We start from the raw sequence: 144,179 nt of genomic DNA on the forward strand, positions 1-144,179 counted from the left end.
TTCGAGCGTGGACTAGTCATCGAATGTCGCCTGAGTGGCAAATCCATCAGGGATATTTCAATCCTTCTAACGCAGTCCAAGTTGACTGTTGGTCACGTGATGGCGAAGAGGAAACATGAAGAAGTAAACACAGCTAAACCGGCTCACTGACGCAAAGGGATCGTCGCACTTTACGGGGCATGGTTGGGAAGAAAATGGATGAAATCAGCGGAAGGAATCACTCGTGAGTTTCAAAGTGGAACCATAAATCCAGTTACCACAATGTGTACGGTTTTAAATGGAATGGAGATCAATGGTCGTGCTTCTACTTATAAGCCATACATTACTGAAGTCGATGCTAAGCGACGCTTGAGGTGGCGCACAGAGCGACGAAACTGGGCGGTGTATGACTTGAAACGAGTTGTTTAAAACGGTAAATCACACTATGACCTGTCGTAATCCGATGGAGGGATCTGGATCTGCTGAATACCTGCAGAACATTAAACGCCATCGTGTGTAGTGCCAACTGTGAAATACAGAGGATATGGTGTTACAGCATTCGGGTGTTCATCGTGGTTGCGGCGTGGTCCCCTTATTGCGCTTGCGAAAACGCTTCATGAGGAATGGTATGGACACATTCTATAGCAACGTTTCTGCATAGAATATCAGTTAGGAGACGATGATTATTTGTATCATCATCACAATGCAGCAAGTAATGAACCAGCATCTGTGAGGCAATGGTCTGATAACACTTCTGAAACGGACTAGCCTGCCCAGTATTTCGACCTGAATCCAATGGAACACCTTTGGATGAGTCAAAATGTCGACTTCACTCCAGACCATAGCGTCGAAATCCTTATCATCCATGGTTTCGGCTCTTCAATGAGAATGGGCTGCCATTCGTCAACAGAGATTCCGAGTTCAGACACCTTATCGAAAGTGTCTCCAGTAAACTTCAAGTCATTTTGACTATTTTTCGACCGTGACTGTCTCAAATAATATGTAAGGGTTCTTAACTACCGTTACCAGTCACAAAATTGTTAACTAATGTATTATTCATTTATTGTGCGACATGTTTCGACGATATACATCATCATCAGGCTGTATGGTATTCCAAAAGCAATTTCACAATAGGATCATGTAAAAATTAAACAGTCTTTTCATAAATGCTGTGGCTAACCTGAGGAAGAAGAGAAAACCTAGAAAGAGGCGATATCACTTTGTAAGCTGGACTGATGTTTGCATGAAAAGGTTTTATAACAGTCACTCACTTTCTGCTTATGGCGTGGCAGTTTCGTTGTGATGAGCTGATGTGTTTCCATTTCTGTGGCTCTCTTGGCTTTCTTGATCACTGTTCACAGATTTTCACACACGTACCAGTAACGTGGAAACACGAACACAAAAAACAGTGCCGGTCGAAGTGGTCGTGCGGTTCTAGGCACTGCAGTCTGGAACCGCGGGACCGCTACGGCCGCAGGTTCGAATCCTGCCTCGGGCATGGATGTGTGTGACGTCCTTAGGTTAGTTAGGTTTAAGTAGTTCTAAGTTCTAGGGGACTAATGACCTCGGAAGTTGAGTCCCATAGTGCTCAGAGCCATTTGAACCAAAAACAAGTCTGTTGTGCAGTGGACAAGATGGCGATCAAAATACAGCTGGTTTCGATTTGAGTATCGATCTGTTGGTCTATGAAGTGTCATATGTTTACAATGTCTTCTGCACTTCTTGTTATTGTTTACAGAAGTAGATGAACCTTCCACAGGTTAACCACAGCATTTATGAAAAGGCTGTTTAATTCTGCATGATCCTATTGTGAAATTGGTTTTTTTTTAATGCCATATAGTCTGATCATGAGATATACCCTAGTAAAATGTCACACAATAAATAAGTAATACATTAGTTAACAAATTTTGTGACTGGTAGCGGTAGTTAAAAATTCTTACATAATGTTCAAGTCATATAGGAGAAGGGTGTACATACCCCTCATTAATGTACACCACATTAATATAATACAGATCATTGCCAATGTGTTAATCTCTTTTAGAAACAAATCTTTGGGCCCTAAAAGCATATCTTCATACATAGAGATACAACGGGAAGGTGAAATTGTAGGCAAAACAGTAACCATACCCTGGCAACCCATCATCCCAGAGTGCTCCTTTCAGAAACCGCTAGAGAAACCGGATTATGTTGTTCATAGAAAGTTGTAACGCACTGGCCAATCGGTCGTTTATCTCAGGGTCAAAAGTCTTAGACGGAATCCAAGAATAACAGTCGCCTTCGGTTTCCAACTGGTCTTCGACATAGCAATAAGACACTTAGCGATCGGTACAAGCAGCCACTATATATCACGGAAGTGCAGTTTCTGATAGCTCTCAAACGAGGTTTGAATTTGTTTAGGAGTGTTTAAGATTGCCTCCAATCCCGCGCGCAGCGATTCCCGTTACAAACTTCTAGCACTTGCAGTGAAGAGTGAGTACATTATGTTTTAAAAAGCAGCCCTTTTCCGGAAAAGTACCGTTTCCGTTCTATGATGGTTTCAGTTCAGATGTTGAACTCTTCAACTTCTGCTTCAGAATTTGAAATAGGTGTGAAGTACTAAAATTTTTATGTGACAATTCGAAGGAAAACGTAATGAAACATGTGTTTATCACTTAAGCACATTTTTTGTAATAACACTTAAACATTGGGTGTACAAATTATTCCAAAACAAAAAGAACACAGCATAAGTACGTACAGAACAGTACCAATGCATTATAACAGTAGCTCGAAGTGGTGACCACCAATATCGTTACAGACATTGTACATACGTGTCATGTTCTGGTAGACTCTCCCCACGCCGCCTGCTGTCTCGCGCCAGCAGATCTTCCTCTGTCTCTACAGGAGTCACGTAAAGTAAACTTTGCATACGACCCCACAAGAAGTAGTTCATAAGAGTAGTGTTATTCGTGTGAAAGTGTGTGAGAGTTTTCTAAATGTTTGTGGATTGTGTCACTGAGGTGGGACTTGGGTACCATCTGAGTATTCACCTAGTCTGATGTGGGAGACTGCCTAAAAGCCACATCCACGCTGGATGGCACACTAGCCCTCATCATCAATCCATTGGATGGATTCATTCCAAGGCCATCAAAAAACACTCAAACCATGTTAAAGCACCAATAGACCATGTGGAAGCTATGTAAAAATTGTCATGTTGAAACAATATCTAAGAACTGAAATCATTTTCTTGAATGAGAATTACCACAAGTTTCATTAATGGATCTGCTTGATTTGACATGGAGCATCCTAGATAAAGAAGTTTAGCAAAGTTTAAAAATGAAATTAAGAACATAACAATATTGTTACACTTTGATCTGAATCAAATGATGGCCTTGGTCCCTAATGGCTCACCTTATGGTATAACCCGGCAATCACAGCGGCCACGCCGTTGGACCACATCGGTCAGTCCTTCTTTCACCATGTCTTCTGCTGGGATTTCCCCAAACCGTACGTGAGAAGTGAGGTGGTGCACCATCATGCCGACACCACATTTCCTGACGGACCCTCACTGGCACAGCTTTCAAGAGCGCATCCACTTCGTTTTTTAGGAAGATCAAGTATGCAGGACCAGTTAGCTTGAGCGGAGGGAGGTATGGCACATTTGAACTGAAACTGTCATAGAACGCATATGGTGCGTTTTCGCACATGAGTTCCTATTGAAAATATTATGTACTCATCCTCTGTACAAATCCGAGAAGTTTGGTAGGGGGATTTCCGAACACCCCGTGTAGAAGGTGCGGCCGAGAAACTCAGTGAATGGTCTTGGAAAATAAATAAATCAAGAGTTACAAACCAAATGTCTTTACTGGCCTTTAAAGTAGCCACTGTTAGCTGAAACACACGTCTAACATCGGTCGTAAAGCTATTGGAAACTCCAAGAAAAAGCTTCTTGTGGAATCGCTCGAAGCATCGTGGTTACGAGTTGTTGGATATCCGCCTCATTACAGGAGAAGAGACATGGTGCTACCAACACGATCCGGAGACCAAGCGACAGTCAGCGATAGAGTGTTCATCGTCTTTCCAGCCTCCCTTTGGTGGATTCATTACGGATCAAGCGCTTGCTGTCGTGAAAGGCTGACAACGTTGTCTCAGTCTCGGTTTTTGCTAACCGACTTGTTTTAGAAGGCAGGGAAGACGATGAACGCCGTCCCATTCACTGTCGCTTGGTCCCTATATTATATAGGTAGCAATAGTTCCCATCTCCTGTGATGACGTGGATACTCTACTACGAGCGACTCCTTAGGAAGCGTTGGATTTCTGTTCCCAACAGCTTTACAACCGATGTCAGAAGTGTGTTGTAGATAAAAAATGGTGACTACTTTATGTTCTAATGTCATTCACCGAACTTTTCAGAAGCTCCTTGTACGGGGGTCGTTCAATATGCAATGCCACAGATTATTTTTTCTCAATAACATATTTATTGTTAACAGTCAAAATTTATTGACAATATACATCAACATGTCTTGTCCATGTCCTACTTTTCTACGTAGTCTCGATTACATTCTGCGGCTGTACGCCAACGTTGTGGAGGAACATGTATTCCCTGCTGGTGCTGGTAAAAGCTCTTGTCCGGTAGCCTTAAGCATGCTTTCACTGCATGAGTGACACTCTCGTCATCTTTAAAGACCAAGCGAGGTAGAGCAGTGGTTAGAAAACTGGACTCATATTCGGGAGGACGAAGGTTCAATCCCGCGTCCGACCATCCTGACTTAGGTTTCTCGTGATTTCCCTAAATCACTCCAGGCAAATGCCCGGATGGCTCCTTTGAAAGGGCACGGCCGACTTCCTTCCCCGTCCTTCCCTAATCTGATGAGACCGAAGATCTCGCTGGTTGGTCTCCTCCCCCAAACAACCCAACCCAACCCATCTTCGAAGTATGTTCCCCCTAGAGAACCTTTAAGCAGCCCAAAGAGATGGAACTCGGTAGGTCCCAGGTCTGGACTGTAGGGTGGTCCGCTGCAAGAATTCGTGGAACCCATCGTGAGCACCTCTTTGAATGTCCGAGAGCCTCGATCATTGCAGATGCACTACCAATGTTCACCGACAACTGTACAGCCAAATGCCGAGTTGTGATGCGCCGGTCGGCACGAATATGGCATCCGCAATACTTAGCAGGTCTGCAGAAGTGGCTGTGAGAGGACTTCCAGAGCGTGGCTGATCATGGACTCTGTTTCTGCATTTCCTGGTGCTGTAACTTTCTTTACCCATCGCCCAACTCTGCTCCTATCAACTGCAGCATCGCCATACATTGCACACAAACGTTTACGGGTGTTCTCCACGGTTTCTTCTTGTGCACCCAAGAATTCAATGACAGCACGCTGCTTGTAACGTGAATCGTATGTAGACGCCATTTTGAGGCTGTACTACGGCTCTGCCATCCGCCAGAACGGTTCGAAACTTCACCAGCGCACAGAATAAACATCAAATGTGAAGTACCAATAAGGACGTTTGTCTACGTATATTACTGGATTTTTTAAAAAAAATATGGGGCATTACTTATTGAACAACCCTCGTAGTTATATTCCTTCCCTCGGGTGAACCACTGACTGTAGAAAAGGTTTCAAATAAGTATCCAGTGGAGAATTTAAGTTACCAGTACAAGCTTCATAACTGGGACCCTAGGTTTAGAATCTTACAACATTAAGAGACGTTCTGCCACTGCAGGAGCCAATAGCGGAACAATTAATCACAAAATGTTCATTGTAATTACCAAATGATTCTCGCAACTTTTCGCAGCGATTTAAAAACTGCCTTTTACTCAAAAATACTGAAAATAAAATAGGAAATGATGCACTGTTCCAATATTATAGGCACTGTGCACTGAAAGTTAATTTTCTTATCAATCTTTAAGAGTTATTGATGATACATGCAATAGTCCTGGCACAACTATAAATCAGGCTATCCAGAATAAATGCAATACAACGGCTGACCATAACAGTGTCATACACTACTGGCCATTAAAATTGCTACACCAAGAAAAAATGCAGATGATAAACGGGTATTCATTGGACGAATATATTATACTAGAAATGACACGTGATTACAGTTTCACGCAATTTGAGTGCATAGATCCTGACAAAACAGTACCCAAAACAACCACCCCTGGACGTGATAATGGCTATGATACACCTGGGCATTGAGTCAAACAGAGCTTGGAAAGAGTGTAGAGGTACAGCTGCCCATGCAGCTTCAACACAATACCACAGTTCATCAAGAGTAGTGACTGGCGTATTGTGACGAGCCAGTTGCTCGGCCACCATTGACCAGAAGTTTTCAATTGGTGAGAGATCTGGGGAATGTGCTGGCCAGGGCAGCAGTCGAACATTTCCTGTATCCAGAAATATCCGTGCAGGACCTGCAACATGCGGTCGTACATTATGCTGCTGAAATGTAGGGTTTCGCAGGGATCGAATGACGGGTAGAGGCACGGGTCGTAACACATCTGAAATGTAACGTCCACTGTTCAAAGTGCCGTCAATGCGAACAAGAGGTGACCGAGACGTGCAACCATTGGCACCCCATACCATCACGTCGGGTGACACGCCAGTATGGCGAAGACGAATACACGCTTCCAATGTGCGTTCACCGCGATGTCGGCAAACACGGATTCGACCATAATGATGCTGTAAACAGAACCTGGATTCATCCGAAAACATTACGTTTTGCCATTCGTGCTCCCAGGTTCGCCGTTGAGTACACCATCGCAGGCGCTCCTGTCTGTGATGCAGTGTCAAGGGTAACCGCAGCCATGGTCTCCGAGCTGATAGTCCATGCTGCTGCAAACGTCGTCGAACTGTTCGTATAGATGTTTGTTGTCTTGCAAACGTCCCCATCTGTTGACTCAGGGATCGAGACGTGGCTGCACAATCCGTTACAACCATGCGGATAAGATGCCTGTCATCTCGACTGCTAGTGATACGAGGCCGTTGGGATCCAGCACGGCGTTCCGTATTACCCTCCTGAACCCACCGATTCCATATTCTGCTAACAGTCATTGGACCTCGACCTACACGAGCAGCAATGTCGCGATATGATAAACCGCAATCGCGATAGGCTACAATCCGACCTTTATCAAGGTTGGAAACGTGATGGTACGCATTTCTCCTCCTTACACGAGGCATCGCAACCACGTTTCACCAGGCAACGCCGGTCAACTGCTGTTTGTGTATGAGAAATCGGTTGGAGACTTTCCTCATGTCAGCACGTTGTAGGTGTCGCCACCGGCGCCAACCTTGTGTGAATACTCTGAAAAGCTAATCAATTGCATATAACAGCATCTTCTTCCTGTCGATTAAATTTCACGTATGTAGCACGTCATCTTCGTGGTGTAGCAATTTTAATGGCCAGTAGTGTATTTGTCTTCCTCTTACAGCACATAACTGCTAGGTGTCAGCCACCGTAGCTGAGAGGACAGCGCGCTGGCTTGTCATGCCGGGGGACCCGAGTTCGATTCCCGGCTGGGCTGGATATTGTCTCCGCTCAGGGACTGGGTGTTTGTGTCGTCTTCATCATCATCATTTCTTCCTCATCGACGCGCAAGTCGCCAAACTGGCGTCAGCTCAAAAGACTTCCACAGAGCGATCAGGTCTACCCAGTGGGAGGCCCTCGGCACACGACGTTTCATTTCACTTCACTGCTAGGTGTCGATGGCTTTCCTCTTAGGCCGTTGTTCCGATCGTCTATGGCATTTCCATCAGTTTCAGGGGTACTGCACTTTCTGGAATGCGTAGCTAAAAATGGCAGTAGGGACGTTTCTTGCAGTCGACACGTAACAACTTTTTTTCGACACTATTAAAAGAAAGATCTTTTTTTCTGAACTTGTCACTCGTATCCCACCATTCAGCAACACTTTGTGACTAATTAACCTAGCTTCCACATTTAAAATTAATATTTTACAGGGGAATAAAAAGAAAATGTAAGTGGACCGTTGCGAGTTTAGGCGCTAAGTACGTAGAGTTTGGTTTAGAAGGCTCATAAGTTCAAAGAGACAAACAGCAGCCCACTCCGGATATGCGCAGAAGAGTCAGATTTTTGCATTGTTCACGCAGACAGTGTGGGTTAATTTGTAACGGGCAGCGAACTAAGCTGTAGCTGAATAGTGCGCCCATCACTGCAGGGTGACGGCGTACCACAGACTTCAGTTGCCTATGTCAAGCTCCCGACATTCTCATAGGGAATTCTTGCAGTTTTCCGAAATCAAACAAAGAACTAATTTTATCAGTGGATTTCTGGGTATGAAGGTTGCAAATATGTTGTCTTTGATAGAGAGTAAGTGGCATATGTAGCGAAACAGGTATGCCCCGACGAAGTGTGTTGAGTCTTTTGCTGTTAGTGTATTTCAGTGAACTTACAGAAATCATTGATAGTAATCTCAGGTTTTTCTCTGATGATACAGGCATCTACTGTATGAATAAAACTACAGTATTATTCGATTAGATCTCGATAAGACTGCACATTAGGCAATAGTTGAATGTTTCTTTTAAATATTACAACATGTAAGACGTTGTTATTCATAAAATAAAAATGACGTATTCTCCTATAACCACACTATCACTGAGTTACAGTTGTAATCAGCAAACTCAATCAAATATTTGGGTGTAACAATTCCGTGGGTATCACATGGAACGGGGACATAAGCGTAGTTGGCTGCTGGTAAAGCAGGTAAAGCATGTGGCAGGCTTCAGTTCACTAATAGAATACTAGAGAAACGTAACTAGTCTAAAAAGGACATTGATTGTAAAATACTACTGTCACCTATCTTAGAATACAGCTCAAGTGTGTGGGATCCGTACCATAAAGGACTAACAGCGGATACTGAAAGTATACAGAGAATGACATTACGAATGGTCACAGATCTGTTTGACCCGTGTCACTTGATGTTGAAAAATGTGAACTGGCAAACGCTTTAAGATAAAAGCAAATTATATTGTGAAAGCTGACTTAGAGAATTTCGGGAACTAACTTTAAGTGACGAAGCTGGGAGCATATGCAATACAATCCGCCATTTATCCACTTCCGTAGAGATCGCAAAGACAAGGCTACGCTGATAATAGCACACACAGAGGCTTTGAAGCGGTCACTATTCCTAACGCTCCACACGTGAATAGAAAGGGAAGATTCCCTAATAACTTGTACAATGGGGAGTACCTCTGCCATGTACTTCACAGTTTTCTGCAGCCAACAGATGTAGAATTACCTGTTACATGTCGACAATAATTGTCAAGGGCAATTATTGTTAGAATTTATATCGACTTATGCGTATTTGCAGGGCGTAGAATATTGCAAGGTTGCCGTGGATGACAGTCAAAGAGGTCCTGATTTGAAAAGAAATGGACCTCCAGACCATCACTCCTGGCTGTCGGACTATATGGCAAGCGAGAGTCGGCGTGGTATTCCTCTACTGTCTGGGGCGTCTCGAGACACATCTTCGTTGGTCATCGGAGCTAATTTCAAAGTGGGACTCAACACTGAAGACAATTCTACTCCAGTCAATGAGATTCCAAGCCGAAGAAATGTCTGGGGACTCCCCGAACAGCGGTGGAATACCGACCTGACTATCGCGTGCCATACCGCCCGACACCCATGAGTGATGGTCTGGCGTACCATTTCTTTCCATAGCAGACCCCTTTAGTTGTCATCCGCGGCAACCTTGCAGCACAGTGGTATGTCGACGACATTCTCCGCACCGATTTGTTTCCCTTCATTTAAAGCCATCCTCAGTTTACATTTCAGCAACATAATCTCCCCCCAAATACAGTGCGAGTTTTTACTGCCTGTCTTCGTGTATGCCAAACCCTACCCTTGCCAGCAATGTCACCGAATCTGTCACCAATTGAGAAAGTTTTGAGCATTGTGGCCAGGTTCCTCCAAACAGCTAGGGATTTTGACAAGGTAACGGACGAATTGGACGGAATTTGGCACGATATCCTTCAGGAGGACACTCAGAAACTCTGTCTAACACTGCGAAGCCGAATAACTGCTTGCATAAGGATCAGAAGTGGACCAACGCGTTATTGACTTGTTCAATTTACACAGTTCTTCCGCTTGAATAAATCATCCAATTTTTCTGAAATTATAATCATTTTTTTCTCTTTATATGTTCATTATATTACCGATTTCTGTCGCATTCTGATAATTCCTTGGTGGTGCTTCGTTCTTTTGTCTTAGAATGTTTATATGCGAACATTGTTGTTAACGTCTGAGAGAGAATTGCAATGTACCAACCAAAGGCGTTAAAAATGGCTCTGAGCACTATGGGACTTAACATCTGAGGTCATCAATCCCCTAGAACTTAGAACTACTTAAACCTAACTGACCTAAGGAGATATACACATCCATGCCCGAGGCAGGATTCGAACCTGTGAACGTAGCAGTCGCGTGGTTCCGAAGACGTTACTTATGGTTAAAAGATTCGAATAGTCGTAGTCTTGGCATTCAATGAGAGGGCAGTGTGTTTTGTGCACAGCTGTATACACATGTACTCTCTGAAGAAAAACATGTGGCAGCGACGCATTGCGCTGATGCAGACAGTCTGTGGAGATCTCAATGTAGATTTCTCAAAAACATATGGACAGGAAAAATGAACAAGATTTTTTATTAGGGTGCCTCAATCTAATTTCAGTAGTCAATTTTCCAACTCGTATGCTGCAAAATAATGGTACATTATAGTAGGACACTGACTGATAACATTTTTGAAGAGAGTACTCAGGCGGAAACAGTTAATGTGTACACAGCTGCTAATGGACTACCTGATACGATGCACAATTTATAGAAATAAACCGTATGGCACCTTATAACCTGGAGGCACGTTCATACAAAGCAGTGAGGCTTATTAATGAGAACATGACACAAAGTTTTAAGCTTAAGCTAAGAGGGGTGGTTTGGGATCAGATCAAGTGTATGAAGAAAGAGATGCTAATGTCAAATTCAATTTATCCATAATAAATTTCTTTCAATATTTGAAAGTTGTTTTCTTTAAAATTATTCAAAAGATCCATTAAAACACAAGTAAGCCGTGGATAGCTAAAGGAACTAAATCTCATGCAACAGAAAGAAATTTATGTAAGGGCCAGAGTAAGTCAAGATCCGACATTACTAGCATACTAAGGAAGTACTGTAGTATTTTAAGGAAAGCCATTAAAATGCCCAGAAGTATGTATGTAAGGACAGAAATAAATAATGCCGAAAGTAAGATAGAAACTATAAGGGACATTGTCAAAGGGTAGACAGGACAGCCAATCAGTGTAGAATATCCCATAACAATTATACTACATGATAATGTTACGGCTGATAATTGACAAGTTCCAAGTACTTTCGACAATCACTTCCTAAACGTAGCAGCAATTATAGGATTAAATGGTTCAGTTGAAGAAGCAATAGAATATGTTAAAAATGCCAGTGCACAGAACTTTAAGCTAACATAAGTAGCACCAGCATCCCCCCTGAAATTAACACTATTATAAAAATTCTAAAAACAAAAGCCCCTGTGGAACTGTTGGGATTTCAAACTGAATTCCAATAAGTTGTTCCAATCCTGTACGTAATATCTTTCGTGATTATGCAATGAATCACTGGCACAAGGAATTTTTTCAGACAGATTAAAATATGCAGTTATTAAACTACTTCATAAGAAAAGTGACAAGACAGACATAAACAATTAGCGTCCAATTTCCGTACTGACACTTTTCCCAAAATATTCGAAAAAGTTACGTAAACAAGAGTAACCGCACAATTAAGTGGAAAAAATTTACTTAGGACATCACTGTAGGGATTTCAGAATAGGTGCTCGACTGAGATTGCTATTTATACGTTCACACATCAAATAGTAGAAGTCTTCAATAATAATATATCGTCTGTTGGTATGTTTTTGTGATTTCTCCAGGACCTTCGATTGTGTAGATCACGATACTCTAGTACAGAAACTCAAGTTTTACGAAATTGATGACTTTACACACAGTCAGTTTGAATCATACTAGACAAAAGAAAAATAGGTGTTTCTGCAGACGGTATTAGTGTTATAACAAATCCCGTTAGAGAGAAAGCAACGGAAAGAGTTACTCAATGATACTTTCCAAAGAATTATTAAGTGGTTCTTTGAAAATAGACTATCCTTAAACTTTGAGAAAAACCCTAGAGCCACAACACTTGGTCATACCAACAACTTATGTAGCACTTGAGCAGGAATCAATAAATAGCGCAGAATGCTCAAAATTTTTGGGTGTACATACTGATGAAAAGTTGAACTGAAAGAAGCGTATTAGTCATCTTCTCAAACAATTTAGTTCAGCTACTTTTTTTCTTCATAATATCTGGAGTAAACTACCTATCTCCTGACATATTTTGCATATTTCCACTCAATAATATTGTACAGAATAATTTTCTGGGGTAACTCATCAATTAGAAAGTATTGATACCACAAAAGCGAGGAATAAGAGTAAAATGTGGTGTTCCCCAACAGATGTCATGTAGGTACCACTTCAAGCAGCTAGGCATTTTAACGGACTCAGACGCGCTGTCTACACAATTGTCTACATTAATTTTTGCTCTGTCGAAGGTGCAACAGAAATATTATTTCCCAGTGGTAACCTGAGGTACACATTCGTGAATGTTCACCCTTTTTGTCATGTGCAAGAGCTGCCATCCGTTGGGCATCCATATGACAATATCAGCTAGTCAATAAAGCAGTGCGCAGCAGCTTGTGACAACCGGAATTCAAGGATGTGGTTGGTTTCCGTGTATTCCACTATATAATTGAATATTGTTATTGTTATTTTGCATAAAAATTATTGAATTATCATTTTACTATTGACGGCAACAGCGAATATTTTGTAATTGTCAATGTCAATGACATTCACAAACAGCCGTGTAACTTAAGATGTCGTTTTGTTTTATTTTGAAGGCTATCAGTTTCAACATACTGAAACTGGTAGCACTCAAAATAAAATAAAATAACATCTTAAGTTACACGGCAGCTGGTGAATTTCATTGGCATTGACAATTACTTAACCAGCCGATGTCCCCTGTCCGTTGATAGACCAACAGAGATATTTCGTAATTAGTTATTTTAGTTCATAAATGAGGAAGTATTGAATAGGATTGGGGTGAAGAGAAGTTTGTGGCACAACTTGACTAGAAGAAGGGATCGGTTGGTAGGACCTGTTCTGAGGCATCAAGGGATCACCAGTTTAGTACTGGAGGGCAGCGTGGAGGGTAAAAATCGTAGAGGGAGACGAAGAGATGAATACACTAAGCAGATTCAGAAGGATGTAGGTTGCAGTAGGTACTGGGAGATGAAGAAGCTTGCACAGGATAGAGTAGCATGGAGAGCTGCATCAAACCAGTCTCAGGACTGAAGACCACAACAACAACAACAGTCCATAAAATGAAACCAAGTTTACGAAGAATGTTTTGAAAACAGATACATATTTTTCTATAAATCTTGCATCTAAAATCATTAAAACATTACCAAGACCATTAATATATAAAGAAAAATTTTCCTTCCTCCAGAAAAAAATCAGGTCTGCAAGCGTTAAGAGTGATACACATACCCAGAACACTATAAGGAGAAATGACCTTTATTAGTAACTGTTGAAGCAGCCGAGTTCAATACGCAGCAATAAAGATTTTTCATCATTTGTCTAGTAACATAAAATGTCTGTTTCAAATGTAATTTAACATCATTTCTCTTTGACAACTCCTTGTATTCCACTGACGAAATTTTAGTTATAAACTTGTAGAACAAAAAAACCTGTCTTTAAGTTCAGCTGCACGAGCTGGGATAAAATGATAATTTGTTCATTAATGTTAATAGTTATCATGTATCCATATCCTGTAAACTAGCTCATTCTACATCATTTCGAAAAGAGTATCGATCAAATAATCTCTGGCGCTTGTAACTAACTAACTAATACGGCGATAGCTGTCACTATGCATTATTAGCAATAAAATAGGCACAGAAACGCAGAGAGGGAAAGAGAGAGAAATGTCACTCTGGCACTGACGTTACATCACCCACGTCAATAGTGCTCCTATCCAGCTAAGTCGAACCAGATTCCAGTAAAGTACAGCTTGTCAATGATTTCTTTTAAACTTCTTTACTGTAATTAACAAAAAGTAATTTCGACGAATATACCTTCTTCAATTGCCGGCCGGAGTGGCCGTGCGGTGCTAGGCGCCACAGTCTGGAACCGGGCGACCGCTACGGTCGCAGGTTCGAATCCTGCCTCGGGCATGGATGTGTGTGATGTCCTTAGGTTAGTTAGGTTTAATTAATTCTAAGTTATAGGCGACTGATGAGCTCAGAAGTTAAGACGCATAGTGCTCACAGCCATTTGAACCTTCTTCAATAAATAAATAAATCAGTGTGCAGTAAAACAATGTTAGTCATTAATTTGAAATGCAAAGATACATTTATTTTAACAGTTTTATTTGCACTAAAGTTTATTTTACTTCGTTTCACAAATTCCATCTGACACTATTTCTAATGGTCATTACAGTCACATATCAGACTGTTTTATTAACTGTACATTAATTACAGTGTTATTCCGTCTGTGAGCAATAACATAATTCTTATTAATGTGCGTAAGAATGCTTTATAATTATTATGCCACTTTGTTATTATATAAATTCTATGGCGTAGGAAACAGAACTATTGACCAAATATGTCAACCTCCCAGTAGTCATATGAACTTTTTTTATAATTTTAGTTTCAAATTGTACATACGAAATTAAGTACACCTACTAGTTGTGTTATAAAATTTTTTTATGGTGTTGAAGGGTCCGATACAGTCCGTTAAGTGAGAACGTCGTCGGCATTACAGACAGGTGGCAAAAGATACCGCCTCAGCTCTTACACAGCGCACTAGAGTTAACCTTTGGCCTTCATGCAGTGTCCATAAAGTATTAGTTTACTTTGAACTCTTGAGTGAGATTTGCATGTGTTTACCGACAATTTAAATTCACATAAGATGTTGCAAATTTAACAAACATGTTTAATACCGACTATCAAATGTTGGTTCATAGACGAAAACGAAGATTGGATACAGCAGGAGGACAATATTCCGAAGCACTTCAGCAGCCTTTGCTGCGACTGAAGAAAATGAAAGGTTTGCAGGTACTAGATCAACACTCACAGTCATCTAATGCTAATCTTATTGAAAATGTATGGGTTTACATCAAAAATAAGATGCGGGGGAAAAAGACCTTCACATTGAAACAGCTGTCAAAGCAAATTCGACGCATTTGGAGGCCTACTCCACATGAATGTACGGAAAACTTGGTTTCAAGCATGTCTCGGAGATGCCAAGCAATTATCGAAGCTGCGGGTGACCGGACGTATTATTAATTGGAGCTGCATTTTTCTTTTGTTCATAAATGATATATGTAAGTTGTTTAGTTTGTTGTCAAACAAATTTTGGTACTGATTAACCCAATCACGATCTTACTTAACTGACTGTATGTTCACGCTCAATACTTGTAATTAGGAAGAGTAATTAAGTAGTGAATCCTGACACCAAATACAAGAGTCATAAATGCACAGAAAGTATTTATTCTGTCAGTCCATATCTACATATCGAAACAGTCAAGGAAGACCCAGTCTAATGCGGGAAAAGCCACGGTCTCTTCAGCAGAGAATAAAGCATTGATATCACTGTATCGAATTGTTGCCAACTGCAAAATCACAGAAATTAATCCCCTCCCTCACTAAAGGAATCTCAGAGGTGAAGAAAAGATAACCAGCTAGACATTTCACCTGTGTGGTTCCCTCCAAGCAAAACTTAGGGTCCACACAAAGTCGACGCCGGCTACCTTAAAATTACCGTATGCGTTGTCAACAAAATTGAAACTTAGACCTGTGTCTTCAGAAAGTCCATATCTGCAAAATGTGTGCACCAAAACTGGGCCTCAAATGAATCTCATTGCATCTGCTTAATATTAAATGCAATTATTGCTAGTTACTGTTCGTCCTAATACCTTTTTCTTATTTACTATGTCCAAAGCACTTATTCAACGTTCATACGTAGAACAGCTCAAACAGAAAAATAATAAAGGATCTATTGGACGAAACGTTACTCCATTGACAGTTTTTCCAGTACATTCTTTAGTTGCAGTAATGTATTCGAGTACTGTCCGTCCCTGGTAGCTGAGTGGACGCCGGCACGGTAGCTCAGCGTGTTCGGTCAGAGAGCTGGTTGGCCTCTGTAATAAAAAAACTGAGTGGAAGTATTAACAAACGAACTTAACGAATGTCATGTGACGTCCGCAACGACCAAAGACAACGATCAACAACGAACAAAATGAAAAAAAAAGTGGTCAGCGCGACAGAATGTCAATCATACGGGCCCGGGTTCGATTCCCGGCTGGGTCGGAGATTTTCTCCGCTCAGGGACTGGGTGTTGTGTTGTCCTAATCATCATCATTCCATCCGCATTGACGCGCAAGTCGCCGAAGTGGCGTCAAATCGTAAGACTTGCACCCGGCGACCGGTCTACCCGACGGGAGGCCCTAGCCACACGACATTTATTTAGTTTTATTGGCGAACTGTGTAGTTACAATACGTATGTTTTGTTTGATTTAATCGCTAAATCGTCAAAGTTTTCATAACAGAAATCTACGTTGAGTCCTCTTACCGCGTCATAGCATGTTGTTAACGTTCGCGACAGTTGCACATCACCTTCCACCAAAGTATTTCGTAACAGTCCAAAGAGAAAAAAATCATAGGTCAAGGTGGAGCTGCAAGGAGGATTAGCTTAATGACCTTAACAACTACCGCATGCAGCAGTTCTCCTGTCAAATATGATATATGAATATTTTTGAATGTGCTGAGGTCTGCGTCGTCAAACTGTAATTTAAATGTTTTCACTGAAAACCAGTAAATTGTTTTCATATACTGTGATCTTAAACGGTTCGAATAGGGTAAAGTCAGTGGCACAACGTCTTGATATATTACGCCTACAGTTTCTTTTATGGGGTAGGTGTAGGACAGAAATGTTTCTGAGATTTCATACTTAGTATCTTATATTGTACATGAGAAATACGCCGTTCTCCTTATAAATACACGTTATCTTGCGGCAGCTGTTTATATTATTACACTTGAACGTAGCGCTGAACTCAGCTGTTCGTCAAGAAAATGTTGATCATATCGCCATATTCTGCACTGTATTACAGCCTGAGTGATGTATCTACCGAGAATTAAAAAAATCTCGCTGCTTAAGCAGCATTATTTCCTTATTCCACTCGTTCTACTAACTCAGTGTTTCGTTACCTTTCCGAGATTCTCTGCACCGGTTTCCTGGCATCTATACGCGATAGAGTGTCCAACCACCGGAGTGGCTAATCACCGAGAATATCTTTTCATTCATGAATACCTGCAGAATGTGTCTAATGACTAAACAGAATCATTCTTTTGACGAGCAGTTTATGCTAATGGTGAGTGGAAAGCTTCGAGAGATTGCTGATTCGTTTAGAAATATGGTAGGTGATTCTTCGCTCACTCTTACATCGGAATAACTATCCCAAATGACTGAACGATACGTACGAAATGCACGGCTACCAGGTAATGTACATCTTCTCTCTCCTTTCACTGCCGCCAAATACTTGTGATGAGAATTTATTCCACCGTCGGGATTCGTACAAGGCTACACCTGAGTCGGTCACCACAACGGTGTGCTAACGACCTCGCCAACAGATGCCACTATTGCACACGGGTCAACAAATGCGTCATTTTGTGATGCATTCAGAGATCCTGTTTCTCATAAGCTGTATCATGTTGCAATTGACCGTAACCAACCACCAGGACGGGAGTATTTTGCGACAGCACACGGCAGAAGCTGGAAGGCTAATTCTGCCCCACACGTGTGCTGGCACTACGACGGGAATACGCAGTACGTTATTTAATAGGTCCGCCAGCCCATGGACAGTTCCGACTTCTTCTTTAACTCCCGACGTCTGTCACTCCGCGCTTCATATTTGTTTGTTCAGATGGCGAAGACTCTAAGAATAAGTCCCTCTTTTTCTTTCTGGTTCGGCAGAGAGGAGAGGTCGTAAGTGACCCTAATGCTCATACCGTACGACCCTTTTTCCTCAACCAACAACAGACATCCCATGCTTCTTCCTGTCGAGTGTGCAGGTGGAAGCCTATGCAAATGAAAAGAAAAATACGAGCTTACCGTGTACCGGACCAGGTTTGCGACTCGATTCGAGACTTCCTTGCGGGTAGAACTCAACACGTCGCCCTTAAGGGGAGATTGTATGTGAAATTCGTTGAAGTTCGACATTTTCTGTTTTCTACTCCATAATGTACTTTCGACTTTCCTGAACATTTTGGTATAGAATACATTAAAATCAGACAATCCTGAGACCTTCAAATAATATTTTAAATGTTGACATGTGACTGTCAAATTTCTCGGCTACGCATATGCTGCCACAGTTGAGCAGTCACATCTTGGGAACTACAGTGTCTAGAAGGCTATGAATTGCTTTGTTTTGTACCTACTGCTACGTCTCAGAAGTTGGCATTACGAATAAACAAATCAGTCCTTTATTTCTGATACTAATTTTCGTTGAAAGTAGTGTGATTATCGGCTATTTTTGTAGTAAGGTAACATACTGCTTTTTATACTACAATAAAATGACTAAGCGTAAAAGTAACTTCAAGAAACGCAAATTTGCGGGTAACAGACATCTGAGACCTGCATTTTCTTCTCAAGTACTTGACAACACTGATGAAAAACCACGTCATGCTTAGTGTCCACCTCCACCATACACTTGGTGTAAATACAGGCAAACTGAATTTTCTGGCACCCTCCATCAATTTACACACCAACATTCTCTTCCTTTGGCAGTAATGGAGGCAATCAAAACCATTTACAGAGATTTGGCAAAGCCTGAGCTACTAAAGTAGTGTTTACATGGGAAGACTCAGAAAGTGAATGAATCCTTGAATAACGCTGTGTGGTGCCGTGTGCCTAAAGATGTATTTGTTGGCCTTATGACTACGAAGTTAGTAGTGTCTGATGCTGTAATAACTATTAACGGTGGGAACTATGAAAGACTTAAGGTTCTGGAGAAGATAGGGGTAAGATATGGACAGAACACAGCTAAAGGACTGCGGGAACTGGATGAGCTTCGTGTACGTGAAGCATAGTTAGCTGCTCAGCAAATGACAAAAGAAGCAATAAAGAAAAGGAGGAGGTAAGCACTGGGCTGTTGTGACACTGAAGAAGACACAGACTATGGGCCAGGGAAATTTTAGCGCATAAAGGACGCAAAAATGTAAGTCTGTATAAGAATATGTAGCAAAAAAATTTTAAACCTCAATATCTCTGAACTACATTTTTTGCAATTAATGACCCGTTTTCTAAAAAAGTCCTGATGGTAGAGACATGAAATTTTCACAGCATTCCAAGTGTGAGATTCAGTACATATGGAAATGGAATAATTAAAATATCCTGAGTTTTTTCGTTTTTATGTTCATTTATTTACAAAATTCTGTAAAAAAATTGAGTGTCTCACAAAAAAAAGATAACATGCCCCACAATACAATTTTAGTAATAATTCTAGTTCAGTGTATCTAGAAAGATGCATTCAATAATTTTGTAAAACTGTAATTCGGTGTCTTAATAAGTTTCCAAGATAATGGGTCACAAAATTCGATAATTTAACATTGGCGGCATAGGACATACAATGTCCCCTTAACTGAACAAAATCGACAGATGTGAAGGTTATTTTCTGAGTACCGCCAGCAAGTTACAATGTATACAGGATGTTAAAAAAAAGAGTCTAAAACTTCGAGAGGTCGTATTACTCATCGAAACAAGAGAAATAAGTCCAATTAACGTGGGTTCGGAAACGCATATTTTCTGAGATAAACATGTGTTTATAGGAAGGGCTACGCGACGCTTGGTTGCGGATATTAGCACAGTCGTTGCATCGGCGCTCCGTCAAATGTGTCAGCAGTGTATGAGTATTGTAGCGTTCTTTTATAAAATGAAATAATAATGAGAAGACTTTACGATTACGGTGAATGAACGTCAGATCTGTGGAATGAATAAGGAACTCGAATTGTCGTGTTGCGTGTTGTAAGTACAAGTGGTGTGCTTACTCTTTGTTATTGTTAGCAAAACTTTACACGAATTAATTGGGCAATGCAACTCCCAATACCAATAAAGAAATACAGTCACTGCAGAATACACTCAGCCCCTTCGGCAGTCAATCATCTGGCCCTGTTCAAAATTGATAACTTTGACCGTGTGCACATAACAAATAAATTAAATTGTTTTACCTCTGAAGCAGCAACGGAGTAACGCGATACATCCTGCTCTCGTGAAAAAAATATAAATATGCTAACTGCGGGCTCAGCAGTGTGTAATGCTGGCCACAATACCTGAAATTCACATGAAATTGATTTGGCTGATAAACGAGAACATTTAAGAAAATCCTACTTCTTTAAAAAAATATATGACCTGGACAGGGACGTAGTACTAATTATGATGAATTACTAACACTCAGTTTTTTAGCGGAATTATATTGCAAGTTAAGTTTGGCTTTTGAAAAACATCTGACAATTGAAGTTACATTACTCTCAATTGATTCACAAACAATGAGAAATAAACGGCACGTATTATCTAACTTCATTAATCCAACAAAAATGCAGATCATCACATTACACATAGCTCTGCTAACAAATCTTAAAAGAATTACAAAAATGAAAAATCTAATTAGCTTTTTCATCAAAACCGTTTACGTACATTCTGGGGTTACGCATCGATTACAAATGATCAGCCAACTCATCTATACTAACGCGCTGGCAAAAACAGAAATCATAATTATTGAACATCTTTACCTTGGTTGCATGAAGACTTTTGCTTCCATATTGAACAATATTGACATACCTACATTAATCTAACTCTTGGCGGCTCCACACAGCACACCCCAAAGACTGCCTACTCCATCGTCTTTCCCTCAGATAGCTACCTACTACTGAGCGCCCAGCGTTCTCTTATTCCAACACAGCAGTATCTTTGGCACTACGGTCGCGCACAGTCAGCGTTCAGCATTATCCAGCCTATCAGAGACATTCATCGTTTTAATATTCTAGTTTTATTTTAATTTATTAATGTTCTTATCTTATTCTGGTGCCACAAACAAGTGCGCCCCAGTATACTCCTTTCAGGACGTCTTACTCACAGTACACTACCTACCATTAGGTGGTCTCCAGTCAGTTGTGTGGTTCGGGTCGTGTTGTAGGGTACGTTAGTTTACGACGTGTTTGCATGCCTTATTGGACAGTGCACGGTACTGTGAACCCTGGATGCGTATCATGGTGTTTTACCTTCTTCCAAACTCGAATTCACTTACGCGGTTCTAGGCGCTTCAGTCCGGAATCGCGCGACTGCTACGGTCGCAGGTTCGAATCCTGCCTCGGGCATGGATGTGTGTGATGTCCTTAGGTTAGTTAGGTTTAAGTAGTTCTAAGTTCCAGGGGACTGATGACCTCAGATGTTAAGTCTCATAGTGCTCAGAGCCATTTTTTTTAACTTATGCGTTTACTGTTATTGCGCTGTTTGTACGTACAAATGGTGCCGTATATTTACATTTTCTCTCTTCCACCCCTTTTTAGCACTGGAGTCTACAACTCGACAAGTAAAATGGCGGATATGATATTGTGCTATGGTTTGGTAGATGGACGTAGCCTGCGAGCCCGTGCCCTCTACGCTGATAAATGTCCATAGCATAGAGCGCCCACTGACAAGCTGTTCGGCAGACTCTTCCAGCATCTGAGGGACGCAGGTACTCCTGCACATCTGAAGTCTGACTGTACAAGGACCGCCACAGTCCACACGCTTGACATGGAGGAGCGTGTGCTACGCTCCGTGGAAGGAACTCCTGGGCCCATAGTGCAAAGATTAGCAGCAGCAGATAGCGTGTCCCACTCACTTAGCTGGGGGACACTTCATGAACAACTGCTGTACCCCTATCATCTACAGCGGGTTCGGGACCTAGGCCCACAGAATCACCATGGCAGACGGGCGTTCTGTCAATGACTAATCCAGAAGTGTGACGCAGATCCACTGTTTACATCCAATTTTTTGTTTGCCGGTGAGGCAGGATTCACATGAACTGGTGTTGTGAATTTCCTTAACCAGCATGTTTGGGTAGATCTAAATCTCCAAGCAAATCAGGAAAAGGCGTATCAAGACCGATTCTCAGTCAACGTAAGGACAGGCGTAGTTGGCAACAGATCGATAAGGTCATATGTTCCACCACGAAGGTTAACTGTGGCGCGTTATCTGAACTTTCTCATTAATGTATTGCCTATCTTGCTGGATGCTGTTCATGCATGATGGCGCACCAGCGCTCTTTCGTCACAATGGGCACGAGCATCTGACGCAGACATTTTAGGACTGCTGGATTGATCGGGTGGGGTGGGGGTTGGGGGGGGGGGGGGGGACGAACACCTTGGCCTGTTCCTTCCCTAGACCTCAAACCCCTAGAATTTTCGTTATGGAGACAGTTGAAGGAATCTGTCTACGCTACGCTAATTAATGATGTGCAGACATCACAGGGTCGCGTCTTCAGTGCGTGACAACAGGTACAACAACCGGGTATACTTGAAAGGGTGCATCATTCCTTACGCCGAAGGGCAGAGGGGTGCCACGTTGAACACCTCTTGTAAACACAACGCATTTCCAGACCTATGTTTACAGGACTTACCTCAGAAAGTATGCATTTCCGGACCCATGTTCATTGGATTTATTTTTCTTGTTTCGATGAGTTCTACCATATCTCAAAGTATTCGTCACTTATTTACCACCCTGCATAAATGACCTAGTAAAAAGCATCGACCGCTGCTCAAGACTATTCACAAATCATACAGTCGTCTGTACGGGAGTAGCAACGCCAGAAGAAAGCATCGGTTTGCAGAACGGAAATCCAGTGCTGTACAATTACATTGTTGATGACAAGCTGTCTAAAACAGCATACATCCTCTATCCACAGTCACCTTAAGTGAAATGAGCACATACAACAAGTAGTAGGAAAATCAGACGCCAGACATTCAGAAATGTAACTCACCCACGAAGAAAGTTTCTTATAAGCCACTTGTAAGAGCGATTCTTGAGTCCTGTCCATTTACATGAGATCCTTACAAGGTGGGGTTGATAACAGAAATACATAAAATCTAACGAAGAGCGGCGTGTGTCGTCACTGGATCGTTTCATCGGCGCGAGAGCGTTACAGAGAAGCTCAACCAACTCCAGCGGGAGATGTTACGAGAGAGAGTTGTACACCACGTAGAGGTTTGATACTGAAATTTCGAAAGAAATTTCGAAAGAAATTTCAGTCCAACAACGTATTACTTCCTCGCACATACATCTCGCGAAATGATCAGAGCGAGAAAATTCGAGAAGTTAATATTAATACAGAGGCTTACCGACAATCATTTTTCCCACGCGCCATTCGGGAGCGGAAAAGGGAAGGGCGGATCAGTTTGTGGTACCAGAAGCACGCCACGCCACGCATCGTTAGGGGCCTTGCGAAGCATGGCGTAGATGTAGGTAAACTTCTCTTCCGACGCAATAAAACGCCGCAGCAGTCACATCAGATCTGAAACTGTTTTAGGGACATAAAGAGTATTAAAAAAGTATTCCATATTCTGAGAGGTAACAGTATGGACCAAAGTAACAGAAAAACGTCTAGTGAACATGGGATCGACGATGCATCTCTTAAGAACTACGAGCACTAGTTCACGTTCGCTACTGTGAAACACATCTCTCCTACTGCAAACTCCTTGCTATTATGATCGGCCTACATAAAGCAGTAAAGAATTGAGAACACAGTATTCTGTTACTGCTAAACAACAGAGATTCAGATGTAATTTTCATGCTATTACATACAATTTGTGGAGTTACAGTTAGAGGAATTTCTCAGTATGGTATCTGTTCATATAAAGGTCTTAGGGAGTCACACACACTCTGAAAAACTCCATGATGGCATGTATCAGTATACTGGACATGGACTCGACGGTGCTCCCATTTTCCAGACCATAATAGTGGAACATACACGTCATTTCCAGAGTGGAATTACAGGCTTCCATTACAATGGTTCGCAGTAGAGACTCCAGATACTCAGGGACAGTCTGAGTGTTAATGAAAACATGTAACAGTGGCATAAAAAAGTATCACACACAGTTTTACGGTAACAATTGGCGATGCATTGTAACTCATCTCTCATGAACATACAGGATGGTGTTCAAAGGTATATTCAAGTGAGCGGAGCCAATGAAATGGTGGCACAGCTTGTGGGAGGTCGGGTTAAAGCTTCTCATCCCTAACATTCAGTCCGGCTCCCTCAACAGGTTTCTTGTTGTCTGCCCAGTCGTTCTGTGTTGATAGGTACTGACTCAGTCGACAAAAGCAGCGTTGAAGAAACATCGACGAAACACCTATCAAGCAAAGGCTACATACCTCAAGTTTGGAGGCAGCATCTGAAAGTTCGTAAAATTGTCGGGCTTTCGTGATTCTATATAACTTGCTTGAAAAATTTTAAAGTTCAGCCGATTAGGCTTTATTGTTTCCAAAACATACCGAAAATGGCTATCAAGTCCGTATTTATAGTCAAAACTATCGTTTGGCGCATGTTAGTTGCTGTCTTTAACACATATTTCGACATCTAAGCAGCGAGAAGTTCACTTTCCGAACCGATTGATTTTAATGTTTCACGCAGTCACTGACCTACGTTACTAAACAAGTCGTTCAATAGTCTTCTTATAAACAAGTGCTCGCCGTAATGTCTCGAAATGTTTACGAAGCACGCCATGCGGAGTTTAAGTACGACAAGATAGTTCACATGCGAATAACTTCCGAACAAAATGACTTAAAATGTCCAAACTTTCACTTAGTCGCTTTTGCAACTGCGATATGGGAATCTTCAAAACACAAGATTCCTTTCATCTTGATACAAATCAGAGAAACGCGCTTTAGCCCTGACGTGTACCGTATCGTGGCTGCAGAGCGATTCTCAGAGATACAGAGTTTAGTACAAAACACTGCACAAAGTGCTGGAAATACTTAATCCCTACCGACTGATGATTTAGAACAGTTCCAACCCTGAAATACTCGTGGTATTTCTTAGGTCATCCAACAGAATCACAGAAAGCAGTTTACAAAAGAAAGTCTGTATTTACGAAACCGAATTTGAATTTTAATAAACCAAAGTGTGACTTATACCCATAAATCAAATAGTAGCTTATTTAATAGCTAACTTCTTTTCTGGCTGCTTTTATGCAAAAGCCCGCACACTAGGACACGCCACGTGATTCATGATTGCACAATGATTTACCCACACACATATTTTACATAGTTTTCAATAAAATAAAACATCCACACTTTAAGCATGTCCCCTATACAATCTTTCAGTCTCTCCACAATACACACACCAAAATATAGTTGAACAATAATTTGTCATAGTGGTTAGTATTATATCAGAAATCTGTTTCAAAGAAACTGTTTAGTTATTGTACCAGCTGATATTTCAGATACATACTTTGCAATACCTAGCTCAGTTTTGTAACAGCAGAAAAGTTATTGCCCGTCTTAAGGAAAATCTTATTTCTTGAAAATATTGAAGATACTGAATTGAGATTTTTACAGCATTTGTATTATTAATACAAATATGTATGCGGAATATGAAAAATGCTATTTCTTTAGATACATAGGGAGTATGCACAACGGATCGTTAGTGGCGGGAGACAAAACATATTGCCCCAGCGGCCAGCGACCGCAGCGCAGATGTGGGAGCAAATGAAATTAACTCTCTATCTCTCTCTCTGTCTGTCTCCCCGGCTACATAACAGGATTCCAGGACTCACTTCAAGATCGCTTACATAACTGCAAGATGGAAAGACTCGGGACAACTTGCTACGTTACAAGCTGAAGGTCGGTACAGACAACTGTGTCGGGAAATAAGGAATCGTTATCAGTCAGGAATACAACGTTACTACATACAGTGTCAGACAAAGAGTCTCGATCAACGTCTTAATGTCACAGTGGAAATGAATTTCGTTTAGTATCCACGGAGCAGTGCGATTTATCCCGAAGGTTGAACAGCCTTCAGCACAGGATGTGAGACAGAATAAAATGGCGTTTCAGTAAGAGCATATTTTGTACAGTAGCGGGCAACCGCCTACGACAAAAGTGATCCACTCAATTTTAAAGGAAAGCTACAGGCTATGGAACTGTGAAACCGATACCGCACCGTCTTTGGGAAGCACTATACACTGTAGCAACGTAAGCAGAGCGCAACGGGAAATATGTTCCTTGCATAAGGATATAAACTCCCCTGTTGTTTCATAAACGGCTGTCATTTTCAGACACTAAAGTACTGAATAACAGCGCTATGTGTAAGACGTGCAAAGTACTTCCAGTTGCGACCGCAATGGCACCGACAGAAGTCGCCAGACACCGTCGGCCAATAACTTCTGCCGACCGCTTGGTCACAGTGCGTCCGATCTCCTTCGCCAGTTTTTGACGGGTTCAAAAGGGTTACCTTGTTTTCGATTAGAATCTGTTCTATCAAGGAGGTTGGAATTTATTTTAAACTCCATGGACTGCACTGCGGTTTTTCCTATTAAAAATACTCCGAATGCATGTGAATCAACTATATCTGTCTCGAAAAGAACATGGCGAATATTGTTCACTCTTTCCTCACTCACTGGAATAAGTAGGCAAGTTGTAGGAATATATGATATGAACAGAGAAACGTTATCTTACATACTCGAGATTATTCGTGTTGGCATAACGACTCTCACTCTATACAACTCCAAATACACTCCTGGAAATGCAAAAAAGAACACATTGACACCGGTGTGTCAGACCCACCATAGTTGCTCCGGACACTGCGAGAGGGCTGTACAAGCAATGATCACACGTACGGCACAGCGGACACACCAGGAACCGCGGTGTTGGCCGTCGAATGGCGCTAGCTGCGCAGCATTTGTGCACCGCCGCCGTCAGTGTCAGCCAGTTTGCCGTGGCATACGGAGCTCCATCGCAGTCTTTAACACTGGTAGCATGCCGCGACAGCGTGGACGTGAACCGTATGTGCAGTTGACGGACTTTGAGCGAGGGCGTATAGTGGGCATGCGGGAGGCCGGGTGGACGTACCGCCGAATTGCTCAACACGTGGGGCGTGAGGTCTCCACAGTACTTCGATGTTGTCGCCAGTGGTCGGCGGAAGGTGCACGTGCCCGTCGACCTGGGACCGGACCGCAGCGACGCACGGATGCACGCCAAGACCGTAGGATCCTACGCAGTGCCGTAGGGGACCGCACCGCCACTTCCCAGCAAATTAGGGACACTGTTGCTCCTGGGGTATCGGCGAGGACCATTCGCAACCGTCTCCATGAAGCTGGGCTACGGTCCCGCACACCGTTAGGCCGTCTTCCGCTCACGCCCCAACATCGTGCAGCCCGCCTCCAGTGGTGTCGCGACAGGCGTGAATGGAGGGACGAATGGAGACGTGTCGTCTTCAGCGATGAGAGTCGCTTCTGCCTTGGTGCCAATGATGGTCGTATGCGTGTTTGGCGCCGTGCAGGTGAGCGCCACAATCAGGACTGCATACGACCGAGGCACACAGGGCCAACACCCGGCATCATGGTGTGGGGAGCGATCTCCTACACTGGCCGTACACCACTGGTGATCGTCGAGGGGACACTGAATAGTGCACGGTACATCCAAACCGTCATCGAACCCATCGTTCTACCATTCCTAGACCGGCAAGGGAACTTGCTGATCCAACAGGACAATGCACGTCCGCATGTATCCCGTGCCACCCAACGTGCTCTAGAAGGTGTAAGTCAACTACCCTGGCCAGCAAGATCTCCGGATCTGTCCCCCATTGAGCATGTTTGGGACTGGATGAAGCGGCGTCTCACGCGGTCTGCACGTCCAGCACGAACGCTGGTCCAACTGAGGCGCCAGGTGGAAATGGCATGGCAAGCCGTTCCACAGGACTACATCCAGCATCTCTACGATCGTCTCCATGGGAGAATAGCAGCCTGCATTGCTGCGAAAGGTGGATATACACTGTACTAGTGCCGACATTGTGCATGCTCTGTTGCCTGTGTCTATGTGCCTGTGGTTCTGTCAGTGTGATCATGTGATGTATCTGACCCCAGGAATGTGTCAATAAAGTTTCCCCTTCCTGGGACAATGAATTCACGGTGTTCTTATTTCAATTTCCAGGAGTGTATATTCAGCAAGACACACATACAACATTTAACCTTCAATGACTATCATTCAGCAGATATGTGAAAGCCAGGCATAAATTTTAGAAATCGGTACTCTGGACACCTAGAACGCTGAAATGCGGAAACACACACACCACATTTGCGAATCACCTCGTATAGCAGGATTGCCACCCTACTGGCATAAAAACGGTAGTAAGCAATAATAATAATTTTAGACAGCAAATGTCCATCTAGCACAACCCAAAAAAGATTCAGTATAAAGTTAAAGCATCCAAATTGACGTACGTCGCGTTTCTCACTTTAATATGTAATTTTTTGATGTTATAGTCTGCGCCTAAGATTTACGATACAGATTTTGCCTTTGTTACAGGAATATAGGCACGAGGCTGAAATAGCTAGAAAGTCGCACAACATGCGTAATGTAATGTAATATAAGTTAACATTCAATCGATTACAATTACATGTTGTTTGAAACTTGTGATTTCTAACGAAGTACTTTTTTCTTACCTTAGCTTCCGAGATACACCCTTGTCGTTACCCTCCTAGGATACTGAAAACCCCTTATACCTTGCACTAAATTTAGAAATTTCTAAGATGTCTTGCATGAGGGAACTTCGCAAGTTCGACCAAAGAAAACATATTTGAAGTTCACCGATCGTCTACCGAAGTCTGTACGTTCATTTATTGAGATTGATTGCACTGAGACCGCGCACGTGCTGGTACACCGATTTGAAAAGATCGACTGTCTCCGGCCGACGTCGGTCGTCGTTGGGATCTCCTAATGTTGGTACAATTGTGAGCGCAGCTTTATTTATAACTGGCATCCTCAGATAAAAGTCGCTACCGAGCGAGGTGGCCCAGTGGTTATCACACTGGACTCTCATTCGTGAGGACGACGGTTCAAGCCCGCGTGCGGCTATCCTGATTTGGGTTTTCCGTGATTTCCCTAAATCGCTTCAGGCAAATGCCGCAATGGTTCCTTTCAAAGGGCACGGCCGACTGCCTTTCCCATCCTTCCCTCATCCAACGAGACCGATGACTTCGCTGTTTGGTCCCGCCCTCGAATCAACCAACAAAATAGCCAAGATCTTTCCCAAAATTCGTTACTAGTCAGCTTAATACATTTCACACAGTCACCGTACTACCAAGAAATACGTCTTTTATGACAGAGGTTTCTCTCCAGTCTACTACTTGCCGCTCCCCGCCGCTCTGCCTTCCATGGCAGCTAAGAAGTAGCAAAAAACGTGCTCGCCTTTGGAGGAGCTCCGCCACTAGAGTACAGTGCCTGCGACGCTCGCCGCGCTCTCTGTTTTGAATCCCGGAGCAGCGGAAGGAGGGTCTGTCTCCGCCGTATACACTGGGTGTCCAGTTGCAGCGCGGCTGGTGGTCCGTGTTTATGGCGACCGCCGCCTGAGTGACAGCTGACGTTCATTCAGAGCCGCAGTACGACACTCAGGGGCGGCGAGCCGCGTTCCAGCAGGTGCTCTGTTGTGCGCTGCAAGTGGATCTGCTACCAGTGTTCATGAAATACGTGGTTACCGTCTAGAATAAATTACACGAGGATAAGTCAACAAACTAAAAGCTAAACTCCGTCCGAATAACTCTCTAAAGGCCAAAGGGTACCGAGCGACTCATACCCAGCCGATAGGCGTCAGTGGATGTGGATATGGAGAGGCATGTGGTCAGCACACCGCTCTCCCCGCCCCTGTCAGCTTTTTTGACTGGAACCGCTACTTCTCAATAAACTACATGCTCATAAATTAAAGATAACTGCAGAAGGTGGTGCTACACAACGTGACACTACACAAAACTAGCGCTAAAAGCACAGGCACATAGGGAACACACTCGACACAGATCTGTAAGTCCACAGCATTGGTAATAGGTTGAGAAAACCGTCCCGAAACACATGTGCTACAAAACGCCAGTTTCCTGCGCATTTACCCCGACATCAATATGGGATATGATCACCATGCACACGTACACAGGCCGCACAACGAGTTGGGATACTCTGGATCAGGTGGTCGAGTAGCTGCTGTGGTATAGCCTCCCATTCTTGCACCAGTGCCTGTCGGAGCTCCTGAAGTGTGCTAGGGGTTTGAAGACGTGCAGCGATACTTGGACCGAAAGCATCCCAGACGCGCTCGATGAGGTTTAGGTCTGGAGAAAAGGCAGACCGCTCCATTCGCCTGATATCTTCTGTTTCAAGGTACTCCTCCACAATGTCAGCTCTGTGGAGGCGTGCGTTATCATCCATCAGGAGGAAGGTGGGACCCACTGCAACCCTAAAAGGCGGACATACTGGTGCAACATGACGTCCCGATGCACCTGAACTGTTACAGTTCCTCTGTGAAAGATGCAGGGGTGTACCTGCACCAATCATAATCCTACCCCACACTAATAAACCACGACCTCCATCAAGGTCCCTGTCAAGGACATTAAGGGGTTGGTACCTGGTTCGTGGTTCATGCCAGATGAAAACCCGGCGAAAATCACTGTTCAGACTATACCTGAACTCGTCCGTGAACATAAACTGGGACCACTGTTCCAATAACCATGTACTTGTTCTTGACGTCAGGTTTTAAGGGCTCTCCTGTGACCCGGGGTCAGTGGAATGCACCTTGCAGGTCTCCCGCCGAATAAACCACGTCTGTTCAGTCGTCTGTAGCCTGTGTGTCTGTAGACAACTGTTCCAGTGGCTGCGGTAAGGTCCCGAGCAAGGCTACCTGCAGTACTCCGTGGCCGACTTCGGCCACTGATGGTGAGATATCGTTCTTGTGGTGTCGTATACTGTGGACGTCCCGTACTGTAGCGCCTGGACACGTTTCCTGTCTGCCGGAATAGTTTCCATAATCTTGAGATCACACTTTGTGGCACATAGAGGGCCCTTACTACGACCTGCTGTGTTTGACCAGCCTCCAGTCGCCCTAGTATTCTACCCCTCATAACGTCATCAATATGTGTTCTTTGAGCCATTTCCAACATACAGTTACCATTAGCACGTCTGAAAACGTCTGCACACTTACTCGCTGCACCTTAGTCTGACATGTACCAATACACCTCTGCGTATGTGGACTTCTGCCAGCGCCACCGTGCAACGACCGCAGGTCACATGCACCACATGCTCATACCCTCAGGTGATTTAAACCCGCAAACCACCCACCAGATTGTTGTTTCACCATGTATCAGCATTATCCTTAATTTATGAGCGTGAGTGTAGTTCCTCAATTGGCCTCACAAGGGCTGAGCACACCGCGATTGCCAACAACGCTCTGCAGCCACGGACGGTCACTCATTAAAGAGCCTGACAAGTCCGACAGCGAGTACCTTCAGTGGTTGGACGGGAACCTGTGCCCTCTGTGGTTATGCCGTTGGCAAGTCAAAAAGCATCTGCACCAAATTTTAATAATTTCTGACAAGCATAGTACAGATTTAACACTGACTTCATTTTCTGACGTAGACGCGGTCCTATCAGTGGAAGTAAGGTCTCAGGATAATAAAGACTAGTGTGACACCGCAGGCCGGGGGTCTGCGAGGGTAAGTTCAGCAACAGAGGTGACTACCTCAGCTAAATATCCCCATCTGATGGACAGATTGTCATCAATAGCATCACGCACCATCATTCCGTGAGACACTGCGGAAGGTTTGCAAATTATGTGACGATATTAGCACAACGTCTGTCGAAATTTATGCCGTCATCTCTCCTCTCCTCAGTAGCCAAATACTGGAGGGAAAAACTTTTTCCCCAACATTGTGCTAATTGTTATGTACCTGTTAAGTAATGTGAAGCAGTAGCAGTATAAAACTACATTTTTTATGCGTCTTAGTACCGGTATCTATTGTAATGTTCATCAGAGACAAGTGTATCGACAGGAGTACCCCAGGAATACGTGATAGGACCGTTATTATTTTCTGCGTACATAAGTGACCTGGTGGGCAGACTGGTCAGCAATCTGCGCTTTCTTGATGGAGATGCTGTGGTTTACTGTAAGGTTTCGAAGTTCAGTGTCTGCAGGAGGATACAAAATGACTTATACCAAATTTACAGTTGCTGTGATGAATGGCAGCTAGATCTGGATGTAGAAAAATGTAACTTAATGTGCATGATTGTGAAAACAAACCTGTAATGTTCGGATACAGCATTAGTGGAGTCCTGCTTTACACAGTCACGCCCTTTAAATATCTGAGCGCAAGGTTGGAAAGCGATAAGAGATGGAACAAGCCTGTGAGGACTTTGGCAGGGAAGGATAATGGTCGACATCGGTTTATTGGGAGATTTTTAGGAAAAACGGTTCATCTGTATACGAGACCCATATAAACCGCTAGTGTTACCTTTTCTTGAGTACTGCTCGAGTGTTTGGGATCCGCACCATGTATTATTAAAGGAAGACAATGATGCAATTCAGAGGCGTGCTGCTACATTTGTTACCAGTAGGATCGAATATGTAAGAATTACGAAGGTGCTTCGGGAACTCAAATGAGAATCCCTGGAGAGAAAGCGATGTTGTTTTTGAGGAACAATATTGAGAAAATTTAGAGAACCAGCATTTTAAGCTGACCGCATTAAGATTCTATTACCACGAAAACACATTTTCCATAACGGCCATGAAGATAAGAAATGAGAAATTAAAGTCCGCAGCTCGTGGTCGTGCGGTAGCGTTCTCGTTTCCCGCGCCCGGGTTCCCGGGTTCCATTCCCGGCGGGGTCAGGGATTTTCTCTGCCTCGTGATGACTGGGTGTCGTGTGATCTCCTTAGGTTAGTTAGGTTTAAGTTGTTCTAAGTTCTAGGGGACTGATGACCATAGATGTTAAGTCCCATAGTGCTCAGAGCCATTTGAACCATTTGAGAAATTAGAACAAATAGGAAGGCATATTGGCAGTTGTTTTTCCCTCGCACTATCTCCGAGTGGAATAGGAACGCCGCGGTGGATAGCCGCGGTGGTCTTGGCCGTCTTGCCACGGTTCGAACGCTTGCCTCCGTCGGAGGTTCGAGTCCTCCCTCGGGCATGGGAGTGCCTGTTGTCCTCAGTGTAAGCTAGTTTAAGTTACATTAAGTAGTGTGTAACTCTAGGGACCGATGACCTCAGCAGTTTGGTCCCATAGGAACTTACCACAAATTTCCAAATTTGGAACAGGAATGGAAAAGACTAGTAGTGGTACAGGGAACCTTGCACCACGTACCAAGCAATGGATTGCGAAGTATGTATGTAGATCTAGATGTAATGTGAGCCACACGTGTACTTGGCTTCTGCAAGCGAGAGAAGCTTCCCGTGTGTCAGAAACATTCATTTCCCACGTTTACTCTGGCTTTTGTGTTAAAGACATCGCCTTAGCTATGGTTAGTAAGGGACATGGCTGTTGAACTGAGTACAATCTGCTATCACTATTCTTAAGCATAGGTAAAGAACTTGAGAGGAAATGGATGGACAAAGGGCTGCTGACAAAAGTTTGTGTAGACCGAAGAGGTTGGGACCTATGGAGACGCCCTAGCACCGTGAACATGATGCCAACGACTTACGTAACCCGCCATATGTTTGAGACAAAAGCGCGTGTGTATTGTAGTTTTTTATTCATCGAAATACAAAAATGGTTACTCGTGTTACCAATAGATGAACAAACAAAAGTGGAAATCTGCTGTTACTTTCTACCGGTAAAAGCTTTAGCTGAAGTAATGCTTTTGGTTGTGGTATATTCTTTTCGATGTATTCACTCAATGACTTTTATGATTAAAATATGTTGATTCAGAAAGAACAACATAAGGAAAAGCTCCTGCATCAAGGCTTTGCGATGAAATATAGAACACCAGTCAAATACAGCACAATATGTTCATAACATTTCTGTAGGACTCAGTTTGATCAAATTTTACCGTTACGCTTTTGCATCACAGCCTTGCATTTTTTGTCATCAGTTCTCTTATACATGAGGATGTAAGTTGCACTACATTTATCATAAATGGCTGTAATTTTTCACTGTACGATACTTATATATTCTGCAGGATTTTACATTAAACTTATTTTCCTACGCTGTTGGCAGCTGGTGTCACAACACTTGTTTCAGCATTTTTTTATGTTTAGATGTGAGATAATGATGAGAATGAATGCAGTGATCCGGAAACAAATTACTTACTAAAAACGTTCAAGATATTAATTCTATTTTTGTTCTTATATGAATATTCTGCACTGTGCTAATTGTTAAATTGGAAGAGTTTCCTTATATTGGGAACTGCTGTTCCAGAAAGTAATAATAATTTATGTGCATTCTAATTAATGACATGTAATGCTAAGTTTATATATATGTTTGTTTTCCAGTGTTGCCAAAAGATATTCGCCTTAATTCAGACGCATAATCAAGAAAAATTTGTTATCTGTGTGTCAATTAAACGTGCACAACAGGAAGAAAATATAGCTTCTTCAGCAGCCAAACTGTAGCCTCAATCAGCAAAATAGTAGCTTCAGTCACGTGAGAAAAGCTTTGCAGAAGAAGAACTACATAGATGAAGGAAATTGCTCTGCTTAACACTATATCTAGCGTAAATGAAGAGTTGTCACATCATTTTGCCAAGACAACACGTTCTGTCATTCTTACAAAATGTGGCTCAGCTTTGAGGTCTTTTATATCAACGCTTAATTTTTATTGTCCAAGAGAACATGATAGCGCCACGTCCTCCAACAATACGTGAATGTTACACCTGGTTTAGCAAATGATGCAATACGTGTGTCCATGAATTTCCATTCACTTAATGGTTACTGAAACTATGATTAGGTGTTTCAGCCAGACTTTATTTCTGAACTTGAGTACTAACACGAGACATCACGTGGTCGTACAGTCTAGTGTGGCTCACACAGTAAGAGTGTTAAAAGTCTTTTTCCTCACCGAAACTAAAGTTAATGCAATTAAAATAATACAGTACAATTTTCTTTGAAGAACAGTGTCCAACATTTATGACAAAGTATACTGCTTAATAAGTTTTGCAAGTGTTTTTTGTTTGTGGAACTTAAATAATGGTTTCGTTTTACAAAAAACTTGTTTCTACAGACATCACAACTGAATATAAGCGTACCAGTGATCGTAATGGTAATTTCAAATCGTGACTGAAATATATATTCGCGATTGTGCAATAATTTCGGAAGAATCTGATTGTGTGTTAAATGACCTAACAGTCTTACAAGCGGTAAAAATGTACGAGAGAGAGAAAGATACGCTTTACTTGACATCATGTGAAAGGTTTTGATCTGAATGTTAATGCTTAATTGTACCTAAGCTTAATATATGGTTATCTTATAATAATGTTGTCTCCCTCGGGGTAAAAAGCGTCATTTCGGAGCTTATAATCAAGAATCATAAAAGACGGCTGTATACATGGAAGAAGCATGGAGATACTGACAGGTTTCAGATAGATTATCTGATGGTAAGACAGAGATTTAGGAACCAGGTTTTAAATTGTAAGACATTTCCAGGGGCAGATGTGGACTCTGACCACAATTTGTTGGTTATGAACTGTAGATTAAAACTGAAGAAACTGCAAAAAGGTGGGAATTTAAGGAGATGGGACCTGGATAATCTGGAAGAACCAGAGGTTGTACAGAGTTTCAGGGGGAGCATAAGGGAACAATTGACAGGAATGGGGCAGAGAAATACAGTAAAAGATGAATGGGTAGCTTTGAGGGATGAAGTAGTGGAGGCAGCAGAGGATCAAGTAGGTAAAAAGACGAGGGCTAGTAGAAATCCTTGGGTAACAAAAGAAATATTGAATTTAATTGATGAAAGGAGAAAATATAAAAATGCAGTAAATGAAGCAGGCAAAAAGGAATACAAACGTCTCAAAAATGAGATCGACGGGAAGTGCAAAATGGCTAAGCAGGGATGGCTAGAGGACAAATGTAAGGATGTAGAGGCTTATCTCACTAGGGGTGAGATAGATACTGCCTACACGGAAAATTAAAGAGACCTTTGGAGAAAAGAGAACCACTTGCATAAACATCAAGAGCTCACATTGAAACCCAGTTCTAAGCAAAGAAGGGAAAACAGAAAGGTGGAAGGAGTATATAGAAGGTCTATACAAGGGCAATGTACTTGAGGGCAATATTATGGAAATGGAAGAGGATGTAGAAGAAAATGAAATCGGAGATACGATACTGCGTGAAGAGTTTGACAGAGCACTGAAAGACCTAAGTCGAAACAAGGCCCCCGGAGTAGACAATATTCCATTGGAACTACTGACGGCCTTGGGAGAGCCAGTCCTGACAAAACTCTACCATCTGGTGAGCAAGATGTATGAAACAGGCAAAATACCCTCAGACTTCAAGAAGAATATAATAATTCCAATCCCAAATAAAGAAGGTGTTGACAGATGTGAAAATTACAGAACTATCAGTTTAATAAGTCACAGCTGCAAAATACTAACGCGAATTCTTTACAGAAGAATGGAAAAACTAGTAGAAGCCGACCTCGGGGAAGATCAGTTTGTATTCCGTAGAAATGTTGGAACACGTGAGGCAATACTGACCCTACGAATCATCTTAGAAGCTAGATTAAGGAAGGGCAAACCTACGTTTCTAGTATTTGTAGACTTAGAGAAAGCGTTTGACAATGTTGACTGGAATACTCTCTTTCAAATTCTGAAGGTGGCAGGGGTAAAATACAGGAAGCGAAAGGCTATTTACAATTTGTACAGCAACCAGATGGCAGTTATAAGAATCGAGGGGCATGAACGAGGACGAGTGGTTGGGAAGGGAGTGAGACAGGGCTGTAGCCTATCCCCGATGTTATTCAATCAGTATATTGAGCAAGCAGTGAAGGAAACAAAAGAAAAATTCGGAGTAGGTATTAAAATCCATGGAGAAGAAATAAAAACTTTGAGGTTCGCCGATGACATTGTAATTCTGTCAGAGACAACAAAGGACTTGGAAGACCAGCTGAACGGGATGGACAGTGTCTTGAAAGGAGAGTATAAGATAAACATCAACAAAAGCAAAACGAGGACAATGGAATGTAGTCGAATTAAGTCGGGTGATGCTAAGGGAATTAGATTAGGAAATGAGACACTTAAAGTAGTAAAGGAGTTTTGCTATTTGGGGAGCAAAATAACTGATGATGGTCGAAGTAGAGAGGATATAAAATGTAGACTGGCAATGGCAAGGAAAGCGTTTCTGAAGAAGAGAAATTTGTTAACATCGAGTATAGATTTAATTTTCAGGAAGTCATTTCTGAAAGTATTTGTATGGAGTAGAGCCATGTATGGAAGTGAAACATGGACGATAAATAGTTTGGACAAGAAGAGAATAGAAGCTTTTGAAATGTGGTACTATATTAGAATGCTGAATATTAGATAGGTAGATCACATAGCTAATGAGGAAGTATTGAATAGGATTGGGGAGAAGAGAACTTTGTGGCACAACTTGACTAGAAGAAGGGATCGGTTGGTAGGACATGTTCTGAGGCATCAAGGGATCACCAACTTAGTATTGGAGGGCAGCGTGGAGGGTAAAAATCGTAGAGGGAGACCAAGAGATGAATACACTAATCAGATTCAGAAGGATGTAGGTTGCGGTAGGTACTGGGAGATGAAGAGGCTTGCACAGGATAGAGTAACATGGAGAGCTGCATCAAACCAGTCTCAGGACTGAAGACCATAACAACAACAATCTGAAAAGCGTACCTTTTGGTAGTGAAATGATTGGAAAGATCTCGTGACATTTCCACTGTCAACTATTACAGCAAATAATTCGACTTAAATTAAATGACCAGGTGTTAGGCATTAACGTTGCCAATGATTAACGAATGAAATTTTGCGTCAACAATTTAAGTTCTCAACTGCCTGATTATGAATATTCCTCCACTAAAGTACGTCGTATCTAAATACTTACTCGGCTATGACTGTAAAATTAGTGGATTCAAGTAGAAAGGGCATGTTTCACATAGGGCTTCAAGGAGAAATCCTTGTTTTGGTCTCAAAATGATGACGGATTGACTGCCCTCTGGCTTCAGCTAATTCCTGGTCTTAGCACATATAGCGCTGCCTCCCTTTATTCTACCCTCCTTGTTGAATGCCCTAGTGAGGACACTTTTGTCAAGGTCGCTGTCTGTGGTAACATGAGCTTTTCGCCTGTGCAGCTCCAGACGATAGAGTGAAGGTAGTGGGACAGGATATTTACATGCTGTATGTCATAGTGACTCCAAAATGATGTATATGTATCGAACAGCATATTTCGAGTTAGCTGAGCATGGAATTGACGCCACCTCTTCTTATGTGTGAGTGGATCCTTTTGAAATCACATAAACAACAAATAGGTATTTCATTAGCAGTAAATTAAGCTGTCCTCTTGGGTTCCTGCGTAACTACAACCTTAAGAATCGCGACATATTTGGAAAAAAGGCCAAATATTTTTTAGAAAAAAGTCATTGCTGATCGTCCCACTCACAGCACTCTCATCCTTCGTTTTCCATTCAGACAGAAGTCACAAAATGGAACAAACTCATTCCTGAGAGATCGCACTCTCGTATGCAAATAACTTCGAAAATAGTGGGACATGCTTGTATTACATTCCTAAGAAATCCCTAGAATGTGCTAAAAACTCTGCGACGAAACATAGATTTATTACATAGCAGGACGCAAACCTGCTTTCTTCAGCTAAGTAATTCACGTCCTTAACCATTTTGCTACGCCTACGATACACGGCATTCACCCTCAGTGAAATTTATTTTACCATCTCTCGAAGGCTTCTACCACTGACGCGTCATTAACTGACATTTAGTTATAAGAAATCGTACCAGGAATGACGTGTTTGTGATAAACCTTCAATGTGCCGTTGATTTGAGACGACATGCTCCATGTTACAGTACAAAAATAACGAAGTACAACGAAACCGTTATGGCCTCTATCTGTAAAGCTGCACTTCAGTCTGGAACCGCGCGACCACTGCGGCCGCAGGTTCGAATCCTGCCTCAGGCATCGATGTGTGTGACGTCGTTAGGTTAGTTAGGTTTAAGTAGTTCTAAGTTCTAGGGGACTGATGACCTCAGATGGTAAGTCCCATAGTGCTCAGAGTCATTTTTTTTTTTTTTTTTGCTAGTAGGGGAACAGTGCGGGTAGCTGGATAAGATGAGCTGTATAGGTGTTAACGTTTGCTCCTATGATGGACATCGTCGTCGGGCAGGAGTAATTTTGCAGTACTGTGTTTCAGCGAGAGAACGAGAATTAGTTTTGATTTCTTTTGCTGTTACAAATCTCCTTTCACCTTGCTCGTTTATTTCCTAAGTGATTCACCTTGCAGTGTTTTAATGTCTGTCTGTTTACGTAATGTTTCGTAAATTAACATTCCAGGACATTTTGGGGTTTCTTGCGATGTCTCCTTGTGTGAGTTCTGCGGTCGCTTCTCGGCCGTGTATTTCGTAACTATTTGGGAATTTGTTGCGTCGAAATGTGTGGTGCGCCAGTAACTTCCTGAAGAGGAAATCCTTGGTACATTCGAAATATTTTGTAACCCACAGCGCCTAGTGTACGCCAAGACCTTTGTGTAATCTGGTAATGATAAATGAGGCCAGAATCCGTGCGGCTTTTACGAAGTAAGAGTGCTCTCGTACGGTGTCAGAAGTTACGGATATTCAAGTCATATTCTAGGTGTTTTAATTTTTATTTTAAATGCGGAGAATTGAGACCGTCATGGCGAGTCTACGTAGAATGCGAAAAAGTCTAAAGGTTCGCCTTATAATATTATATGAATATTATGAATCGTGTTATTTCTATTGTTAGTTCAATTTCTCTTAATATGCAATCTAAGTGAATGTAGAGTTTCTGTTAGAAATTTTCCTTGGCACTAGATGCATTTTCATATTTACGTGAACCAGACGATAAGGACAGATCCACAACAGCAAAATAAAGTAGTTGCCTAATAAGTGGACTGAGTTACATATGTTACACACATAGCTGCAAGAAATGGAACCCTCTTACGATATTTAAATTTTATGCATACTGAAGCCAATAAAGATGGCTTGTAGATTCTAACACAAATGGATAGTAAACTTAAAAATAAAATTGTCGCAGAAAATAGGTAATGTGTCACCAGTTCTCGCTATTAAACTACTAGCATCCAAAGCAAATTCCCGGCTCACCTTCATACAAGACATCATACACCTTTAGAATCAAAACTAATCGTATTGCAGAGAATCGAGAGCAGCTGCACACCCAAGGGAGTGTCGTGGGATTCATAAACCTATCCAAAGAACAATTAATCAACTACCAAACTTTTAACCAACTTATGAAAAATAATGGAAAGTAAGGGACTTGAAAATGGCTAATCAGATTATTGAAGCAATGTCAATCACAACACGCGCCAAAGACTCTGATTCTAGCCTTAACTGATATTAATTTTCTAAAAATTTTTGCGCGTAAGATATATTTACAAAAACAGATATATTCTTGCTGTTTTTACGGTATGTCTTTCGTGTAAAAAAATATTGCTGATCAGTTGCTGATTCGATAGATACCATATACTTCTGCCAAAATTAAATTTTAATTTTTCTGTAATGGTGAAACCAGTTAAATTCATCAACCAATGTTTTGCTACCATTAACAAATCATCAACAGGGTAACAGGTTTCATGTGTCATCTATTCATTTGACTAATTCCATAACTGTATACGTGTTATCAAATGAAGTTGTGGTGCAATATTAACATTAAATTAAACGACAGTTTACGAAGTAACTTCCAATCAGATTACTGATCACATGTACAGACATCAGAATTGTAGTTAGTTCCTAGAAATCAAGTATTTCCCAGTCTTTCCCTAAAATCCTTGTTTCGCCCACTTTTGCATAAACATCCAGGTACGTGTTTGGATTCTATATCTCAGAAATTTTACGAAGTTTCTTTTCTACTCGTCGAAATACTCTGTCTGCAGGTAAAAAGGAATGTCCTCGAACTGGAAAGCAGATAAGTACATCAGTCACATGCACTGGAGATTTTTTCAACAACCAGAAAACAATTGCACGAATAACGTGCTATTTTTGTTTTGGCCAGCACATCCATCAGCGAACAATCAGACAAATGTGACACATGTGTCAATGGTCAATTTCATTAAGAAATCTGCAATGGCCGAGGGAATTTCTTGTGACCCTCTACCAATCAACTAATACTAGAAGAAAGAAGATCATGTTTTACACACATGACTATAAACCTAACAAACGAGTTGAATTATTATTAACAGAACAGTCATCATAATATTAAAGCCTCCATTGTTTCAGAAATACTGCCAACTCTCAAAATTTAAGACAAGTCTATGGATCATCAAATTATGATATTTCATGCACCATTTCACGATCATCTTAAACTTCATGAGAAAATAAATTTATGTTATTTTGCTGAGCTGGCAGAGTGAACCGTGGAAAGAATAATGGTATCAGATATGGCTGCAACCACATTACTGTACATCCAGACTAATTCAGTATACGAATGATACACTCTTTTGAGCTAAAATTAACAAAAATTGAAGTACCACTAGCCATAAGGTAGATTAATTCTGCTGTGAAGTATATATTTATACTTCGCTTTTGTGAACTCATATCCCTTAAAACGGTGGGGAGAAGCATGTTTATAAATAGAGTTTTGAGGGACGCCAAAAGGCAGTTGAGAGTGAAACGCGCTTCAGGCAGGTGATGCAGACCTGGAATGTTTTACTTGTTTGAGCGACTTGCAAAAGTACATTAGCAGTCATATGAAAATATGGCTACCGTTTGTTGTCTGTTTCTTTTCTTTCACAAAATAAGTAATGTGGTATGAATACATGGTTTGATTATTAATATTTCCTTAATATTTCCATAGCACAAGTGAACTCAGTAATCAGACTCCTTGAATTATATAAGTTGGAGTTGTGGCCTCTTTGAATGGGGTGTTAGAATTTAACTTGTGTCAACCTCAACACAGAAAATTTTTCACCTGGGAGCTAGCCCAGGGGATGGAATTTCAGCTGTAGCAGCACAGAGAACATTCCATCCATGTTCAGGTGTCCATTCACAGACTGATCACACCCGCTGCCAAGAATGTATCCGACTTATTTCTGAATCCAAAGTAAATGAATGAGGCAATACAAAAAAGGAAAAGACCTTAGTACTAATGAAAAAGAAATATCAATAAGGTCGACTATTCTCAAAAGTAGGTAGAAACGACCATAATACGCAGTAATCTCCCATTTTCATGTTTACAATCTCTCAAACGTGATGTTCATCATGAAAACATGCACTAGATTTGTACAACACTAGCAGATGATTTCATTACAAAGATTACATATAACCGTTGTGGATGTCGCACCAGCGAAAATTTAGTTCACAACCTCAGTGCTGGGTGAAATATTGATAATCGTGACTGCACTTTTCGACTTCATATCAAGTAAATTACGACATTGTCAAAGCTATGAAAGTTAGTAGCTAGTAGGGGAACTAACTTTATTGTGTGACACACGTTTATCTTAAATTTCCTAATTTGTTATCTCCTTGTTGTACGACAGAATTTAATGAACGCTGATACAAACAACTCACCAATATATACTCTATTAAAGAATTTAATGTTTATTAACATTATCAATCACAAAATACTAAACATCTGTGTCATATTAAGGGCAAGGGGAAGGGGGAGACACAGTCGATTTGGATGTCAGTTATCTACAGTGGAAAGTAGCAAACATTCTTATCAACAATAAAAACACTCTGGAGGCGGTTAGGCACCAGTCCTCCAAACGAGACGTAAATGAAGAAACAATTTTTGAAAAATCGTCCTTAATCACGAACTCATTGTGACTTCCAACAATCGATAATTCTCTCACGATCGTGAAGTGAGTATTTTGACATAATGAAAATAGAGAAGTGTGTATTTAGTTTTTCATTCTCATAAACAACTTTGACTGTATAAAAACACTGTTAGCAAACGGTGCTACAGTACATAAAGTTTTCCCACACTGTTTCATATTGTGGACCGAGCTCCATCGGACCAGGGATATATATATATATTGAAGAGCAACTTTCCAAAACGCATTATGTCCATTGGTGGACAAAATTGATTTTGATATGAAATCGGTTATTTTATTACCCACTCTACACACTCCTGCAATGAGATTGTGGCCAAGCGCATTTTAACACCTTCAAAAAGAGAGCTGATAAGTAGCAGATGCAACAAATAGCAATTTGTCCTCTAGTATCATTGAATCAAACTGCAGTAAGTCCAACAGTTGCCTTTATTTTGTGTATAAAGCTATGTTGTCTCCAGTGTAAGACTGACAGACTAAAGGGAAACCCTTCAACTGACCAACAATAACCAGTTAATATTCGTTTTCGGTATTACAGCATTGTTGTGTACAAACGTTTATCATTATGTCTGTTAGACTTATAGAAGTCAGACCCAAAAACGTTGTTGTGCTAAGATGGAGAGTGTTAAAGCAAGTGAATGTGTGACTGTTGGAGAGGATATGAATGGTGGAACAAGAAAGAGTATAGAATAATAAAATTACTATTATTGCAAAGCTATACAAACCAATCTATTTGTACTTACCTGTATAATTATTTCTCTTGTAATTTTTTTATGTCAGACATCGGGATAAGGATCCTCATCTCATGAGCTCCAAAATCTTCAGGAAGCTTTTCGGCATTAGTCAAAGAAGAGTGCATACCGTCGCTTATGGCCTTAAAACAGGCAAAGGAGTGCTTGACCAGAGAGGATGAGACCATAAAGCTGGAAAGTATAGTGCAAGAAGGCAACAGGTATCTGAATTCATTTCACATCTACAAGCAAGGGAGAGTCACTACTCCAGAAGTAAAAACCAGTGCCTTTATCTGCCAAGTGACAGTATAAACAAACTTTTGCTCATGTATAACGATTCAGTCACATCTGATCTGAAAGTGAAGAAAACATTTTGTATGAAAATATTTAATACAAAATTTAACCTAGGTTCTGGAACTCCAGCAAGTGATACCTGTAGCTTCTGCCACAGAATGTATCACCAAGTGAAAACTGCTACAGACATCAAAACATAAGAATAAGCTAACGATTGAACTTGAGTCACAAAAATTTAGAGCTAGAGCTTTTCACAAATTAATTAAGAAAATTATGACGGTAGCCTGACATTTGCCTTTGATTTACAGCAGGTATAACCTCTCCCAAAATTATCTATTGGTGAGGCATACTTCGCCAGACAGATATTTCTGTGCTCCTTTTGTGTAACAAATGTGGCAGGCATAGAACTGACATGTTACATTTTGAATGAAACGCAGGCTGGTAGAGGGTCACAAGAAATTCCCTCAGCCATTGCAGATCTCTTAATGAAATTGACCATCGACACATCTGTCACATTTGTCTGATTGTTCGCTGATGGATGTGCTGGCCAAAACAAAAATAGCACGTTATTCGTGCAATTGTTTTCTGGTTGTTGAAAAAATCTCCAGTGCATGTGACTGATGTACTTATCTGCTTTCCAGTTCGAGGACATTCCTTTTTACCTGCAGACAGAGTATTTCGACGAGTAGAAAAGAAACTTCGTAAAATTTCTGAGATATAGAATCCAAACACGTACGTGGATGTTTATGCAGAAGTCGGCGAAACGAGGATTTTAGGGAAAGACTGGGAAATACTTGATTTCAAGGAACTAACTACAATTCTGATGTCTGTACATGTGATCAGTAATCTGGAAAACATCCATTTGAAGAGATATATGTTAGGTGGAAGGGTAACTGTTGTGTAAATCAAAACGCACATCACCTACTATTCTGATGATCCATCAAAGCGCTTTTTGCTATTAAGTAAACGTGGATACCGCTTGAACAAAGTATCAGATATCTCCAAACTGTCATCACTGATGAGGGCGTAACAAGAAAAGAGAGATGATGTGGAAAATGTACTAAGCCTCGTATATGGAAACAATTGGAGAGAAAATGAAATACTTGAATTTTTCACTCAATCAGCCTTCCCTGTAACGAATTTATTGCTGAAGATACAATTTGTGAATTTTTTAGATGAAGAGCCTGTTTATGGAAAAATATTGTGAACTTTGTAAATGAAACACATTTTAGTTTTTGTTCATGCTTCCGGTTTAAAATGTTTTACTGAAAGCTACAAAATGTATTTTCAAACAATAAAAAGTATTTTTACCAGTTCTATTTCACTGGAAACTAATCAAAATGCATTATGTCTAAAATGGTCCTTACTACCAAACACAACAAACACAAAATTCAGGAACATCAGCCAAAAGTAAACTGTGATACCTTTATACATGGGATATGGACAAGCCAAAATGTTTTAAAATTATTACTCTTTGTATTCTTTGGTATCATGAACGTTAAGGCAGCACTGTAAAAACAATGTTAAGACTTTACATATTTGTATTCAAAATTATAATTTTTCATGAACTAACAACTTAAGGACTCATTCAGAGATAAGTAAAGGCTTGCAGTATCATCAAAAGTTCCTTTTACAAAGTACACATCTATAGGTTCATACAGTGTTTTCTATCTTTGTTTTGTGTGTCACATACTATACTAGTAAATAGAAGATCTCATCGTCATCTATACAATAACCGAAATTCATAGAGGTTATAAATTTCAAAAACTGTTTTGTTGTATTGGTAGCCAATAGGCCGGCTTTTAATGTATTAATAATGGTGACAATTTCGTTCCGTTATGATCATTATTAAGAAATTATGAGGTAACAGGTGTGTGCTGTTGGATAGCCCAGTATCACGTTCCTTTGAAATGGCTTTCTTGTTACATAAAGGTGACGATATCTTACTTGTCTTAACTTTAATCAGTGATAATAATAACTGTACAGAAGGGATATTACAGTGGGTGCAAATGGCTTCAGGTTTTTGGCAAGCTAGTCATCGGCCTTCGTACTAATGTGACTCAGTGCCCATAGCAGTTAGATTAGTTTTTGGAGGTATTTATATCTGACAAGATTTCTTCGGATGTCATTCGCTAGACAGTTTTCATTGTCAACGTAGTTCCTCTTGCGAGTGTCAACAGAGCACTAATCAGAACATATTAGCACTTCCTATCTCGCAAAATTTGCGGTTGAAGTTTTACGTGATTCACTTTGCAAAAGCTTGCAAAAGACGAATGAGGAGTGATTTTGGAGAAGACAGGGGCCCTTAATGGGAAAAAGCAATAAGATAAATGCCTTTAGCAATTGGCAGATTGTCATATACTGGATTCCAGTAACAAACAACACAAAAAGTCGAATCTGGTGGCTGTTTGTGTGCTACTGTTGTGAGCACCTATAGAAAATATTTGAAGGCTGGGGAAACCATGATCAGAAGACAAGATGTTGCCCATCCATGCCTGAGTCCAGAATGTAGAGGTCTGAGGCTTGCCTGATCCATAAAGCAGGATAAGCAACGAGCTGTGGCAGAGATGACGAGAGAGCACAATACTAGTGCAAGCACAAGTGTTTACAAGCACACCATTCAGCACACATTTTTTAATATGAGGCTCCACAGTAGACGACCCTTACATGCTCCCACATTCGCCCAAGGACAACGCCACTCTTAGAGGGTGGAGGATGATTGAGAGTGCACTATAGTTCAAAGAAAACATTTCATCTCATTGCATGAATCAGATTTCTATCTACACCAGGGTGATGATCACCCAGAAGACAGTCAAAATAAGCATATACCATGCCATGGCTGGTGGTAACGGAGTTTTAAGAACTTTATTCAACAGTTCAGTGCTCAGGTCAAATATTTGTAGCTATCTGGAGGTCCACAAGTACATACCCACATGAAAATTCAACTCAGTTCCAATAAGCGAATATAAACAATATATTAATATTATAAACCCTATTTTCACAGCGCGAATTACGTCATCATCGTCCTCGAAATGTCTTCCGCTGTTGCTACTATTTAATGCCGAAACGAATGGAAGTTGGAGGGAGGGAGGTAAGGCTGTAGTATGAACAGGGTAATATTGTCCTATCCCGTTCCGTGATGTGTTCGGAAGTCTTCAGACTTCTGTGAGACTGAGCTTTACGATGTCTAATCAAAACATCGCCGTTGTTATTATGACACTAGAGTCTCTGGAACGCTCCTTGAGTTTGGTTAATGAGCTCACGTATGCCTCAAAATTAATAGCACAGCCTCTTGGCATCACATCAGTGAGAATCACACTCTCATAGTCCCAAAACACAGTCCTCTTTATCTTACTGGCGGAAGCTGCAGCTTTGTATATGTTCTTCTGTGGACAGTGAGAACTACATCTTTCCATCTACTGTCTTTTTGTTTCGGGTTCAAAATTGTAACCCAGATTTCATCATGTCACAATCCAGGACAAGATGACCTTACCCGCAGCTTCAAAACGTTGCAACAACTTACAAGGGAATTGTCGAATCCGACATGTTGAAATCTACCCTGACATTTCTCACACATGAAGAATACACTGAAAGAAATGCTTCGTCACAATTATATCTGATAAGGGGCACTGCAAGTATTTCAAATAAATGTTAAAGTTACTCATATTTGCGGCACGAAGAACCGCTTCTAACAGCGGTTTATACAGCCCTTCCTGCCTAAAGGCACGTTTCAGTGAGTAAACAGACGCAGCGTCACAATAGAACGTAGCGCCGGGTAGTGCGAAGTCCAAAGTGCATATGCGTCAGTTTTAAACACTTAAACTATACCGAAAACGTCTCATATCATTAATTGTTTAAGAGCTTGCAGTTCATATAAATTATTGCAGGTGTAATTGTTACACAAGAGATTAGCCTAGGAAAGAAAGTCAAAGCAGTGTATAATTACAGAAGACATCCAACAATCGGGATTTTAATTTGTTGGCACAAAATGTTTTATTACAATTGGTGTAGCACAATTCTTATGATAATTTTTGAATAAATTATATTCAACTAATAATGATACAGTTTCTTGCTTCTTCGTTGTAGTTGTCACAAAAATGCGAAGTGTCGATGGGATGACGAAAACAAACGTTTTCCTCTCACGAGGCACACCTGATAGAGGAGAAATTAATGCATTGAGGCACTTTACCGTCGTTGTATTTTGTCAGAACTGGAATAGAATAAGAGTAAGGTTGTGGACGTTGTTGTACGATTGTACTAGAAGCCGGGCATACTTCATCAAATTCGTGAGATGTGGCGATGCAAACTGACAATGCAGAAATGAAGTTTAACAATATTTTTCCGCTCGCAAACCTGAAATGACAAAGAGCTATCGGAAACTATACTGTCCAACAATTTTCTGAAAAATGCTTTACCCCGTTGAGAAATTACTTATCGAGAGGGTGGATCAGGCTATTAGTTTCGAGTTATATTAACAGTCTTTTCGTCGTCTTCCTAAGTACAGAGGTATAGTTATGAGCATGCGACGGGTCTAAAGAAAGCAATGAACTATTTTCTGCAAATCGTAGCAAAACGTTTTGAACGCAACACTGAAAATTTTCTAGGTTGCATCTCTCGAGATTTTGCTACGTCGATTACAGGACTTTTGCAAGTAAATAGACCTTTTTCCAAATTTTTTATCCTAATTGGCCTTGATGTTCCTAAAGACAGATATAAAGCTGTGGAAACAGTAATCCATTGATCTTTATCATTGGTATTCTTGTATACGCATGTGTCATAGTATTCATCGACTACACAAGCAGCTCTGTCTTTTTTTTTTTTTTTTTTCGCCTCGAAGTGACAAAGTGCATTCGCACGCAATGCTTCCTCGAAACCTGACTGGTTGGCTTCACACACATTTCGCGCAATAACAAAAAGCTTCGTCTTCACGTCAGTACGAATTTCTCTGTAGTATTACGTATTAGTGAAAACTCCTCTAAACGTTTAGTTGATATAAATTTCGTATTTTTGCGACTTCCTTTCCCATATAACTTCCTGAATGTGCTTCACCACGTCGAAGAAGACTGGAAATCAGGATCTTTATCTCACTAGCAATCAACAGATCCCAGTGTAATAGATTTCCCTCGACACAGCTGCATCAACTGGCACGAGCAGTTTTAAATCCTTCGAACAGTTTTTCTTTCACACTTTTCCCAGTTACGTTTTGGTGCATGTTTCTTACTTCGTGTAAATTTTTATTCCATTCATTCACTCCCTTTCAGATATTACGAAACCAAACCAGCTTTGCACGCTGCTTAAGTTTAAACGTTTTCTCCCTCCCTTATTTAACCAAAAATCTTACAGTCTTTTCTTTGTTATCGAAAGCTATTATGGTACATGTTTTCTATGGTTTTGGAAGGTAAAACACTTTTGTTCTGGTCTTTAATGAGCTCAACAATCATCATTCGTACTACAATTTACTGAATCGTCAGACGTATTTCCTGTTTCTTCCAATATTTCAACAATTTCTAACGAAATATCGACATTATTCAAATAAACGTCCAAGAATTTACATAATACTATGTCTACAACTTTCCTTCCGTCATTTTTTCTCGAAGTTCGGGGCTTTATTGTGAAAAAATTACAAAAAAATTATGATTCATAGTACTGCCCATCGCTGGCCACTACATTCTCCCATCTTTCGGTATCATACGAACCCGTGGCGGAAGAACTGGGCGTCTTTTGTGGGGATCCATGAATCGATACAATTGCGCACTTGTTCCTATGATCGGAAGTGCTGGTCGGCCAGACTGTATGCCAATGATCTAAAAAAAAGTGGTAGTCAGTGAGAGCAATGTATGGAGATTAGCCGCACCGGGTAGCCACGCGGTCTCGGGCGTCTTGTCACGGTCCACACGGCTCCCCCCGTCGGAGGTTAGAGTCCTCCCTCGGGCATAGGTGTGTGTGTTGTCCATAGCGTAGTTTAGTTTAAGTTAGGTTGAGTAGTGTGAAAGCTTAGGGACTGATGACCTAAGCAGTTTAGTCCCTTAAGATCTTGCCACAAATTAAAATTTGTTTTATGGAGAATACGACGGGAGGGATAGGACTTCTCATTTCAACGTTTCCATGTATATTTTGACGGGTTTTGCGACATCGGGTCGAGCAATGACCTGCTGCAAAATTACTTTTACGTGTCTATCGCTGTATTGTGGCCGTTTGTCTTTCAGCGCTTGGCTCGAACGCATCAATTGCTTTCGATAGTGAGTCCTGTGACTGTCCTCGTCTGTTTCATTAGCTACGAAAACCTTCTGCCTTCCACCGCCATGTTGATCTTCGACATCAAGCCGGCCGAAGTGGCCGTGCGGTTAAAGGCGCTGCAGTCTGGAACCGCAAGACCGCTACGGTCGCAGGTTCGAATCCTGCCTCGGGCATGGATGTTTGTGATGTCCTTAGGTTAGTTAGGTTTAACTAGTTCTAAGTTCTAGGGGACTAATGACCTCAGCAGTTGAGTCCCATAGTGCTCAGAGCCATTTGAACCATTTTTTCGACATCAAAATCACCGTTCTTAAGGCGTTGAAAACATTTTCTGCACGTTCTTCCACTAATAGTTCCCTCACCATTGGTCTTATCCAGCATTTTAAGAGCCACAGCCGCAGATTTCTTCATGTTAAAGCAGAAAATTAAAACTTCCGCAAATGCCGAGAAATGGGTACGTAAGTTGACGTACTTAATCGAGAATAATCTTATGATGCAATCACAAATCGACTAATACTTTTATGGCATTATGTTTAAAGATGCCTAAGCTTACTGTATTGCACCTATGACCAACCACCCGAACCAATCTTCCCGCTCCCGCCGTCTATTGCAAAACAGCGGCAGCAAAGTTGTGGACCTAATAAATAGCACATAAGTAGATCTTCAAGAGAAGTAGGTGATTTCGGTTGTATGCCACATTCTTCATAATTTATTTTTGCAAAGTTGAAAACATGAACTCGATTCCACATTAGTGTGAAACTCTGGAACCCGCAATAAGACAGACGCTATTAGCAAGCATATTCGAAGAAATCACAAAGAAAATTAATTTAGCTTTATATCTGTTGTTAATACTTAGTGATACAGCAATGGCAAGTTCTAATTATTATGGATATTAAAGGAGTTTCAGATTCGAGCCAGTAGTAAGAGTGAACAACTGTGTCAGGGAAACCATCAACAGAGAATGAAATTCGCTTTACAAATTACGACTGCGGTGTGGCTTGTCATCCGTTTAACGATATACTGTCAATGAAGGATACGTGCCTGGCATGTTGCACATGCACTGTCTGTTACTGCTACAGTATGGGTGTACATCTCTCCAGCCGCTCCGCGAGCTATGAATTTGGTAATTTTCAGAAATTTTGTTTTGAATGTTTTCAGTATGTCTTAGCAAAGAAAATGATTACATTGTGTTTCCATCAGTGTATTCTTCCTATATAAAAAATTTTCAGGGGAGGTTTCGAAATGTTGGATTGGACTGTTCCCTTATCAGAACTTCGCTGGCGTAACCTGTCTCCAGCACACCGGTCGGTAAAGATGTAGAGCGAAGATCGATAGTAGGTGCTGGATCAAGGGGGCCTATCAGGAGAGAGGCCAGAGACATACCAACAAGCAACATGTCACCAACGCTCACCCGACAGCAAGTATTTAGACCGCTGCTGCTGACCAGACTAGACTCACTAACACACGCAGGCTACGACGGTACAGCGCGACCAGATTAGTGCCTATAACGGGACAAGCAGTGAGACTAAGCTTGTAATAGCAAGATTACCGATATTGTCTGCAAGAGGACTGTTACTGATGAGTTTGTACCACAACACATGGACTCTACTCGACTTAAGTAGCAGTTTCGCATGAATAAAGAACCGAATTAATTTATGTGTGCATTTATGCTGATGGTAGGGCAATAGCGGTGCAGGCATCAAACTACAAGGATATTGAGGAAATAATAGCTGAGAACCTGGAAAATCTCACCAACTATTACAACAAAAATCAGCTGAAACCCAATCCAAGTAAGACCCAGACTTGCCTATTCCATCTTAACAACAGAGAGGCGAAGCGAAAATTGAATGTCTGGTGGAATGACACAAGATTAATACACTGCCCTTTCCCAGTGTACTTGGGAGTTACTCTTGACAGGACACTGTCATTCAAGCGGCACAATGAGAAGTGTCGGGCAAAAGTCCAATCACGGAATAACTCACTTGGCAAGCTAACGACATCAAAATGGGGAGCTAATGCAAAAGTTTTATTCAACACCGCAATGGCACTCTGTTATTCTGCGGCTGAGTTTACACGTCCTGTCTGGGAGCGATCATGTCACACAAACAAACTGGACACTATCCTGAACCAGAAGTGTAGACGTATTACTGGATGTCTTAAACCTTATCAGGAATTGCGCCGCCAAATGTCCGACGTTCAATACAGAGCAGAATTGAATGAACAAAACAGGTTCAAGATCAACGTCATCCGCTACGTGAGTACCAAATGGTACCAAACGCTATAAGTCAAGAAGTAGTTTTCTCCACTCAACCGAAACACTCACAGATCCACCAAAACTTGTAGAAAAAGACTGTGGCAGGAACAACAAGAATTTGTCCACGATTCTGAGGAAGTGCTGCCACCAGGTGCCGAACTTGAGTGGGAGAGATGGAAAACCCTGAACACGCTGCGTCCAGGAATGGGCAAATGTAACAAAAATCTGCACAAGTGGGTAATTAGTGAAAGTGCTTTGTGTCCGTGTGGGAACACCCGGACCATGAAGCACCTGCTTTAATGTCCGTCCAAGAGCGTGCACGGCCCAAGACCTTATGGCGTGCAGCTAAACAGCGAGGGCGTATGTGGACTTCTGGAAGAATGAGATACGTAGTAAAGACTGTATAATATTTTATTATAATGTGTATAATGTTCCATGTATTTTATTTATAAATTATCACTGTAATATTGTAAATTTTATAGAAGATAAATTATTCTATAATGCGTGAATTTATTGTAAATTGTTTGCAATATGCATATGAAATATATATACGTGTGTATTTGTGTTGTCAAAAGAGAATACTCGCCACTTATAACAACATTCTCTCCCTTGCTAACTGCGCTACATGACACTACAAGAACAAATTTTTTTCTTCGAGATTTTTGTTCCATCGTAAGACAGCACAGAATTTATATTGCCCATACTTTTGAGTATCCAAAAGGGCGGATAAATACATCCACACTTTGTCGATTGATAACAGCAGTATCAGCTCACGAACCGTAACGCATCGATCCTCGCCAATAAGAGCATCAACAATCTGCAGCGTGACAGGTCTGACAACCGTGGATGGTCTCCGGGCTCGTTGCAAACCATGGAGCTCCACCGAACCGCTTTCTGATTGCCTCGCCCTCTGCGTCCGGCTTCAAAGTGTACTCCCGTCGGCTGCAAATGCTCCATTGACTTCAAACAAACGTTTGTCTATATTCCACACAGTTTCTTTCTCCACAGTGAGAAATTCAGTGACGTCACTCATCTTGTAATGTACCTCACTTGAAGACCCCGCTTTGAAACATTACTATAACTACAATGTTTCTCTATTTTTTTAAAATTCTTTATTCTTCAATACATGATACATAAGCAATCCACCATCTTATACATTAGTTGGTCCTAACTGATACAATATAATTATTATTACTGAAGCTTTTTATTCTAAGAATGTTAGTTCTATTGCTCTTCCACTATGGGCACTACTGCTATGTCTTAATGTTACCAATATTTGACTATGTCTACTACTTATGCTAGTCTACTATACCTGGAGCGTAACAGGTATGTCAGCGTTTATATAAACATACATTAGTTGGCCGTGCTCACCGAACCAATCCCGGTGAGGATGACCCTGGCATCGGGCTGGCCCAGAGTGATTGATCGCTGCAGTACTATACTAGTGTTGCTATCCTAGCTTATCCTACATCTAACCTTATATTTAGTCCTATGTCAAATCCGGTGAGTGTCAGAATCGGGTAAAAGGTGCACCCTACGCTGTTTGTCGGAGGAAACGGGAATTTTGCGCAGCACTCAGGAAACTTTAATGATTTCATTACCAAACGTTTCGCATATGCGACAGTGTTGACGGCCGAGAAAAAAATATGTGGGGCCTTACCTTGTGTGCGACCCTCGCTTATTCGTTTGGCTTGAGCAACAATGAAGACGCTAGGGAGGCAGTAGGGCCTCGATGGCAGCTGCATCCGACTGCCGGGCACCTCGCGGTTTGCTTAGCGGGTGCAGACAGCGCCTCGTCCGTCGACGGCCACGCTTGGACGGCCAGCCAGTTGTTATTCTGATGGCCGGCGTTTACTTTGCACAGCTGGGCACGAGAGGCGGGGAGGGGACGCAGTGCCATTACAGGAGACACCTGAAATGTTATCGCACCGAAGACAAACCTTGCTGACAAGGACTGCCACTGTTTGTTATCACGTTCACCATGCACCCGCCCATGTTGTTTCTAGGGAGGGTGTCACTTATCACGAAGGCTATTCGGAAAGTAACCTCCATTAGGCATATTTCTTAATACCAAAATAGTTCAAATTCTCACGCGAAACACTCTGCAGAAAGTTTTCCGACAGTTGAAGTATTGTGAGGTGCCAGTTTTCATGAATTTTTAAAGGAATTTACAGTCCAAACTTTGCGATGAATGTCAACTGATTTGAGATTTTTTGCCACAAATGACTGTATTACTGGAAGGATTTTCTGTCTGACAAGTTTCTTATCTGCAATGCTCATTTATAAAGGCTATTGTAGGTGAACGATTGGTGAAGTGGCCTTATAGAAATCGCAGCTCGAATTACACTCACCCATAATGTGAGTCAGTGCAGCAATTATTCCCCCTCACCCACTACTTCCAAAGCATTGTAGAACAGAGGTTACTATACGAAGAGGCATCGTATTTTTTAATCTTTCAGTCATCGCTGTTAGTAATCATAATATACAAGTTGTGCCAAAATACACTGCCGGAGAAAGGAGTAGTAAACCTGGAAAGAAGACGTCGATTTTGATCCGATGACGACATATGCACTTGGGGGAGAACAGATGTGCTGATAATGTTTTCAATGCCGTCCGCCAACACATAGCGTAGTGGCATGGCTACCAGAGCGCGATCTGTGTCTACTCTTTAATAGGGAATTCTCGCGACCGGAAGGCTCAGTGTGACGCAGACGTGTGAAGCATCCTGTCAACCATGGCAGGGAGACGCACTCGTCTTTCCTACAGCCCACTGAGAGATTTTGAAAGCGATCAGATAGTGACCTTCGGAGTGGCAGGATGGACCTTTCGGAGAATTACCATTCACGTTGGGCGTACTGCGTCTGTTGTGCAACGATGCTGGCATCGGTGGTAATGTGAACATTCTCACACCCGTAGATGAGGCTCTGGATATCTACGCAGCACAGACGCCCGCCAGGATCGTCATATTCTAAGGGCAGCAGCGACAGATCCTACGGCTACCACAGCATAGATAAGGGGGCTCGTGAGCACAGATGTATCAACACGAAATGTTGCGAAACGGTTATTATAAGTGGGACTGTGGGCACGCACATCTCTATCGAGCCAGTCTTCCACTCACACCACACCATCGACATGTGCGTCAAGACTTGTGCCGTCAGAGGATCACTTGGAAGATGGTTGGCGCGCCGTGGTTTTCGGTGATGAAAGCAGACTCTGCCTGCACACGAGTAGTGGTCGTTCGTGCTTACGACATAGGCATGGTGAGCGCTGTCTCGTAGAATCCATTCGTCCACGACACACTGGCCGCACACGGGGTCTTATTTTCTGGGATGCAATAAGCTACAGTTCTCGTTCACCTTTAGTGTTTCTGGATGAGACGCTAACCAGTGCTCCGTACGTGCAGAATGTTTTTAGGCCCGTTCTTTTGCCAATATTGCAACAGTGAGGTGATGTGTTGTTCCAACAGGATAATGCTAGCCCATACAATGTCCACGAAACGTGCTCAGCAAGACGTACAGCAACTTACCTGGCCAGCACGATCTCCGGACTTGTCTCCAATGAGCACATCTGTGTTCTGATTGGACGAGAAGTGACTCGTGCGACTCGTCAACCAGCAGATCTTACAGAACTACGTGAACAAGTCTATCAGGCATGGCATAACGAATCCCAGGACAGCATTCGTCAACTGTTAGATGCCCGAGTCAGCGACTGAACTGTCGCCTGTGGAGGCTACACCACGTAGTAACGTGGGTGTTTCAGCATAGGTCGATAGCTGGTGTCTCAGAACAGCTTGTGGTTTTGACTAGTACATGGCCGGCCAGAGTGGCCGTGCGGTTCTAGGCGCTACAGTATGGAGCCGGGCGACCGCTACGGTCGCAGGTTCGAGTCCTGCCTCGTGCATGGATGTGTGTGGTGTCCTTGGGTTAGTTAGGTTTAATTAGTTCTAAGTTATAGGCGACTGATGACCTAAGAAGTTAAGTCGCATAGTGCTCAGAGGCATTTGAACTAGTACATGTAATCATTTCATTTACTCCATATGTGCTGTTGCAACAATAAATCTTGAGTGAACTGCGAATATCTAAAAGCGCGTGCTAATTTTTTACGGTTGTGTATCTCGGAAAGTTAGTTTAGATGATCTAACAATTAATCTGTAATGGTCACCTTACACTTTTGGAAATGTTTATGAATTTACTGGAAGTGTGAGGAAGGTATGGTGTGATGAACACCTATATTACACATCATGGGCACTGTGCTTCGGTTGTCATTATTTTCTGTCCTACTCAGGGGCAAATACGTAGCACCAGGAGATGACGGTTTGCTGAGAAAAGAGATTGTGATCACGCAATCCTCCAACATTTTTCATATGCTGCTCTGTAAAATTAGATGCCATCTTCCTCCACTGATTCCATACTGCCGACTGACACATACATGCCACTTCACCACCGTGACTTACGACATCGATGAGATATTCTATAATCGCCTGGTACCAGTTCTCACCATCTACAGCTCTCTAAAGCTAAGAGAGTGCTCTTTTAAGCAGGTAACTAGTATCAGAGTTACACGATTTCTGACAAGAATAATATACAGAGATACGGAAAAGAAAACTGACGATATGTTAGATGAATATCAGTCTGGCTGCAGGAAAGGTAAAGGCACCAGAGAGGTAGTTCTGACGATGTGGTTGATAATGGACACAAGACTGAAGAAAAATCAAGACACGTTTATAGGAACTGGCGATCTGGGAAAAGTGTTCGACAATGTCAGACGGTACAATGTGCTCGAAATTCTGAGAAAATTAGAGATACGCCACAGGGAAAGACGGCTAATATACAACTTGTACAAGAACCAAGAGTGGAAGCCCAGTAACGAAACGTTCGGGTTAAAAAGGGTGTAAGACAGGGATGTAGTTCTTCACCTCTGCTGTTCAATCTACACGTCGAACAAGCAATGATGGCAATAAAAGAAAGGTTCAACAATGGGATTAAAATTCAGGGTGAAAGGATATCAATGATAAGAGTCGCCGATGACATTGCTATCTCAGTAAAAGTGAGGATAGAATTAAAGGATTTGTTGAATGGAGCGAACAGTCCAATGACTACAGAATATAGATTGAGAAGTCAAGAGAAAGACGAAGAAGTAGAAATTACAACAGCGAGAGACTTAATACAGGAATTTGTGATCACGAGCTACATGAACATAAGGAATTCTGACATCCTGGGTTGTCGGGTGTTCTGCCGGATATCAGCGTCGTACTTGCACGATATTTCGGTCTTCACTATCAACACAGGCCTTAATTCGAGGAAGAAATTCCTGAGACTGTACTTTTGGAGTACACTTTTGTTATGCAGTGAGACAGGGACTTTGGGAAAACCGGAACAGAAGAGAGACGAAGCATTTGGTAGGTGGTGCTACAGAACAATGTCGAAACTTAGGTGGACTGATAAGGAAAGAAATTAGGAGTTTTCCGCAAAATCAGCGGCGAAAAGAATGTATGGAAAACAGTGACACAGAGAAGAGGAAGCATGACACGACATCTGTTAAGACATCGGGGAATAACTTACATGGTACTCCAGGGACCTGTAGAAGGTATAAACTGCACAGGAAGACAGAGACTGGAATATGCCCAGAAAATTATTGAGGATGTAGGTTGCACGTGCTATTCTGAGATGAAAAGGTTGGCACAAGAGACATATTCAAGGCGGTCCTTTATCAGACCATCAGACCAGTCCGAAGACTATTGACTAAAAAAAAAAATTGTCCGGTTAGCACTGTACAGCTCCCTCTACTACCATGGAAGATATTCCCTGATGTCTTAACAGGGGATCTATCAACCTGTCCTTCTCCATGTTAGTGTTTCCTGTACATTTCATTCCTCTCCGATTCTGTGCAGAACATCGTCGTTCCTTAATTACCTTATTAGTCCATGTGATTTTCAATATTATTCTGTAGCACCGCATCTCAAATGCATCGATTCTGTTCTGTTCCGGTTTTCTCGCAGTCCATGCCTCACTACAATGCTGCGCTCCAAACGTACAAAAATACTGCAACTACTGATTATTGATCAGAATTCAAGTGGTGGCGCACTTCGAACGCGGGAGAGGTGATGTTTTGATTACTGGTCAAAGACGGTATACCTAGACCATAGGTGCATTGTTTATCCTTGCCTTGTTTATCCATTCTTCAAGAAACATTGTTTATCTAAGGCGTAACGCTTTCTAACTTGAAAAGAAAGTGAAAACAGAGGTTTGTCGTAGCGTCAACAACATTAGAGAACGAAAAGGGAAATCAGCTGTGTTTTATAAGATAAATTTTCACGTCAGATACTTACATTCTTGGTGATTTTAATAGTGTGGGCGCTAGATCAAATGTTACTACAACTTAAGTGTCCGTGGCCGCGCGGAGTGACCGCGGGGTTAGAGGTGCCATGTCACTGATCGTGCGGCCCCTCCAGCCGGAGGCTCGAGTCCTCCGTCGGGCGTGGGTGTGAGTGTTATCCTTAGCGTTAAGTTAGTTTAAATAGTGTAGAAGTCTAGGGATCGATGACCTCAGCAGTTTGGTCTCTTAGGAAGTCACAAACATTTGAACATCAAATGGCTTTTTCAAAGGAAACATCCCAACGTTTTCCGCAGCCGATAGAGGAAAACTATGGAAAATGCAACTGTGGAAGGCCAGACTAGTATCTGAACCTCGCTCATCTTGTATTTCAGTCTTTAAATAATTTACACATAATTAACAGGTCTCAGTTAGGACACGGTGGATATTGTGTCAACGAATCTGAAAAACATTTGGTACCTTCCTTAAATTGATCATTAATCTTTAGTCGATGCCTGCAAAAGGAGTAACACTATTCTCACAACAGAATATCACCGACGCTGGACAATGATCGATTGATACGTAAGATAAAAACCACGTAAGAAAGATTTATTATAATAAGAATTAATTTCTTAATCTAATTCCGTTACTTACAAGAAACAAATGCTACAGAAGATACCATCAGAGAACGCAAAATCTTTGGAATCCCAGTTGCAAATTTCACATGCACAGGGAAAGCTAAGGAAACCATCGGAAACAGTGGACTGTGGGACGTATGAAGCAACGCAGAGAATTCATGAAAAGCTTTTGGGGCGATAATAACAGAAAGAAGCTGCCATACGAAGCTTACATGTTCAGATCTACTCTTTAACTGGGCATTACGAAGAACGAAGAAAGAAATCCATTTCAGTTCATTGCATAACGTCTAGTAAGATTCTAGATGATTTATTGGATCAGAACAGAAACTTGTTACCTGTTCTGCTTGACACTTGTTGAGATAAAGAGTCGTGGCTGCAAAACAGGATTTATTATTTTATATTTTGCCGATAACGCGTTTGGCCTTGTTCGAGCCACCTTCAGATTGGCTAGCAAACAGGTGTTAAACACATTGACTGCCGTCCACGCGAATGTCTTAGCAGGCAAATACCATTTTCAATATTTTAAGAACATTTCGTGGTGGCCTGATATAAAACATAAAAGACCTCAGCATGCAGTTATCCTTGTCGAGTTTTGAGAGACTTCACGCAGTGTCCTTGTATAGTATACAGCGCAGTCCGAAAGACACCAAAAGCGGGATCAGGTCAACCGAAAAACATCACAAAATGAAAACACGTACAACGGCTTGTCTTTTATTTATGCGTTTTGTGATGCATTTCTGTATTCCTGATCAGTAAAAACCTGTCTTGATCGCACAGTCATGTATTAAAAATATTATCGGTGTCGGCCGCTAGTATAAGTCTATCTTCAGATAGTGCACCATCCGGTTGACGATGACGGCGCTTGGAACAGCTGTGCTGACCCCAGTCGCAACACTGTCACATATGGCTAGCTAGGCATACGAGAGGTAATCTTAAAGTTATAATTGCTACATGGAAAAAATAAGGATACTAAATCAGTTTTTGGTTCATTTTTAGCGTTCCGTGCCTCAATTGCTAAAAACGGAGCCATTATAGGATCACTTTTATTGTCCGTTCGTCTGTATGTCTGTCCGATTGTTGAAAACCCATTTTCTTGCAGAAATGGGTAAACGTATCAAGTTGAAATTTATATCACGTACAAAGGTCTATGGTCCTTCGCGGTGTAATGAACGTTAGCCTCTAATTCCCTAAAGTCAAAGGATAGAGCCATTTATGTAATAAGTTAACAAAATTTCATACTCGCAAACTCACTCATCAGAACCTACAGGATACTTCCCTTTGACCTAGAATCACGACATCTGCCTACAAGGAAGGTTTCACAGTACAACCGAAGGAAAAAATTAGAAAATTGTTATGAGATTCTGCGTCTGCCCGTCCGTTTGTTAAGACTTCTTTTTCTCATGAACGTTTAGATGTGTGAAGTAGTAGTAGTAGTAGTAGCGTTATTCATCCGTAGATCTCTTCTTACAAGGATGTAGGACATGTCAGGCTATTTACAAATTTAGATCAATTTAAAATAAGCTAATTCGTATACACATATATTTACAGACTTCTAGTTAAAGACAGTCATTAGATTTACTTCTGATATACAACACTTTTTTACAAATAATTTATTAAAAATGTAATGCCACATTGTTCACTCATATCTCACTATCAGTCACTTCACACGCTATACACACATTGTTTCTTAACACTTCACTCACTACACACACAAGCACACACGCACACACGCACAAATGCACGAACGCACACACGCACACACACACACACACACTGGTGATCTCTGGGCCATTTCATGTACCGCAACTTCCCATTTGCTATAAGTGTATTTTAGCAATTTCTTTAATCTCTTTTGGTAATTTATTGTACAGTTTTATTTCTTGGTAGAAAATGCTGTTTTGAGTTTTATACTTATTTTTTCTTGGTAAACGTAAGTTGAGTCTAGGTCTTGTTCCATAGTCATGGACAGAGCTGTTTGTGCAGTAATTACCAATGTTATTTTTGATGTGTACAACTGACTGGTAAATGTTTTCACATGGAGCAGCTAAAATCCCCCGTGTTCTCAACAGATCTTTACAATGAGCTCGACTAGTATTTTTGGTTATTGTTCTTATGGCTCTTTTCTGGAGTTTGAAAATTGTGTTCATATTTAGTGCATTTGTTCCCCAAAAAAGAATTCCATAGCTAAGAATTGAGTCTACATATGAATAATATGTAACTAAAAGACACTGCATTTTACACACTGATGATATGATTCTAAGGGCATAGCATGCTTATGACATTCTGTTTGCTAGTACCTTTGTGTGCTCACACCACTTCAACTGAGAATCAATAATCATTCCTAGAAACTCTGCATTTGTTACACAGTCTATAGAGGTGCCATCTACGTTTAATTTAATGTCATTTTTCCTCTTCAAACTGAAATTCATGGAATTAGTTTTCTTTATGTTCAATGACACTTAATTACTTATTGAACAATCATAAACTTCCTTGAGAGTTTCATTTGATTTCTCGGCAAGCAGTTCTCTTGTTTTCTCAGTGACTATAATATTGCTGTCATCAGGGAAGAGGATTTTTTCAGCATGAGTAACACTACTGGGAAAGTCATTGGTGTGCATCAGGAACAGTATTGGTGCTAATATGCTACCTTGCAGAACCCCTATATTAGTGTATTTTGGTTCTGACAAGTGTTTTACTAAATGTTTAGATCTATTTGAAGTATGTGTTATCTCCACTCTTTGTACTCTATCTGTCAGGTATGATCGAAACCAGTCATTAGCTACCCCTCTTATTCCTAATGCCTCCAATTTATTTTGTAGAATCTTGTGGACGACTGTATCGGACACCTTAGAAAGACACAAAAATATGCCTGTGACACACTCATCTTTATCAAGAGCATCAAGTACAACTTTTGTGGATTCTACTATGGCTTCGGAAACCAAACTGTGATTCGCTTAAAAGATAGTATTTATTCAGGTAATTCATTAATTTACCTTTCATAATTGCTTCTTTTATTTTTGAGAATGCTGATAGCAGGGAAATGGGCTGAAAATTTTCTATGTTTCTGCATTACCTTTCTTAAGCAAAGGTACAACTTTTGCCTGTTTTAACTGCTCTGGAAATGTACCTAATGTGAAGGATTCATTTATTATATTTGTTAAGGGGCCTTGTATAATCCCTATGGATTGTTTGAGTTCACGCATTGGTACTTCATCTAAGCCTTATTTTTTAGTTTTTGAATTGTTTTACTAACTTCAGTCTCTGTGGTTGGAAGTAACATTGTATTTAGTGCAACATTATTTACATGTGTTATATTTGTTTGGGGGAATCTGTGCTGTAACTTCTCTGCAATACTTGAAAAATGCTTGTTTACATAGTTTGTTAAGTGCTGTGGATCATTTATTACTTTATCCCCCTCCCTTAGCAGTATGTTATTATGCATTTGTTTACCTCTCCCCGTTTCCTTTTTTATAACATGCCAGACTACTTTGCTTTTATTCTCTGCATTATTATTTTGTCATTAAATGACATTTTTGGAGCAATCAGAACCTTTCTATAGATCTTTTTGTATCTATGATAGAAATTTAAGAATTCTGGATCATTACGAATATTTTTCATGGAACTGAGGTGTTTAAGTGTTTGGGAGGACTTCTTAATATATGCTGTTATCCATCTGTTCTTGTGAGATATTGATACAGACATGCATGCTTTTGGAAATGCCTTTTCAAAGTTCAGTTTAAACAGTGTGGAGAATTTAGAGAATTTCATATTCACTTTGGTTTCCTTATACACTTCATCCTAGCTTTGTTTTTCTAGTTCTTTTGAAAAATCTTTTATTTTCATTTCTGATACTAGTCGTTTGTAGGCTTGTAGTTTAGGGAATGATTCGATGCCTGACTTTACTGTTGTTATTTGACAGAGATGGTCTGATAGTCAGAGATCTTTCACAGCTACACCACGTTTTTCCCTGTCCATATTTGTGGCCACATGGTCAATTACTTATAAAGTCGTTGTGGTAACCCTTGTTGCACTATTGACGAATAGGGACATGCAAAAACGTTGAAGGATGTTTATGAAGGTGCTGCTGCATTCATTAATGATGTTATTGTCCCCACACAGAGTTATGTTGACCTTTGTACCTGAGACCTTATGTAGCACTTCGGTTAACTTATTGAAAAAAGTGTCCACACTACCACTTGGAGATCTATACACACACAAAATCATTAATTTCTTGGTGATATCAAGACCTGTTAATTCAATAGCTGATATTTCGAAGTATTTGTCTTCACTTACTGTACTGAGGCCATGTCTTGATTTGAACTGGGTTCCTTTTCTGATATAAATACATGATCCTCCGCGCCTTAAAGAATTTCTGCTGTAAGATTTTGCCTTTGCATACAATGATAATACTAAATGTTGGATTTCTGAGTCTCTACACCAGCGCTGAGTAACACAAACTACTGTGCAGCTCAAAGATTGGAGCTCAACTTCTAATAGTTGCATTTTATTTTTTACTGATTGCATGTTTTGATGGAGGATTGTTAAGTCTGTGAAATGCCCCATGTTACTCTTTCCAATGGTTTGTTTTTCTTTGTGGCATCTGGTATATGTGATATTTGAGGTGTTAAAATCTATCTTGTGAGAGACTGTTTCAGTATTTTTTAAAGTGCTGGAGATGCTCGTTAGACAGGGGATATTGTTGTCTGGATTTATCCTAAAAGAGACCTAATTTTCCTACCTATGACAACAGGTATTTGACCATGTGTAGCACGAGATCCACCCCCTATACTTTCATGAATCAGCTATACCACTCGTCCCTTCCGAGTCCTATTTAGGTGTAGGCCATGCCTAGTGAAGCCCCATGAAGTAGAGACCTACGTCATATACTAACAAGGGGAGGCCATGACAAAGAGACATTGTGGCCAGGCCTCGGGTTGCGACCCCTACCTATCCTGCCTCCGCCAATCCGTTACCTGATCCCTTAATAATAATAATAATAATAATAATAATAAGTGGTAAGTGTTCTAGCTATGTAAGTAGGATGTGTATGAAGTGACGATTCGAGTCCCGCTCAAACTTAACTTTTTAACTATGTTTTTTCATCATTGGTCAAATTGTTTAATTTATACGACATTTGAGAGGTAATAGAATCGAAAAAAACCAGGCGTATTTGCATGAAGTTTTAGCGAATTTCAAGTTAGTTGACCACTTACTATTTTTAACTAAATTTAATTGTTAGAACAAACATATTAATAACTATCGGCAAGTAAACGAAGAATCGCTTAGAGTTTTCCTGAAAATGTATGCCGGTAGTGATTTGTGAAATCCATTATATGAGCAATCTGGTAACGTATCCGGAACTTCTTTGGACCTCGGCGCTTCGTGCTGCAGACACAGAGGCAGGCCCGGTTTGGCAGTCAACCTGCGTAGCGGTGAGACGTTGCTAATGTACCAAGGACGAATAGTACAGATTCTAATGTTTTGAATATCATAGAATTTATACCTGAAGTACAAAGATTAAGATTTGAGTGGGAGTCGAAATATCGCCTCATAGACATTCATCTTATGAAGTTCTTCTTATCTCGTTTTGTTCGTTGCGTTTGTTCGGGACGGAAGTCCCATGGCACTCTTTGAAGTTCATTGTTGACCCATTCACTCAGTTTTCTCTAACCCTCTGACCGAAGACGCTGAGCTACCGTGACGGGACCGTGCCCTAATACTTGACTACAATCAACTTTAACGACCGGTTTTAAGCACCGATACATCAGTTACATAATAGTCGCTAGAGCGTCTCTTGCAGTTTTCTCGGAAATGCCAGAGCAGTGCAGATTAGTACTTGCACACCATGTTGTTTTAATGGACTACTGAAGGAGTACGAAATGTTTGTAGTAAATCCGTGATCCCAACGTCGTGGCCTCCCTTTGTAAGATCCATGGTCTCTAAACGTTAGCTTTCAAATCATTATAGTCAAAAGATACGGTCGTTTATGTCACAAATTTTGACAGTTGCAAATTCACTCCTCAAAACCTATAGGGTGCTTTCCGTTGGTCTAGAGTCATTAAATTCGACAGAAAGAAAGGTTTCACAGTACAAGCAAAAAGAAAAGTCCTAAATTGTTAATTTATAAATATTTCTTTTGTCATTCGTTATACTACTTCTAAATTGAAATTAAAATCCATGCGGCCGATATCTTGCCAGAATCGCTGTCGATAATGGACAGAAATCTTCTAACTGCCCCTCCCGCCGGAGGTTCGAGTCCTCCTCCGGCCATGGGTGTGTGTGTTGTTCTTAGCAGAAGTTAGTTTAAGTAGTGTGTAAGTCTAGGGACCGATGACCTCAGCAGTTTGGTGCCTTAAGAATTCACACACATTTGAACATTTTCTTCTCATTTCCCGGAATGAATGAATTACTTATATACACAATTAATTTTGTACGGAACCCTCAGTGCACGAGTCCCCGTCGCTCCTGGTCAATTTTTTTTAGGTACACGTGTGCACTCTTTTCAGATACTGAAATCCCCGTGCTACAGTACCGTAGCAAGCCGCTATTGGAGTCAAAACAAAATGGCACGGCGTTTTGATAAAGTGGAGATGGGCTCCTCCATTTCCTGTTCGAGAATCGCAGACATGTACCTGCACACAAACAAAAAGTTAATTCAGGAACTTCGATTTTTTTGAAGTGATAATTGAAAGTTTTAGACTATCCTTAGCAAACTGTTACGAAGTTCCACTTGTCGGCCGCAGCTACAGTACGTAGATAAGGTGACGAGCGATAGCTGTAGATCCTGGCCTCGAGCGGTAAGGGAGGTGCGGCGCAACACGGTGCAAGAGGCCATCCCAGCGCTGTATATTTACGCTGTGTAGCGGCGGGCGTTAAATATTTTGGAGACGGCTCGGCGCGCCGCGCTCTGCGACCGCCCGGGGTGCGGCAGAAATAAAGCGCAGCGCCCAGCGACCGCCCCGTCCGTCCGCCAGAGTGGGCCGCGGGCTGCGCGCGCATAGGCCGTCGCCACTCGAGGCGCCCACGGCAGATAGCAGCCCGCTGCCCGGCAACCAACCAGTGGGGACCAGCCGTACTGTCGGTGCTCCTCTACGTCACCGGTGTTAACAGTGCACTGGTTCATTGCACTACGCACCATCAGTCATTGTCGAAAGGAGGCCGTGCCAGAAGGCCTGTGGAATATCAGCACAAGAAGTCGAGAGCAGCTATTTCAATACCTTATCCCTTCCGTATTCTTCAGTTTTCTTCTTTGAGGAAAGAGCGTTTTAAGGAGTAATTTGAGGCCAGGAACCCTGGCCTGAAACGTCATCCAACGACGCTGGGGAGTGTTGGCGTTGCAGGGTGTAATGTAGCAGTGTTCGAAAGAGATACAGTGCCAACAAAACCTACCTAGCTATTTACCTTTTCTTCGGTTATCATTATTTCTCTCACCTCCCCCCTTTATTCGGTGTGTGTGTGTGGGGGGGGGGGAGCTATCAGTGGTACAACATTCCGCTCTTCAGCAAGTGCTTTAAAAATATACACGAAGACGAAAACAAATACGAGGGGCTTCAACAAGTAATGCAGCACATTTTTTCTCGGCCAATTTTGGTTGAGAAAAATGTGAAATATTCCCGCTTCAGCCATTATAGTTCTATGAAGTTCCGATGGTGGCGGCGCTATACGCAGCCTTCAAAATGGCGTCTGTAACGAAAGTGAGCTCTAAGCAGAGAGTTGTCAGTGAGTTTCTCTTGGCGGAAAACAAGAGCATCGCAGGTATTCGTAGGCGCTTGCAGAATATCTAGAGAGATCTAGGAGTGAACAAAAGCACGGTGAGTCGTTGAGCGAGGCGTCTGTAATCATCGCAACCAAGTCGCACAAACTTGTCCGACCTCTCATGTGCCGTACAGTCGCACAAAGTTGTGACTTCTGCACTGTTAGAACGTGCGGACACTCACATTCGAGGTGATCGACACATAAGAATCAAACGAACTTCTCCTTCTCGGTGACAACGCAAAGCTTCACGCAAGTCTGCACACTCGAGAGGAGCTCACAAAACTTAATTGGCTTCTTCTTCGGCGTACATCCTAAAGCCCGGATCTCGCACCTCTAGACTTCCAGCTGCTTGGCCCAATGAAGGATGCACTCCGTGGGCAACAGTACGTGGATGATGGGGGGTTATCAAATGGTTCAAATGGCTCTGAGCACTATGGGACTTAACTTCTGAAGTCATCAGTCCGCTAGAACTGAGAACTACTTAAACCTAACTAGCCTAAGGACATCACACACATCCATGCCCGTGGCAGGATTCGAACCTGCGACCATAGCGGTCGCGCTGTTCCAGACTGTAGCGCCTAGAACCGCTCGGCCACTCCGGCCATCGGGAGGTTATCGATTCAGCGAGACTTGGCCCCAACGTCGACCAGTAGGACGATACCACACGGGCATATAAGCTCTCCCAGTAATGTGGCGTAAAGCCGTCGCATTAATCGGAGATTATGATGAAAAACAAGGTTTCGTAGCCAAAATAGTGGGGAGTAATATGGTGTATTCGAATCCTGAATAAAACGAAGCTGCTTTCAGAAAAAAGTGTTGCATTAACAATTGAACGCCCATTGCATTATTAAAAAAAGAAAAATTTACACGTAATTTTTAAAAGTATAAAAAGGATAAATATTGTTTGCGTTTGCATAAAACGTTGAGATAGTTGATATCTTTCTTTTTTAAATTAAAACTGAAAGATTAAAAGAATAGATATATACATTTTGAAAATGGTGACGCATCTTAAAAAACGTCACTACACTCTCACCTACAGATTGAAAGATCTGCACTCGGAGAGAAGAATTGCGGGAGGAGAGAAGGTGTTCTATATGGTTGAAGGATGTGGATAGAAAAATACTCTTGCATTTAATTTGCTATCTGACACTATTTTTATTTCGTCTTTCAATATTGCATTTGTAGAAGGAGATGCACTGCGATGAATGACATCAGGCAGATTATAAATACAATGTTTACCGCCTACTGATGGCGATACACTTCGAAGAGCTTAAAAGCACATTACCAAGAATAAGAATAAAATATTTCAAAATAAATAATAACACAGATGTCACAGTTGTTAACTTTTGATTCAGAAACGACAGTCGCCTTTGCCTGTAATAAAGCAGAAATCTGTAAGTACGATGAAGGATATTTTTATCTATCCACTCCCATTTCTTGTCTTGTCATTGTTACTGAAAGGTTATGTGTTTCTCGCAAAATCAATTGTTTTACTTGTAGCTGAGCTCACAGTCTTTAGTTATATTCACCCTCCTCTATAGGACATTAGTCATATTTCATATAGAAAATGCAACTGAACATAATTACGCTGATTAGTGTGTTGATGCATGTCACGTAACTGCGTAGGTAATAGTGTTTTTTTTTCAGCTGGAAAATATAAATGTAACTATTATGATTTTAATAATTTGATCAGTAGTGTTATCTAAACACGACAACTGATCGCTTATCTTTGTACAAGAGATAAAATGTCTAACAATGTTTGGCGAATAATTACTGAGCAATAAGTTGCCGTCAAAAATCTTTATGGAAGCTTTCTTTGATAAACTCAAGTTTTCAGAGCATTAGTTCTAATCTAGAAATTCAAAAAGTTATCATTTTTCTTATTTTTGACTAAAATGCCAATGACAATTAACTAGACGTTGTTATCCTTTCCCGTTTCAAAAATGGTTCAGATGGCTCTGAGCACTATGGGACTTAACATCTGAGGTCATCAGTCCTCTAGAACTTAGAACTACTTAAACCTAACTAACCTAGGACGTCACACACATCCATGCCCGAGGCAGGATACGAACCTGCGACCGTCGCGGTCGCGCGTTTCCAGACTGTAGCGCCTAGAACCTCTCGGCCACACCGGCCGGCTTTCCCATTTCATTATTTCTTTAAGAATACGTGTAGCATATAGAATAAGTTACCAAACTTCTATAAAAACTATTTTGCCTCAAACAAGTCTTCACAGTGTTTGTCATGAGAAACAATTTCTTTGTCATTAAATGTCAAAAATCTTCCGAACCTCGATGCAGTACTTCATACGGCAGCTGTTGCAGTGCCTAGTGGTGAGTATATGTAGCGGTAGTCTCATTGCACCACGAGGTTCCGAATATAGATGATACACTTACTTGAACAGAAAAAATGAACTTCTGAGCCTGTTACTGTCCCTTTAAGGTAACAGTGCGTAATTTTACTCCCTGACAATATTTTAAGTTACCGACAGTGACTACAAGTAGCACAAGATTAGGAAACGGCCTGCATTTATGCAGTCCCATTTGGGCCGTGAGTGGCTCATGATCCCGCCATCACGTATTTTACACCCTGTTTTTAACGTATTTCCACCTCACTACGTTAATTTAAATTCCTGGTGTCACTGAGTTGAGCTTTGCCTGACTGTGAGCAGTGCTAGCAGCGCATATCAGTATATCCCCTGTCGTAGTATCTTTGCTCGACTGCTATTACCTCCCGGTCGTTGCGTGTCGTAAGCCAGTTCGGGTCGCAGGTTCGGGCTGCCAGTCAGTTGGAACGCGTCTGGAGCGCAGTCCGGGCCTGCCAGTCGAGGAGTTGCAGTGTGGCACTAGTGCAGTCGGGTTGGAGCACTGAGGTCTGCGTCGATATGGCTCGCCCGACCATTGCCGCCACCCATCACTTGAGCCGGTCCTCGGTCTTGGTGGGTCGTCGGTCGGTCGTCCTACCGGACAACGCGTTTTGACTCGCCGATCGTTCATGACTCGGCGCTGTGTGTGTGTGCATCGACTCCTGATCTGTCTTCATGTGTGCTTAGTTACTGTTGGGTATCGTTCAGGTTTTCGTGCAAGTGTTTGTCAGGTTGTGGGTGTAGTTGTCGCTATTACCACTGACGACTATTTTAGATGTTGTCGGCATTCTGAGGGTAATCGGTCGGTTGGTGCGGACCAGGGACTATCTCCGTGCGGTGGAGTCGGCTGGGTCCGCTGGTGGACCCTTCGCAGTGTCGGAGCGTGTGTGGGGCTGTCCAATCTCTACGAGCTCCGTGGCTCACCGACCCAGGGCGTCAACGTTGAGTGCTGTCTTAAGCACCCAAGCCACGTAATGTTCATGTTGTGTCGTTCGTTTCGGTGGTTCGCTGTTGGGGAGCTTTTCCTGTGAGCAACACCGAGTGCTTGTAGTAGTGAAATCAAGCCGCCGTGCGGTGGAATTAATCTATTGGTTCACTGCAATTCAAGTGCACCAGCGGAATTTTCTGGCTTGTGGCCGTTAGTGTTCCGGTTACCTGCTTTGGCCACTAACGTAATTTCAGGCAACATCCTTCCCTCACCTGTTGTCATTGTCCAACATGATGTGTAGTTTTTACAGCTTAATACATATTTCATTGTGGATAATCACGTCCGTGACAGTTTGATCTTTGAGTTTTTATGTACTGACTGGTGGCTAGCAAATCGTTCAGTCCGTCAGTCCGTGACTGTCTGTTGGTTGGGTTACAGATGGATCAAGTGTAGTTGGGCCCACCACTTGTCTCACCTAAGTGAACGTAAAAATTTGTAGGGAAGATCACTTCCCCCCCCCTCCCCCCCCCTCCCCCCCGGAGGCTTAGTGCCATAGTCTAAACTGTCCTTATCATGGGTGTTTAATGATCTGTTGGTAATCTGTTGTAGCCAATGCATTGAAAGAAAAAAATTATTGTGTTTTATGTAAATCAATTGTGGGCCTTCAGCCGCTTAAAACCTTAACCTTAAATTTAATTACTGTCGTAGCGTTGCTTTTCATTTAGTGTTAAGTTATTTTTGAATTTTTGGAAAATCAGCTGTGAGCCTTCAGCCGCTTAAAGCCTTGTTCTCAAAATTTCCCCTTAAGCGAGAACACTGCGGCCTTCTGCCTAAAAGATTATGGTAATATACACTCCTGGAAATGGAAAAAAGAACACATTGACACCGGTGTGTCAGACCCACCATACTTGCTCCGGACACTGCGAGAGGGCTGTACAAGCAATGATCACATGCACGGCACAGCGGACACACCAGGAACCGCGGTGTTGGCCGTCGAATGGCGCTAGCTGCGCAGCATTTGTGCACCGCCGCCCTCAGTGTCAGCCAGTTTGCCGTGGCATACGGAGCTCCATCGCAGTCTTTAACACTGGTAGCATGCCGCGACAGCGTGGACGTGAACCGTATGTGCAGTTGACGGACTTTGAGCGAGGGCGTATAGTGGGCATGCGGGAGGCCGGGTGGACGTACCGCCGAATTGCTCAACACGTGGGGCGTGAGGTCTCCACAGTACATCGATGTTGTCGCCAGTGGTCGGCGGAAGGTGCACGTGCCCGTAGACCTGGGACCGAACCGCAGCGACGCACGGATGCACGCCAAGACCGTAGGATCCTACGCAGTGCCGTAGGGGACCGCACCGCCACTTCCCAGCAAATTAGAGACACTGTTGCTCCTGGGGTATCGGCGAGGACCATTCGCAACCGTCTCCATGAAGCTGGGCTACGGTCCCGCACACCGTTAGGCCGTCTTCCGCTCACGCCCCAACATCGTGCAGCCCGCCTCCAGTGGTGTCGCGACAGGCGTGAATGGAGGGACGAATGGAGACGTGTCGTCTTCAGCGATGAGAGTCGCTTCTGCCTTGGTGCCAATGATGGTCGTATGCGTGTTTGGCGCCGTGCAGGTGAGCGCCACAATCAGGACTGCATACGACCGAGGCACACAGGGCCAACACCCGGCATCATGGTGTGGGGAGCGATCTCCTACACTGGCCGTACACCACTGGAGATCGTCGAGGGGACACTGAATAGTGCACGGTACATCCAAACCGTCATCGAACCCATCGTTCTACCATTCCTAGACCGGCAAGGGAACTTGCTGTTCCAACAGGACAATGCACGTCCGCATGTATCCCGTGCCACCCAACGTGCTCTAGAAGGTGTAAGTCAACTACCCTGGCCAGCAAGATCTCCGGATCTGTCCCCCATTGAGCATGTTTGGGACTGGATGAAGCGTCGTCTCACGCGGTCTGCACGTCCAGCACGAACGCTGGTCCAACTGAGGCGCCAGGTGGAAATGGCATGGCAAGCCGTTCCACAGGACTACATCCAGCATCTCTACGATCGTCTCCATGGGAGAATAGCAGCCTGAATTGCTGCAAAAGGTGGATATACACTGTACTAGTGCCGACATTGTGCATGCTCTGTTGCCTGTGTCTATGTGCCTGTGGTTCTGTCAGTGTGATCATGTGATGCATCTGACCCCAGGAATGTGTCAATAAAGTTTCCCCTTCCTGGGACAACGAATTCACGGTGTTCTTATTTCAATTTCCAGGAGTGTATTTTAAAATTTTGAAATTTAATTAATTGTGGCCTTCATCCGTTTGTATGGCACCTTGTATATGTTTGTTCTGTCCACTTTTGCCTTATTTGCAATTTCAACTGCATGTTTTCAGTCACTTGAAATTTATCTTGTTGCTTTTTAAGATTTCTTGTTTGGAGTCCTCAGCCGTGAATGAATTGGATTTTGAGACTCGTAAAGTTTCGGCTACATGCCGTTTTGGTTTAAAAGTATTATTAAATTACAATTTTGAAGTGAAACTGACCGACACCTTATTTGGCGCTTTCCACAATCCTAATCACCTGTTCTGCCCAGCGGACTTAGAGGGCGTCTCACCATTGGTAAGCCAAGAGAGAACTAATTTTGTTCTAAAATAGTACTCAAGGGGAAGCAGCATTAGTTCTGCACTATTACTGTAAAACAGTAAAAAAATCTCGAAAACGTAGGTCGTGACAAAGCGTCAAAGACTGCTATTAGGCCACGACCTAGTTGGCAAACGTGAGGTCACTAGCCTCTGCAGTGCCCTTTTTTCATTTTATTTTTTTATTTTTTGTTTTTTAAAGAAATCCTTCTGTAACGTTGTTGGATAATGTTTTCTGGCATGAGTTACTATCCTGGAATTGTTCCTACTGACGGCCCCTGCAACCCCTCGAAGTTTGTCACTACCGTCTTACTATGTAGTATGTTCTTCAAGTGCCGGTGTACAGTGTGTTGTTGAGGGTGCTTAACACCACTGTTAGTGATTTTTCTGCCGTATCCGTTACATGTCTGGAGCGAGAGAAAAGTTACTGTCTTTATGCCTCAGTATGCATCCTAATGTCCCTTATGTTATTCTCCTGTCTCCTATGCGAGATATGCAATGGGCGTAAAAGAACTATTATACATCCTTCCTCGAAACTGGTCGTCTAAATGTATGTAACATTCTTTCCCAAGTTTCAGTCTAAGCTCCTTGAAATTCCGTTATACTTAAGCACGAGGTTATACGAAGTGTAAGAACATAACAGGGCTTTTTTGGATGAGTTCTGTATTCTGTGAGGCTTATTTGATAATGACATCAAACCTTGAGGCATCGCTTCAGGATCGGAGACACGAGCATCTACTATCTGATATTGTTTACAAACGCTTTCCACGCCCACAGAACCCTTCTGATGCGTGTCCGTCAGTTTTGTTTAGCGGTCGGTATGGACCTGCAAAGATGTTCACCTGCGGAGCCGTCCCAAAGGACACGCACCGCCGTGGTTTGCCCGATTTTTCACTTGAGACGGTGCGCAGTTACGGAGGTGGCTTTGTGCCCAATGGAGCGCACGCTGCGAAGGGCAAGCACTGGATTCAACGTGTTGTGTTGCACACACGCCCGTAGCGGCAGGACAGCGCGAGCAGAGGTTGCCGTCTCTTAGATTAGATTAATTATTCATTCCATAGTCCCACAAAAGAGGGAATCCTCCTGGGTGTGGAACATGTCAGATAAACACATTACAAATATGTAATTAGAAAAACTTGAGTCTCATTAATTTTAATGATCCTCAGTCAATAAACAGTAAAATTATGTACATCAATTAAAATTAAACTTCTAATATTTGCAGGTTTAAAACTTACATTTTCTTTAATTAAATCCATCTTTAACCCAGTAGCTAGTTACTTGGCTATTACGACCATGTATCGTAAAAAATTAAAATAAATTATTCATTTCAATGATCCTCAGTTAAGAGCATTCGTCCGCAGCTCGCGGTCGTGCGGTAGCGTTCTCGCTTCACACGCCCGGGTTCCCGGCTTCGATTCCCGGCGGGTAATACCTGGGATGATTTTATTTTTTTAAACTTATTTATTTTAATGTTTAAAGATGAGGGAACTTGGGCAATATAGAGCTTCAGTGATTATTCTAAATACATTGGATGATTTAATTTTTTTTAAGTTATTGGTTATAATGTTTAAGGAAAAGGAAATTTTGTTTAATTTAGAATCTCAGTAACTACCTTTAAATATTTTGAATAATCTTAAGTTTTTTAAAAGGTTATTGCTTCTGATGTTTTAGAAAAGAAAAGGAAGTTAACATTCTAAAAATTTGCATGATAGTACAGTTTGAAGCATTATGTCTTTTAATGTTCAAGAAAAGGAAATTACAAGTTTTCTGTATACCTGTATATCCCTGTGTAAACTAAGAAAACCAATAAATGTTCTGTTACTGTGCTCAGCGGCTTATCACACCAACACAGCTTGTTCGAAACCTTAAGTCCCAATAGTAACCGTTCTTCCCCGGCATATCGCGGTCTTTTCTTCGGAAAGTAAACTGCACTTTATATTTCTTGATCTGCCGAACTGATAACTTGTCCCGGCCGTTGCTGTTCAAAGTATATTCCAGTCGTAAGTCCCTGACACGAAAGGATACAGATAATCCGACAGGATGATTACGTACGTGTTACCTGTCAGAGTCGTATTTAGACGTATCAGCGTTCTCATATCACTCCAACTGTACACGCCCCACACCATTACACAACCTCCACCAGCTTGAACAGTCCCCTGCTGACATGCAGGGCCCACGGAAGTTGTCGCCATACCTTACACGTCCATCCGCTCGATACAGTGTTTGGAACGAGACCTGTCCGGCTAGGCAACATGTTTCCAGTCATCAACGGTCCAGTGTCGGTCTTGATGGGCCTAGCCGAGGCGTAAAGTTTTGAGTCGTGCAATAAAGGTAGGCCTTCAGCTCCGAAAGCCCATATCGATAATGTTTCGTTGAACTATTCGCACGCTGACACTTGTTGATGTTTCAACACTGAAACCTGCAGCAGTTTGCGGAAGGGTTGCACTTCTGTCACATTGAACGATTCTCTTCAGTCGTCATTGGTCCCGTTCTGTCAGGATCATAAACTCTTCCTGTTAGCCACACCGTTGTGTACAGTAATTTTAGCTTGGGTCTCAAAGCCGTGTCTGTCCCTTGATTAAGTTTCTGGGTCAAGATCAACTTTTTAAACACGCTAGGGGGTTTGCAAGCCTTGCCAACCAATCAGATCTCTAGTTCGAGTTCTCTTGGGCGTCACATATGTGAAAGAAATGAATTTACTCCTTCTTCCTCATACACTTTATTCAGAGCTGCAGATGCTTTTACGAATTAGTAAAAGTTAAAACATGTTTTCATATTAATAAGTGGAGATAACCATTACCCCACGGCAGCTTCCAGGAATTAGAGTGGGAACTTAACATGCTTGGGCTGCATTGGTGTGATTATATTTCATACGTTTTTCAGGTGCAGTTTTGTATCAGCTTGCGACATCAATGAGTCAATACTGCCGTCAGTCAGCTTATACAAATGACTGAGTGTAGCTCATGTGGGGACCTGAAACGGAATGATCACGTAGTGTTAACTGTAGCAGGTGACAGATTTCCTTTGACTGGCAGGATACTGGAAAACTGCGCTGTCTAAAAATGATATCTCCTACAAATACTCGTAATAACTGTCATAGGACATGCCTCACATATGTGGCACCAATTAATTCCTGGCACTACTAACAGACACAATTAATGGACGCATAGAAGGCCAACACAGTTGGTCACAGGTTTTTTTTCCACTTGCGGAATTATCTGAATCGAGGGATATCATTTACCCAGTGAAAACTACTTACGTAGCTCCAAGAATCAGTATTGAGGAAGCTAGTAATAAATTACAGACCCATACGTGAATGGAATGGGAGGATACTCCAATAACAATAACAGGCTATGATTCTGTAGCTGTTTTCAGAAGATGGATGTAGATGTAACTATAATATGTGCTGTGACTTCTACAGGTCACACTCACACTTGCTCTGAAGTAACGTTGACCTTTCTGTTACACAAGAGTCAACTCTGTCGAAACTAAATGTGTACCAGATATATGCAGTCCCAACTGGTTATTGCCAGTGCTTTCTTCTTTACTTTCTCCAAGTTCCGATAGATTCAGGTCATTAGCTCTGAATGTTGAAGTTTTCACAAAATTTTGTGCAAATGGGAAGACAGGAGGAAACAGCTGCGAAAATTAGAGTTGTTGTTTTTGTATTCTGCAGCGCAGATCCTTCTTACGGCTGTTCATATGACGGGCGTTCGGTAAGTAACGCAACACTTTTTTCTGAAGCAAACTGGTTTCATTCATAATTCCAAAACACCACTCTTTTGGCTGCAAAACCCTATTTCAATGTAATATCCGTTCAGTGCGACGACCTTACGGCACCTTACGGTGATGGCCTATATGCCCGCATGGTACTGCTCTAGGACGGAGAAACGTCTTGCTGCATCAATAACCTCCCACTTATCCACATATTGCTTCCCGCGGAGTGCGTCCTGCGTTGTGCCAAATAGACGGAAGTCAAAAGATTTGAGATCCCGGCTGCGGGATGAATGAGGACCTACAGTCCAATGAAGTTTTGTGAGCTCCTCTCGGGCGCGCTGATTTGTGGGAGGCCTTGCGTTGTCATGGAGAAGGAGAAGTTCTTCTGCATTTTTGTGGCGATGAACACGCTCAAGCTGTTTCCCCAAATTACTGAGGATGTGTGCAGCGGGTCGGAACGTGGGAGATCCTACAGATTTACGCGAGCTTGTTGCGATGCTGACAGACACCTCGCCCAACGACTCAACGTGCTTTTGTCCACTTCCAGTTCTTCATAGACATTCTGCAAGCGCCTATGAATATCAAGGATGTTGTGGTATTCCGCCAAAAGCAACGGAATGACAGCTCTCTGCCTTGAAAGCATCTCCGTTACAGACACCAAGGCTATGTACAGTGTCGCAATCCTATCAATACCTCCGCCACACACCGTCAGGTGGCTTGCTGAGTATGGATGTAGATGTAGATGTATCAAAACTTCATGAAACTATAGGAGATCATCCGGAAATATTCCACGATATCCCACAACAAATTTCGCATTTTTTTCAACCGAAATTGGCCAATGAGGAAAAATGTTTTGCATTACATTTTGAATGCCCCTCGTAATTTGTTCCGATAAGACCGTGGCCGCAGACTGTGGAGGAGAGCAGTTTCGCTGATGGACCCCCTCACGGCGTATCGGTTTGGGGCAGGTTAGCGTCCTGTGCTGTGCCGGAGGAGTAGCAGCTCAGCTCACGCGTTCCGCTGATAAAGCAGCGTGGTCCGACGACCTATCTGGACAGCGGCCCTTCTCCACCCTCCAGCAGACACGCGCCACGAGCGGTAATGGTTGTTCTGCACTTGGGCTGCACGCGCCAGAACTCGCCTGCACCAGACTCTCTGTGTACTAGGTTACACCAAATCCAAAACCTAATTTCATACGTTTCCCTACCTGTACATAACCTAAGGAAACACTGGAAGCTTTATGGGTTTGTACTCTGCTTGTATGATTGTATGAAATGTCAACATGTATTAAGACTGCGTGTTTAGAGAGTGAATCAGATTCTATCTTATGTCAGGCATGAATAAATTAGTTGGACCATGATTACTGATTCTGCGGTGCTTCGAATCGGAAACAGGAGGCCATTTAAAACTAGTGAATGCTGTACACACCAGGATTAGGTTCTTCACGCAGTATACTGCCGAAAAGTTGAAAACCGTCTTTCACATGGCGTATGTATCTGAGAGTTCCGAGTTATTTCCGTGAGTCGCTGAAATCGGTATGCTACCGCGTTCACATCACTGAAATCGGTCAATTTCGTTGTGGTGACGTACTGATTCGTGGCGTAGCTCGAGGTCTAAGTGAAATTTGGTTCTCAATTGGCGAAGCCAATGAATGTCAATGCCAAATTAAGGTTGTGGGAACAGACTGTCCTGTACCGTAGCCTAATGTTTACGCTCGCGCCATATTTAAACTGTCGATTTCAACCAAACGTCTATTGTACCATACCCACTTTAATTACTCGTGTCACTTATACGACGGAAAGTGTGCGATGTCCATGCTTTCGTCTGCTGCCTTAGTCTCATCTTGGTTACACAGCACACCTGTAAGCAATACTATGCAGAGCCTTGTCAAACAGTCAGGTATCTTGGCAGCTGGATTCGAGTTCTGGTGGCCCTCCCGTATGTGACAATAATGTGGACAGTGATTTTGGATGGGAGTCAGTTCAGATGACAGAATGAAAGATTTCACGACCGGATAATATTGCTGCTGGTAATCGCAGAAGAAACGCCTCTGAATATGTCCAGCGTAGTTGTGGAATAAACGTTAGTAACAGAAGCATTTCGTAGACCACGACCTTGCACCCCGAAAGGTTTACCAGCAGCAGTAAGTTCAGAGTTATCGAGTTAGGAATTTTCTGCAATTTTAAACTCATCTGCTGGAAGCATTATTGGGTTCTCGTGAGTGATAATTTTGCTAACACTTAACTAGGATGAGATGTGGCCCAACTTGTTCCTCATCTGCTCAAGATTCACTTCAAGCATCGTGGTCCCGACTGTGTTTCCTGCTTCTTTATGCTGTGAGGCAGAATTCAGTTTTGACGACACAGCTTTGGCTACAAAATAGTGAACATTATCTTCGGTTATTCTGTGAATGTTGGAGTCTTTACGGTGCTCACCTGAGATTCCATTTTGTGTCTCTGAGCGAAACTGCTCCTCACTAAATAATGATGATTTACTCTTCTGGAACCATAGGGTTATTCATAGATGTGCTTTAAACATCAATTTAGTCCGTTAAACGTTTTCCCAACGTTCACACCAACACACTTTCCCTCCTCCAGTGATCTCGAATCTCATGCACCATGTAAGTGAAAGTTACTTGGAAGCATTAGGTAAAACTCAGCCGTCCGCTGTGACCGAGTGGTTCTAGGCTCCTTATTCCGGAACCACCCGGCTGCCACGGTCTCCAGTTCGAATCCTGCCTCGGGCAGGGATGTGTGTGATGTCCTTGAGTTAGTTAGGTTTCAGTAGTTCTAAGTCTAGGGGACTGATGATCTCAGATGTTAAGTCCCATAGTGTTCAGAGCCATTTGAACCATTTTTCAGTAAAGCTCAGTCCCTTGTCAGTCGATCTTGAGTCCGGTTTTCGGCTTCTATTGCACCTTTCCTATGAGACAGAAGCTAGGGCTACTTTCAGTTAATATTTCTGTACTTTCAGACAACTGGGCATTCAGGGTCAGATGGAATATTTTAAGCACTGCTTTGTTCAATACGAAGCTCACAGCTAGGAGAGGGCCATGTTATGTGACGAAATAGCGTCCATCCGAAGAAACAACTACCAGTTTTTAAACATTCGGGTTATTTAATGAAATAACAAGATTGCTGCTACCAGTCACTGTTTATTTATCTCCACGATGCGTTTCGTAGGTTTCAGCCTCCATCATCAGGTGGATTTACATTTGTTAGAATGACATGTATGTGTGTTGCGTTAGGATTTTAGTGTCTAGTGAAGAAACAAGACACTATTTCGAAGAAAGTTTTTGGATTTTTTGACTAAAAACTAAACTTATATCTAACAGTGAAGTTAAAACAAGTAAAACAGAATACCTCCAGTGGTCACAAGTTCCTTTCACTTCCCTAACTCATCTCATGATCACATGTAAACTGTTATATTCTATTTACAAAATGTGACAGTTCACATGTGATGTGTTACGACAGTGAAAGGGACTTGTGACCACTGGAGGTGTAGTGTTTTACTTGGCCGGCCGCGGTGGTCTAGCGGTTCTAGGCGCTCAGTCCGGAACCGCGCGACTGCTACGGTCGGAGGTTCGAATCCTGCCTCGGGCATGGATGTGTGTTATGTCCTTAGGTTAGTTAGGTTTAAGTAGTTCTACGTGCTAGGGGACTGATGACCACAGATGTTTAGTCCCATAGTGCTCAGAGCCATTTTTTTGTTTTACTTGCTTTATTTTCGCTCTTAGACATACGTTTAGGCTTAAGTCAAAAACCCCGAAAAATTGTAGAATTAGTGTTCTGTTTCTCCACTAGACAGTGCCACAAGCTCCCCTAAAATCGTAACAAAAAATTGCTCAAATGGCTCTGAGCACCATGGGACTTAACATCTGAGGTCATCAGTCCCCTAGAACTTAGAACTACGTTAACCTAACTAACCTAAGGACATCACACACATCTATGCGTGAGGCAGGATTCGAACCTGCGACCGTAGCGGTGGCGCGGTTCCAGACTGAAGCGCCTAGAACCGCTCGGCCACACGTCCGGCAAAATGGTAACACAACATACATATATGTCATACCAATAAACGTAAATCGACCTGATGATGGAGGTTTAAACCTTTGAAACACGTCGTGGAGGTAAATAAACAGTGACTGGTAACTGTAACCTTGTTGTTTCATTCGGTGCCAGTAACAGTCATGGTAAAGCTTAATCTAAAATATTCGCGTTTAAACGTTTGTGTTAGCCAATAAACAGTGGGCGTATTTCAATATCAAACACACCCGATTAAACTATGTTGTATCGGTGGCTGTGTTCCACAACTCGGATAACTGGTAGCTCTTCGTGAAGTAAGAGAAAGCCATGTGTGAACGAGTAACGTCCCACTATGGGCTTTGCAATTGCTATTTCTTGAGCTCGTCGTGGTCGGAAGTAGATAAGTTACGGTCACGCTAAAGGTTCCTTGAAAAACACATAGTCCTTCGGGTAGCATACATGGTAACAAGCTGCAAGGTGACAGAACGACAGTTGGAGGTGGATGAAAGGAAGCAAGCCTCCTTGGCATATCAAAGAGTTCAGTTCCCTGGATCCTATGTTCCCTGAAATCCTGTAGAACCTTTTCGTTTTCTTTTCCTGCCTTTGCAATAGAACGACAGCGTCCTGGACGTTTTAGACCATCCTAGCCGCAGGGTACATCCGACCAAAGGCAAAAATAGGACTTCAGAAATCTGAACAGATCAGAAATTTCTTGCCACGATTGCATCTAATCTCGCTCCAGTGCCCTCAGAACAGCAAACAGCTCCGTGTCGTAAAAGGACAACTGCTCTGGGAGCCCTATACCAAGGACGAATGCGTGGTACAAGATGGAGCAGGCAAGAAAGATATCCTGCCTAAATTTTTCAGTCTAAACACTAGTAAAATACGGTTAATGATTTAAAATTTGGTAAAATTTAGTTTTGAAAATATAATCAGGTGTACAAGTCTTCCTGTACCCATTCAGTTCAAGAAGTAATCTGGGCTTCTTTAGTAGCCAGTGGGATACCCTACTCCACCCCTCACTTTGGACGTTAACGCCCACCACCTGCAATAAGTCAAGACTCTCCCTCACACGGATCCCAAAGGCCTCTTTGCCCATGGACAGTTGTGGAACAGACGTTTCAGTGGTGGCTGGCTGTTTCTGAACGGACTGAGGCCTGAATACTTCGGGTACCACAAGGAGACACTGTCGAACAGACCGTTACTGGATACAAGGTAGCAGCTAGACTCGTGCGATGAACCCCTGTTGACAGCCTAAACTTACGGTTAAGCACAATGCTCAGGTATGAAGACCTTGCAGTTTCATAGATCTGGTGTGCAATTTCAAGCGTGGATTGCACGAAGACCAATCTTTCAGGTCTCAGTCCGTTCCAAAACCGCCAACAGCCGTCTTCGTTGCCCAGCCGCCACTGAAGTTGGGAACAGTGTTTCCCTAAGGTAAATTAAAAAGCGAGCGTGAGCTATTAAAATCAACACACAACTCCTGATCGTCTAATGCCATTGTTGTGTAGCCGTCGCAAGTTTGGAGGACGCACAGAAGGTGGGGAAGTCGCCCACGAATACAGAACACTGTACGTGACTCCTTACCGTGGATGTAGCACTGTTTATCACAATGGCGAACGCCATTACGCTTCAAATATTCCCTACAGGGACGTCGTTCCTCTGCCTAAAACGATCAAACAAGACAATCCAGACCCTGTATCTAAAATGTCTTTCCGAGATGTGTCATTTACTCGTGTCAGAAGTACCAAGACACATCTTAATCTGATTTAAAAATATATACATTTGTATACATGAGTAAATCAAATACGTATGAAAGTAATAAAATGGACACATAGGGAAAGAAGAGTAAGAAATCAGTATTACATAATGCACAGAATAGTAAGAAATCAATATTTACATAATATGCACAGGGGTAAGAAATCAGTTTTTACATAATAATCACTTTTACATTAGTTGTGTCCAGTATTTGGATAAATTGACTGCGTTGCTATAAGCCAAGGCCAGTTCCAGTCATGTACAAGAGTACGGGCGGAGACGACACTTCAGGAGATGGCTTTTAGTTTTTTCGTCTCCACACTCACACTATGTGTCTCCGCCTTGTGCAATGCCACATTTCTTCAAGCTGCCATTCGTTCTTGCAACGCCGGAGCACAGTCTGTTCAAGAACTTCCATCTGCACAATCCTTCTTGGTGACCAGGTGCCAGTGTTTCTTCAATTACCTCTTGCTCTGGATGGACACGATGTCTTTTTTTCCACAGTTCAACCCTGGCTATACTCTGGTCTCTGTCAATTGGGACAGAATATCCGAGAGGTGAAGGGATGCTAATGGAAACCCCACTGGTGGAGCCAAAACAAAATATTATGTCTCCATATATTACCATCGCCCACTAAAAATTGAAGAATACACCGACAGGGTAAGTGATACCTCCTGAATCCGCAACAGGAGCGAGTTAGTAATGACATGGTTTCGAGAACGCACATTAGGCGCCAGTTGACCATACATTCTAATGTATGACATACACACCTAGTGCCAATGACGCTATGACAACTACTGGAGTTAGTAAGATCTTCCCCTGGTTTTAAAATAGCTTTTTTCCACAAGGTGGAAAGTACTCCAGCCATCCAAATTTCATTAAAAGCTGAAAAACTTCAACTGCTGGTTGAAATGTTTTAACACGATATAAGTAATGATACCGCGACCGGTCACAGTATCACGAGTTACCGATAATGCAGAGTCCAATTTCCAAAGAAAGCCCACTCAACCCTCACCTGTGTCGCCCGATAGCGACAGAAAGTCGGATGCGGGCAACAATGGGCCGTTATGTTCTTACAAGATTAAGTCAGCGTACGAGCTATGTCCCCTGGCTATTCTAGGAGGCATACCTGCTCTCTGACAGCCGCTGTCGGCAGTCGCCAATTCCGCAAGGAAATCTTCCTAATGGATTCCCATACTTTACTGCTGGTTGTGAGTCTATTGATGAAGTTCAGGAACTTTTGCCAACACCTCCTCTTACTCTCTAGAGTTATGATCCCTGTCTTTGACCTTGTTAACCGAAAGGTTGCAAATTTTTGAGCGTTAGAGAACCGTCTGAACCTCCGTAGAGCCACGCGTATATCCTTAATTGCAGAACGATACTCATCATTCCGCCAAGGGACAGACCACCACCTAGGTGTTTCTGAAGGCTAATGAATCACGGCAGTAATGTGATCCACCTCGTCCTGGACCTATTCGAAAATAGCAACTGTCTCTAAAGTATCCTGTCAGCCCCTCTGAACAGTTATCTCTGCGGATTTTTTAGGTTCTCCACCCATTTGGCAGATCAGTCCAGAAGAGGTAGCGTTCGTTCCATGAAGGTCGTCATCCGCTTCCCACTGAACAGTGTCTACAAGGGCAGATGAGCAGAAAGAGAGGTATACGGCTGTAAAGGAACTGGAGCAGTACTAAAATGAGTAGCTTCACCCATGTTCATCAGCATGATATCTGCATTTTGTTTGAGATCCCCCCGTACTTGACTCCTGGGGCAAGTGGTACGCATCCCTATAGAGCACTGTGTGCTCCAAAATATTCTATGAGGAGAAAGGGACGTAGCAGTTCAGGAACAACCAGTTTGAGAATCTCCCTGTCAACAGGCTCATGGACACTTGGCGACATTAATATGGACTTTTATAGCGTTTGGGTAAGGGCATAGGTGAGGAGTGAAACATATCTTTGATGAAAGCCCGTTTCCCACCTTTGGCCCTCTCACCACTAAGTATGTCCATCCTGTGGAGGTGACAGCCCCAAGTACAAGGGTGTCCGTATTTTTAAAACAAGTCTCATGGAGACAGAGACAAAATATCTTTTCTATGAGACTCTGTATGCATCATATATCCATTCATACGGTATTCCTCTGAACTATTGCAAGCTTGCTACTTTCTTTTATAAACTGGACTTTAATAAAAATGGCAAAGGTAATGTTAATCAGAACACAAGGAGGAGTTGTGATCTACATAACAATAGATATATTCATTCTTAACATCACAAGACAAAAAAATGGTTTAAGAAACGTCACACAAACATTTTTATTTAACAATCTCTTTAACTAATATGTGGTCTATGGTGGACAAAGTGATGCGCTGGGGATCGACACACAACATTAACCAGAACAATAATCGCTTTATCTGACTTCATACACGTGAATCCTGGGTATAGCCCAAAAACTACGCTACTATCAACGATCGATACACCACTATTCCAACAAGAAAAATATGGTTTGAGAGAAAGGGTGCTGAGAAACATATTGGAGCTCTAACGCCGTAGCAGCAAATAGCTTACCCTGCTCCTGGTCAGAGCGGCACACCACGATGCGTTTGCAGACTGAAGTCATGGACGGCAGCAATCTGTTATTAATGGGTACGCCTGAAAAATGCAAGTACGCGGTCTCGCATTCGGCTAATTCGGAATGCAGGTACTTCCCTATGAGCCTCTGAAACCCTGGTGGATTCCAGTGTGCAGGTGGACCCGTTTGCTGGTCTGCCAAAGCAATTTGACGTCGTCCCACGACTATGCGTGACGGAATATGTCAAATGTTTAGACGGCCGACTCAAGACAAATAACGACACCCACGCATCACTCATTGTGTGCGTGATACTAGAAGCAGTACCTGTGATGGTTCAGAAGGTAACTGGCACACACTCTAAGTGGCACACTAGCAAATGACGCAAGTGTCACTGTTTAGGTAGGGACCTGCAGCGAAGTGCCAGTACAAAAGTGACATCTTCTCTTTCTCTTCGCTTTCCTTGTCAGCTCAGTATCAAAGCACAACCGAGGAACAACAGACTTAACAATACAGAACAACCTCAGGCAAAGACATACGGGCTTTTCACACAGCTCCCACTTCAGCACAAGCCAATCACGAGCTGGAGCGCCGCATTCGAAGATGGAGACTGTTCCTTGCTGTGTATTCACCGATTTGACCGATCAGAGACTTTTAAAGTTAATTGGGTGAAAAGAAAAAAAAATGATTCAGCTTCATGGCCTCTATACCATGCGTTTACGCCGTGTCTTTTGCTATCAACATGACCAGGATTGAACCACAGCCCTCCATAAACAGATCGTTATTTCACCCGTTGTGTCCATTTCAAAGTTTCCAAAGAACGGCCATAAACTGGCTAAAAGCCTCGTGCCTTCACAAATATGTTTTTGTAGCAGAGTCTCGACGTCTGGGAGTCAGTGACCTGTCCCACAGAAATTCGCAGAACGCTCACAGTCGTCTCATCGACTTCCTGCGTAACAAGGGCCCATCCTCTGCTTTATTGCAGGTCTTCAATGTGGTGTCACCGCCAGACACCACACTTGCTAGGTGGTAGCCTTTAAATCGGCCGCGGTCAGTTAGTATACGTCGGACCGGCGTGTCGCCACTGTCAGTGATTGCAGACCGAGCGCCGCCACACGGCAGGTCTAGAGAGACTTCCTAGCACTCGCCCCAGTTGTACAACCGACTTTGCTAGCGATGGTTCACTGACAAATTACGCTCTCATTTGCCGAGACGATAGTTAGCATAGCCTTCAGCTACGTTATTTGCTACGACCTAGGAAGGCGCCATTATCAATTGCTATTTATCTTGTGATGCATGTACCGTCAGACCAATTATGGATTAAAGTTAAGCATTCCCGCAGCTACGTACGTTCTTTGCTACTATAACTTCCTTTACCTGTTCCAGACCTCACGCCAGCCTGCGTGAGCTTAAACGCGTGCCCTTCGGCCTCCCGTCCTCGTGGATTGGCTGTCCTGCCAGTCCACAAAATTCAATGCTTTGGCCATTGCTGTGGCGCCTGCTCAGCGCTAGTCAGCCTACCTGGACGTGACCGGCGACCGACCGGCGCCATCCAAACGCGTCTGCACAATGAGACCGTGGGAGTTGGCAGTCCGGAAATGCTTTCACCCAGGTTCCGTAGAAGAAATGCGCTTCCTCGGTCCTGAGTCGCCATATGCCTTTACTGCATTCGTTTAAATCGGCACCCTATTCCTTTGCACGCAGGTACGGCTTACCACTATTCCTTCACTAGAGCACACAAGCAAGAGTGTTGACTACTGCCCACCATTTCACCATGATGTGTGAAGTCAGATCGCAGTAAAGATCATCTTCCCCATGAACATTAAGCGGCATGACACTGAATCAGAGGTGAGAGTGCCCTCCAATCTCTCAAGTATGCGAGCCATTTTGGCGCCATGGTTACACCTATCCTTGTGCCAGTACTTAGATGCACTAGTAGAGCGAGAAAGAGTGGGGGTGAGGGGGGGGCATTTTGGGACTTGTGACGAGAAATCTAAATATTTGGTATCCTTCTAATCAGTCAGATATGCCAGTACGCTGTCTGATGGCACCCAAAACAGCTCCTGACCTGCACATTTCCATCCTTTCTCTGGCCCGTTCGCCTCCAAGGTTGACAGGGAAAAGGGCAGTTTCTAGGATGCCCTCTCTGTGCTTGCTGTTAAGCTTTTCCTTTCTCTTGAGTTGTTACTGCCTGGGTTGCCACATCTTTACTCTGTTTGCATTTGCAGTAACAGATGTAGGTACAGTAGCTGGTGGTGGGTACTGTTTCGCTCAACATCGTTTTTGTCACACAACCTACCTTGAGAACAGGTTCCTTCACCAAAGAAGCATAAGAAGTGGCAAAGACTAGTGGTGTTGTAGCCTTATATTCATTCTTGGCTTCTACGTAAAGGGCCCATTTCTCAATTTTATTTCCTAGGTGTTAGTTCCCTAAGAGAGCCGGCCGAGGTAGCCGAGCGGTTCTAGGCGCTACTGTTACTGTCGCAGGGTCGAATTCTGCCTTGGGCATTGATGTGTGTGATGTCCTTAGGTTAGTTAGGTTTAAGCACTTCTAAGTTCTAGGGGACTGATGGCCTCAGAAGTTAAGTCCCATAGTGCTCAGAGCCATTTGAACCATTTTTTCCCTAAGAGACTGTTGGGCAATCTTGAGTTCAGATTGGGTGGCATCCAGAGCAATTGATAGACATTGTTGGAAACAGGCAGTCAGTGGCTTTCATAATTTCTCAAAAAAGTGCCTCACCTCTACAAGTCAGTGTTGTGTGGCCAAAGCGCTGGCATTTGTAACACCTTAAGAGTTTAGGTGCTTAATGTGTACCCCTAAACCGGAGGAACCCTGCCATGATGGATTCGGGTAGTGATGGAGAGATGAAGGTCACAATGAATTGGCGATCTTCTTAATCCCTCCTTAATTCATTTGCGTCCTCTGTAAAACTTCGACTATCCCTTGTGACACTCGTTCTTGTCGATATAACTATGTTCCCAATATCATGGCACATGACCAAAAGCTTGCTTGATTTCAGGGAGTTGTGCATCTCAACAACTGCATCGTATACACCCAATTTTTTTTATCTTCCTTTGAAGTTCCACCTGCTTTGACCTGTTAGTTTAAGCCAGCAGGGAGCCATTTATCAACGTTTAATAGATCTTAAGATACCAGCAACCCCTTCTAAGCTTTTACGAACAGTTTGCTTTATGCATCTTCATGTTTTCGCGGGTCGATGACTGCTGCAGGGAATGGCGGGCGTGTAGCCGCATAAATTCCACTTCTTCCTCTGACATTTTGGTTGTGTATCGTCCAGCCACCTTCAGTGTGAACGGAGTGGCTGACGCTCCAGAACTCGCTTCGTCCTTGTTTCTGGAGATCAAGGAAAAGGCACAGCAGCCTGCTAGCTTGAAGCCTACAGTATTTCGGAGGTATGTTTATGACCCATTTGTAATGTTGCCTCATGGTGCAGATAAATTACAAGAATTTCACCCACAGACAAATCGAGCTTACAAAGGAAATCGAAAAAGAGGGATGCCTTCTATTTTTGGATGTTTTGATGTGACTCAAAGATGCTGGCACTTAGACATACAGTATATCTGAAACCGATGCATATGGGATTATATTTACGTTCAAATAGCTGTCACCATCCTCCCCAGGCGACGAGGTTTCTCAGAACTCTGGTACACAAAACGCACATCATAACTGACGAGAGCAACAGGGAGGATGTGTTTCTACCCATGAAGAAAGTTTTTGAAGCCAACGTGTATTCTCCACACCTGATACGCAATGCACTACGAATGAACCCATCGGTGGAGATAGGGAGTACAGAAGAAGAAAGGGAAACGGCTTTCCTGCGATATGTGGGAGGCCTAACTTAAAAATAGGACGCACCCTCAGCAAACACAAAGTGATATTTCATCCTCTACCAAAGACAGCAGCAGTCCTGGATTCCATCAAAGATGATTTGGTGCTTCGGAAGCCTGAGGTTTACAAGGTTCCCTGTGAGCGTGGCCTTTCATACTTCAGACGGACGACACGCACAGTGCATGAAAGATGCACGGACACCACAGGTATACCCGGCTCTTACAGCCTAGTTAGGAAACTACTGCGAAAGCAAAGAGAGCTTCACTCCAAGTGTAAAACGCAACCAAAACCTCTCAGACAAACAGAAGCTAAACGATGTCAAAGTTAGCGTAAGGAGGGCTATGCGTGAAGCGTTCAGTGAATTCGAAAGTAAAATTCTATGCACCCACTTGACAGAAAATCCTAGGAAGTTCTGGTCTTACGTTAAATCAGTAAGTGGCTCGAAACAGCATATCCAGACACTCGGGGATGATGATGGCATTGAAACAGAGGATGACACGCGTAAAGCTGAAATACTAAACACCTTTTCCAAAGCTGTTTCACAGAGGAAGACCGCACTGCAGTTCCTTCTATAAATCCTCGCACAAACGAAAAAATGGCTGACATCGAAATAAGTGTGCAAGGAATAGAAAAGCAACTGGAATCACTCAACAGAGGAAAGTCCACTGGACCTGACGGGATACCAATTCGATTCTACACAGAGTACGTGAAAGAACTTGCCCCCCTTCTAACAGCCGTGTACCGCAAGTCTCTAGAGGAACGGAAGGTTCCATATGATTTGAAAAGAGCACAGGTAGTCCCAGTCTTCAAGAAGGGTCGTCGAGCAGATGCGCAAAACTATAGACCTATATCTCTGACGTCGATCTGTTGTAGAATTTTAGAACATGTTTCTTGCTCGCGTATCATGTCGTTTTTGGAAACCCAGAATCTACTCTGTAGGAATCAACATGGATTCTGGAAACAGCGATCGTGTGAGACCCAACTCGCTTTATTTGTTTATGAGACCCAGAAAATATTAGATACAGGCTCCCAGGTAGATGATATTTCCCTTGACTTCCGGAATGCGTTCGATACAGTTCCGCACTGTCGATTGATAAACAAAGTAAGAGCCTACGGAATATCAGACCAGCTGTTTGGCTGGATTGAAAAGTTTTTAGCAAACAGAACACAGCATGTTGTTATCAATGGAGAGACGCCTACAGACGTTAAAGTAACGTCTGGCGCGCCACAGGGGAGTGTTAGGGGCCATTGCATTTCACAATATATATAAATGACCTAGTAGATAGTGTGGGAAGTTCCATGCGGCTTTTCGCGGATGATGCTGTAGTATACAGAGAAGTTGCAGCATTAGAAAATTGTAGCGAAATGCAGGAAGATCAGCAGCGGATAGGCACTTGGTGCAGGGAGTGGCAACTGGCCCTTAACATAGACAAATGTAATGTATTGCGAATACACAGAAAGAAGGATCCTTTATTGTATGGTTATATGATAGCGGAACAAACACTGGTGGCAGTTACTTCTGTAAAATATCTGGGAGTATGCGTGCGGAACGATTTGAAGTGGAATGATCATATAAAATTAATTGTTGGTAAGGCGGGTACCAGGTTGAGATTCATTGGGAGAGTCCTTAGAAAATGTAGTCCATCAACAAAGGAAGTGGCTTACAAAACACTCGTTCGACCTATACTTGAGTATTGCTCATCAGTGTGGGATCCGTACCAGATCGAGTTGACGGAGGAGATAGACAAGATCCAAAGAAGAGCGGCGCGTTTCGTCACAGGGTCATTTGGTAACCGTGACAGCGTTACGAAGATGTTTAGCAAATTCAAGTGGCAGACTGTGCAAGAGAGGCGCTCTGCATCGCGGTGTAGCTTGCTCTCCAGGTTTCGAGAGGGTGCGTTTCTGGATGAGGTATCGAATATATTGCTTCCCCCTACTTATACCTCCCGAGGAGATCACGAATGTAAAATTAGAGAGATTCGAGCGCGCATGGATGCTTTCAGACAGTCGTTCTTCCCGCGAACCATACGCGACTGGAACAGAAAAGGGAGGTAATGACAGTGCCACGTTAAGTGCCCTCCGCCGGACTAGCCTCCTTCAGTCTCTTGGAAGAGCGGGTGTGAATACTCCCAGATGGTACATTCCCTGCGTTGGCAGAGTTTTTACACTGTGTTTAGTCATGGTGTTCCTACGAGCAGCTAGTGATATGAAGGTCCGGGATATGGAAGTCCACCCAGACAGAGCTCTGTTTCCCTAGTTATGCCATATGCAGCTGTGGTGATACCAGTTCCCCAGAGGTCGAACGCTAACAGCTGTTCTACCTCAACAGCCATCCACCACATCGGCGCGCAGAACGCATTGAGATTGACATTTTTTTAGTGAGGGTTGTTCATCCCTGTAATCCGAGCAGTTTAGCCAGGATCTGCGTTCACTGCTTCGCACAACGTTCCACTACCGCACCACAAGGTGGTCGCTGAAGCATTTCCAGAGGTGGTGCTTCACATGTACCTTAAAGGACACAGCCGTTTAAGGCACAGCTTTATACTGTCATCGGGGGACGACAGCCCGCCACCCCCCCCCCCCCCTCCCCAACACCTTCAATTGTCTACAATGGTTGCGACGTACAAATTACTCTATGAAATATTTTAACGAAGGGCATTTAGTGTGTTACTCAGTAACACTAGCTGATCCTGGGTTGGTCCACTAATCAACTAGCCGAAGTTGTGCTGTTATCGATTTTGTGTGTGTGTGTGTGTGTGTGTGTGTGTGTGTGTGTGTGACTACTCCCAGATGCTTTACAAAGAAATGAGAACTACAATATTTTAATTACTGTGGCCTTTTTTATTGTTCCACGCCTTCTAACCGCTTTTGTCTCATAAGATATTTTAGCCCGGAACTACAGATCTCTCTGCCGTACCGTCGCCTACCTTTGTTGAAAGGGGCACGTCCTGTTAGACCTTGAGGGTTTGTCATTCGAATTAGTCCAACAAGACGTAACCTTCCACGGCAATGGGTATAGTAAAAAACAGGTCAGATGGGCGTTGGGTTATCGATCAGTCTTGAACAGGGTGAATAATGAGTTTTCTTGTCTGAAGCAGATAATGTTTGTAACAGGACTTATCGTATTCTGAGGGAAATTAGATCCTTTTAAACATTAGGACCCTTTTAGGATCTGCAGAATATGAGCTTGGATGCTTTCATCCGTAAGACCACTTTCTGCTCTTTTCTTGCATTTGTGGCACGTCATCTACAGGTCGAACCATCAAGATTGTGCAGGATAGGAATATAGACCATACATGTAACACATGCTTACAAGAGACAGACAAATTTGCCATTGCTGAATATTGTCTTGGGATATTGGTGAACACCTCCAGTTAGTGGGATAGTGTTATTAAGGAAGCAGTTAAAATTATACAAGCAGTGACTTTAAAGAGACAGAGTTTGTTGCCTAAATTCTAAAAAAAAAAAAAAAATTAAATCTGTGTAAAATCTTATGGGACTTAACTGCTAAGGTCATCAGTCCCTAAGCTTACACACTACTTATCCTAAATTATCCTAAGGACAACACACACATCCGTGCCCTAGGGACAACTCGAACCTCCGAGAGGAGCCTCGCGGACCGTGACAATGCGCCTCAGACCGACTGGCTACCCAGCGTGGGACCGAGTGATCACCCATAGAAATGTTGGATGATGTCGAGTGCGTTACCTACCTACATTTCTGTATGTTATTTGAACATCACATCAAAATACGGATCCCGAAATTGAATGGTACAGGGCTATCAAAATGAAAGCTTATAAATAGACAGCTTCTGTAACTTGGCCAATAAAGCTAAGATTGGAGGAACCCGCGTAGAAAGATTGGCACTGTGAGCCACATATGGCAGTTGTCTGGACGCGAGGCGTCCCCTGAGGAAGATGCGAAGTGTGGCGCGTGGCGCCAAGGAGTCGCGCGTCCTCGCGAAGCAGAGAGATAGTCGTAAATGGAAGAGACACTGTGTGGCGCGGTAAGAGGCCGAGCGGCCGCTTCGGAGACACTCGACCGGCGATAAGCATCAGCCGCAGGCGGCGAGGCGGCGCGTGCGTTCCCAGCGAGGCCGCTCGCTACCTGCCACCCTGGCACTGGCGCCACCGTCCGAGACGCCACCGCGATAAAAGCGCCGCAGCAGTCGCAATGGCGGCAAACCGCCATAGTCTTAACAAGTGTCGGCGGCGGGAAGCTGTGCCCCCGTAACACTGACCAGGGCCCGAACGCTGTGCTGGCGCCAAATGCACTTCGATACCTCAACAGAGACAGAATTATGTGTCTGAAACCACAAAAGTCATTTTCTTAAGGCCATGTCTTGTTGTGGTCTTCAGTCTAAAGACTGGTCTGATGCAGCCGTTCACACCACTCTATCCAACGCAAGCCTCCTTATCTCCGAATAGCTGCTCCATCCTACATACATTTGAACCTCTTACCATGTTCATCTCTCGTTCTCGTCTACAGCAAGTTTTCTGCCCCCCTGCCCCTCCCCTCCCCAGACAGACAACATACTCCCCTCCAACACTAAGCTCGTGATCCCTTGATGCCTCAGTACATGTCCTTTCTATCGATCACTTCTTTTATTTAAGTTATGCGACAAATTTCTTTTCTCCTGAAACGTAACTGCCCGTTTTTCATACGTTTTCGAAGCTAAATTAGATTGCTTGATTAACTGTTGTGTCACTACGTAGGACCCATATATATAATTTCGCCTTTTGAGCTCTGCAATGTGATTTTCAACAATTTCATATCGATGTATTCGCTAATAGTACTTCCATCCATTGTTAAGGACATGTATCGTCTATTCGTTTAATTGCAAATACCACTATTCTTTCACAAACAATTGGATAACAAGAAAGCACCGATTATATTGTATTTTATGATGTTGCAAACCTGTAACAACTCTGTATGTCATGTTGTCAACTTGTTGTACTATTGTTTAGCATAATGAAATTTAATTACTTCGTAACTCCTTTATGTCACAATACGAAACTCAATTGAGAATATAAACGCTACGGTCGCAGGTTCGAATCCTGCCTCGGGCATGGATGTTTGTAATGTCCTTAGGTTAGTTAGGTTTAACTAGTTCTAAGTTCTAGGGGACTAATGACCTCAGCAGTTGAGTCCCATAGTGCTCAGAGCCATTTGAACCATTTGATTTGAGAATATAAACAAAATGTCGATAGAGGCTACTGGACTATAAACTGAAATTCCGTCTACATTAAAAAGTAATGAGCTCGTATTTGAAGCAGGAAGCAGGGTATGATTACTTGGGATAATGTAGCCTCAACGTCATCAGCATTGTTTACTTGAATCATTTCACTTATCTTTCCATGGAAACGACAAATACGTATTGGACCTTGTATCCTATTCCATGTACGTCTATTGTAACCACCTAATGATAACATTTTCTATAATTGTGGGCAATTTTTCTGATTGTAATTAACGAAATTACTATATCTACAATTTTCCAACTGTCGGTTAGTGTATACAAGACGCGAGAAATCGCGCGAGAAGGCTATACAAGTTGAGATGCTGAGCTGCAATGTGTGGCGTAACATCAAGTTATGAAATAAACAACATTCAGACTACACCCGTATCGCTCTTTCACCTTTCACGTTATTGGGAGCCAGGGCCCGTCGTCACTTAATAAATTTACAGGAAGAATCAACTGCAGCGCAGCAAGGAAAGGAATTTAAGTTCACGCCAACGTTAGTTTGGAACAATCTCAGTTACACCCATCAAACGTCAAGAACTTTTGTTTCAGGTACCTTCTTCACGATTAATATTCATAAAGACTTTTGGTTTGGATGATTTATTTTTTGATAATTATTATCCCCAATTCTGTTCAATACTTCCTCATTAGTTACGCATCTATGCAACTATCTTCAGCATTCTTCTGTATCACAACGTTGTAAGGGCTTCTTTCTCTTCTTGTTTGAACAGTTTGTCTTCCACGTTTCACTTCCGTACAAGAATACACTCCAGACAAATACCTGAAAATACTTCCTGTCTTTTAAGTTTATATTTGATGTTAACAAATTTATTTTCGTCAGAAACATTTTTCTTGTCATTCCAGTCTACATTTTATATCCCTTCTATTTCGGACATCATAAATTATTTTTCTGCCCAACAGCAAAACTCATCTACTACTTTTAGTGACCAATTTTCAAATTTAATTCCTTCAGTATCGCCTGATTTACTCGAGTACATTCAGTTACCCTTGTTTTTCTTTTTAGTCATTTTGTATTATCCTCTTAAGACACTGGCTCTTCCAATTGCTTTGCCATCTCCAATTACAATATCGTCAGCAAACCTCAGTTTTTATATCTTCTCCCTGAACTTTAATTCTCTTTCCATATTTCTCCTTGATTTCCTTCACAGGTTGCTCGACGCTTAGACTGAATAACATTGGGGATGTACAGCCACGCCTCAATCCCTTCTCAAGCACTGCTTCACTTTCATACCCTATGACTCTTATAACTGCCGTCTGGTTCAAAATGGTTCAAATGGCTCTGAGCACTATGGGACTCAATATCTGAGGTCATCAGTCTCCTAGACTTAGAACTACTTCAACCTAACTAACCTAAGGGACATCACACACATCCATGCCGGAGGCGGGATTCGAACCTGCGACTGTAACAGCAGTGCGGTTAGAGACTGAAGCGCCTAGAACCGCACGGCCACAATGGCCGGCTGCCGTCTGGTGTCGGTACAAATTGTATATAACCCTTCACTCCATGTATTTTACCCCTGCTACCTTCAGAATTTTAGTGAGTGTATTCCAGTGAACGTTATCAAATACTGTACTCTTTCGGTCCAGCTGTGAATCAGTGGAGTATTTCCGCCACATTATTAACACAACGCGTGGTTTGGTTTTTCCTATCTATTTGTTTTCCTCCCCCCATCTCATGTCCGAACCGATCCAATTGTTTTTCGTTCTTCCTCTGACGAGTCATTCCCTTCCCCAGGTTTGATTCCTTATGCGATCCGCCATACATTGCTACGAGGGGACTTCGAAAAGTAACTTACACATTAATATGACAAGGCAAGTGAGTTTAACTGAATCCTGCACGGCTCTTCATAACTCGACAGTCTGTTTCCCCGAAGATGTTTATTCAGCTAGTCGAAAATACCGACGTCGCATGGGGCAAGATATGAACTTCCCGATCGGCATCCGCCACGTCTGTGCGAACCATGGTCAAACATAGATGACAGGAGTCACTGTGGCTGGACGCGACGTTGTGTTTGGTTTATATACCACCGGATTTTCACACTGAGTATGTGTGCAACTTAGACATTTTGCCCACAAGAATCGTATTCTCCCGCATACATTTCCATTTGACGCGCTATTCACTCTCACACTGTGACCCTCCCGTAAGTCTCACCACGCCAGAACTGTGATTGGAGGAAACCTGGAATATGTGCTCTTTTCTGACAATGTTCCAATCTTCTTACGTAATGATTTTAAAGTGGTATACCATGTGCCACTTACTTTTTGAGGTCCCTAGATATTAGCTGACGTAACTCATATTCAAGAAGAAAATAGTCAGGAAATTGGTTAAAACTGTTAAAAACACTAAAATTTCTTGACTTCCCTATAATCGTTGGTATATTGAAGTTATTATACACTCATGCTCATAAATTAAGGATAATGCTGATACATGGTGAAACGACGCTTTGGTGGGCGGTTTGCGGGTTTAAATCACCTCGGGGTATGACCATGCGGTGCACTAGACCTGCGGTCGTCGCACGGTGGTGCTGGCAGCAGTTCACATATGCAGACGTGTGTTGGTGCATCTCAGAGTACCGGTGCAGCGAGTAAGTGTGCAGACGTTTCCAGACGTGCTAATGGTGACAGTGAGTTGAAAATGTCTCAAAGGACACATCTTGATGACGTATGAGGGGTAGAATATCAGGGTGAGCACGTCAAACACAGCAGGTCGTAGCATGGGCCCTCTGTGTGTCACAAAGTGTGATCTCAAGATAATGGCAACGATTCCAACAGACAGGAAATGTGTACAGACGTTACAGTACGGGATGTCCACAGTGTACTACACCACAAGAAGACCGACATCTCACCATCATTGCCCGCAGATGGCCACGGCGTATTGCAGGTAGCCTTGCTCTGGACCTTACCGCAGCCACTGGGACAGTTGTCTCCGGACACTCAGTCTACAGACGACTGACCAGACGTGGTTTATTCGCTGGGAGACCTGCAAGGTGCATTCCACTGACCTATGGTCACAGGAGAGCCCGTAAAGCCTGGTGTCAAGAACACAGCACATGGGCATTGGAAAAGTGGTCCCAGGTTATGTTCACAGACGAGTCCGCGCATAGTCTGAACAGTGATTCTTGCCGGGTTTTCATCTGGCGTGAGCCAGGAACCAGATACCAACCCCTTAATGTCCTTGATTTGGACCTGTATGGAGGTCGTAGTTTGATGGTGTGGGGATGGGATTATGATTGGTGCACTAACACCCCTGCATGTCTTTTACACAGGAAGTGTAACAGGTCAGGTGCATCGATACGTCATTTTGTACCAGTATTTCCACCTTCTCAGGGGTGCAGTGGGTCCCACCTTCCTCCTGATGGATGATAACGCACGGCCCCACCAAGCTGCCATCGTGGAGGAGTACCTTGAAACAGAAGATATCAGGCGAATGGAAAGGCCTTCCTGATCTCCAGACCTAAGCACCATCGAGCACGCCTGAGATGCTCTCGGTCGACGTATCGCTGCACGTCTTCAAACCTCTAAGACACTTCAGGAACTCCGACAGGCACTGGTGCTAGAATGGGAGTCTATACGCCAGCATCTGCTCGACTACCTGATCCAGAGTACGCCAATCCGTTGTGCGGCCTGTGTACGTGTGAAGGAAATAGTGGCGTTTAGAGGCACACGTGTTTCGGGACGGTTTTCTCAACTTATCACCAGTACCGTGGACTTACAGATCTGTGTCGTGTGTGTTCCATATGTGCCTATTCTATTAGCGCTAGTTTTGTGTAGTACCACGTTGTGTGACTCCACATTCTGCAGATATCCTTAATTTATGAGTATGAGTGAATTATTATTATTATATGCTGCACATGAACTATCCTTTTTATAATATTAATTCACTAAGGAGATCTGCCTAGATGTAAGATAGGGCTTGAAAGCCCTCATCTTGCAAGCTAATACAAAAGCATTAAAAAAAAAATAAATGTATTTTTTGACGTCATAAAAGTGAATGTAAGTGTTTTATCCCCTCTGTCACTCCTGATAAGTCGCCTAGGTAGGCCTTACGTGTAGTGTACCACTTCTCGTGAAGCTCCCCTAAACAGAACTATTGAGATGCTCTCGATATTGTTACCAAGTATCGGACCCGATTTGCGACTGCAGATGGAACTCGACACATCGCCCTGAACCGAACAGAATCGACACGTGTAAATATAATTCCCGCAATATCCCAAGGAAATGTGATAGCACCGTTGCTGCTAATAATGTATATAGATAATCTACTAAGAAGTGTCGGAAACTCGTTACTGTTCGCAAATGACACGGTTGTCTATAAGAAAGCAACAACGCCAGAAGACAGTTTCGATTTGCAGAATGAATTGCAGCGGATTGACGAATGACACAGGCTGTGGCAGTTGACCCCGAACGTAAATAAATGTAATATACTGCATAGATAGCAAAGGAAATCCACTACTGTACACTATTGATGACAAATTTCTGGAAACACTATCTACCGTAAAATATGTAGAAGTAACTATCCGGAATGACCACATGAAGCATATAATAAGCAAACCATATGCCAGACTGTCATTCATAGGAAGAATCTTAAGGAAATGTAACTCACCCATGAAGTAAGTGGCAAAAAAGACACTTATTCGATCGATTTTTGAATATTGTTAAACTACCTGGGATCCTCAAAGGCAGGACTGATAGAAGAGATAGAGGGGATCCAACGATGTGCAGAGTGTTTCGTCACGGAATCGTTTAGTCGGCCAGAGAGCGTTAAGGAGATGCTCAACAATCTCCAGTTACAAGAGAGGCGCTGTGCATTGCGGAGAGCTTTACTGCTGAAACTCGCAAAACGACCACGACGAGAAAATTCGAGAAATTAGAGCTAATACAGCGGATTACCGACAGTCTTCGTCCCACGCGACATTCGCGTGTGGAACAGCAAAGGGAGAATTATTTAGTAGTACCAGAAGAACACTGTGCCAGACGCCTTTAGGTGACTCTGCGAAGTATGATGTAGATGCACCACCGCACCATAGGAGCTGTCAGCGTCCGTGACGTCACTGGGGTTGAAGTGCGGACTGCCCTATTGCGATGACTGCAGCATGGTAAGTGCAACTGTTGGCCTCCCGCAACCATCTGCCCATTCCAAAAATTGATTATTTTGAGGGGGTAAGAGTCGTTAAACACAGAGGTGTTGCAAAGGCCTCTCTCAGGCGCATAGGGAGTTCTGTGCAAGTAACAAACAGTCCTAGTATTGAAATGCCGGAAGCAAAATTAAGAAGATTGTTGTGGATTCGGATTGATTTTCAGTGTCTCAGGCGTGGCTGTAAATTGGAAACGAATTCCTGTATCACAGTAAGGACAGCGCAGAATTCGAGAATTACTGTGACTTCATTTGAATCCACTACCAAGTGTTTAAAGAAGGGGCAGACACACCTCCCGCAGCCTATAAAATCATCGAGTGCGTCAGGCAATGTCACTTCTTTAAAGTTAACGTGTATTAACCTGCTAAATTTTGAAGGGGCTGTCTTAAGTGGTCGTCGAACATGGATGCCTTTTCGATTCCAGTTACGACCAATAACTGGAGTGGTGACGAGCAAAAATTTCAGTACCTCAGTTCTCCTATGATAGGTGAAGCAAAAGACCAAGCACACCAGCAAGTATAACGATTGCTGGGGAGGGAGGGGGAGGGGGGCAGGAGGTGGAGGGTGTCTGTATCATGCAGAAATACGATGATCCCACAATAAGTGCAGCAATGCATGCGGAGCATTTGTTGGGCTTACCTAGTGTCAAGCATGGCACGGTGAGCAATTACAGACCCTTCATTAATTATGTATGTAGAAATTTGAAAGCCACAGAGACTCTTAAAACTGAGGTTTATGAAGTGATTCTTCCAGAAGCCATTCTGGCTAGCTTGCTAACCACACGTCGTCTTGAATGGGAGGTGTCTGAGTTCACGTTACCACTCTAAATCAACTGATGAATTTTCAGTAGACAAAATGTCAGGTCCCTGAGTTTATCAGATTCAGGAAAAGCACATCAAACTATCCACATGGAAATGCCAATAACTGAAGTCAAATGAGATATGTGACAGTGCTCGTCTGGGTAATTCTGATGATGAGAAGAAATGTAACTTTGTAGAGAACCGCATGCCATCACCATATGCTAGGGGTTTGAAGCGCGACGTATCGACAGTTGACGGGCATTTGTTACAAAAACTAAGCCGCGTTACTTGTGCATCTGCCATGATCACTTCGTTGTCAAGTATAAAGTCCTTACTTGTAAGGCACCAAAGGTAAAGCTCAACACAAGTCAGCTGAAGTAAGATTTAGTCGGATTGGTGACCTTGGAAACTGCTCCTTGTCCCATCACACTATTAAGGGGAGCGTGGGTGACAGTTGCAATACCTTGGTGCTAATATGGTTGTCAAATGTTGTATAGTGCCGTTAGACAGTGCGAGCCTCTTTTTTTTTATATCCACGGGCATGGCCTAGACACTGAAAGTGAAACTCAGAAAACGGTAATTTCCTATGCATAGCATAGAGATAAGAGAACCACATGTATGAACATCAAAAGCTCAGATGGAAACCCAGTTCTAAGCAAAGAAGGGAAAGCAGAAAGGTGAAAGGAGTATATAGAGGGTCTATACAAGGGCGATGTTCTTGAGGACAATATTATGGCAATGGAAGAGGATGTAGATGAAGATGAAATGGGAGATACGATACTGCGTGAAGAGTTTGACAGAGCACTGAAGGACCTGAGTCGAAACAAGGCCCCCGGAGTAGACAACATTCCATTGGAACTACTGACGGCCTTGGGAGAGCCAGTCCTGACAAAACTCTACCATCTGGTGAGCAAGATCTATGAAACAGGCGAAATACCCTCAGACTTCAAGAAGAATATAATAATTCCAATCCCAAACAAACCAGGTGTTGACAGATGTGAAAATTACCGAACAATCAGTTTAATAAGCCACAGCTGCAAAGTACTAACGCGAATCCTTTACAGACGAATGGAAAAACTAGTAGAAGCCGACCTCGGGGAAGATCAGTTTGGATTCCGTAGAAATACTGGAACACGTGAGGCAATACTGACCTTATGACTCATCCTAGAAGAAAGGTTAAGGAAAGGCAAACCTACGTTTCTAGCATTTGTAGACTTAGAGAAAGCTTTTGACAACGTTAACTGGAATACTCTCTTTCAAATTCTGAAGGTGGCAGGGGTAAAATACAGGGAGCGAAAGGCTATTTACAGTTTGTACAGAAATCAGATGGCAGTTATAAGAGTCGAGGGGCATGAAAGGGAAGCAGTGGTTGGGAAGGGAGTAAGACAGGGTTTTAGCCTCTCCCCGATGTTATTCAATCTCTATATTGAGCAAGCAGTAGAGGAAACAAAAGAAAAATTTGGAGTAGGTATTAAAATCCATGGAGAAGAAACAAAAACTTTGAGGTTCGCCGATGACATTGTAATTCTGTCAGAGACAGCAAAGGACTTGGAAGAGCAGTTGAATGGAATGGATGGTGTCTTGAAGGGAGGATATAAGATGAACATCAACAAAAGCAAAACGAGGATAATTGAATGTAGTCGAGTTAAGTCGGGTGATGCTGAGGGTATTAGATTAGGAAATGAGACACTTAAAGTAGTAAAGGAGTTTTGCTATTTGGGGAGCAAAATAACTGATGATGGACGAAGTAGAGAGGATATAAAATGTAGACTGGCAATGGCAAGGAAAGCGTTTCTGAAGAAGAGAAATTTGTTAACATCGAGTATAGATTTAAGTGTCAGGAAGTTATTTCTGAAAGTATTTGTATGGAGTGTAGCCATGTATGGAAGTGAAACATGGACGGTAAATAGTTTGGACAAGAAGAGAATAGAAGCTTTTGAAATGTGGTGCTACAGAAGAATGCTGAAGATTAGATGGGTAGATCACATAACTAATGAGGAAGTATTGAATAGGATTGGGGAGAAGAGAAGTTTGTGGCACAACTTGACCAGAAGAAGGGATCGGTTGGTAGGACATGTTCTAAGGCATCAAGGGATCACCAATTTAGTATTGGAGGGCAGCGTGGAGGGTAAAAATCATAGGGGGAGACCAAGAGATGAATACACTAAGCAGATTCATAAGAATGTAGGTTGCAGTAGGTACTGGGAAATGAAGAAGCTTGCACAGGATAGAGTAGCATGGAGAGCTGCATCAAACCAGTCTCAGGGCTGAAGACCACAACAACAACAACAGCATACAGAACAGCCTTGCCACTTCTGTTTCGCATCCTTGTAATGTCGATATGTCTTCTAAACTTAATCATTCTCACATTAAAATCACTTGTGCTGTTGCAAACAATTTATCAGTAAGTTGTTGTTTAGGTACACAGGCTTTTTTTATTTATTTTTTATTATTGAAATAGATATTTATTGGGATTGAGCAATTGTTAACTATAATAGCAGACAGAGACTATAGTAAGGATTAATAACTGTGCTGCGTGATGGCTTCAGTGACGACCAGGGGCGCTTTGGTCGGAGGAGGTCTTCTTCGCCGAGAACATGCCGACTGCGCTACACCAGGTGGCCGGCGGTGGGTTTGCGTGTAGTTGTTACGCACAGTTACAGGGTCCGTCTGCAGAGCCACGGAAAGCTCTTTCTCTGCCAATGTGTCTTCAGAGACGTGCATCGGCGAGAATCCACCCACTGTTATTATCGTCCTGTTGGAGTCGAATTCTCGTGTAGGTATGAAAGAGCAGCTGGAACCGCACGAGTCCAGGTCACATTCTTCGTCACCAAAAGGCTGGAACACTCTTTTTGCTCTTCCAGTGGCTGACGCAGATTTCTAAACGCCTGTTAGAATAGAACCTATTATGGGGGCAGATCTTTTCTCCGATATCATAGGCAAGGAAAGACTGGAGAATCCAAATCACCACAGCTGACTGACGCAGAATTTGATTGGACTTTGTCAGACAGGAATCTACTAATTCCACGCAAGAGCCGCCGGAATAGCCGAGCGGTTCTAGGCGCTACAGTCTGGAACCGCGAGACCGCTACAGTCGCAGGTTCGAATCCTGCCTCGGGCATGGATGTGTGTCATGTCCTTAGGTTAGTTATGTTTAAGTAGTTCTAGGTTCTAGGGGACTGATGACCTCAGAAGTTAAGTCCCATAGTGCTCAGAGCCATTTGAACCACCCACGCAAGACTGTGCAAGCGAGAGGAATCGTCTGGGGCACACGTTCGCCAAAATTCAACTTTTGTTGGAAATTGGATAGTTGTAGACCGATTTGGTGAATCACGACTGCCCTTTCCACTGTCCTGCACCCATAACTTCGAGTTTCCCGCCAAAAAAAATGGCTCTGAGCACTATGGGACTTAACATCTATGGTCATCAGTCCCCTAGAACTTAGAACTACTTAAACCTAACTAACCTAAGGAGATCACACAACACCCAGCCATCACGAGGCAGAGAAAATCCCTGACCCCGCCGGGAATCGAACCCGGGAACCCGGGCGTGGGAGTTCGAGTCCTCCCTCGGGCATGGGTGTGTGTGATTGTCCTTAGGATAATTTAGGTTAAGTAGTGTGTAAGCTTAGAGACTGATGACCTTAGCAGTTAAGTCCCATAAGATTTCACACACATTTTTTTAGTCCCTTTGGGGAGGCTGTCCCTGAGTGCCTGAGCCCTGCTATAGCAAACAAGATAATGGACATCGGAAGGAGCATGGCGGCCGCAGACTGGCGCTGAGGTGCTGGTCAAGAAGGATAACTTGCCTCTCCTGGTGTGGAGGTTGGGTGTCATCAAGCAGCTGTTTCCTAGCCGCGATGATCAAGTTCGAGTAGGGATGGTGAAAACTAAAAACGTGCAGATTAATAGGCCAATAGTGAATTTGTGTCCGATCCCTCACTAGTGAAACAGTGACGCGTTCCTTCCAATTTTTACGTTAGTTCTCAATGAGTGGCCATACTGCAATTTACAATAACCAAATTCCACAGCCTGATCTTAGCATAAAAATCTGTAGATCTTTTCTCTATGACTAATTGCTGTCAGTTGGATTTCTTAATCAGTTTGTGTCTGAAATACATTAATTCTGTAAGTGTAGTAATATTTATTTTTATTGTTTTCCATTATTTAGAATTTTCATTTTCATTTTCTTGCTTGTGAAATTTATGCTTAATTAGTAAAATGAGAATATCCATTTTAGATTGGAAGTATGTTGAGTTACGTCTCATCTTGCAACTGGCCAGGTTATCTGGTCCAGTGTAGCCTCTTCCATGTCCAGACCTTTGTAACTGCATCTGTATCTCACTAACTGGAGTCTCCTATCCACTTTTCAGGACCAGCAGTAGGTACAGTGTAATCTGTGACTTTCTGAACACAGTGATTTTTCAATGACACTTTTCGGTAACTAGTATTTTCAGTTGTGATTTTTCACTGTTTTACATCACCTTTTCAGAAATCACAGCGTGTATCCCTCTATATTTCAACAAAGTTAAAAAGTTCCTGCTGTTACTTATCACAGTGGAGGTTACACTGTCAGTAGTCACAAGTAAATAATAAAAACTAACAGGCACTGGTAAGTGTATCTGGAGGCCAGGTGAAATGTGTGAACACAGCCCGAAGTGACATGTTCTCTCGCCTGTAAAGGTTAGCGTTTCCGTAACCCAGCTGACAAAAAGTGATATTGTTAATATTCAGAGCTAGTGTAATGAACGACTCTCCCAAGAGACATCAGGAACATTTCCTCTGGTGTTTCGGAAGATATATACAGTTTAGTTTTTTCATTGTGTAGATGAAATCAGCACAAACGAAAACTGTTCATTTCGTCTTTCATGCGATGCCCATTGTTGACGGCAAGAGTCGATTTGTTTCCTGTTACAAACAAAATGATTTTTATACCGGAATTTTATCTGTCCAGTCCATAGAGAGGTCCCACATTAGTCTAGTGCTATATTTGTGTTATCGATATGTATCAACAGGGACACTAAAACACAAAAAATAAACAACAGTCCAGCAGTGAACCAGAAGCACCGGATGTGCGGCGGTAGCAGTCAGAGCAGGCCGGGGCACAAATGATCACGATACCTGAATATCTGTGCCAAATCACATAACATCACATATATTGCATATTACATATATGTAGTGGGCCAGAGTTTGATGTTATACCCCGCACGAAGTCTGTATTGTGTTAACAGAGTGAACTGCAGCGTAGCCCGAGATCTAGGTTACGTAGAAAGATCATAGTTTGCTAGTGAAATGGTGCACCCAACGAGTGTGAATGCCAAATAAATGTTCTGAAACACAATAACCCGCTGCACCTCGTAATATTTATGTTCGCGCCATATTTAAATACACTTTCCTACATTTAACTCACTTCTCATCATAAAATCTATAACTAGAAGGTAGATTCATAAATCGTATCTTAAATAATGTACACGATTATATTCAAGCATATATATATATATATATATATATATATATATATATATATATATATATATATATATATATATATACGAGGGCAGTTCAATAAGTAATGCAACACATTTTTTTTCTGAAACAGGGGTTGTTTTATTCAGCATTGAAATACAACAGGTTATCCCCCAAACTTTTAGCTACACAACACTAATTTTCAACGTAATCTCCATTCAATGCTACGGCCTTACGCCACCTTGAAATGAGGGCCTGTATGCCTGCACGGTACCATTCCACTGGTCGATGTCGGAGCCAACGTCGTACTACATCAATAACTTCATCATCCGCGTAGTGCCTCCCACGGATTGCGTCCTTCATTGGGCCAAACATATGGAAATCCGACGGTGCGAGATCGGGGCTGTAGGGTGCATGAGGAAGAACAGTCCACTGAAGTTTTGTGAGCTCCTCTCGGGTGCGAAGACTTGTGTGAGGTCTTGCGTTGTCATGAAGAAGGAGAAGTTCGTTCAGATTTTTGTGCCTACGAACACGCTGAAGTCGTTTCTTCAATTTCTGAAGAGTAGCACAATACACTTCAGAGTTGATCGTTTGACCATGGGGAAGGTCATCGAACAGAATAACCCCTTCAGCGTCCCAGAAGACTGTAACCATGACTTTACCGGATGAGGGTATGGCTTTAAACTTTTTCTTGGTAGGGGAGTGGGTGTGGCGCCACTCCATTGATTGCCGTTTTGTTTCAGGTTCGAAGTGATGAACCCATGTTTCATCGCCTGTAACAATCTTTGACAAGAAATTGTCACCCTCAGCCACATGACGAACAAGCAAATTCCGCACAGATGGTTCTCCTTTGCTCTTTATGGTGTTCGGTTAGACAACGAGGGACCCAGCGGGAACAAACTTCTGAATATCCCAACTGGTGAACAATTGTGACAGCACTACCAACAGAGATGTCAAGTTGAGCACTGAGTTGTTTGATGGTGATCCGTGGATCATCTCGAACGAGTGTGTTCGCACGCTCCGCCATTGCAGGAGTCACAGCTGTGCACGGCCGGCCCGCACGCGGGAGATCAGACAGTCTTGCTTGACCTTGCGGCGATGATGACACACGCTTTGCCCAACGACTCACCGTGCTTTTGTCCACTGCCAGATCACCGTAGACATTCTGCAAGCGCCTATGAATATCTGAGATGCCCTGGTTTTCCGCCAAAAGAAACTCGATCACTGCCCGTTATTTGCAAAGCACATCCATTACAGACGCCATTTTACCAGCTCCGTACAGCGCTGCCACCTGTCGAAAGTCAATGAAACTATACGAGACGAAGCGGGAATGTTTGAAAATATTCCACAAGAAATTTCCGGTTTTTTGAACCAAAATTGGCCGAGAAAAAAAAAGTGTTGCATTACTTATTGAACTGCCCTCGTATATATATATATATATATATATATATATATATATATATATATATATATATATATATATATATATATATATATATGCTTGAATAAAAATGAAAAACGCAAAGGATTTCACCAGGAAACTGTTATGGCATGATGAAAATTAAGTTAGAAGTTGACAGAGAGCAAGTGTGAAAATATTAATGGAGTGATGTTGAGAATGAAATACAAGTTGTCAGTACACTACGAGTTCTTCGAGAATAATGGGTTACACATCGACGGCACGAGGCACAAGGTTCTTATAAAGAAGAACGAGAGTCGGTCGACACATGGGATACTTCGTTGCATGTTGTTATGGTTCTTTTAGTTGTTAATTATGACTTATACTGTTGTTCAGAACAGTCCGAATAACATGTTATTTCCATAGTAGTATGTATGCTGTAAATCAGATGGCGCGGTACCTAGTTGTGACTGAAGTCACAGCCAAATACTGATAACTCTTCGTGAAAACTGTGACTGCTCAGTCACTTACGATTTGCAACAGATACAGGCTTTGTTGCCCACCTCTAGCCATTACGTAGCTTGGCGACACAGTTCTACGCGACGCTTTCTGCCACCGAGCCGTCAGTGAGTGGCCATCTTTAACATATCGTAAAGCACTTTCGAGAAGAAACGTATTTTTGTATCAAATAATGTTACATTCTTCACACTAAAATACGTTGGACTAACCTTGAACGGCCACTAACATGGAAAACATCACCTAATAATCATCCAATGGAGATTTCACAATAGACTAAAACTACTAAAACTATCAACCGGCTACGTACCTCTGCTGTCCTTCACGTGTAGAAATCCATGACCCACCCCACCCTTTGCTATGCAAATGTTATATAAATATCCGCCCCTCCCAAGTTCTATAAATCCCTCCCGATCCTTGAACGGTATTCCTTCCGCCTTGCTTTCCGCATCCGTTTATCTTCCTCGACAAGAATCTTTTACCAGCCTATCAAATTCTCATCTCTTCTCACTCACACTGAACACCTCCGAACAACCTACACCTTCCAGAAACTCGACTCCAATAATTCTAGCCAGCCGTTGTGGCCGAGCGGTTCTAGGCGCTTCAGTCCGGAACCGCGCTGCTGCTACGGTCGCAGGTTCGAATCCTGCGTCGGGCATGGATGTGTGTGATGTCCTTGGGCTAGTTAGGTTTAAGTAGTTTCTAAGTCTAAGGGACTGATCACCTCAGATGCTAAGTCCCATAGTGCTTCGAACAATTTTTTGAATAATTCTAACGTTTCTCCTCAACTTTCCAATTCTCATACGCTGCTACATCTTTACCAGCACATTCCACCAACTCTTCACCTACACACCGTCCTCATACTCTGCCAAAGAAACTTCAACCCTCTTCCCCTTCCATATCATGAACTCCACCCCGACATTTACCTGTCCTACCAGCTATAAGTCCACCGCACCCATTCAATCTCATCAGGGCTTTCTCTCCCTCCTGTCCCCACATTTCCTTACCCCCCCCCCCCCCCCACTTTCTTTCCCATCTGACTTTCTTGCGCCACCTTCTCCCCCTCCCACCCCCATTCCCAACAGTCATTAGCTTCACCAATTCCCCCTCTACACCACCCGTTCTTCTGTTCCAATAGCCACTCCTGCCCACCGCTGCTATTTGCCAGTCCTCCATTGTCATACCACCGCATTCCTACCTTCAACATTTCCATCTCCCACAATGGACTCCCCATCCCAGGGCAGGTCCTTCCGGTTGTTAACGACAAGAAAGTGTCTTTTCTAAAATCAGTGTTTCGGCATCAGGTTATAAATGTTTCTAAACATGTGCTTACTGTGTTTCGTTTTACCTTTTATTCATAATGTTTTTAACTATCAATCCTAGAGGTCGTATCTCTCGTATGTCTAAATACTTCCATTTTATTTTTCTCCTCAAGAAAATTTTAATTCAGTGTAGGTATCTCCCAGAGGCAACGGCCTTGCCGCAGTGGCTACACCAGTTCCCGTGAGATCACCGGAGTTAAGCGCTGTCGGACGTGGTCGGCACTTGGATGGGTGACTATCCAGGCCGCCATGCGCTGTTGCCATTTTTCGGCGTGCACTCAGCCTCGTAATTCCAATTGAGGAGCTACTCGACCGATTAGTAGCGGCTTCGGTGAAGAATACCATCATAACGACCGGGAGAGCGGTGTGCTCACCACACGCCCCTCCTATCCGCGTCCTCAACTGAGGATGACACGGCGGTCGGATGGTCCCGATGGGCCACTTGTGGTCTGAAGACGGAGTGAGTATGTATCTCCCCTATTTGTTTCTTGTTTCTTTTTCATATAAAATTTTAATGTCCATTGGCCCGCCAGTATGGGATCTGGGGGGATGAAATAACAATGAACAAAAAAAATTCTGTTCTTGAAATTGATTTAGGTAGAAATAAGGGAAGGACACTGAATCCACTCGCACTATACGCTCAGAACTTAAGAATACAAATGGAAGAGTCAGAAACTTGGAAGGGAGCAGTTTCGCACAGTATATAGAAATGGCGTTAATGTTATTGTCTTCGAGCAGCTGTGCTGAAATGTTTATCATTTGCGTACTGGAACACTCTTCACGCCAGTTTTAAGTTCTTTGTAATTTTAATGGCCAGCAGTGTATTAAGCGCCAGTTCTGGCGCTGCATCGCAGACCGCGGCCGTTTGGTGGAGGAGGCACTTGGCTGTACCCCGGCGACGCCTGGCCCTGCCTGCCTCCGGGTTGTATATTTACAACAGAGCGGCCCCGCCCACTGCAGCCGGGGCGGCGAGCGATTTGCGTCGCCTGAGCAAACTGTTATAGCTCTTAAGGAGCTTCCGTCTGCACCTATTCACCCGGCCGCTGTTTACCGGGATCCACAACAAGGCGAGTGATGATGAGCCCTGTTAGGAGGAGTGCACAAATAAAAAATTCCCTCCTCCTCCTCCTCCTCCTGCTCCTCCTGCTCCTCGTCTTCCAGAGGGCCCGTATTTTTGTTTTTTGAGAGATGCTTTTGATTTGTGTACCCTATACTAACGTTTATGCTACTGGAGAGCGCCCTGGCGAGGGAAAGGAAAAACAATAAAGGACCTCCATGAGATATTCCAGATCGGGTAGCGGCGCAGCCAACAGCCTAACACGGCCACGCTTTCTTTTTTTCTTTGTTCCAATATAAATCTTCGAAAAAAATTAACTTCAAACACTGTGGAAGTAGGACGAAGCTATTATAGCTCTCGACGAACAGAAAAATATATGCACCATATTTTCCACCCTTGGCAGCGTTGTTTATCAGTGGTGTATAGAAACAGATTACGCTCTCCTCGGAAGAGGCTGTCTATAATAAAAATCATAGTGTGAACACCCGTCACTCGGCTACCCTACCAATTACGTAATGCATGTTCGTAGAAAAAAGATAGATCACATAGTTCCCTTTACAAAGGACGCCTTCTGTCAAATTCCTATGATTTGAAGAATAAAAAAATTGTAGCTCCTTTAAAAATGATTCTTAATGTAACGATCCTGAAAGGGTAATTTCTATGTTTATAAATCAACTTGTGAGAGCGGTATAAAACGAAAGTGTGAAAACGAGTATTACTTCTGATTCTCTAGTGCTCATTTAGCAGTGTAAGAGCTACGTCGGCGAAGGTCACCCACAACACATAAACACAGAACACGTTATCAAATGGTAACCAATAGAATCCATATTTATGCCCTCGGAATCTTTCGCGGCGGCATGTCTGAATAAAATCTTCTCTGTTTCCAAGCCACGTCGATTCGAATTAAATTCTCGAGCTTTCGATGGCCGTCTCCACCATCATCGCCAGGAGTAAAACAATTGACTGTCAGTGGTTTTACTCCTGACGACGATGACGGAGAGGGCCATGGAAAGCTCGAGAATTTTATTCAAATTGACACGGCTTGAAAACCGTGAAGATTTTATGCACAATCACGATTTCCACGAGGACGTTAACACTGCTACAGAGTATTACTACATTCACATTGAGCACCTGAAGTCGTTCTCCGTAGTAGAGTAGCTAGAGATACAAGAGCTCACAAGAAAGAAACGAAACGGTTCCCCTTACTAAGGAACTATCTCTGACAATGTACTGGTACGCAAATATTTTGCGACGTTCGGCTACGCTCTGAACTGTGAGAAGTTTTATCGAAATCGCTCAACGCATTGGCACTGGACGAGAAGTTAATTACAGACGGGTTCTCGCTCCTTGCTGAAAACCGTTTTGCGTGAGACGTCACATAAAAGTTTAAAAATATGCGTACTTATAAAATAGCTCCAGTTACTGGTCGATTTCACAATACTTAAGACTCGTTTGAGTACACTCGCATCATTCCAAGGATTCAGTATTTGACTCGTATTTGACCTGAAGTGTCTGTGCTTCCATAATGGTAAATATGGCACATTTCCTCCATCACCACGCCATACTGTCTGCGTGTGAAGAGGGGGGAGAAGGGAAACTACGAAAGCGCCACATGTTAAATGGCAATGCAGTCGCACTGCATAAAACTTAGTTCTCTATTTCACATTTATCGACAATATAGGTCTAAAACAAAACTAACTTCCAATATTATTTAATTATTCTCGGCGTGCTGAAGACATAATATGATTTTTATCTGGTACAAACTGTCGGCATAGGACAGACAGACTATTTTCCAGATTTTCGTACTCAAATTGCCCCGTAATAGTGACTTATTTAGTTTCATAACCGACATAACGCCTTTCACACACAAATGTTGATCGAAATACTGTAGTTCTTTGGCATCCTCATGATAGAGATGTGGATCTTCAGCTGAGGAAAGCAATGTAGAAGTCCTGGAGGGCTTTGTTGTTAAAGAAGTTTAAAGAAGTGGGAGTTCAAGCACAGCATGATGTGTCTGCCTAGAACACATCCACTAGGTCACATGGGAGCGCTTTGTAAGACTCCCACGAACGTTTTAACGGAAACTGCACTGCAAATGCACGGATGAACACAATCGGTCTGAAAAACAGTTCGAAAACAATGTAAGATTGGTTGGTAGTGCCCTCAAAACGGACAGGAACTATCCTTGTCATTCTTTGAACCTCACGCTTCTTTAGCTCTAGTTAGCTTAGGGAACTGACTGTGCTTCTCATAACGTGTCCGTTCCTCAAAGCGATTTTCTTTTTAAACGCATCCCCATCAAAGGAGAAAAAAAAATGTTTCTTTACCTTGCAGTGGCTTACTGTGGGTAGTGTGCCATCAGGCGCACTTAAAATGCGAGGTCCTCAAAGGATTCCGGACGTTCTGTAACTACATAATATATACTTATAATTCTGACCCCTCTCTTCTGTCACTCCTATTCATTTGTAAAGGCTTGTGACCATAGGCAGCTACACAGCTTCTCTTTTCGCAAACAGCCACTGGACGTGTGAACGTTCTTCATACCACGAACAATCATCGAAGGGCAAGCCGCGCTGAGACCAGCGTTCCGCCGACCTGAAGAGAGCTGGGCAGACCAAAAAATAGCTCACCGCGATACTCAACGAAATTTCGTGGTGTTCCTGTTACTTCCGAGTAGCACCGTGCAAAGCCTGTCTCAGGCCGTCCTCCACACTCTGCACGCTTGACGTTTGGCACACCGTGAGCGGCCCTGAGCCGCAGGATGGAAATGTGGCGAAATTATGTGCCTGCAGGAATGGACAAAGTCATTAGGGGCACGTTCTACAATACTTAAAGAGAAGAAGAGAAGGATTTTGCGTCTTCTCAACGGGATTAATTAGAGGCGGAGAAGGAGCTCGGACGAGGGAAGGGTGGGAAAGTATCTTTACAGTATTCGAACCCTAAGACGTTACTTTAGTAATAAGTAAATGAATTCGAGACTCATATCTGTAGCGCGTAGAACGCCTCTTCATTCTGATGACGTCGGTGCCGTCTCATGACATTGTATGAGACATGGATTCCACAACAGTCCAAAAGCGCTGGAGAGCCATCCTCATCCACGACTGTTTAAACACCGTTTGTAACACCCGGACACTGACTAGAGCAGAGTCCAAAACGGATAAACCTCGGCGGTTAACATCCCAAAATTGGTCAAAAAGTCATAACGCAAGGTGATCTTGGGATGAAAGGATTGGAGTGATGGGGTCGAGGTACACAAGCTCCCTCCTGTCCATGTAGTATTGATCGAATCATTCTGACACACATCGGGAGTGATGGGGTATCACTTTCTTACTGAACAAACTGGCTGCCTGCCGGTTGCTCTAGATGTACATAACTGTAGAGTAGTTTCTTGCATCTATTATCGGAGACACAGTGCCAGACCTGTCAGGAGCCTCATGTTGTTCCGTATAAACCTAACTGTTGTGACTTGGCAAGACAGCCAAGCCACTAGGAGATAGCCGAAATGCACGCGTATAAGCTCACGCAGGCTGGCGTGAGGTCTGGAACAGGTAAAGTAATTATACTAGCAAGAAAAGTACGAAGCTGCTGGAATACCTAACTTTAATCCATAATTGATGAACATCGGTCTGACGGTACATGCATTACAAGATAAATAGCAAATGATAATGGCGCCTTGCTAGGTCGTAGCGAATGACGTAGCTGAAGGCTTTGCTAACTATCGTCTCGGCAAATGAGAGCGTAATTTGTCAGTGAACCATCGCTAGAAAAGTCGGCTGTACAACTGGGCGAGTGCTAGGAAGTCCTGCCGTGTGGCGGCGCTCGGTCTGCAATCACTGACAGTGGCGACACGCGGGTCCGACGTATACTAACGGACCGCGGCCGATTTAAAGGCTATCACCTAGCAAGTGTGGTGTCTGGCAGTGACACCACACTAACATCATATGTTAACATCTCCACCAGCTTCTTAAATGACGTGTACTGCAAAGTATCTTGACTCATCAGTTCAAAGGACCCCTTTCTTTGCTTCGAACGAACAGCCTCTGTGTCCTGTCAGTCGTGGTGCTTAGAGGCACTCGTGTGGAGTGGTCGCTTTTTTAACTAGCAGTGGAGAGGTGGTTCTGGCTCATATGTCGGCTCATTGATCGTCAGGCATTATATTGGGACAGATTCGCAGCACTCTGGTCTCCGTATTCACTGTTACAGTCCACGAGTGTACACTACGAAACCTGACATCAATATGTTGTTCATGCAGCGGATGAACCCGACAGAGATACTTTCCCTGGAATCAAGTTACACACAGTACAGCCTTTGCAGGTTAGCACATACGAAGACCAATGCCTGCACGGCGGAGTGGTGAAGTTTCTCATACGTCAGACACCAACTACTTGGTTGTGATCACATCCGCTAGCATCGCACGTTTTGCCCATCCTGCGATCGCCTTTCTGTCGGACTTGTGACTGGTTGAAATCTTCGTACCGTTGCGAGTATTGTCTTTCCAACACAGCAGCGCATTTACCCATGAGTGCAGAAAACTATTTAGGAATATCTTTTGCAACAATAGGCTTCGTATTCAAGAAATGTTGAACAATACTTCACAGTTTCATTGTTTCATCAGCGGTTTCTCACGAAAGGAAAGACATCAAAAACTAACCACATTGCCACTACTTCATGACGGTTCTTCAGACGACTTTGGAGTGGCTGTGCGATGGCAACACAACATCGTACTCTTTGCATGAACCGGGTTAGACGGTCAAGTCACACAGCGCTACTGATGTCCGGAGGTCTCCCCTTTGGAATTCCATTTGCGACTTCTCACGAAACATGTCGCGAGTGTGAAGCCCGTCAGAGAAGTGCAAACAATGGAAGAACCATACGTACTGTTTGTAAGGTGATTTCGTATACAGGTCACGGAATGTAAACGAGTATGAGAGTTAAAAAAATTGTCCAAATGGCTCTGAGCACTATGGGACTTAACTTCTGAGGTCATCAGTCGCCTAGAACTTACAACTACTTAAACCTAACTAACCTAAGAACATCACACACATCCATGCCTGAGGCTGGATTCGAACCTGCGACCGGAGACGTCGCGCGGTTCCAGACTGTAGCGCCTAGAACCGCTCGGCCACTCCGGCCGGCCGTGGGAGTTCAAGCACGGCATGATGCGTCTGCCTAGAACACATCCACTAGGCCACATGGCAGCGCTTTGTAACACTGCCACGAACGTATTACCGACGGTACTACATTACTGCCTCCCACATCCGTTTCTCCATTCGGCCACTCGTATGTATTCCTTCAATAGCGTATTGTAGAACGAACTATAAATTATTTAATTCATAACAATTAATGACGGATCACGAAATATATTACATACTTTTGGAATTACTCCTTTTTCAAAAAAAATGAGTTCACATAATATTTTCATTCAGAAAAATCTCCTAAGACATATCACATAACAAACTCTTTCGCAATAAAACTTCAGAGACAATAAAAACGCGGCGCATTAGACTCAACACATTGTCTAGATTGATGTAGTTTTATTCCGATTATATCGAAACCCACGCGTCTATATGCGTCTGTATCTAAAGATCGTTCCCAACCAAATGATCCGACTCAAACATATACGCCCATAGCGCTCACGACACGACAGCAATAATAATGCACATCCCATCGTTAACAGCCAGAGATAATTTTCTACTGCTTGATACTGCTTAACAACTGTTGATGCATTACCATCGACACTCAATAAACGGTAAAACTAAACAATAAGCTTAGAAAATGCTAGAAAAGATAGTAAACAATGTGACATGTGTGGATATAGTGCCGGCTCCTGGAATGTACTGTACAGTGTGTGCTAAATCTCTCGAACAACATTTATATTAGCAGGAAATCAGTCAGCAACGAATATACTGATTGGAACTCACGTTTCTCGCAGCGAATCACTTGGTTTTCTGCAGTCACAGTGCCAAATACACTCCTGGAAATTGAAATAAGAACACCGTGAATTCATTGTCCCAGGAAGGGGAAACTTTATTGACACATTCCTGGGGTCAGATACATCACATGATCACACTGACAGAACCACAGGCACATAGACACAGGCAACAGAGCATGCACAATGTCGGCACTAGTACAGTGTATATCCACCTTTCGCAGCAATGCAGGCTGCTATTCTCCCATGGAGACGATCGTAGAGATGCTGGATGTAGTCCTGTGGAACGGCTTGCCATGCCATTTCCACCTGGCGCCTCAGTTGGACCAGCGTTCGTGCTGGACGTGCAGACCGCGTGAGACGACGCTTCATCCAGTCCCAAACATGCTCAATGGGGGACAGATCCGGAGATCTTGCTGGCCAGGGTAGTTGACTTACACCTTCTAGAGCATGTTGGGTGGCACGGGATACATGCGGACGTGCATTGTCCTGTTGGAACAGCAAGTTCCCTTGCCGGTCTAGGAATGGTAGAACGATGGGTTCGATGACGGTTTGGATGTACCGTGCACTATTCAGTGTCCCCTCGACGATCACCAGTGGTGTACGGCCAGTGTAGGAGATCGCTCCCCACACCATGATGCCGGGTGTTGGCCCTGTGTGCCTCGGTCGTATGCAGTCCTGATTGTGGCGCTCACCTGCACCTCGCCAAACACGCATACGACCATCATTGGCACCAAGGCAGAAGCGACTCTCATCGCTGAAGACGACACGTCTCCATTCGTCCCTCCATTCACGCCTGTCGCGACACCACTGGAGGCGGGCTGCACGATGTTGGGGCGTGAGCGGAAGACGGCCTAACGGTGTGCGGGACCGTAGCCCAGCTTCATGGAGACGGTTGCGAATGGTCCTCGCCGATACCCCAGGAGCAACAGTGTCCCTAATTTGCTGGGAAGTGGCGGTGCGGTCCCCTACGGCACTGCGTAGGATCCTACGGTCTTGGCGTGCATCCGTGCGTCGCTGCGGTCCGGTCCCAGGTCGACGGGCACGTGCACCTTCCGCCGACCACTGGCGACAACATCGATGTACTGTGGAGACCTCACGCCCCACGTGTTGAGCAATTCGGCGGTACGTCCACCCGGCCTCCCGCATGCCCACTATACGCCCTCGCTCAAAGTCCGTCAACTGCACATGCGGTCGCGGCATGGTACCAGTGTTAAAGACTGCGATGGAGCTCCGTATGCCACGGCAAACTGGCTGACACTGACGGCGGCGGTGCACAAATGCTGCGCAGCTAGCGCCATTCGACGGCCAACACCGCGGTTCCTGGTGTGTCCGCTGTGCCGTGCGTGTGATCATTGCTTGTACAGCCCTCTCGCAGTGTCCGGAGCAAGTATGGTGGGTCTGACACACCGGTGTCAATGTGTTCTTTTTTCCATTTCCAGGAGTGTATTTACGTTTACAGACACAATTACGTGTGATAACCTATCTCAAGGATTATCTCTCGTTTTCACCCACTTCATCCACAAGTACTGTTGCTCTGTCATTTGAGAAGCAGTTACACATTATGCTGCATTATCACTTCGTTTTTCACTAATCAACTTCCAGAATGAGCTGGGAATCATTATGTCGATTCCTGTAGTAAATGTAACTATTGAGCCACACATTCATAACTGATTCTATAGTAAATAATGGTTAGGTCATAAATTTACTTTACTGTTTTTATTTCTACATACATCTTGCATTTTTCAAATCTGTCAATACTCCACGATCAGTCTACCCTTGCGGATGTGCCATAATGAAGTTCACCGCACCCAGTGTCCTCTTATGGTCCGAAATACTGCAGAATAAATATTTGAAACCATTTGTTAGGTAGCTGTTATACTATTGGTACAAAATATTTTCGTTAAATTATGTACTCTGTTTATAGCTGCATCTAGGCAGTTTGAAGATGTAATGAAGAGAAGCATTCTCATTTAGTATGCATTCTATAACCCATAACGTAAAATTAATCTTACAAAAAATTAGCTTCAAAATGGAAGGTTTTTGCAAGTCAGAAAGTGCGTATTGTATAACAGATACGAAGGGTCAAGGTTTGATTCTCATTTTGACTTACAATTTTAACAATTTTTTTGTATAATATCCACTTCTGATACTAGCTTACACATGCCAATGTTTCGAAATGCACTGTGGTTCTAAATACATACTATCAGCTCCTTGCTGAGCTACCGTTTGTATACTTGAATAGATCTCATATTAATAAACAGATTGGTATCTTAATACTACAAGACAAGGACCCGGATATGAAAAGGCAAAAGTTTCCGTTACCCTGGACTTAGCAGTTCCGTTTCTAAGCAATCGATATAGTAATGAGTGGAACTGGACGTAAGGTGACAATTTCGAGAGCGATCACATGCCGTTGGTAAGTTTTTATTTAATTTTCGTGATCGTAAAGCTTTTTGGGCAGAATCATCGGTCTCGGCAGTACAACAGTCGTCTTCGTAATCTACAACAGAAGTAGCACTACCATCTACGACGTTAAGAGAGTGAATAACTAAGGAGAAAAATTATAACATAAACACAATATATCTCTCATTCTGCAGTATTGCAACAGTTCATAACCATGTAAAAATAACATGAGTCAAAGTTGCCGTGCATGCTTCAACAGGTTACATATAAGGTACAATGCTATACTACAGTTCGCTTATGCTTGCATGATGTACAAATAATTATGAAAAGAAATTAAAAGAAGGTTCATTTAGAAATAAAGTTCTTTCAAATATTCTTAGTTCTAAGTAACTAAGCACTTTCTTTATATTTAAGCACGTGTAAAACCTATTTGTCTTCTGACAGCTTATATCTAATCCGATTTTTAGCAAAATGTTCAAGAAAAAAGTTATTACAGAATTCATTCTAATTTCTGAAGATATCTAATACATGGCCCAAAGCGGTATTTCATTACAAATCTTTGCAATCAAGACATTTAAAAGATTATGAATATTATAACGCTGTTGATAGTTCCTGGCGACGTTAGGCTTCCATTGAATCACTTGGTTTTCTGCAGCCACAGTGGCAAGACCGATCATTGGCAGCACTTATGTTTACAGAAACAATTAACTGAGGTAAACTAACCCAACTGACGATATCAGTAGTAAAACCAAGGGAAAGTAAAACCCAACCAGACTACCTTCAGGTGAAAAATAATATTTCAGAAATTTATGACAATAATTTCGTTGTTATTGAATTGCCTTGTTTCTTCGAGCTACTGACATCAACTAAACCGGTCTTAGAAACCAGCCATTCCTTGTAGACTCGTAACATCACAAACGCTTACACGAAATTCCCCCAAAGTAATATAACTGTGCTAGATACATCTGGATAATGTATCGATAATCATACAAAGGTCATAATGCGTAATTAGTTTATACAGCAGTGAAACAAGGGCATCGCGCTCTTGCATTTTGCTCTTTTCCTCTTTTCTTTTTGCTCTTTACCTTTTTGCCATTGTGCTTGACTTTAACCTTGATTCAAGTTACACATTTAATTCTGCGAATTTGATGAAATGGCCAAAGGAGATCTTCCTTGGACTGTTACTTAATTATTTGGTATTACAACTGTTATTAGTAATCAGAATATCAAGTGGGTGCAAAATCGAGCGCTTCAGGTAGAGGACCTTCTGTTTTAAGTATTAGACATCAAATGTTTGCTGCGTGGAACAGTGTAAGTTGACTTTTATTTCATTAAAATATACTGTCAAAGATTAACCATATTTCATTTACAAACCTGTCCTTCTTATACAGATTCATAATTTTGTGTGTTTTCTTAAATACGGAAGCATTTGTTTTGGTTATTATAGTTCACGTGCGCCATTTCATGCGCCGTAATTTTTTGTTTGTGAAATACTATACAACCTGCAATCATTTTAATATGACGAAGTCCCATAATCAACGTAATACTAATTTCCACAAGGATACATATTTAAATTCACGATCACTAACAAATTTTGCTACGAGATTTGCTCTCCAAGACAAAACTGTGGGCAGTTGCTACTTTCAGAACAAATTGCATTAACTTACGTAAAAATTCAGAATTAAGTCAGTCATTTAATGAAAGAGGACCCAGTTTCTTTCAACGTTACCTTTCTTTTCATTTTAATATAAAAATAATTCACAATCCGAAATTGCTTTAAATGTTAATTGCAAGTAAAATAATTAAATCCCAATCAACGGCGGTAACTTTAAAGACTTATACATACTGAATTATAGGACTGGAATACTTTGCTGTAGCATACGACGACTTAACTTCGAATCCATGGACATTCCGGGTAAATTATCGAATTTTGTTTTGGACTGTAGTTGACTTTGGTTCTCAATGGAAAGGTTACATACTATTTCACTTGTTGTACTGTGTCTCTTATGTCAGCGGCTCAAAAATCAAAGTATTCGTCAAGTTTAAGATTGATTGCTTCACTAAGAATAAACTGGATTACAGAATTTTGGAAATACAAGAAGTACAGGTCACGAAAAGACCACAAAGAAAACATTATAGCAATTTTTACACATACCGAAAGTACAGTCGGGGCTTGTTTTTGCGTGACTTATGTGAGCTAAATTGAAATTGCAAAATAATACCGTTTTCTTCGTTTACGTTCATTGTTCCCTAGAAATCTTGTGACCAAATTGAAATATCTGAAGCGGAAATTGGAACTATATGCATAATTAAAAGGACTACCAACATAAATGTAACATTACTGCCTTTTCCCTAGTGGGAGAAGTAGGAAACAAGTCTGATTATGAAACAAAATTAACCCACAGCGGGTAAATACTGTTTTCAATATTATCGTTGAACAGTTAATATAAGAAGCCTTATGTCCTGTAAATCATAAATCAACTTGTTGAAATAAATATAACTGCAGTGAAAACTAGGCGACAGAGTGATAATTCGCAGTCCGCAGCTGGTGGTCGTGCGGTAGCGTTCTAGCTTCCCGCGCCCGGGTTCCCGGGTTCGATTCCAGGCGGGGTCAGGGCTTTTCTCTGCATCGTGATGACTGGGTGTTGTGTGATGTCCTTAGGTTAGTTAGGTTTAATTAGTTCTAAGTTCTAGGGGACTGATGAACATGAATGTTATGTCCCATAGTTCTCAGAGCCATTTGAACATTTTTGATAATTTACAATGCTGTAGGTACTCCTCCATTTGTTCGTGGAGGAGGGTAGCTTACAACACCCACGTTCGATCCTTTTTAGTTAGTGCTCGTCAGTCAGATCCTTACCATCTGGAAGATGCAGAAGGAATAGAGATATCTGAAGAAGGCGTGTGGTAAACTTGTCTAATCGTTGCTGTGATGATTCTATTATTTTCCCGATAATCTGAGGAGATATCATTAAAGAGACAGTGAAGACACAAGAAAATATAGCACGTGTTCTTTGAGGTTTGATTTATCCGCGTGAAGGCGTTACGAAGAGAGGATACTCTAAAAGTGGATCGTTACAGGTTCTGAGAATGTTCGTGCCAAAAGTAGTCTAACGATATATCACATTTTACCACATTTTTTGATGATCAGTCTTGTAAGTGATTTGATGAGGACCACCGCGATATTCTCTCCTGCTCCAATCTCATCATCCCAGAATATTGCCCACGACCATCTCCCTCAATTATTTGTGGTATTTATTCTAATCTGTGTCTCGTCTCTGTAATTTGTGATTTACGTAAATCACTCCAGCACCAAGGAACTTCTTCCTTGATGCAATAATGTATGTTCTATGATTCTATCCCTTCCACTCCTTCTCCAATATTGCAGAAGACCTCCTCATTTCTTATCAGAACACCTAATATTTATTGGTCTTCTGTAAATCCTCACGTCAAACTTTCAGTTCTCCCCCTTCGGTTTTCTCACAGTTCAGCGCTTGCTCTAGACGTTCATTTTTGGAAATTTCTTTCACACATTAACACTTATGGAAGATTTCCTTTGGCGAAGACTGTCTGCTTTTCCTGTGCTAGTCTGTATCTCTTGTCCTATTTGCTTCTTCCATCAAGCATCGATTTGCTTCAGAGATATCTGATTTTATTTGCCTACTGTACGGTCACCAGTTTTGATGTTAAGATTGCAAGTAATGGCATTCTACGGTTCCTCGGTATTGTCGCCCTTCTTCGATTTACTGTCAATCCAGTGATTGTGCTCAGCTGATTATTCATTCCCCACAATAGTTCGTGTAATTCTATCTCACTTTTACAAAGCGTAACAGTGTCATTAGTGAATCTTATCACTCACTGATTTTATGTCATCCTAAATCTTGAGTCCTATTTCTAATCTTTTATTTCCTTCATCTCTTTTCACAAACATTCCACGAAATGACCGTGGCGGTAACACGTGAGAAAGATACAATTTATTGAAAACCTTAAGCTGTCCTCACACGGGACGTGAAAATTAATGGGGACGTGAATCTGGACGAGATTTATGAGGTCGCAGCGTGGTATTTCACGTTGCGGTGTACTTCCAAGCGTGAAATGCAGAATTTGACACGCTAGAATTTTGCAGAGCGGAGAGGAACGTGGCCATAGACATCGATGACTACTTGCTACATTGCCAGTAGAACTTTAGAGAAGCCTTATTGGACCACGTCTTCCGCAGCTGAAGCGCGTATGCAGTTGTTCTTACGTTATAACTCACGTACTATGAATATATTTCATATTCTTGTCCTTTCGGGTTGCAGTCCAGACTGTTTTCCTGTTTGAAATAATTCGAAATGTTTACTGTACCAGCCAGCCAGAATGGAGTGGAATAATTTTTCTGTAAATGTACGATGTTTCCATGTACAGGCGCGTTGCGGATCTCTCGAAGACGCTTCGTTTTAGGAACGGTTTCTTAAGAAACAACATCAAACGACATATCTGTCTTTAAAATCTTTTAGTATTTGGTGCTTTTCCTTTTAGATCTTACGACTCAAAAAAGTATGTAGTTTCAAGGTGTCATAGTATAATTTGTGATACTTCGTTTGACACAATGGTCGGGTCAAGTGTTTCAATTGGACGCCATTTCGGCGACTTGTGTGTTCCTAATCTAACCCAATTATCCAACCGTCAAGGGGACTTACAGTTTAACGTGGGATCCGAAATGCCTGTTGTTCTTGGTGGCTTCGCGCGATCTTCATGTCATTTTGATTTTCTTGTGTTATTGATGTGCATGTCAGAGAGAAATAAAGTTACGCTTCTGTTAAACAATCTTTGGTCTCGTCATGGCACAGTCTTTGCCTCTGCGTAGTCCGATACACTCTTAGTTGAAGAAGGGTATATGATAGACATATTCAGCAGCGCTATTATGACTATGCGTATCCGTTAAAGGACAGCAAGGATGAATATCATGTGTATACTGAAAGGCGAAAGGAATATAAATTTTGAATAATCTGTCTTTTTTTTCTTTTTTTAAGACAAGAAGTTTGAGGTAAGACCGCAGCACTACGCACATAATTTGTAGAAACGATTATTGAGAGCTAATTAACTTTTTACTCACAGCTGATAAAGAGAGACAACCCCACTTCCTTGTGTCATGCATTAAAGTATTAACTGATTAAGCTGTTTGATTCTCATAGAAATTCTCTGTTAACATTGTACCCTCTTTAAATGATTGTTCACTTTGTTAAGCATAGTATTGTTGAGACCTGTGTTATGTGTGAAGATCACGCGAAGTTTTGCTCTGTATTTTTGATAATGTACTTCTTTCTAAAATCGTTGTCTTGGAATGTCATATTATAGTTATGGTTAGACTCCTCACGCCACTGTTACTCATTGCGCATTACCACATGTGGTACGCAACAGTTGGAAATTTTATTTAGAAATAAAAATCTAGCTTAGCCGCAGCGTGCTGGCTATGTAAGACAAGTTGCATTTAGATCAGTTACAGTCCAGTTCAGATTAGGTTCTGTTTAATCAAAGGTTAGCATATGAGTTTAGGTTGGATAACAGTTTTGCCGGCCGGAGTGGCCGTGCGGTTCTGGGCGCTACAGTCTGGAGCTGAGCGACCGCTACGGTCGCAGGTTCGAATCCTGCCTCGGGCATGGATGTGTGTGATGTCCTTACGTTAGTTAGGTTTAATTAGTTCTAACTTCTATGCGACTGATGACCTCAGAAGCTAAGTCGCGTAGTGCTCAGAGCCATTTGCACCATTTTGATAACAGTTTTGGTAATACGCAGACATTTATGGAGTTGGAAGTATAGTTGGGCTAAATTTCACACAGAAACAAATATAGTGGATACGTTACAACGTCACTGCAATGTGAAGGCTAATATAATGGCAGACTAAAAATTTTCATCTGTCGGGCGAGATACGAGTCTACGGCCTTGCCGAAGTGGATACACCGGTTCCAGTGAGATCACCGAAGTTAAGCACTGTTGGGCGTGGCCGTCACTTGGATGGGTGACCATCCAGCCACCATGCGCTGTTGCCGTTTTTCGGGGTGCACTCAGCCTCGTGATGCCACTTGAGGAGCTACTCGACCGAATAGTAGTGGCTTCGGTCAAGAATACCATTATAATGACCGGGAGAGCGGTGTGCTGACCCCACGCTCCTCCTATCCGCATCCTCATCGGAGGATGACACGGCGGTCGGATGGTCCCGGTAGGCCACTTGTGGCCTGACGACGGAGTGTGTGAGTGCGGACGAGATACGACTGCGTAACCTCTCGGTTTCCAGGTAAGCGCCTTACCGTCCATCCCCTTCCCCATTTTTTCTGTCGCCAGTGTTATCATTTGGTCAGGGCGGGAGTCACATGCCACCTGTTCAAACTGATCGTTGAGTGCTTCACTCAGTTTTTTTTTTAATTTTTTATTACAGCGGACAGCCAGCCCTCTACGCGAACAAGCTGAGCCACCGTGCTACCACAGCTAGATCACCCAGGCCCGATGCAGTTAATTGCCAGGTAATGTCATATAGGTGCTTAAAGCTTTAAGGCATCGTATGATGAAAGACCGGCTTGCATGATATCTGCAGTCGTAGTGCAACGGGTACAGACATGGATTGAAAGGTCGTGCATTCGAGTCCTACTTTCTAAGAATACTTTTTGTCTCTTTCATTCTTTCTGTAAGATTCTGTGTCTTGTCAATCATGTATTCAGGAATATGCAATACTTGGTACAGATGAGAGCGCTCTTAGCTCAGAACTGAATTTCTTCGACTTGTAGAACATAGTCGAATGAATTTCAAGACTGCTTCGTCTCTGACTCATTTCCTCGCAAATGAGTACAGTGTAAACTACAGACAGGACAACATGTCTAGTAAATGGACAAAGGAAAAATGTTCATATTAATAGACGCGCTGGTAGAGGAGAAGTGTTCGTGTAACATTCAAAGTAACAACTACCAAAATAAACATTCCAGAGCCTAGGCGCTTTCCTGCGCACTAGAAAAAAATAGATGCGTTAGGCCAGAGTTAATGTTTCCAAAGAAATATGAAAGCAGATTATGAAATCTACGTAATGCGTTTAATGTTGAAAGATATAGCTGACAGCTGCCTCTAGAGAGTGCTTCGGTCGCAAATCACATTGAGAGCAATTCCGTGTGGTGTACCAACTCGTTTCTATGCGTGGGCCAACTGCTTTGGAAACCACATGTAGGGTACTTAAAGTTCAGAAACACGTTCCGGGTCAGGAAAAATCATTCGCAGTTGTTCTTCTTGGTAACATTTCTTGAATAGATTGATCTCGAACTTCAATGGGATGTGCTTCTGAGAGTATACACTGTGAAACTCCGTGTCAAAATCCGGCAGAAAATCCAAAAAGATTCTACTCGCATGTAAAGTATACTATCGGCAAGACACAGTCGATACATTCAGTGCGCGGTAGTGATAGTGCTACCAAAGCGGAGTTATTAAACACGGTTTTCAGAAATTCCGCCACCAAATAGGATGCAGCAAATATTCCAGTACTCGAATCGAGAAAAATGAGTAATGAAGTCATTCAGCCAAGACTGTATACAAGTAATGTTTCTTTTGGAATATGCTGACTATATAACTCCATTTTTAGCATCGTATACAACCGCTTTCTCGATGTAAGGTCCGTACTTACAGACTGGAATGTTACACAGGTCAGACGAATAGATAACAAAGGAAATAGGGATAATCTGCTGTTTATAGACCCGTGTCACTGACATCGCTTTGCCGTAGGACTTTGGAATATATAGCGTGTGCGAACATTATGAAGTACCTCGAAGAGAACCATCTATTGAGACGTCGCAGACACGAATTAAAAAGAAAAATCGCGCTTGTGCAACACAACAGTCTCTTTATTCTCATCATGCAGTAAGTGTTATCGGTAGAGAACCTCAAATTGATACCATACTTCCAGATTTCTAAAAGGTTTCTGACTCCGTTCCTTGAAAGCGTCTTCTAACCAATTTGCGTGCATATGGAGCATCGTCTCAATTGTGCCACTGGATTTCACGTCAGAACGGCATAGTTCTTATTAACTGACTGTAAGGCATTGAATGAAACCAAGGGATATGTGTCGTCATCCAAGGATATGTTACAAGCCCTCACCTCATTTTCATATATGAAAATGATTTGGGATATGACCTGAGCTGTCCTCTTAGATTGTTTCAGGATGATGCTGTGGTTTACCATCTAGTAAACTCGTCAGAAGTTCATAACAAACTGGAAAATGATTTCCACAAGATACCTGCATGGTGTGAAAAGTGGCAAGTGATCCTGAACAATAAGAAGCGTGAGACGCTCCACATGAGCTCTAAAGAACGTCGTTAAATTTTGATTACACAAAAAATCATACAAATGTGAAAGTTTTCGATTCAGCTAAACACCCACAACTTAAAACGGAATCATCACATAGAGAATGATGTATGGGAGTCAAACTAATTTTATTGCGAGAAAAGATTCAACATGCAGCAGAATTTTATAAGAAAACTGCCTACACTGTACTTGTCCGTCATCTATTGGAGTATTTCTGAGCGCTATGGAATCTGTACCAGATAGGTTTGATGCAGAACGTTGAGAACATTCAAAGAGACGCAGTTGGTTTTGTATTGTAGTGTAACAGGGAAAAGGGAGCCACAGATGTGTTAAGCAAGCTGTGGTGTTTTAAGATCACAACCATTTATTCCACTCGATCAGCTAATTTCTAAACTCCATCTACAACAATATTCCGCACGTGTCAACGATTCCACTAAAATAATTAATGTACAAAAATTATAGTAATTTATTGCAAAGAACGTCGGACCTCCTTGTGACCAGCGTAGAACAGAAACTTGAGGTGCCATGGACTCACTATAGCCGTATATAGTTGGGAATGTTTTGCCAGTGCAGGATTTTTTGCACTAACTGACCTCTAGGTTATGTCCCATCAATGTCGATAGGATTCATGTCGGGTGGCCAAATCATTCGCTCGAACTGTCCAAAATATTCTCGAAGCCAATCGCGAACAATTGACATCCAGTGACATGGTACAAGTTCCACGAAAAATCCATCGTTGTTTGGGAACATGACGTCCTTGAATTGCTGCAAATGGTCTCCAAGTAGCCGAACATAGCCATTTCCACTCATAAATCGGTTCGGCTAGCCAGAGGACTTAGTTATTGCAGGTAAACACAGCTCACACCATTACTGAGTCACCACCAGCTTGCACAATGCTTTGTTGACAACTTCGGTCCATAGCTTTGTAGGTCTGCGCCACCGTATCATCAGCCCAAACGGAAATTGCGACTCATCTGATCAGGCCACTGTTTTATACTCGTCTACGGTCCAACCGATATGTTTACGAACCCAGAAGAGGCTTCATATGCGCCGTTAGCCGTAGCACTCGCGTTGGTCCTCTGCTGCAACAGCCGCACTCTGCTAACGAATACGTTCGCCGTATGTCCCACATTGATTTGTGCTGTTATTTCATGCAGTGTTGCTTGTCTGTTAGCACTGACAACTCTACGCAAACGGCACTGCTATCGGTCGTTAAGTGAAGGGCGTCGGCCATTATGTTGTTCGTGGCGAGAGGTAACGCCTGAAATTTGGTATTCTCGGCCCACTCTTTGACACTGTGGATCTCGGAATATTGAATTTCCTAACGATTTCCGAAGTGGAGTGACCCACGTGTCTGGCTCCTACTACCACTCCGCTTTCAAAATTTGTCAATTCCCGTCGTGCGGCCATAATCACGTCGTAAACCGTATCACATAAACATTCTGAGTACAAATGACAGCTCCACTATCCCACAGCCCGTTTATACCTTCTGTACGCCATCTCCATGTGTACATGTCGCTAGCCCATCATTACAATTAGTGCTTTTCTTTAGCGGGTGCGTATCACAGTCCGTAAATAGATGAGACAAGTACATTCAAGGTCACCGGCCAGTGTCGAGGGAGGATGGAGCACGTGATAGCGGAGCTCTGCAGCGCGCCATATCTGCCAGCAGCAGCCGCGGTCTCTGAAGTGGATGCCCTGAGTAGCGGCGGCCTGGCGGATGTCGGGGGCGGGGGTGGGTCCGCAGCAGACAGGATGGGAGGCTAATTGCCCCTGGCTGGGCCGCCGCCACTTAAGCGCACCAAAAATTCAGGAAAGTGCCCTCCTCCTCCTCCTACTCCCAGAGCGGCTTGTCGTGCTTTCAGGCGGGCCGGCAGAATTTCAAGTTGCGAGAGTGTTTGCACGGGCCCTCGAGCACGCCGGGCATCGACGCCCTCTCCACGCTGCCATGCGCCAGACGGGGGGCGGGGGGCGGAGGACGGCGCGCGACAGCCCGGCTCAGGGGGCGGGCGCCGGGCTGGCGCCGCTGCAGGTGCACCGGAGAAGGCCAGAGTGCAAGAACGCCCCAACCTCCCCACAGGCGCTTCCCTACGGCTACCTCAGAGTCCTCTCATCACAGACAGAACTTCTTGCTAAAAATTCCTTAAATGGCAAAGGTCCCTAGTTAGAGCTTCGGTCTGGCATACAGCTTTAATCTGTCACGAAGTTTCATATCAGAGCACTCTCTGCAGCAGATTTGTACTTTCATTCTAGAACTCCATCTTACTTGCCTGCCGCGGTGGCCGTGTGGTTCTAGGTGCTTCAGTCCGGAACCGCGAGACTGCTACGGTCGCAGGTTCGAATCCTGCCTCGGGCATGGATGTGTGTGATGTCCTTAGGTTAGTTAGGTTTAAGTAGTTCTAGGTTCTAGGGGACTGATGACCTCAGATGTTAAGTCCCATAATGCTCAGAACCATTTGAGTCCTGCTTACTCGCCTGCTATACAATGACGGAAAAAGCGCAACAGCAAGAAGAAGTTGCTCGACATAGACGAAAGTTGGTACACCAGTTTCTACATCTGAAAGATGATGTATACTCAAATCTCGTGCCAGTCGCATAAGAGTGGAGCTAGTAGCACAACTTTCAGGACGCAGATCAGGTTTGCTTTAAATACACGCTGTAACGCTCGTGAGCGTTAGTTACCTTTAATATTCGACGTATTGAAGAATGGTCAAGAATGCCTTTAAGGCGACAAACACGACACTGTCAATACCTCAACGAGGTCGCGCAGTGGGACTACGAGAAGCTGTATATTCCTTCCGCGATACTGCAGAAAGATTCCGCACAAACGTAGCCACTGTACAGTTTTGCCAGCAGCGGTGGTCCCAAGAATGTACGGTAGCAAGAAAACTGGACTCCGGACGGGCACGTGATACTACCGACAGGGAAGACCATCGTGTTCAACGTGTGGCTCTGGCGCATTGTACTCCACTTGCAGCAGCAATTGGAACTGCAGTTGGTACCACAGTGACAGAACGAGCTGTTACAAATAGGTTACTCCGAGCCAGACGCCCTGTAGCGTGGATTCACTGCAGTGCTGTCAAGCGAATGCTCATTGGAGGCTAGGATGGAGGTCTGTTGTGTTTTCCGATGAATCTCTCTCTGTCTGCGTCCTAGACACACTAGACTTACATCCGGAGCTATGCTCTAGGTCGCTATTTCGTACGACATCTATGACACTATCGAGTTTATCACACGCATCTTGAATGTAAATTTGTACGTCAATCTGGTGATTCGACCTGCTATGTTGTCATTCATGAACAGTGTGCCAGGGGATGTTTTCCAGCTGGATAACGCTCGCCCACTGTTGTAAGCCAGCATGCCCTACGGAGTGTCGACATAGTGCCTTGGCCTGCTCGATCATAAGATCTGTCTCCAATCGAGTACATACGGGACTCCATCAGGCGACAACTCCAGCGTCATCCACAAACAGCATAACCGTCCCTGTAGTGACCGACCATGGAACTCCATCCCACAAACTGACATACGGCACCTGTACAACACAATGCAGACAAGTTTGAATATCTACATTGAACATTCTGCTGGTTCACCAGTTACTAATGTAACAGCATTTTGCGTTTTCAATGGCTTACCTCATGCTTACATTAACCTTTTATCTTGCAATGTTAATCACTCGGGTACATCATCTCCACAAATCTATTCCCTAAACTGCATTATTTTACATTAATAATTTGTTGGTGTTGCGATTTCTTTCCCCGTCAGTGCACTGCAATAAATGCAAAATGTCGAGGAAGACAAGTTCGTTTTAAGAGGGGTGTAAAGCAGGATTGCAGCTTATCATCGTTATAGTCTGAAAGCCTCCTACTAATAATTACGTAGTATGACTTCCGTGCAAATGCCCTGAAAACATTCCTCCTTCTATTCCAAATTTTGATCCACGACTGATAAATAACGTCATCTGACGGAGGACGTTCTTAGCGCAATGGTAATTACGAGGGAATCATGAACATGTACTTAAGTGATTGCAAAATTGTCATCGACACACTCTACATCTACATACATAAATATCTGTACTACATACATACTCTGCAAGCTACCGAAGAGTGTGTGCTGGAGGGTACCCTGTACCACCACTAGTCATTTCCTTCCCTGTTCCACTCGTAAATACAGCAAGGGAAATCGACTGTCTATGCGCCTCCATATGAGCGCTAATTTCTTGTAGCTTATATTCGTGGTAATCACGCGCAGTGTAGGCAGCAGCCGAGCAAGACAGAGCAGCAATAGGGGAGTAACTTATTTTCTGACATTTTACGAGTTCCTAAACAGGAGTGAATTAAATATATTCCTCTTTGTGGTTTGGTAGGTCATTTTTTGAATTTGTAATTGTTAATATAGTATTTAATAGGCATAGTTCTAAAGTTTTCCTTTGTATCGGAGAGTAAACCCATATTGTGACCTTTTACAAGATCCGAACCAGGAGCGAATAATATAGTCTTACCAATATGATTTGGTAGTTTAGTATCTGAATCTCTGAGTGTCAATCTAAATTATTAGACACAGTTCTTGCGGTTTCGTCAGTGTCTACAGCAGATTTCCACAGCATGTGTCGATAGTTGTTTCTCTGTCCATATAGTGTAGTTTTCCGCAGTCTGTAATGTGGTTAGGGACTGTAATTGCTGTGCGCGGGTGTGCGCCGACCAATGAAGCTTCCCTCTCAGCTGTAGGCTGTGTTGGCTTTGGTTACACAGCTTGAGGCTGCAATTGACGGAGCCGGCCAGGGTGGCCGAGCGGTTCTAGGCGCTACAGCCTGGAACCGCGCGACCGCTACGGTCGCAGGTTCGAATCCTGCCTCGGGCATGGATGCGTGTGATGTCCTTAGGTTCGTTAGGTTTAAGTAGTTTTAAGTTCTAGGGGACTGATGACCTGAGATGTTAAGTCCCATAGTGCTCAGAGCCATTTGAAACACTTTTTTGCAATTGATGGGCATCACTATTGTGGGCAGGCAGTGGTGATCCAGAAGACGTCCCGCATGACCCATCAATCCGCCGATGCGTCCACACCGAGGGGCAGCCCAGATACTGCTCGCATTGAGACTGATCCCCCCCCCCCACCCCCCACCTTTCCCCTCCTGCCCATGTCGAGTAGAAGGTCGCCACAGGAGTGGCTGGCTGCTAAAGACATTGGGAGGGGCCGAACGTAAGTCCTCTGAGGTCAGTTTGACAAACAGGTTCTAGATGCTATTTGTGGCTGCACTGCCTCTCAGCCAGATGCAGTCGCTTGTCCTGTTTTAGAGAAAAGCATTGATGTACTCTGTGGGATCCTTACCAGATACGGTTAACGGAGTACGTCGAGAAAGTTTAAAGAAAGACAGCACTCCGTCTTCAGGCCACAATTGGCCCATCGGGACCATCCGACCGCCGTACCGTCCTGAGCTGAGGAAGCAGATAGGAGGGGCGTATGGTCAACACACCTCTCTCTCGGTCGTTATGATGGTTTTCTGTGACCGGAGCCGCTGCTATTCGGTCGAGTAGCTCCTCAATTGGTATCACGAGGCTGAGTGAACCCAGAAAAATGGCATATGCGCATGGCGGCCCGGACGGTCACCCATCCCAGTGACGGCCACGCCCAACAGCGCTTAATTTCGGTCATCTGACGGGAACCGGTGTATCCACTGCGGCAAGGCCGGTGCCCAAAGGAAGACAGCACGTTTTGTATCATCGAGAAGTAGGGGAAAGTCTTACTGACACAGTGGGTTTCGGGTGCACATCATTAAAACAAAAGCGTTTGCTGACTGGGTGTTGTGTTTAAGTAGTTCTAAGTTCTAGGGGACTGATGACCATAGATGTTAAGTTCCATAGTGCTCAGAGCCATTTGAACCTAAAGCGTTTGCCGTTGCGACTGGATCTTCTCATGAAGTTTCAATCACCAACTTTTTCCTCCGAATGCGAAAATATTTTGTTGATGCCGACCTACATATGGGAATCGATGACCACATTACAATAAGGGAAATCAGAGCTCGCACAAAAGATGTAAGTATTCGTTTTTTTTCCGCCCGCTATTCGAGAGTAGAATAACAGAGAATTACTGTGGAGGTGGTTCGAGAAACCCTTTGCCGGGCACTTAACTGTGATTTGCACAGTATCTGTGTAGATGTAGATGTAGATGTAGATATAGGTGTAGGTGTAGATATATCGGCAGCTATAATAACGTTTTGCAATCACTTTCAAATGGCAGTTATCTATATTTTGTCAAAAGTGTTCCTCGAAAAGAACGGTAATAAATCTAGCACCTCGCCTTTGAATTGCTTCGATTGCTTCTTTTAATGTGACCTGGCGCGGATCCCAAACGCTTGAAGATTACTGAAGAATAGATCGCACTAGGTTCTATATGCGGTCTCCTTTAGAAATAACTCACACATTACTAAAATTCTCCCAGTACACCGAAGTCGGCCATTTGCCTTCCCTACCACAACCCTCAAATGCTCAATCCCTTTCATATCGCTCTGCAACGTTACGCCCAGATATTTAAATGACGTGACTGTGATAAGCAGGACACTACTAAAGCTGTATCCGTACACTACGGGTATGTTTCCCCTGCTCATCCGCATTAACATACATTTTTCTACAGTTGGAGCCAGCTGTCATTCATCATACCATCTACAAATTTAGCCTAAGTCGTCTTGTATCTTCCTACAGTCACTCAGCTTCGTCACCTTAACGTACACCACAGCATCATCAGCAAACAACCGAAGATCGCCGACACCCTGTCCGCCAAATCATTTATGTATATATAGAGAACAACAGCAGCGGGCCTACCACAGTTCCCTGGGGCGCTCCTGACGATACCCTTGACATGCTGTTCCAAGATGGCCGCCGAGTAAGTGACGCCAGAAACCATTTCCAGAAAGTTAAGTGATTTAGACAGGAATATAATTTAATTTAACGCCGACAACAAATTAAATACGTGCATTAGTGTATCGTTTAGTCTTGCCGTTAAAGGTTTGACTTTTCTTTGCGGATTTTTTCAGAAAACACGAAAAGATCGTAACTTCGCGAAGTCGCGCTTAGGGTTAAATTTTGTAAACGTGTTTGTTTCTTGTTTCACGGTAATTTAACTAGTTTCTCGGTAACAAATAAGTAAACTACCGTAAATAGCGTATAACTTCATTGTTTTAATACAGATTTCAGAAAAACAGCGTAACTTTATATCAGAAACTTGCCTATATACATTTGTTTATAGGCCTAATTCTCGTAACGTTTTTGGAGAATCAAAGTTAAAGTATCTCGTTTAATTGTCCTTTTTTCATTCCATCGAGTGAAATATATAATAAATAGCGTATACGTTCGTTGTTTTAATACAGATCTTAGAAAAACAGCGGAATTTTAAATCAGAAACTTGCTTATATACATTTGTGAATAGGCTTAATTCTTGTAACGTCTTTTTTGATTTTCGGTAATTTAATTGATTTATTATAGCTAAAGTATTATTTTTGCCATGAGTGAGAAGTGCCTGACTTGCCGTAGAATTGTTAGTTCCGGGGTTTGGTGTGATGGATGCAGTAGTTTTTTTCACTGGGGGGACTGCAGTGGCGTGGGTGTTGGGAAAGTGGATCAGGCTCGTCAGTGGTTATGCAGGATTTGCAGCAGAGATAGGAAGATAGTGGAACAGGAGGGGAAAATTGCTGCCCTTCAGGCTGAGCTAGATCAGGCTAGGGAAGATCTGGACAGGTTAAGGAGGGAGAAGGGCAAAGAGAGGTGGGAAGTGGCAACAGGTAGCAGAAGGAACAGGCCTAGAACTAAGTCTGACAGTTTTGTGGTGAATGTCAAAAATAAGTTTGACCTGTTGCTTCAGTTAGAAACTGATGAGCCTCAAGCAGAGGTAGGTGTAGACAGGACACAACAAACTTTCAATAGGAAATTGAAAAAGAATGTAGGAAAGTCATCGAAAAGGAAGAAAGTTTTGTTGTTAGGCAGTTCTCATGCCAGAGGTGTAGGCCAACTTCTGCAGGAGGAATTAGGACCAGAATACCAGGTCACAAATTTTTTCAAACCAAGTGCTAGTCTGGATCAGGTGACAGAGGATTTAGGTTCACTCTGTAAAGGATTTACCAGGGAAGACACCGTGGTTATTGTGGGAGGGCCAGGGAACAGCATCGACAGAGATCCTGGGTACAGTATAGAGTGTGACCTGGTAAAGATTGCGTCAGCATCGAGACACACCAGTGTTGAATTTGTATCTGTCCTGAGACGCCATGACCGGCCTCATTTGAACTCTTCTGTTGGGAGAGTTAATTTGGAGTTGGAACGGCTGCTTGGATCGGGTGCGGGGGCTCATATTGGTGTGGTTCCTGTTGATTATCTCAGTAGGTGGGACTATACCAGGCACGGCCTACATCTCAACAGGAAAGGGAAGGAGAAACTGGCTGGGGTAATAGCAGGAAATTTAAGGGGGGGGAGGCACTGCCATGAATGGTAAAATACCAGTGGTTACAGGTGTTGGAGCAGCACCTTTTTTAGGATAGGTAAGACAGAAAGATGTCAAGTTCTACGAGAGGTCAGGATTGAAACAAATCTTCAGTTTAGGAAATAAATTAAACAGCACAATTCTAGCGCATTGGATCACCAATCACAGCTATCAATTATAAATTTTCACCAATCACCAGAAATTTTATCTCCAAAAAGTTGTATCTCAGTCCTAGGTAATTCCATTGATGAATTAAAGTCACCCAACCCAGTTGACATAATCTGCCTCTCTGAACACCATGTGACCACTGGTATAGGAACTAGGCCTAAGCACAATGAGAAACTCAGACAGGAGAGTACTGCAAATGTTAGAATAAGGAAAGGTTCTCATAAAAGTATAATTAAAAATAATGTAAGTATATTTCATCAAAATATTGGGAGTTTAAAGAATAAAGTAGATGAGCTTCTGGTTTGTTTAGAAGATTTAGAAGCTGAGAATGAAATAGATATACTATGCCTGTCTGAGCATCACATTGTTACTGATATGGATAAGGTAAATGTAAGTGGTTATAAGCTCTCTGCACATGTAATGAGAGAAAATATGGAGAAAGGAGGAGTTGCCATATATGTCAAAAGTTATCATTGTGCAAAAAGTATAGAAACAAAAAAGTTTTGTGTAGAGAAACATATAGAAGCATGTGCCTGTGAGCTTAAATTAAATAAAGACACATTTATAATTGTAACTGTATATAGGTCCCCATCAGGAAATTTTCATCTATTTCTGAAAAATTTGGACTCCTTGTTGTGCTATCTGTCAGACAGGGGGAAGCAAATTATTATTTGTGGGGACTTCAATGTAGATTCTCTGAAAGAGGGTAATAGGAAAAATGACCTTGAAGTATTACTTGGTTCTTTCAATTTGACACCCTTTATTGATTTTCCTACTCGGGTGGTAAAGGATAGCAGCTCACTGATAGATAACTTCTTTATAGACCAAGATAGGTTTAACCAGATAAATGCTCAGCCTGTTGAGAATGGTCTTTCTGATCATGGTGCACAGCTGGTTACAATATATGACATAGCTCCATTCAGCAATACTAAACAGTCCTCCAAAGTAGTACGTTCAGTCAACGATTTAACAATTGCAAATTTCAGGGAAAGCCTACAGCAGTTAGACTGGGATGAGGTGTACCGTGAACCTGATGCCAATTTAAAATATAATTTATTTCATGACATTTTTGTAAATGCATTTGAAAACTGCTTCCCCAAGAAAATAGTTAAATATACTCGTAAGAAACCTTGTAACAAACCATGGCTTACTAAGGGTATAAAAATATCTTGTAACCGGAAAAGGGAAATGTATCTGACAGCAAGAAAGAGTAGTGACCCAGAAACTATCAAAAATTATAAAAACTACTGTGTTATATTAAGAAAAGTTATTAAAAAATCCAGGAGTATGTGTATCATGTCTGAAATCAGCAACTCTGATAATAAAATTAAAACAATTTGGAATATTATTAAAAGAGAAACAGGTCAACCAAGAGCAGAGGAAGACAGTATTACCATCAAATTGAATGAAAACTTTACGAACAAAAAGTCATAAGTTGAAAATATTTTTAATAATCATTTTCTAAATGTTGTGGATATAGTAGGATCCAGGTGTTCATTAGAAGATGCTAGGCTGTTAATGGAAGAGGCCATACCTATGCAATTTGATACAATTGAAATCTCACCCACCTCTCCCTCTGAAATTAGGAAAATAATAAACTTGCTTAAAAGCAAAAACTCACATGGAATTGATGGCATTTCCAGCAAAATACTAAAAGCTTGTTCTCAACAGATAAGTAAGATTCTCAGCCACCTGTGTAATAGCTCTCTGGAACAGGGCATTTTCCCTGATAGACTGAAATATGCTATTGTTATACCTTTGCATTAAAAGGGGGATAGATCTGATGTCAACAATTACCGTCCAATCTCCCTTCTAACAGCTTTATCCAAAATTTTTGAGAAAGTAATGTATTCAAGAGTAGCTTCACATATCTGTAAAAATGAAATACTAACAAAATGTCAGTTTGGTTTCCAGAAAGGTTTTTCAACAGAAAATGCCATATATGCTTTCACCAGTCAAATTTTGAATGATCTGAATAACCGAACACCTCCCATTGGGATTTTTTGTGATCTCTCAAAGGCTTTTGATTGTGTAAATCATGAAATTCTGCTAGACAAGCTCAAGTATTGTGGCATGAATGGGACAGTGCACAAATGGTTTAATTCGTACCTAACTGGAAGAGTGCAGAAAGTTGAAATAAGTAGTTCTCGTAACATGCAAAGATCAGCACATTCCTCAAACTGGGGAACTATCAAGAATGGGGTTCCACAAGGGTCAGTCTTGGGTCCTTTGTTGTTCTTAATATACATTAATGACTTGCCATTCTATATTCATGAAGAGGCAAAGTTAGTTCTCTTTGCTGATGATACAAGTATAGTAATCACACCTGAGAAACAAGAATTAACTGATGAAATTGTCAATACTGTCTTTCAGAAAATTACTAAGTGGTTCTTTGTAAACGGACTCTCACTGAATTTTGAGAAGACACAGTACATACAGTTCCGTACAGTGAATGGTATGACGCCATTAATAAATATAGACCTTAATCAGAAGCATATAGCTAAGGTAGAATATTCCAAATTTTTAGGTATGTCCATTGATGAGAGATTAAATTGGAAGAAACACATTGATGATCTGCTGAAACGTTTGAGTTCAGCTACTTATGCAATAAGGGTCATTGCAAATTTTGGTGATAAACATCTTAGTAAATTAGCTTACTACGCATATTTTCACTCATTGCTTTCATATGGCATCATATTTTGGGGTAATTCATCACTGAGGAATAAAGTATTTATTGCATAGAAGCGTGTAATCAGAATAATAGCTGGAGTCCACCCAAGATCATCCTGCAGACATTTATTTAAGGATCTAGGGATATTCACAGTAGCTTCTCAGTATATATATACTCTCTTATGAAATTTGTTATTAACAACCAAACCCAATTCAAAAGTAATAGCAGTGTGCATAACTACAATACTAGGAGAAAGGACGATCTTCACTATTCAAGATTAAATCTAACTTTGGCACAGAAAGGGGTGAATTATACTGGCACTAAAGTCTTTGGTCACTTACCAAATAGTATCAAAAGTCTGACAGATAACCAACAAGTATTTAAGAAGAAATTAAAAGAATATCTGAATGACAACTCCTTCTACTCCATAGAGGAATTTTTAGATATAAATTAAGAAAAAAATATTTAAAAAATAAAAAAAATAAAAAAATAAAAATAAAAAACACAAAAATAAGTAGTTTTATTAACTAAAGTATGTTGTTAAATTAACCTAATTATGTCATGTATTGGAAAATTCGACTCGTTCCACATCATTACGAAATATCGTATTCATGATCCATGGAACTAGTATTAATCTAATCTAATCTAATCTAATCTAATCTGGTGAACACTCGCCGTCGAGGATAACATACTGGTTTCTATTACCTACGAAGTCTTCGAGCCACTCACTTACCTGGGAACTTTCTCCATATGCTCGCACCTTCCTTAACAGTCTGCAGTGGAGAACCGTGTCAAATGCTTTCCGGTACTCTACAGATATGAAATCTGCCTGTTGTCTTCATCCATAGTTCGCACTATACCACGTGAGAAAAGGGCAACTGAGTTTCATACGAGCGATTCTATCAAAAGCAGTGCTGATTCGTCGACATAAGCTTTTCTGTCTCTAGGGAATTCATCACATTCGAACTCAGAATATGGTCTGTAATTTTGCTGGTCCGTTCGTTTACCCATCATAACAAGAGTCACCTACGTTTTTTTCCAGTTGCTTGAGAGTTTGCGATGTGCGGGTGGTTCGCGATAAATGCACGCTAAGTAAGTGGTCATTGTCGTAGAGAACACTTTGTAAAATCGAACTGGGATACCATCCGGATCAGGTGACTCTTTCAGTTGTTTCTCTACAACAGGGATGCTTACTACTATGTCTTCCATACGGCACTCCCTGCGATGGGTAAACGACAGTATGTTTGTAAGATTCTCCTGTGTGAACAACTTTTTTATATGCGGGCTTTAAAACTTCAGCTTTAGTTTTACTATCTTCGATTGACACACCAGACTGGTCAACGAGTGACTGGATGGAAGCCTTAGACCCGTTTATCTATCTTACATAAGACCAAAATTTTCTCGGGTTCTGGGCAAGATCTTTTGCTTAGATATGACGGTGGTAGTTGTTGCATGCTTCATGCATAGATCTTTTCACAGACGCACGAATCTCTAACTTCTGCACTCTCTTTTTAACACGAGAGTGCAACAGCCTTTGCTCCCTCAACGCCTTCGAATTTCGTTACTATGCCTCCTAGCAAGAGCTGAAGGTATATTTGCATCCCTACTATAGAGAGAAAGTTAATTTCATTGGTAAGATAACATCTCCATACAAAGCGTCCTATACGTAAATATATTTTGCGCGTTAGGGGAGAGGTTGTACCTTGTATCACTTTCCAGGCTTCCGCTTCTAGCCATCTCCGTACGATAAGTTTAATAAATTTTCTTATTACAGATAGAAACGACAGCATTAAATTTAACTGTGCTGCAGATTCTTCTTAAATTACAAGAAATACTCCTAAAGTGAGATTTTTTCCAAAATTTAAAAAATTCTTTCAAGGTACAACATAGTCATCTAGCTACGTAGGAAGAAATTTTCTTTTAATATTTAAGTGTTGCAGTTCAGAAAATCCTGTCCGTGCTTTAATTAACAATCCATGTGTCACGTAAGTACCCTTCTACACCTACTACACACTACTAATCAGAAGGGAAATCGAATTAAAAAGAAGTATAGTGTGTCCATAAAAGAATTTCCGAATTATGAATTTTGATAGTATCGACTACTAGCATTGTAGAGTGTTGGTTCAAGGTCACATTCTGTGAGTAACTCAAACTGTTTTAGACGAGCGCATGCGCGAGTGCTGTTGTGTTGTTTTCCTGCTTGTGGCGCCACATACGCCACATATGGAAAATGGCGATACCTGAGCTTAAAGCATTGTGTTGTCTTCTGTTTTCTAAGAACAAATCAGTAACTTCAGTTCAACTTGCGTTTCGTTCAAAGTCTGATTGTGATCACCCACGTGGCAAAACCATCCGCCGTTGCTATAGTCAATTTGGAACGAACGGACGTGTGTGTAAAGGAAAAAGCACGGGACTACCAAAAGTGTCTAAAGAGGACGCTGATCGTGTCACGGTATCTTATATTCGTTCTCCCAAGAAATCTGTTCGGAATGCAACCCTCCAACTTCAGTTGCCAAAGATGACAATGTGGAAGGTTTTAAGAAAATCTTTACCAGTTACAGTTGGTACATACTGTAAAGGCAGATGACTACGTCTGGTGCACGTCATAACTTTGCTAGTGAAGTGTTGCAGCGGTATGATCTCGTCGAGTTCAGTGCTGAGGTAACTTCTCACATAAATAGTAAGTTAATATACACAATATTCGTATCTGGAGGTCAGAACATCCTCATGAATCCTTACTGCATCAAAGATAATTTCTGTGCTGTGTACCAGCGTCAAGTGTGCGGACTAGTTTCATTCTCTAGCTTATCTGGATATGTTACCCAGTTAGAAGATGAACCACAAAACTTTTCTTGCCAACATGATGGAACCGCTCACCATTGGCTTCTCTTTGGGCGACCGTGGTTCAACGTCGAAGCCCCTCACAGATGGACTGGTCATAATGGTCAGTACGACAGACATATTTTCTGATGGCCTCCAAGTTCACTTGACCGCAAACTGTGGTGTCACCGCCAGACACCACACTTGCTAGGTGGTAGCCTTTAAATCGGCCGCGGTCCGGTAGTATACGTCGGACCCGCGTGTCGCCACTATCAGTGATTGCAGACCGAGCGCCGCCACACGGCAGGGCTAGACAGACGTCCTAGCACTCGCCCCAGTTGTACAGCCGACTTTGCTAGCGATGGTTCACTGACAAATTACGCTCTCATTTGCCGAGACGATAGTTAGCATAGCCTTCAGCTACGTCATTTGCTACGACCTAGCAAGGCGCCATTATCATTTGCTATTTATCTTGTGATGCATGTACCGTCAAGAGCTATGTTCACCACTTACGGATTAAAGGTAAGTATTCCAGCAGTTTCGTACTTTATTTGCTAGTCTCAATTACTTTACCTGTTCCAGACCTCACGCCAGCCTGCGTGAGCTTAAACGCGTGCCTTTTCGGCTTCCTCTCATAGTGGATTGGCGCTCTTGCCAGTCCACTACACAAACCATGCAATTTTTTTCGTTACGGATTTATAAACGATCGACTATATGTTACTTCAGATTGGAGACACAGAATTGAAAAGGCTGTTGCTTCCACTACTCCTGACATCTTAACTAAAGTTTGGGAAAAATTAGCCGTGAGAATGGATGTGTGCCGTATAACGATAGGAAGGTGCACATATCGAACATTTTTAAGAATAATTATGGTAGCTTACCTTCAACTTGATGTTGATTTGTTTTATATTCCTTAAATTCAACTGTTATAATATGTCATTGAAACTGGACATCCTTTTTTGGGAAACCTACAATACCAAAAATCTGGTACACGTTAAAAACATTATGAAACAGAAGTTACTGGTAACTAACAAAGATTTCAATGTTTAAGATGAGAAAATTTTTTATCAATGAGACTCAGTTCATTTGCAAATATCACGTGTTCCATGGTAGGAAAGACCTTCCGTTTCAGAGTACAAGATAGTGCATTTCTGACGAACTATGGCTTAATCGTCCACATGTTGTCTAACTAGTTTTAGAAATATACGGAATTTTACTCACTATAAAACTAAGCAATCGAGGAATCAACAATATTATTCAAAAACTAAGCAATCGAGGAATCAACAATATTATTCAAACAGCTGTATATATTATACAGCACTTAAATATGTGGAACTCTTAATATTTAGGAAAGCTATGTAAAACACAATGTCATATCTCACAACACTAAAAACAGTAGAAAATGCCGGAGACAGCTTATTAGAATCTCTAGCGCGCATTCGTTTACACAATTTTAAAATTGGTCACTAGATTGAAACCCAGTCCAGACTACATCATGTGTTCCGAGGAACACTATGTTCCACGTAAAACATTGTCCCCTACTGCTCAAATTCGATGTGAATCGATCCAGAACTGCAAATTTTATAAGGTTATTTACAACAGGATCAATGAATTTTGTTAATCTTTAAGTAAACTATATATCTATAAACTTATTTAAATCCGTCTTTGCCAGCGATGAAAATAATCACATTTTTTCCCTACGGATGTAATCGATGATCTTTCTTTCTTGGCGAGAAGAGTAATTGTAAGAAATAGACGAGTAATATCATCCGTTAAAGATTTCTTCGTACAAGAAAATCCAGAGACAACAACCATGCTCCGAAGACAACGAAGCCAGCGTATACAATCAGCTAAACACCAGACACAAAAACTATTTAATATAAACATGTCCATATTTTAAAAATTCCTCTAAGTGCATACGTTAAGTTGTCTCCATACCAGTACACATCCATCCGCTCGATTAAATTTGAAACGAGACTCGTCCGACCAGGCGACATGTTTCCAGTCATCAAGAGTCCAATGTCGGTGTCCACTCGCCCAGGCGAGGCATAAAGCTTTGTGTTGTGCATTCATCAAGTGTACGCGAGTGCGTCTCCGGCTCCGAAAGCCGAAGCGCCAGAGAATGTGGTAGAGGCATGCGTATTCAAACAGAGAGATATGTAAATAGGCAGAATACGGTGCTGTGTTCGGCAACACCTATACAAGACGACAACTGGCGCAGTTATTAGATCGGGTACTGTTGCTACATTGGCAGGTTATCTACATTTAAGTGAGTTTGAACGTGGTGTTACAGTGGGTGTACGAGCGATGGGACACAGCCTCTTCGAGGTAACGATGCAATGGTGATTTTCCCGTACACTCATTTCACAAGTGTATCGTGAATATCAGGAATCCGGTAAAACATCAAATCTCCGACATCCCTGCGGCCGCAAAAAGATTCTGCAAGAACGGGCCCAACGACGAATGAAGACAATCTTTCAACATGACAGAAGTGCAACCATTCCGCAAATTGCTGTAGATTTCAATGCTGGGCTATCAACAAGTGTCAACGTGCGAACCATTTAACGAAACATTATCGATGTGGGCTTTCGGAGCCGAAGGCCCACTAGTGTACTCTTTCAAATGGTATAGAGCGGATGGACATGTACGGGTATGGAGACAACCTCATGAATCCATGGGCCATGCATGTCAGCAGGGGACTGTTCAACCTGGTGCAGGCTTTGTAATGTTGTGGAACGTGTGCAGTTGGAGTGATATGGGACCCCTGATATGGCTAGATACGACTCTGACAGGTGACACGCACGTAGACATCTTGTCCGATCCCCTGCATCTGTTCATGTCCATTGTGCATTCCAACCGACTTGGGCAATTCCAGCAGGACAATGCGACACCCCACACGTCCAGAATTGCTACAGTGTGGCTCCAGGAACACTCTTCTGAGATTAAACACCAGTCTCCCCAGACATGAACATTATTGAGGATATGTGGGATGTCTTGCAACGTGCTGTTCAGAAGAGATATCGAGCCCCTCGTACTCTTAAGGATTTATGGACATCCCTGTAGGATTCATAGTGTCAGTTGTCTCCAACACTACATCAGACATTAGTCGAGGCCATGCCACGTCGCGTTGCGGCACTTCTGCGTGCTTACGGCGGACTGCACGATATTAACGAGGTGTACCAGTTTCTTTGGATCTTCAGTGCGTATTTGATATGTCACTGATGGTTTGACCTCTTGTTAAAAGTGGGATGTTACAATTAAAATAAATTACAATAATCACTCTGAATATATTCACCATTAGCAGGAATTCTCAGTCCCCTCATCAACACGGTCCTACC

This window comes from Schistocerca serialis, chromosome 4 (assembly GCF_023864345.2).
Source record: "Schistocerca serialis cubense isolate TAMUIC-IGC-003099 chromosome 4, iqSchSeri2.2, whole genome shotgun sequence".
Classification (NCBI taxonomy): Eukaryota; Metazoa; Arthropoda; class Insecta; order Orthoptera; family Acrididae; genus Schistocerca; species Schistocerca serialis.